Source organism: Protopterus annectens, chromosome 11.part0 (assembly GCF_019279795.1).
Source record: "Protopterus annectens isolate FY-2018-M chromosome 11.part0, PAN1.0, whole genome shotgun sequence".
Taxonomy (NCBI): domain Eukaryota; kingdom Metazoa; phylum Chordata; order Ceratodontiformes; family Protopteridae; genus Protopterus; species Protopterus annectens.
The window spans coordinates 1,267,195,287-1,267,339,465 of NC_056745.1; positions in this window are offsets into that span (position 1 = coordinate 1,267,195,287).

Consider the following 144,179-nt stretch of genomic DNA (forward strand, 5'->3'; position numbering starts at 1 on the left):
AAGCATTAACTGACAATAGGTACATACAGTAAAGAGTTCTGTAATGCAATGAATGTGGACATAGGCCTGTACTGCAGTAAGTGACTACTGCCAACTATAATACAATAAACATGGAAGAGTAAAGCATTAACCCTGATAATGTAAATTAAATAAAGTTTCTACTGCAGTGATTGCAGAATTACAGCTGTATTGCAGCAACTGCATTATATCAACTGTTGTGCAATAAAGACTCAAAATTATTCCATTAACCGCATGAAGGTACCCCTAATAAAGTTGTGTTGTACCATAAGTGTGGAATTAGGGCTATTTTGCATGAAATCGAGTATGACAACTGCTCTGTAATAAAAACACAAAAGAATACCACTACCTGCCTCAAGGTATAGCTAATAAAGAGTGTTATGCAATAACTGTAGATTCAGAGCTGTAGTACAAGAAATGCATTATGACACCTGTTCTGCTGTAACATCTGAAGCAATACCATTAACACCCAAGGTATATTGTGTATATCAGGATTGTCTTGTGTTAACCATTGCTTTTCAGTTATATGCATTCATGCTTTGAGGTATGGTGTTGCAGGCAAGTATGACAATGCAATAGCTGTAGACTGCAGATATAATATCTGCAACTGTATATGGGTGAGCTAGCCAACCCAATAATCTGATATGGTTTGCAGACTTCACAGATATTTCCATCCAACACTATATTGTGTACACCTGCATTCTATGTTGTAATGTATAGTTTACCTGGCATCTCTGTTATACATGAATCTCATGCATGTGTGTTCAACTGTCACTGTAGTCTAGTATAAAACTGTAGCACTATTACCAGGTCATATTTTGTTTCCAGGTGAGCTCTAAGGAAATATCAGTCAGTCAATAGTCAGCAGTGGCTCAGTAGCTCAGTTTGTTAAATGCTTTGTCTTAAGTACATTTTGCCACACACAGACCAGGGTTTGAATCCAGTGCCATGTACTAATATATATTACTGAATCAGTTTTATATTGATGAAAGATGTTCTCTCCACATGAAATATGGGTAAATGTGTGAAGTAGCCCTTATTATGAGTAAATAGTGTGTGTGTGTTCAGATGTAACAGATTGTTAAGAGCATTGACCAGAAATGTGATAAGACTTCATAAAATAAAGGCAAAAATTACAATAGTAATAAAATAAAATAAATACAATGTGTAATCTTGGTATGTTGTAGACCTGGAAAGTCTGTGAAAGTTTGCTAAAGTTCTATCCCCATGCCTGCAAAGGATGGCATGATAGTTGTTTGCTCTCTGCACTGTACACATACATGTCTCTCAAGAGTCACGCTGTCACAGACTGTAATTACCATTGTGCAATCCCTCTGTCACACATGTATCCTCAACATAATTATGTCAATAGCACAGAAACACTACATCAGTCCACAGTACACCTTGGTAGTTATATAGGTCCACCTGAGTTGTAAGTGTTCTCTGTAGATGTATAACTGCAGGTGTTACTGCTTGGCCCATACTGTCCCATGTGAATAACTTAAGAGGTATGTATGTGCTACAGCAGCTATAGGGCACTGGTAAACATAAAGGAAGAATAGGCCTGTAGAGTATATAGCAGTACTGTTGTAAACTATATAGCCAATACTGATATTAATGGACTGTATTTCTCTCTCTCTCTCTCCACCCATTAACTTCATCTAAATTTATTGTTGTTATACGTTGGTTACGGTTTACTATTAACATATGTTGTTCTCTAACCTCTATTTTGGGGCATGCATTTTATTTTTATGTATTACAATGGTTGCATATTAACATATCCTGTTGAATTACCTCTGTTGTTGGCCATATGTTGTAACTGTTACCGGCATGCTGGAAATATACTGACTACTATGGTATTTATTGTTGTGTTCCATATAATATGCATTGATATGTTAATGGGTTATCTCCACTGTTCTGGCATGCTGTCATAACTAACAAAATGTTTTGTTCATAACTAACCTATACACATTACTATACTTCTCTCACCACAGCACATCAGGGTAGGCTGTATCCTGCTAATCCACCTACCTTGTCTCGGCTGGCTGTCACGCCAGGTCCTAACACATGTGAGTCCCAAGACAGTGGTGCCCCCTCCTCTGGCCCTGCATCACCTTTGGATGGAACCACCTCAGGGGACAGGTCCCACCCCCCCAGGAGTGGTGACGGTGGGGCGGTAGTCACCCATGATCAACTACTGGCCATGACGCGCAGGATTGTGCATGGGAGTTATGAACAACACCTACGATGGATTGAGGGCAGACTCAACAACCTGGTGGGGCCTGGTTACACTGGCACCCAGCCTCCAGCACAGCCACCTTTGGGGCAGTGAAGGAGCAGTGTTGACTGTCCATGGGAGGGAAGCTTAGTCACACTGCTGCCATCTGAGGGCAAATACATCTCTGATTCCACAGCACCCTCCTCATCCAAGGTGTTTACCCCCCTCATGTGTAACACATCTCCCCTGTGTGCTGTCTTGTTTGCCCACAAATGCAAGCTGTCCTACCCAACTTACCTCCACACATGTACCTACATCCCTTCCCCAACATTCCACTCTCTCCAAGAAAAGGTGGGTACCTGTCCCACAAAAAATATATATATATATATATATATATATATATATATATATATATATATATATATATATATATATATATATATATATATATATATATATATATATATATATATATATATATATATATATATATATATATATATATATATATATATATATATATATATATATATATATATATATATATATATATATATATATATATATATATATATATATATATATATATATATATATATATATACATATATAATATATATATATATATATATATATATGGGTCTACTTTCATAGACCGAACGTCACGAATCGCCGACACACATGTTCCGACCCCAAACAACCGAAAACACACCACACCAACAACTCAACATACCGAACACCACAACACCGACACAAAAGCCAACTACACATTGCACACAACAACATATCCACTAACCTTAACCTAAACCCTAACCCTAACGTCCGACACTACCGCACTTACCCAACCCGCACTAACCCTAACTCACTTAACACACCCTAAACCTCAACACCGTCACTATCGCACACTCACCCTACCTGCACCCTAACCCTAACTCACTTAACCCACCCTAAACCTCAACACCGTCACTGCACACTTACCCTACCTGCACCCTAACCCTAACTCACTTAACCCACCCTAAAACATGCAGCCCGTCACTATCGCACACTCACTCCACCCGCATTCTAACACTGACACACTCAACACTACCCTACACTGCTCACGCCACTTCCACACACTTACCTCACCGAACCCTTAGTCCGACACCACCGCACACTCACCTTTCCCACACCCTATCCTAAAATCCCTCACTATCGTACACTTACCTGTCCGCTCCCCAATACTACATCTTTCACTTTCGACACTTACGATCGCTCACACGCTGCCGTTGTCGGTCTCTCAGCCGTCGGGATATCGCGTTTTGGTAACCTACCTGTTCGGTCGTCGCCTCGGTCTTCCGGTGTCGGTGACGTGGCTTCGGTCTATGAAAGTAGACCCATATATATATATATATATATATATATATATACATATATATATACATATATATATACATATATATATATATATATATATATACATATATATATATATATATATATATATATATATATATATATATATATATATATATATATATATATACATATATATATACATAGTGACACTACATAAGAGTGTATACTCCTGTAACATCAAACAATGTACTGTCATTCACAACCTCTCATTCTGTCATTGCCATACATAAATAGTACTGGCATTCTACATATGTCCCTGATGTACCCTGGCTAGGTCACTGTTTTGTTGACATTCATCCCTCATTCGTTGAGAGCTATGGCTAACATACCTGTCAACCCCGTACAGCAGGGATTTGGTCATATCCATAAGAAATGGAGGGACACAGGCACAGCCTCAGTGAGAGGGGACACATATCGGACATACAACGTAAAAATATGAATACACTAACATATTACTGTAGCATACATGTTCTCTGAGGGGTATAGCGTGTGACAGTCAGATTCCCTATTGTCCAACAACCATCAATGAATGACCAATCATTTGGCATACATTCACATGTTTGTGCCAAAAGGAACAGATTCATGAAGCACATGTTCACAGTCCACAAACATCTGTGTAGTGGGGAGGTAGGATGCCTACAGGGAACTTATACTACAGCAGGTTTACATTGCTGTCTGGCACACTGCTGTTGCTGGACTGTCCCCATATAGTTGTAATATCACACAGCTGTTTGTCTGACAGTGGCTGCATGACATATTAGTCTGAGCTTGCCCATAGGAGACACACCACAATAGACTGCAGTGATGGGTATAGAGACAAAGAGCACAGTCTGTCACAACACACAGGGACATACTCAATATTGCAACTATCTTGGTGATAGCCACACATGTAGTGTGTTGGTAGACTGTGGGGTATGACTTGTGAGGGAGAGGTGTATAGGGCAGGGTGTATTGGTTGTGCAGTGTCTGTACATTGGGATGTCCATGTATCTGGTCCTCTAATGTGTCCCCCTCTTGCTGTCTTTCAGGAACAGTGTATCAAAGGAGGCGTCCCCCATTCACAGCTGCTGAGAATACTGTTAGCCTGGATGGCCTTATACTGCATCATCACATTCTGCTTTCAAGGGGTCATCAACATCATGACCTGTTTGCAGCATTGTGGGGTGACCCTGTCAGGGAGGTTAACCAAAATGGATATCAGGCCAGGACCTACGAGTGGCTGTGACACAGGGCCACAGATATGCTCAATGCTACATGTCAAAGGGCAGTTGCTGTGGCCAAGTATCATGCTTCCACTGGTGGAGGGCCTGCAACAGAGCAACCACTCATAGCCACAGAGGAATTCCTGGCAAACCTAGAATCAACCACCAGCTCCCAAGCATCCATCACCCCATACATCCTGGAGGTAGGTGCCACAGCGTCTCCATCAGAGGAGAACCCAGGTAAGCTTACTTTGTTCACCAGTGTAATACTGTATCAGTCATTGTGGTAAGCTCTGAATACCATTGGGGGGGGTTGTTTTAATGCACAGTTCTGCACACGTACCCAGAATTTCAGAAATGTAGGCAGTATCACATTAGCTACTGCACATATGGATATGCACATATTACCCTCTAGCAGTGCAACATTTGGTATTGCTGACAATCCCGCTCCCTCATATTTTCATAGGCACATCAGGTGTGGCCAGAGTCTGTGGTCCTATACCTGGGAAGTGTGATACCATTGTTTTATGGCTTATATATACCATATGAATGTTAAGGACTGCCATTTAGCCCAAGGCGTAACTGTTATGCTTAGTAGAATAGTTGTATGCTTCACTATGGAGCAGTTGACTACAGTGCATACAATGGATAATCACAGCTATGTATTTGTACAAACACTAACATGTTTACAGTTATAGTCATAAAGAAGTATGCAGCCTGCTATACAGGATGGAATGACTCCAGAATGTCTGTTTAATCACTGTAGGAGATGGTACATACATGTGGCAGTGATACTACTTCTTCTTCTTTCATTTTTTCCCGGTTAGGGGTTGCCAAAGCAGATCACCTGTCTGCTCATGATTGGCAGTGGAGTTTTTTACGGTGTCGAGTTGCCAGCCTGGTGCTCAACCTTCCAGAGAAGGCACACACACATGCACACAGTCACACCTAGGGCCAATTTAGAGTGTCAAATCCACCTACAGCATGTCTTTGGAATGTGGGAGGAAAATCCGAGCACCCAGAGGAAACCCACATGACCACAGGGAGGACATGCAGACTCTGCACAGAAGGCACCCCAACTGAGGATTGAACCGGAGAACCTCTTGCTGTGAGGCGGCAATGCTAACCGCTGCCCCAACATGACCACCCTCATGTGGCAGTGATACTACAGCAGACATATCATTCTCAGGATAGATGTACTGGGTATTATGTGCAGTTCTATCGCATACACTCTCATATTGCATACGCCACAAGTGTAGTGTACTGGCAACATTCACTGGATGTAGCTGAAGTGCATGTTAGAAAGGTCCTGGCTTGTCTGTGTATGTTGTTGTGTGTTTGTGTGTCATGCATAAGATCAGTGATAAGATGTGTGACTGGTGATGCAATTGTGGCTCCTCATCTGTATAACTGTGTGGATTACCATACATACTAGTGCAAGTGATAATGTACTGATTTTGTCTTCCTCCTCAAAGGTGAATGAGGGGGGGGGTTGGAGTCTGTCCCCTCACAACCTGATGTCAGTGTCCCATCAGGATCTGATGATTATGGTGGCCATAGTGAGGCACAGGTGGGGTTGTTGGAGGCTGAATCTGTCCCAGAGGTTGACATCCTTCTTCTGCCCCCATTGTCCCGGCACACAGTCAGTATGTCACCACATACCCAGTCCCCAGAGGCCACAGATATTGGACAGTCACAAGGTGTTGACATTGAACAGGAGAGTGTGGCAACTATGGCATCAGTGAGTGTAGACATTGGCCATAGCCAGACAGTTGGCAAAGTCCCATACAGGCAGATTGACAGGGGGCTCAAAGGGGGACTGCTGTCCATCCACCTCCTGCCACAGGTGTCACATCCAGGGTTGCTTGCCTCATGTTTTGAGCCATCATGGAGGCACAGGTACGTAACAAATGCAAAACCATATGGATATTCAGGGTCATGGATGCTGCACAGTCTGACATCTGTGACTGCCTCCACCGCATTGCTGATGCCATGGGTCATTTCACTGATGTAATGGAAAGACAGTGGGCTGAGACAGTGTCTGTCTTTGCCTGCACATTGTGCTGGAACATCTGGTTTGGGAAAGGGCATTGGGCATGTGGACATAGGTCAGCAACACCATCTGCTGAGAGACCACGTGTCCATGCACACTCATGCTCCCGTAGTGGCAGTACCTCCAGAACTACAGATGGAAGGGTGGTGTCCACACCACAATGTGGCAGGCCATGGGCACATGGTCATGTGAGGGACACGGGCCCAGCAGACAGCAGTTACTTCAGGTGCTAGTACAACATCAGACCTTGGGCGTGGCGGTGTCAGTGCCACTCCTGACAGAAGAAGTTCCCATGTTCATGGCCAGAGACTGTGATCTGTCTACTCTGCCATGTACGGTCCACAGCTGTCCAACATACACACATGTAGGGCTAGTACTGGGCCTGACTGTTTAAACGCACACCCTCAAGCATCTCTGTCACATGCAGGTCACCAATAGGCACACATGGCACCACTCCATGGCACATATGATTAGCACTCCTTCCTGACTCACCCACATGCTGTCAGCTGTATGGCACAGTCTTGGCCTGTAGCACCCCCACACCACACCCTGTGCATGTGATGATACATGTGCCACATCCCTGCCATCCATGCCATTGATGCAGGGATATGCAAATATGTGTCTGATGCACAGGGTGGCAATATTACTTTTAATGTAGTTGCGTAGTGCAATATTGTTATGCCATTGCAGGTGTCATGAGCCACAACAGGCACTGTGTGCTGGCATGTGTCATGACTACACAGCAAACCTTGTGTATCTTAGGTGCATGATGTTAGACTGGTGGTAATGTGACAATGTATCATGGACTTGTGTATGTTTCTGTCCCAGTGGATTCAGTGGTTATACTATGGACACATGGCAGCAGTACAGCAGCACAGGATAGCATGGCTGCACAGCAGAAATATGACATCAGCAAGGTACAGCAGTATTTTTGCATGATTCCTTAGGTGCATATGTGTAGAAGGTTGTGTCTGGGACAATCGGTGCAGCCGGCATAATTGTATTCTCATACTTTATGCGAAGGTCTGCTACCCTTTATACATGTCACCTGAGTTTTCAGACTGTACAAACCTAGATGGTGTTAGACATCAATGATGCCTATATAGGGCCTGGAGCAGGGCTGTAAAATGCATAACTATTGCACAGAAATAGCCCATATGGGCATGTCCAAAGTGATACTAAGAGATATATATGTAACCACACACATGGACAGACACACAGAGCTGGCTGGTGGGACATTATAACCCACTATTACACACTATAGCTTGCAGTAGTTATTGCATGCACCACAGAGTTTATTTAAGTTTGGGTTGTCAGCTAGTACTGGTGGATGACATCCCCAGGCCTTGTAGGGGAGGACATTTAGAGCCCAGCAGCTAGTCTTAGGCCCATAAAATGCATAACCATTGCACAGAGATTGCCCATATGGGCTTGGCCACAGTGCTGCAGATGGATACATGTACACACACACACACACACACACACACACACACACGCGCATACACACACACACACACACACACACACACACACACACACACACACACACACACACACACACACACTTGGCTGATGTGAGAGTAGAACCCCTACCTATCTATTAGTACACACTACAGCTTGTAGTACTTATCGCATGTGCAGTGGAAATTACTTGAAAGTAAGTTGCTTGACAGTGCTGTTAAGGTGGATGACATCAGCAAGCTTTGTAAAGGAGGCCAATATAGATGTCATCAGGTAGTCAAAGGTCCTTAAAATGCTTAACCATTGCTCAGAGATAGGCATGTCTGCACTGTTGCAATGAGTGATAGTTGCACACAATCTGGTGTGTGTGTGTGTGTGTATATATATATATATATATATATATATATATATATATATATATATATATATATGTATATGTATGTATATATATATATGTATATGTATGTATATGTATGTATATATATGTATGTATATATATGTATATATATATGTATATATATATGTATATATATATATATATATATATATATATATATATATATATGTATATATATATATATATGTGTATATATATATATATATATATATATATATATATATATATATATATGTATATATATATATATATATATATATATATATATATATATATATATATATATATATATATGTATATATATATATATATATATATATATATATATATATATATATATATATATATATGTATATATATGTATATATATGTATACATATCTTAACATATACATATAGTCTTTATGTTTGTAAGTGCAATATTTAACATTTGCCTCTATTTTGGGGCCTATGTCCCACTTATATTCATGGCTTTGGCCAGATTTGTTGCTGCAAGACATTGAGAGGTTTTATGTGTTGGGATACATGCTGTAACACCACATACAGGATGACAGTGTGCATACCTCTCCCTGTACATGATTTTGGAGAATGTCCCGTCTATAGCCTCATATGTCTGCTCTGCTCCTTATTCAGTTGCGATTGTTCAGGCACTGAAGTGTTGTAAGTACTGAGACATTTAAGTGATGGCCTTTTCATCCTGCAGCTAATCTGACCTGTTGCAAACTGCTGTTATATTAGCCACCTTCTAGGTCACTCAGACCATATATAATGTCTGTCTTTAGGTTTGGCCCTCTGTTCCCCCATTTTCTCTGGCTTTGTCCAGCTGTCTTGCAGTCACAGACTGGGGTGTTAAGACAGTATGTGTGACTCCTACCATATGAGTAACAAACATGCAAAAGTTGTAGATGCTGCCAGCTTCGAATCATCAACACCCTCACTCATGCTAATATCTTTAGCCCAATGAGCCACACCAGCTGCGAGAGAGATAGAGAGAGAGAGAGGGGTTTAATTCCTCACACTATCAACAGCATATGGACATACAATGACCCCTGCATTTTGTAGGTAAAATATGTAGGCAGGTTGTATGTCACAGATCTGGAAATGTGTGGTCTGCTGATATATCCTTGCAAACATACTGATGTTGTATGGGAAGACAGTTGTGTTGGGAGTAGGGGACTCTGGCATTGATAGTCATGTGTCTGTCCTATGACCCCACTGTTTGGCATTTCCCGTGCATAATGCAGTGGGGTTTCCAGCCATGTGGCCTAATGAATATTTATGGGGCACTCAGTATTGGACATAGTACCTTTTGTCTGATGTGGCTGTTAGATCTCTGCAAGTTCCCCAGTAGCCCACTCTATTCCCTGGCATACATGCAGTGATCCATACATATACTACCATAGTCTAGTACCCTGTACATTTGTTGTAAACAGAGTGGATTACCCTGTAAATGCAGCATTTGAGAGACCTGTGTTTCATCGCTGACTCTGTCTGATGCATGCAGTACACAGCCAATACATGGTTAGGTGCAGATTGTGTGGTGTGGCTGGCATGTTTTTTACTATGTATGCTAGTCAGAGTAAGGTGTCAGTCCCTAGGACACTAGGCTGTCAGTGCATGTGATATACGTTGCCTCTTGGGAAAGGCCAGGGCATACTGGGCATACCTATGTCTGCCTACAGGGACAGCCTCAGGGGTTCCCTGTGGTTGTGGCTGTGGGGACCTAGGCACTGGTGGGGGTCTGAGTGTCCCTTCACTGTGATGATCCTGCTGCAGCTATTTCTGCAGAATCATATTGTGTAGTATGGCACATACTGTGAACATCTGTGCACATGTGGCTGGAGAGTACTGAAGGGTTCCACCAGATATATCGAGGTACCAGGACTATGACTTGAGCAGCCCAGACACACTCTATGATGTTTCTAGTTTGTGTGTATGCCTCATGATGGCATTCTTCCATAGGTGTGCATGCATTTCTGATGGGTGTCATTATCCACGGTTCCAGTGCATAGCCAGCATCCCCCAGTAGATGGCCGTATGTGATGTCCTCCCTGACAAACATCTGGAACAGCTGTGATGCGAGCCAGATATGGGAGTCATGATAACTGCCAGGGCTGCCAGCACAAACATTCATGATAATGCCCTGGGTATTGCACATGACCTGGCAGTTGATGGAGTGATACTGCTTTCGGTTGACATAGACTCTAGCCTCCTCACCAGGTGGTGCTTTGACATGGACATGAGTGCAGTCTATGGCACCCAATACCTCAGGGTAGTGTGCTAACTGGTAGAAGAGATGCATACTGCTGGCCCTCTCCTCAGGGGTGCAGGGTAGATAAGTGTGCTCACTGTCCTCTGTTTGAATGGCATCCAAGAAATGGTGGAGTACCCAGGATGCTGATACCTGTGAGACCTCCATCATTTCTCCAGTTGGTCTTTGAAAAGTACCTATAGCTAGTATCCTAAGGGCTACACATACCTTTGTTTCCACTGGGATGGGTTCTCCTCTGTTGGTTCTGGGTCTGAGTTGAGGGCAGTAGAGTTCAGTGAGCTCTTGTAGTATGTCCTTGTCCACCCTGTAGTGCTCTACAATCTCCAGCTCATGTAGCCCCTGGAAGGTTACCATGGGCCTCAACACTCTTCTCCTTCTCAGTCTAGGCCTATTGTCAGCTGCAGTATCAACACTGACCTCATATTCTAGCACATACAGATGTAGCAGAGCTCAGCAGCTCCTAACATTCTCTCAGTCGAAATTTCCAAGTCTGTACTCCAATAGTGCAGAGTATTGGGGGAACATGAGATTGTAAGGTGTATGCGTACGTTATAGTGCTCTTCTGCAGATGCAGCCTGTGTGATTGGCTATCTATGATGCATTCCACCTGCCAAGTACATCATTGAGGAGTTGGAATGGGCCAGTTTTGGTGGAACAGGGGTCATCAGTAATCTATATATGATTGGCTTTCTCAGCCAATTTCTTCTTTTTTTCTTCTTTTTTGACAGCCTTTCTTGCTAAGCACTGCAGTGCACTGAGCAAACCCACGCCATAGGTATAAACAATGATCAGCAGTCAATAGACACACCCCCATGAATGGGCATGCTCACCACAGCTCAAACCAGCTTATAAATGCACCCTGAAGCTAAACACAGCTTAGCAGCACTGGACACACCCCCTCTGTTCAGCTCAATGATGTGACGCACAAATGGGTGGCACAGTGTGCTTAAAAAAATAGACACCCCATTTTGATGTCAGCTACCTCTTCTGTGGACACCAACATGGTTCTGGGGATATACAGGTTTGATCTGCAGGCATGGATGCCCATTTTTGCTATTCAGTAACCCCAGCTCATTTGCAAACAGATCCATACACACAACTTGGATTCTACACTATTCCAGGACCTGCATCCTTAGCAACCACAGACATCTACCATTGTATATACTCTATGCAAAGCCCTATCATGCATTATTGTCACATATTTTATTTTTTTTTTCATTTTTACTCTTTTAAATATTTATCTGATGTTGTTAATCTTCTTTCCGTTCATTACTGATGGGTTTGATTCCAAACCCTCAGAACCAAGTTGGCCTTTTTACCAAGTTCACAACAGCCAAAAAAACTCTCAAGCTAAATCTCTACCCATAATAGCCTTCTCCCTGTTACCCCAGATCTCATTTGCCGCAAAGCTGTAAAGCCGCATTTCAGCCGAGCTCTCAGCTAAGTGGAACTTTATTTGATATTTGTGTGGAAAATTTTCAGTATCTTCTGGGGAGGTGACTGGAAGCCCTCCAACCCTTCATCTGAGGAGTCCCTGTTCCTGCAGGCTTTCCACGCCTGGCCTTCTACCTCTTGGGTGACCCTGCCTTGCCAATGAACTCATCCAGCTCATCGTGCAGTGCGCTTCAAAGAACCCTGATTCCATTGAGGCAATCCCTCCGAGACCAGACAAAATCCTTTCCCCTCCTGAGGAGATCCCGCATTGGTCCAAAGGGTTACCAGTCGATGCTATGCTGGTGGTGGCAGCCACAAAAAAGGACTTGGCTGAGTAAAGTCCCACTGTCTACCTACCCAACAGGGAGTCCCAGGCAGTGGACAGACTTGGGAAGTGTGTTTTTGCATCAGGGACCTTTGCTATATCGTCCCTGAACTATTTGGCACATTTTATGAGGTTCCAGAGGGACTTTATCTCTGAACTCTCTAGGACGCTCGCAGAACAAGTTGTCTGATGAGGTAAGAGACAAATTGGCCTCACAGCTCGCAACCCTGGAATCGATATTCAACTCGTCCATGAGGTTGCTTTCACATGCAACCAAAGGAGCAGCTAGAGCAGCAGGTTCAGGCATTGTCATGAGGCATCATGCCTGGATGTGCATTTGTGTCCTCGCAGACCCCTTCAAGTCTTCCTTTCTGAATGCTCCCATCGAAACGTCGGCCCTTTTTGGCTCCAAAGTGAAGGACACACTAGCCAGGTGCGAGCAAGATAGAAAGACCCTGTCTGCTGTAGGCCTATGTTTTTCCAATCCTCAATGTACCTTTTCCAGGAATCAGAGGAGTGGAAAAATGTGGCACAAAAAATTTCCGGGTCCTTTCCATGCTGCACGTGGTGATGATACCCGCAGGGGCAGAGGGGGTAACAAATCAGGAAGACACTCCTACAGAGGTGGAGGGGGTCCTCGTAATCAAGGCTCCAGTGATTCCTTCTCTGGACAGCCATACCAGCACTCCTGAGAAGGAGCCTGATTGCTTACCTCTGGAAGCAGTTGGGGGTCGTTTCTCTCTGCACCAAGCTGCCTGGCAGTCCATTACCACCAATTGTTGGGTGCAGAGTATCATCACCAGAGGTTACACCATTCCCCTTTCTTGTCAGCCAAACCTTCCAAGAAAACGTCCTGACATTCCACCCAGTTAAAGTGAAGAAGCAGCTTTGGAGATTATAATGCTGTCTCAAAAAAAGTCATCCAACCAGTCCCACCAGACCAGCATGGATCCGGATTTTACTCAAGATTCTTTTTGGTGCCAAAAAAGAAAGGGGACTGCAGACCCATTCTGGATCTCAGCAGCTTAAACAAGTCTGTCATCCAAACCAAATTCCGGATGGTCACAGTTCAGTCCATTCTTCCCTTTTTAAGAGAAGGTGATTGGATGTGCTTGATAGATCTCCAGGATGCATATTACCACATCAAGATGGACAAATGCTCCAGGAGTCTGCTTCACTTCTGGCTAGGGGCCAGTAATTATCAGTTTTGTGCCCTGACATTTGGTTTCTCTACAGCCCCCAAAGTGTTCACAAAATGCATGGCAGTGGTAACAGTTCACTTGAGACTACAAGGATTCCAGGTGTTTCCATACCTAGATGACTGGCGGCTCACTGCCCACACCAAGCATTTTCTGGTAACAGCACTGCATTGTACTCTCTCTCTAGCATAATTGTTGGGAATAACGATACATTGGGAGAAGTCAAACCTTACTCCTACACAACAAATAGAGTTCATTGGAGCAGTATTCAGTAGTCAATCCTGTCTAGTATCACTCCCAGTTCACAGACTCCACCAATTGAGGCTTCAGGTTCGAGTGATACTCTCTCAAACAAAAGTCTCAGCAAGGGAAGTTCTTCAGGCCCTAGGTTCTATGGCAGCTTCAATCCCGATAGTGCCTCTAGCAAAGCTACATATGCGGATCCTGCAATGGCTCCTTCTTTGTCAGTGGTTCCCAAACTATCACCCCCACTATTACCAGATACAAATAACCAACTCCTGCAAACAGGACCTCCTTTTGTGGATGAGGCCAGACATAGAACTTTGGAGTTGCTCATTTCAATCTCCTTAGCCCAGAGCCATTGTAACCTTGTATGCTTTCCTGATTGGGTGGGGGGGGGGGCATTTCCAGGGAAAGACAGTCCAAGGCACATGATCCACCTCAGTGGCCCACCTGCATATCAACGTTCTGGAACTGAGAGCTGTGCTGTTACCATTGTAGGCCTTTCATTCAGCTCTCCTTTCCGGGACAATTGAGATTCAGTCAGACAATATGTCAGGGGTCTGGTATGTTAACAAGCAAGGAGGAACCAAGTACTAACCCCTATGTCGAGAAGCCATGAGAATTTGGCAGTGGGCGATAGCTTCCAACCCCTTTCTGATAACAATGCATATCCTGGGGAGCTCCAATGTGATTGCAGACAAATTGAGTAGATGCATCCTCATGCCTCACTAGTGGTCTCCCAACCCCAGAGGTGGCGACAGAAATCTTCAGCCACTGGGGCCAGCCTTGCTGTGACCTTTTTCCCTCCCCATCAAACAGTAAGTGCTGCAGCTATTTCACCCTACTTCCCCCAGAGGGAGAGTCACCGAGGGATACTCTAATCCATGATTGGCCCATGGGAATTCTTTACATTTATCCTCCCATCCCCCTGATTCCACAATTTCTAAAGAAAGCTCCTCGGTTGAGATGCAAGATGATCCTCATAGCTCCGTTCTAGCCTTAACAAGTTTCCCCTTCGTTCGGCCTCACCTAGTGTACCTGCCATGGATTCTGGACCCTCTACCAGATCTGATTACTCAACCCAAGGGTTGAGTCACCCAAATCTGTCCGGTCCCAAGCTGACAGCTTGGTTTCTCCACTTCCATTAGTCACCAGGCAAGCTAATCTTTCCTCGCCGGTTTGAGACATAATTCTGGCCTCTTACAAACCATACACCAGAAGACTATATCAGGATAAATGGAAAAGGTTCTCCATCTGGCCTCTTACAAACCATACACCAGAAGACTATATCAGGATAAATGGAAAAGGTTCTCCATCTGGTCCAAGGATAACATGCTAGACCCATATTCCGTTCCAGTAACTGCAGTGCTTTGATACCTGGCTAAGTTTTTTGATAATGGAGCCTCTGCCTCTACCATACAAGGACATCTAGAGGCAATTTCTAATTTCCACAGTTATATAGATTGCACCCCTCTTATCTCTTTATGCCTTTTCAAGGCCTTTATCAAGAGGACCTCTCGTATCAGGCCTCCTGTCAGACAGCCCGTGTAACTGTAATGCAAATATGGCTAATTGATTGACTATGTGCTGGCCTGATTAATTGACTATTGACTATGCATAAGCCTGATTACTGACACTCAACTATTAATATGTTAATATACAGCTTAACATTTTACTTTTCTACACTTTTCTATGTGTTTAGGGAAGAGGTCAGAAGAAGCTTGGCAGTACAAGATGTTAGGCTGAGTCATCATAACTTGGCAAGACAAGTTGTTGTGATGGCTCAGCTTGATATCTTGCCTTCACATCTTTGCTAGTTTGATAGAACATTCTGTTGTTTACATATTTTAGAGTTGTTTATATATTTTAGGGAGTATGATCACGGGAACTTGGTAGGCTTACTGAAGCATCTGTGGGTGACTGGCCACCACCCCTGCTTGCTGTCACATAATCTGTACTTTTCCTGTGAGAAGGGAACATTCTAGTTATAGGACATGTTTGACTTTTGAGTAAACAAGCAACCTATATAAGCTGGGGTCTCACAGGGGCCTGGTTTGACATTCTCCGTGGAATGGACGCATAGCCCGGGCCTGTTCCCAGTTGGAATCTCCAGCCAGATACCAGACTGTTTTGGGCTCCCCAGTCGATGAGGCAGCTTTGATGAAGTGCCAACCGGTGATGTATCAACTTTTTTCCTTTATTGCACTGCTTTGAAGAATTGCTGAATTACATGGCTAAAGTGCTGTCTTGAACTAATAATTCTATTTAGTTACTGTTTTATGCCACTAGTTTTGTTAGTTGAAATACACTATTAAAGTAACCTTTCTGTTTAAAAGTAGAAATAAAGTTTGTTAATAGATAATTTCTGTAGTGTGCAGTGAATTATTTAGAATCCTGCTCCTTAGGCAAGACATTATTTTGGTGTAGTCGACAGGATCTGAAATGTTTAAGAAAGACAAATGAAGTCACAATAGTGGAAATCCCAAGATGGGATAGTCCTCTTTATGAGGCTTTGTCCACTGAGTGGTCATTAAGTGCAGGTTTGAGTGAGAATTGGGATGTTTGTTTAAAAACTGCAGATCCGCAGCATGTGTTAGTGTGTTTGCAGAATGTGTCAGTGGAAAAAGGGAAGGATGTTAGTGCAGAGTTAGAATGGCGAGGCTGGATTTTATTATCCGCCTATCGCAAACAGCAACAGCAAAAGTTAGAGCAGACAGATGTAAATGTAGGATTGGAAAAGCAGGTGTGTGTCTTACAGCAACAAATAATTGTTAGTGTCAAAATAAATTGTTTCTGGACAAAGCAGATACCTATCAGCAGGTTGCTGAAAAAGCTGCTGTTAGGGTGGTGCAATATAAGTATCGGAAGAAGAGAGGGAAGAGAGATAAGAAAAGGGTGCATATGTCGATAGCTAAAGCAGGTGTTGATTGGGACCCTGGTCAGTGGGACGGAGATATTTGGTACTCTTCTGATCCATCCTCAGAGTCAGAGGGTGATTGAGAGCTTTTACCGAATGAAAAGGATTTGTTGGACAAATATGCCATGAGGCCGGCACTTAGAAGAAATGTCCAATTGCCACCTGCAGCAAATAGGCAGCCTCAGCAGCCGGCCTTACAGGCAGATGTGTGGGAAGATTATACTCAACAAGAAATTTCAGACCTACATGATCATGTTAGACAAAGGGCAGGGGATCTTCTGGTCACTTGTATGGTAAGGATGTATGAGACAGGGGCTACAGGAGTAGTGGTAGAGGACGTAGATTTCCAAAAAGTTTTTTGCTTAGTACAGATCTGACAGTCCAGGAATACTTTAGGACATTTAATCAATGGGTAGATACTAATTTGTTACAAGTAGCTGTGGACGGGTGTAATCAGAAATATCCGAGAGGTGCCCACTGGCTGAGTAATGATAAAGCCTTCGTATATGTTGAGGGGTGCGATTCAGTGTCTTAAGGAAGAAGCAATGAAAACCACAATTTTTATAGGACAAGTCGATAATTTGATGGCATGTGCCATGACGCCATCCATGAAGAATAAGATTATTAAATTCACACCATCGGCTTACAAACACATAATTATGTCTTTACTAATCAACCAAATGGGTAACCAATTATCTGAGGTAGTGGAGGCCATACGACAGTTTGGAGAGTTAGGTGAATGAGGTCCAAAACCAGGAACAAGACCAGGAATGTGAGAAGGTTGAAGTAGTAGAAATGGTGTAAAGGAAGATCGTATAACATGAAAAGATGTTTACTGCCCTCCTAAGAGATGGTATTAGCAGGGATCAGATAGATGGAATTGATACAAGTACTACGTGGGAAATGTATAAGAAGTGAGGCTTAAGTAAGAAAAACAAGAATGTAAGAAAACAGGAAGTGCAGAATGAGTGAGATAGTAAGGAAGGAAAATCTAGTACTGAGAGTCTGACACAGAAATCTGGTACTGAGAGTTCGATGCAGAAACCTAGTGCTGAGAATCTGACACAAGGTCCTTCCCTGTACCCAAATCTGAATGATTTGTATTTGGACTTGCTGTGGGGTTTAGATGTCAAAAAAGGATGATTAGGAGATTGGCCAAGCTCCAGTGAGTGGATGGGCTCATAAGGATATGAGGCCTTACGTCGATGTTGAAATATTTTGGAAAAATAAACCGGCAGAGAGTCCGTGCCCAGGTTAACACTGGAGTGGGGGCCTCCTTGATTTATGGAAATCCAAATCGTTTTAAAGGACAGCGTGTTACTATTACTGGATTAGGAAGAAAAAAAACTGAGGCTGTACAGACAATGCTTGAAATGAAAATAAGGCAGCTACCTAAGAGACAATACTAAGGATAATCACAAGGCTTTCTTTAGTTATGTTCGGAACCTGGGTGGGAATTCCCAGATATGCTCAGAATTAGTCCAAAATGACAAAAAATACACCAAACCCACAGACATTGCCAACATCCTAGCTGACAGGTTCAGCGCAAACTCCCCTCCCCACCAAAAGGGCAAATATCTATCCCAGCAGAGTGCTGCCCCCCTGACATCTCATTTGCTGAGGTAAGAGCCGCCCTCTCCAAAGCAAAAAACACAGCATCAATGGGGCCAGACAGTGTCCCGGGCTGCTTCCTACATGAACTCCAAGAAGAGCTAAACCCAAACATAAAACTACTGTTCAATCTCAGCCTTACTACAGGATATGTACCCAAAGAGTGGCGTACAGCAACAGTGGTCCCTCTCCACAAAGGTGGTGCCTCAATGGATCCTGGAAACTATCGCCCCATAAGCCTGACTAGCTTGGTCTGCAAAGCTATGGAAAGGATCATCATGGACCTCATAAATAAAGATATTGGGGACCTACAGAGACTGGATCCTACCCAGTTCGGCTTTAAGGGCAGATCCTGCCTCTTAAACCTGGTCAATTTCTTTGAAACAGTCACCAAGGCCATTGACTAGGGGAAGTGGCCCACACAGCCTACCTGGACCTCGCAAAAGCCTTCGATACAATACCCCACTCAGGCATTATAGATAAGCTCACCAGCTTAAATATAAACCCCTATGTCACTAGATGGGTTGCAAACTGGCTCAAGGACAGAACCCACATGGTTAGAATTGCCGGAGCCATGTCAGACTCCAAACCAGTTACAAGTGGCATCCCACAAGGCTCAGTCCTGGGACCTCTCTTGTTCGGTATATATTTCTCGGAGGTACAGGCCAACATGGAAGGACTGTGGCTGACCAAGTTCGCAGATGACTGCAAACTGGGCACCATAATCGACTCTCCAGCCGACACAAGCATCCTCCAAAAGGGCCTCATAGAAACAGACAACTGGTGCCAGAGCCATGGCCTCAAGCTAAACGCCAAAAAGTGTATAGTCATCCCCTTTGGCAAAAACAAAGTGCCCACAAATTACCACATATGTGGTAATCCATTAAGTATAGAAGAAGTAATTAGGGACCCGGGGACCCAAGTTGATAGCAATCTCTCATTTGACAACCACGTGGCCAAAGTGGTTAGAAAAACATTTTATATAGCCCACCTAATCATGAAGGGATTCACATCTAGATCAGGGGAGGTCATCGTGCCTCTTTACTCATCCCTCACCAGGCCCATAATTGAGTACAATGCCTCTTTTGGGATGTACCTTACCAGACACCTGCAGCAACTGGAAAGACCCCAAAAGTACCTCACCAAGAGGATCAAAGGGCTCAAACAGATGCCATATGCTGCCCGGTTAAAGAAACTCCAGCTCTACTCAGTGACATACCGCCTGCTCAGAGGCGATCTGTGCCTGGCGTATAAAGCCATGTCGAACCCGGAATTAATGGACATGCTGCACCTCAGAAAATCCAAATCCCATCGAGCTACGTGCTCGAGAGACTTGAACCTCAGCACTGAAATAAATAGGACATGCTGGAGGGACAGATTCCTAACCCAGAGGCTCCCTTCACTCTGAAATAAAATCCCAGTCCAGGTTAGGCAGAGTCCCTCATTGACTCTCTTCAAGAGGAATCTTGATGAGTGGATGGGAGATCGTAGGTTTACCCTGGGTATCACTTCTGTGTCACTGTTAGACAGAGGCACAGTATACTAACCTCAAAAAAGGGCATAGCAAAATTTATTTAAAATGGGTGGCGAAAGCCAAACACACTCTGGCTAGCCTTATAAATGCCCTAGGGCAGATAGCCTAGTATGAACCTATGAACCTATGAAATGTTGATTGTAGCAATCCCAGAGTATATAATTTGAATACATATACTAAAAGGACTGACCTTAAACTTATCTGATGGACAGTATCATTTTGGCTCGAAGCCCTATATTTTGGCTAGGCCAGCGATTGCGGGTGAAGTCAAAATGCCAGCCGTAGAACTTCCCCTGGCTACCGAAACTATTAGTATGAAGCAGTATCGTATACCTGGGTGATATAAAGAGATTGGGGAAACAATTAAAGATTTGGTAGGAGTAAGTGTTTTGCGACCCATAACCACTTTGTGGAATAACCTGGTATGGCCAGTTAAGAGGTCTGATGGCTCTTGGAGGATGACAGTTGATTATAGGGAGTTGAATAAATATACACCTCCTTTGACTGCAGCGGTACCAGACACAATAACCTTGACTGAAACTGTACAGAAGCATAAAGGAACCTGGTACACTGTAATTGATTTAGAAAATGCATTCTTTACTATTCCGATTGCTGAGAAAAATCAGGAACAATTTGCCTTTACTTGGCAGGGCAGGCAGTATACTTTTACCAGACTGCCACAAGGCTATTTTCATAGCCCTACCATCTGTCATCGGGGAGAAGCTGAGCATCTTGTTGAGATAAAATTACCATCAGAAATACAGATATCTCACTATATTGATGGTATATTGATTCAGGGAACATCACAAGAAAGTGTTCAGAAGCAATTAGATATTGTGATAGAACATATGAAACAAAAAGGTTGGGAAATTAATCCTGCTAAGATTCAAGGGCCATCGCAGACAGTAAAATTTCTAGGAATTCAGTGGCATCAGGGACATTGGGAAGTATTGCCTAAGGCAAAAAAAAAATTTTAGAGTTTCCAACTCCTCAGAACAAATGAGAAGTGCAACAATTTATCTGATTATTCGGATTATTCGGATTCTGGCAGCAGCATATTCCACATTTGAGCCCAATACTTTCCCTCTGTACAAGGTAACAAGGAAAAATATGAATTTGATTGAGGGGATGAACAGCAGCAGGCCTTTGAATGTGCCAAACAAGCTATCCAGCAAGCACTTGATTTATGGCCAATACAGGAGGGTGAGGTAGAATTGCATGTGTCGGTCAATGACCAGTATGCGAACTGGAGCTTGTGGCAAAAACAAAATTCAAAATGAGTATCATTAGGATTCTGGGCTAGGAAATTACCTGAGGCAGGAAATGGGTATAGCCCTTTTAAAAAAACAACTGCTAGCCTGTTATTGGGTGCTAATTGATACAGAACAAATGACTATAGGTCATTCTGTCACTCTGAGACATGAGATTCCTATTATGCAATGGGTAATGAGTACCCCATAAAAGCATAGAATAGGACACGCACAGGAATGGAAATGGTATATTCAGGATAGGGAAAAGGTTGGAATTGGAGGAGTAGCAATGCTCCATGAGAAGGTAGCCCAGGTACCAATGACTGATGAATTGTCTACAGTACAGGATATTTCCCCTCAGGAAGAATCTCCAGTAAAGTGGGCACTGTCTTTTATGCAACTGCCTTTAGATCAGAGAAAACATTGTTGGTTTACTAATGGGTCAGCAAAATACATAGGGAACAAAAGGTGCTGGAAAGCTGTTTCCTATGTCACCAAAAAGGTCCTCACTGCAACGGGAGATGGTAAGACCAGTCAGTATGCTGAATTATATGCAGTTTTTCAGGCATTAAAGCAGGAGCTACTGGGAATATGTCACATTTATACAGACTCATGGTCTGTAGCAAATGGGCCAAGCTACCTGGTTACTGACATGGCAGAAAAATAATTGGAAGGTTCATTCAAAAGAAGTTTGGGGGAAAGAGTTATGGCAACAAATCTGGGACATGCTCTTTCATATACAGTTACAGTTTATCATGTGGATGCACATTGTGCAGCTGACTCTCTAGAACGTTGGTTTAATTCTGTTACAGATGAGCAAACCGGGATTGCAGAAGCAGAGGTTGATATGAGCATTTCAGAACAAGCTGGGATAGCAAAATGGGCACATCAAAAATGTGGACATTTAAGAAAAATGGCAACATACAGGTGGGCACATTCAAGAGGAATTATTGTTCCTATAGATGTAATTAAGACTGTAATTTTGCAGTGTCCGGTTTGTCAACATTCACAAAATAGACCAGTTCTGCATGTGGTACAGAGGCATTTAGGACGAGGAAAGTTGCCAGGACAAATTTGGCAAATTGATTACATAAGACCTTTACCAATGAGTAAGGAATGTCAATATGTATGCACGGCTGTGGACACATACTCTGGATATTTTTTGGCTTATCCATGCAAAAATGCAACACAGGCGAATACAATAAAGACACTTGATTTGATTATTCTATATTATGGCATTCCAATACAGATTCAAAGTGACAATGGTTCGCATTTTAAAGGGAAACTAGTGCAAGAATATTGTGGACAAAATAATGTTCAGTGGATATTCCATATACCTTACTACTCTCAGGCAGCTGGTCTGACTGAGAGAATGGATGGTTTATTAAAAAAGCAATTACAAAAACAAGGGAATGTCTCCCTTCAGGGATGGAGAGATCATTTAAATGCCACTTTGCAGATACTGAATAACAGACCAATTCCTGAAAGTGAGAACCCTTTGATGAGAATGTTAACACCTTTGTTACAAATAAAACCTTGTGTAACAACAAATACTATCACATATTGGGAGATTCAACCAGGTGCATCAGCACCATTCTGGGTGACTCTGGAAGCTGCAGGCCTGGACTTACATGCTTTATGTATGCATAGGCTGCAGCCGAGAGACATACAATTAATTGAAACTGGGATAGGTATTCAAATACGTCCCAAACATTTTGGACTGTTTGCTCCCCGGTCAAGTTTGGCCTTGAAGGGGATACAAGTCATCAGAGGTATAATAGATTCTGATTACCAAGGGGAGATTAAAGTCATTTTGATTAACAGTGGAGCATCAGATTTGTTGATTCAGAAAGGAGCTAGAATAGCCCAATTGATTATTGTACAAATGTACCAAGGTATGGTACAGAAGGGAAAAGCTCCAACTGTAGTGACTGTAAAGGGAGACAAGGGATTTGGGTCATCTAACTTAAACAATGGAGCTAAGATTTGGGTCCAGTCTCCAGATAAGCAACTAGAACCTGCAGAAGTTATTACAGTGGGGAATGATAATACCATCCTAATAATGAAACTAGGACAGGAGAAGTGGGAATATGTGCCTGCAAACAGATGTTATTTATGAGAATAATCATGCTACCTTTTCTCCTTCTTATTTTAGATTCCAGAGTCAGTCTATGCCATGTTGATTGTTGGTGTCCACATTGTGTCGTATGGAGTCCTTTTGGTAGAGTGTGTAACACCAGGAGTAAGGGCAACCAAAACGAATTCAATGGTGATCCAGTGGGGATGGGCTTCTAGTACACAGAATAGAACACAAGGCAATTGTACCTGCCCTGCAGAACAAGGATGTCCTACTGTTAATATGACTGTTAAAGGAAATGTAACTATTTGGAGGGTAAGGAAAGGCCATTCTTACATTCAATTACTGGATCACACACAGGCCACAGTGGTGATTCAAAATTACACAGACATAAAATGCTGCAATTGTAAGTATAGACAGATATCAAGAAAATTATTATTTTTGCCAAGATGGAACTAACATTTATAATGAATCGATTGACATACAGAACATTACTGTATTATTTTGCATGAATGCAACTCAAATTACAAATAGGAAGCCATGGGCCTTGCAAATAACTGTACTAAATAACAATCCCAAGGCCCATTTTGAGCAAACATGTAGATATGTGAGACAAGAATATCAAAAGACTGTGCTACATTTTAATATTACTTTTCTAAAATTAAGTAAGTGCAGGCAGAAATGAGCATGGTACAGTACCTTGTTAGGAGGTACTGGAACGGGGTTAGGAACCTTGAATGCAATTGATGTTGAAGTTTTAGCTAATAAAATTAAAGCTGTGGTTCAGGCTATTTCACAAATTATACACTTACGAGTGCAGTGGAATCCCACAGTTTGGCACACGCAAAAACAGCTTGTTAGTTATGAAAAATAATTTTTAGATCAATGTTTCTGTGGTTTCTAATTTAAAACTTAATGCAAATGTCACTAAGTTTGTAAATTGAGCATGTACCTTACAGTCTTTTTATGTTTCAATGCAGAAAAATTTGGTGAAGACCAAGTTAATGCTCAAAAATGAGCATGTATGGAGACAGTTGTTTAATCAATGGATACCCAATTGGATAAGGCTGTTTTCTGAAAAAAAAACAAAATGTACAGATAGTTTTTGTGCAGGTTATATCATCCACTATAATGTCACAAATACAAAAATAATGTGTCAATTTGTAACTCTGCCACTGGTATTCAGACATCCTTTGTATCCATTCCAGTATTAGTTGCCTCATTTAGATGGAAACTACACTGACTCCTTAAACTGAACACACATACTAGAACAGTGTACTGAAACAATGGATGGACTTACTTGTGGACAGCATTCCTCTATATATGAACCGTGTTTTCTTCGGCATTCTATCAACATCTGTAAATGGACTATATTAACTTCTACTTTTGAGATGTTTGTGGAAATAGCACCACAATTCATATGTTTAGTGACAAATCAAACATTGGGCTGGATTCACGAAGGCTTGCACGGAGTCTAAGAGTAGAGTAAGACTCCATGCAGCCAACATGTCTGCCGAGCGATCCAGGAACAGCCGGCAGGGGCGTGCAAGAGAGCTCCTAAAATAACTCTTACACGGACAGGGTTAAGTTATGCAAATTACCTCATTTGCTGCCAAAAGCTATGCAAATGAGGTAAATTTGCGATCCAGGAAACCCTAACCTGTCTGAGTAAGAGTAGTGTTATTTGTAGAAATGTACTCCATTGTCAACTGAGTACTGATCTGCAAATAGCAAAACGGAGTCATGACAGCTCCAAATAAAGGATGCATCCAGTTGAGGAAGCATGACAATGGCCAAATATACGGCCATTGGCCATTTTTCCCATTGCAAAATAAAAAAAATATATTTTTTTATCTCTATCTCCAAAGTTTAAGAGTAGAGCAGTGCCGTGCAAAAGTGCTGCACTCTAAAAACCATGAAAAAAAATAAAAGCCACAAATAGGGATTTTATTCAAAATATTCAACTGCCATGCAAGTGAATGGCAGGCTGAAGACAACATGGCTACTGAGCAGAGGTTGCTAAGGGGGGAAGCTCAGTCTAACAGATGTAACCAAGCATTAGTAGTCAATCCTATGCAAATGAGGGTAAGGATAGTGAATCCCAATTTTACATGGCATATGAGCAAAGTCTGTAGCGTGTAAGAGTAGGATAAGGGGAGTATCAGAGTAGAAGATAGGTGACATCATGACGGGGGAATGTATGAAAGAATGTAAGCTCATTGGAGCAGAGTGGCATGTGTTTGCTGTCAGTTACAGAGGCGTGTCAACAGGTATCCTAGCCAAAGCCAAGAAATTGAAGGTGTATGCCGTGGATAACACTAAAGTTTCTTGCTGAAGTGCCTGCAATGTGTTTGCGCATGGGTGGTGCCTGTAAATCTGGGTAAGACTGTATGCGCACGTGTGTGCCTGTGTGTGCACATTTAAGCCAGAGTAAGTATGTGTAAAGTTGTTGAAATCTGTGTAAGCGCGTTTGCACCTGTGTGCGCACGTTAAAGCAAGAGTCAGCAAGTGTTAGGCCGTGTAAGCATGTGTGCGTGCGTGTGAGCTTATGTGATCATGTTTGCGTTTGTTTGCGCGGCACTGTCCCCTGTGGAAACAGAAAGGGAAAAGGAAGCACAACAAATAGTAGGAAGTTAACCAAGGAAAACTAGCAGAGCTAGCAGGTGAAAACAATCAGAATCAGGCAATTACACAGGCTGTACACTAGCCCAGCCCAGCACTTAAAACTCTGCAAACAACTTTCCACCATGTTTTCCTCAGAGACACTGCAACACTGCAGTGAACTAAGATAAGTGAAAACTTAAACATCTTTACTGAGGCAAAGAAATGTTAGGGGCTGCCATTGCTATTATAAGGCAACATATGCAACATGCTGAGGGTGGTGGCAATGCAAATGCTGTGAACAACCCACAGTGAGGAGACGGAGAAGCGTGTACAGGCCTAGGGTAAGCTACCAGGGGCTACATGAGCTGGAGATAGTGGAGCGCTATAGAGTGGACAGAGACCTCATGTAGCTAATTGTTGGGCTGTGCAGGCCACACCTCACACGCAGAACCAACAGAAGGGAACCCATCCCAGTGGAAACCAAGGTATGTGTTGGCCTAAGAATATTAGCAACAGGTACCTTCCAGAGACCAACTGGTGATATGATGGGGATTTCACAGGCATCCGCATCCAGGGTACTGCATCAGTTCCTGAATGTCATGTCAGCACATGTCGGTGATCATGTATATTTCCCCAGTTCCCGTGAGGTATTGGCCAACAATATGCATCTTTTCCAGCAAATAGCGGAATACCCTGAGGTAGTGGGTGCAATAGACTGCATGCACATACACATCAAAGCACCAGCCAGTGAGCAGGGTAGGGCCTACTTGAACCGCAAGGGCTTCCCCTCCATCAACTGCCAGGTCGTGTGTGATGCCCAGGGCATAATACTGAATGTGTGTGCTGGCTGGTCTGGAAACTACCATGATTCCCATATCTGTCATATGACACAGCTGTACCAGACATTTGCCAATGGGGACATCCCTCATGGTCACCTAGTGGGGGATGCTGGATATGCACTGGAGCCGTGGCTGATGACACCCTTTCCCCAGTTCCTGTGAGGTATTGGCCAACAATATGCATCTTTTCCAGCAAATAGCGGAATACCCTGAGGTAGTGGGTGCAATAGACTGCATGCACATACGCATCAAAGCACCAGCCAGTGAGCAGGGTAGGGCCTACTTGAACCGCAAGGGCTTCCCCTCCATCAACTGCCAGGTCGTGTGTGATGCCCAGGGCATAATACTGAATGTGTGTGCTGGCTGGTCTGGAAACTACCATGATTCCCATATCTGTTATATGACACAGCTGTACCAGACATTTGCCAATGGGGACATCCCTCATGGTCACCTAGTGGGGGATGCTGGATATGCACTGGAGCCGTGGCTGATGGCACCCTTTCCCCAGTTCCTGTGAGGTATTGGCCAACAATATGCATCTTTTCCAGCAAATAGCGGAATACCCTGAGGTAGTGGGTGCAATAGACTGCATGCACATACGCATCAAAGCACCAGCCAGTGAGCAGGGTAGGGCCTACTTGAACCGTAAGGGCTTCCCCTCCATCAACTGCCAGGTCGTGTGTGATGCCCAGGGCATAATACTGAATGTGTGTGCTGGCTGGTCTGGAAACTACCATGATTCCCATATCTGTCATATGACACAGCTGTACCATACATTTGCCAATGGGGACATCCCTCATGGTCACCTAGTGGGGGATGCAGGATATGCACTGGAGCCGTGGCTGATGACACCCATCAGAAATGCACACACACCTGAACAGGAACACCATAATGAGGCACACGCATAAACACGAAATGTAATCGAACGTGTGTTTGGGCTGCTCAAGTCATGGTTCCAGTCCCTGGACACATCTGGTGAAGCCTTGCAGTACTCACCAACTACATGTACACAAATTGTCATGGTATGTGCTATGCTACATAATATAATCCTGTGAAAGCTGCAGCAAGAGCAGCATAGGGCCGGGCCAAAGACCCCCCCCCACCATTGCCAAGGCCATCACAGGCAGAGCATGACTCTGAGGAGGAACAACCTGAGCCTGCCTCAGTTGGCAGAAGGAGGCGTGCCTAGTATGCTTTGGCCTTGGCAGAGGTAACGCATAGCACATACACTGGCTCAGTAGGAACCCTGGAAATTATACCTCTCTCTGGCTCGCACATATAGTAAAAGGGATGCCTAACTTGACACTACCTTTTTTCAAACATGTATAGGGAGTGTACTATGTGCATCCGACATAGGCAGCCCTGCAGCACCACCTGAGGCATGATTGCCATGTTTTAAGCCATATAAAGCAGTGCTAAACAGCTTTTACCACTATTTAGTATATGTAAACAAAATTACACATACTAACTAGCACAACTTTGGGCAATGTTGAGCAATATTGGGTAACGTTCAGCAATGTTGGTTAACGTCGAGCAATGTTGGGCAAGTTCGGTCAAAGTTGGGCATAGTTGAGCAAAAGCAGGTAAACATGCTCATATTTGCTTTACTGGTCCTTAAGCAGTCTGGTCTGCCCAGTATGAAAATATAAAGCAGTGACAGTCCTCGAACTCAGGATATTGTGCACTATAGTCACAGTACTGAACCACTAAACCATGACAAAATTTCACTGGTTAGCCTGTATGAAGAAATGTTGATAAGTCTATGCAAAGTGTCTCATGGAAAACCTGCAGGCACAGCATAATCCCTGTCGATTTATGACACAAAGGTGAGCTCTGCAGTAAAAATACAACTTGATTTTCAACACACATATAGTATAAATGTTAATATCGGGCGTGTTCACACACGTCAACAAATGTAGTGGACTTCAGACAGCAACATACTGAAAGGTCACACTGGGCATGCTCACACACTTGAATAAATGAGGCAAATGTCAAGCAACAACATACTGAAAGGCCAAAATGAGCATGCTCACACACTTAGGCCATGTCTGAGTACAGCTGTGGGCCACACATATCTGGCAGTTGCATGTGTTAACCCAGGAACCTCTCACTATTCACCAATCCTGCCTTGTGCACACAGTTATATGACAACAGACACATATATAATATACTGGAAACCTGTCATAATCAAATATGTACTACAGATACTTAGGTTGTTCATAGAAAGTGGAAAAGCAAAGAAGATAAAAAACCTGCAATCAGTATCATCAATAAACAATGTGCACTCCAAACATTATCCAATCCAGGTTATGGAAAGATTATCTGCGAAGGAGTCCAGACAGAACCATGACACTTCCTTCAGCTATGTCATAAATAGCAATGTACACTCATATATGTCCTGAATCAGGGCCAACTGTAAATGACTGACAATGCCAACATCCTGTCAGACAGGCCCATACATACCCACCTCCCACTGACAAAAGGCCCTATCATCATAACAGGAGATATCACATGTAGAATGGGTAAACAGCTCCTTCCAAAGCTGAAAACATGGCATCAATTGGATTACATTGTTTCCCTATATGTGTCATAAGTGAACTGCAGAAGAAACAGGCCCTGCACCTGAACAGTCTGTTGAGCCTCACTCTCTCTACAGGATATGAAACTGTTGAATGGGTTACAGCAACATATGGCACACTCCACAAGTGTTGGTGCACAACAGACCATGGGAACTATAGTCTTATAAGCCTATGAAGTCTGATCTGCAAGGCCATGGAGTTCGTCATGATTGAAGTCATAAACAGAGCTATTGGAAGCCGACAAACACACAACCCTACCAACTTTGGTTTGGTCATGGACAGATTATGGTTCCCAAACCTGCTAGACTGTTTGCACGGCAGCCACCCAGGACATACATCTCTGAAATGAGTTACACATGTCCCACATAGACTTTGATTAGCCCTTTTCCAACATCCCAGACACATGTCGTATCCACAAAATCAACAACCTGTGCATAAATATGTATAGTCATCTGATGGATTGGCAACTGGGCCACAGATAGATCACACAAGGTAAGAATTGCGGAGTCCTGTTCAAGCTGGTAACACCTGCTGTCCCCCATGTCTCAGTCCTGGGATTGCATAAAACAAAGTACACACACATTACCATGTCTAGTCTGATGATGTCAGCAACCTACAAATATAGCAGGAGAAATGAAAACACCCAATAAAGCATCTAACGTGTTGTGTTAATGCGTATTTCCCCCGTATCATAACATAGTTAAGTAGGAGTTTGAATCCTGCAATTGCTGTGTGTGTGGGGGGGGGGTGTATGTTTGTGTGTGATTTCCTTTGAGAGGAGTGCCCTTTTTGGAGACTAGGAAAACACCTTAAAAGTTTGGCAAGTCTGATGATGTCAGCACCCCACAAATATAGCAGTGTAAACAAAAGCTCCCAGTAAAGTATATAGCGTGTTGAGTTAATGCATATCGCTTTAGCATCATAACATAGTTAAGTAGGAGTTTGAATCCTGCAATTGCTGAGGGGGGGTATATGTTTGTGTGTGATTTCCTTTGAGAGGAGTGCCCTTTTTGGAGACTAGGAAAACACCTTAAAAGAGGTATATACCTCTTTGGCAAGTCTGATGATGTCAGCATCCCACAAATATAGCAGTGTAAATGAAAACTCCCAGTAAAGTATATAGCGCGTCGAGTTAATGTGTATCTCTTTAGCATCATAACATAGTTAAGTAGGAGTTTGAATCCTATAATTGCTGAGGGGGGGGTATATGTTTGTGTGTGATTTCCTTTGAGAGGAGTGCCCTTTTTGGAGACTAGGAAAACACCTTAAAAGAGGTATATACCTCTTTGGCAAGTCTGATGATGTCAGCATCCCACAAATATAGCAGTGTAACTGAAAACTCCCAGTAAAGTATATAGCGCATCGGGTTAATGCGTATCGCTTTAGCATCATAACATAGTTAAGTAGGAGTTTAAAACCTACAATTACTGAGTGTGTGTGGGGGTGTATGTTTGTGTGTGGTTTCCTTTGTGAGGAGTGCCCTTTTTGGAGACTAGGAAAACACCTTAAAAGAGGTATATACCTCTTTGGCAAGTCTGATGATGTCAGCATCCCACAAATATAGCAGTGTAAAGGAAAACTCCCAGTACAGTATATAGCGCATCGAATTAATGCGTATCGCTTTAACATCATAACATAGTTTAGTAGTAGTTTGAATCTTATAATTGCTGAGGGGGGGCATATGTTTGTGTGTGATTTCCTTTGAGAGGAATGCCCTTTTTGGAGACTGGCAAAACACCTTAAAAGAGGTATATACCTCTTTGGCAAGTCTGATGATGTCAGCATCCCACAAATATAGCAGTGTAAATGAAAGCTCCCAGTAATGTATAGAGCGCGTCGATTTAATGCGTATTGCTTTAGCATCATAACATAGTTAAGTAGGAGTTTGAATCCTACAATTGCTGACTGCGTGGGGGGGTGTATGTTTGTGTGCAATTTCCTTTGAGGGGAGTGCCCTTTTTGGAGACTAAGAAAACACCTTAAAAGAGGTATATACCTCTTTGGCAAGTCTGATGATGTCAGCATCCCACAAATATAGCAGTGTAAATGAAAACTCCCAGTAAAGTATGTAGCGCGTCGGGTTAATGCGTATCGCTTTAGCATCATAACATAGTTAAGTAGGAGTTTGAAGCCTACAATTACTGAGTGTGTGTGGGGGGGTGTATGTTTGTGTGTGGTTTCCTTTGTGAGGAGTGCCCTTTTTGGAGACTAGGAAAACACCTTAAAAGAGGTATATACCTCTTTGGCAAGTCTGATGATGTCAGCATCCCACAAATATAGCAGTGTAAAAGAAAATTCCCAGTAAAGTATATAGCGCGTCGAAATAATGCATATCGCTTTAGCATCATAACATAGTTAAGTAGGCGTTTGAATCCTGTAATTGCTGAGGGGGGGTATATGTTTGTGTGTGATTTCCTTTGAGAGGAGTGCCCTTTTTGGAGACTGGGAAAACACCATAAAAGAGGTATATACCTCTTTGGCAAGTCTGATGATGTCAGCATCCCACAAATATAGCAGTGTAAATAAAAGCTCCTAGTAACGTATATAGCGCGTCGAGTTAATGCATATCGCTTTAGTATCATAACATAGTTAAGTAGGAGTTTGAATCCTCCAATTGCTGACTGTGTGGGGAGGTGTATGCTTGTGTGTGATTTCCTTTGGGAGGAGTGCCCTTTTTGGAGACTAGGAAAACACCTTAAAAGAGGTATATACCTATTTGGCAAGTCTGATGATGTCAGCATCTCACAAATATAGCAGTGTAAATAAAAACTCCCAGTGAAGTATCTAGTGCGTCGAGTTAATGCATATCGCTTTAGCATCATAACATAGTTAAGTAGGAGTTTGAATCCTACAATTGCTGGGGGGGGCGCATATGTTTGTGTGTGATTTCCTTTGAGAGGAGTGCCCTTTTTGGAGACAAGGAAAACACCTTAAAAGAGGTATATACCTATTTGGTAAGTCTGATGATGTCAGCATCCTACAAATATAGCAGTGTAAATAAAGACTCCCAGTAAAGTATATAGCGCATTGAGTTAATGCGTTTTGCTTTAGCATTATAACATAGTTAAGTAGGAGTTTGAATCCTAAAATTGCTGAGTGTGTGTGGCGGGGTGTATGTTTGTGTGTGATTATTTTTGAGAGGAGTGCCCTTTTTGGAGACTAGGAAAACACCTTAAAAGAGGTAAATACCTCTTTGGCAAGTCTTATGATGTCAGCATCCCACAAATATAGCAGTGTAAAAGAAAATTCCCAGTAAAGTATATAGCGCGTCGAAATAATGCGTATCGCTTTAGCATCATAACATAGTTAAGTAGGCGTTTGAATCCTGTAATTGCTGAGGGGGGGGTATATGTTTGTGTGTGATTTCCTTTGAGAGGAGTGCCCTTTTTGGAGACTGGGAAAACACCATAAAAGAGGTATATACCTCTTTGGCAAGTCTGATGATGTCAGCATCCCACAAATATAGCAGTGTAAATGAAAGCTCCTAGTAACGTATATAGCGCGTCGAGTTAATGCATATCGCTTTAGCATCATAACATAGTTAAATAGGAGTTTGAATCCTCCAATTGCTGACTGTGTGGGGGGGGTGTATGTTTGTGTGTGATTTCCTTTGGGAGGAGTGCCCTTTTTGGAGACTAGGAAAACACCTTAAAAGAGGTATATACCTATTTGGCAAGTCTGATGATGTCAGCATCTCACAAATATAGCAGTGTAAATAAAAACTCCCAGTGAAGTATCTAGTGCGTCGAGTTAATGCATATCGCTTTAGCATCATAACATAGTTAAGTAGGAGTTTGAATCCTACAATTGCTGGGGGGGGCGCATATGTTTGTGTGTGATTTCCTTTGAGAGGAGTGCCCTTTTTGGAGACTAGGAAAACACCTTAAAAGAGGTATATACCTATTTGGCAAGTCTGATGATGTCAGCATCCCACAAATATAGCAGTGTAAATGAAAACTCCCAGGAAAGAATGTAGTGCGTCAAGTTAATGCGTATTGCTTTAACATCATAACATAGTTAAGTAGGAGTTTGAATCCTACAATGGCTGAGTGTGTGTGTGGGGGGGTGGTTTATGTTTGTGTGTGATTTCCTTTGAGAGGAGTGCCCTTTTTGGAGACTAGGAAAACACCTTAAAAGAGGTATATACCTATTTGGCAAGTCTGATGATGTCAGCATCCCACAAATATAGCAGTGTAAATAAAAACTCTCAGTAAAGTGTATAGCGCATCGAGTTAATGCTTATCGCTTTAGCATCATAACATAGTTAAGTAGGAGTTTGAATCCTACCATTGCTGAGAGTGTGTGTTGGGGGGGGTGTATGTTTGTGTGTGATTTCCTTTGAGAAGAGTGCCCTTTTTGGAGACTAGGAAAACACCTTAAAAGAGGTAAATACCTCTTTGGCAAGTCTTATGATGTCAGCATCCCACAAATATAGCAGTGTAAAAGCATCATAACATAGTTAAGTAGGCGTTTGAATCCTGTAATTGCTGAGGGGGGGGTATATGTTTGTGTGTGATTTCCTTTGAGAGGAGTGCCCTTTTTGGAGACTGGGAAAACACCATAAAAGAGGTATATACCTCTTTGGCAAGTCTGATGATGTCAGCATCCCACAAATATAGCAGTGTAAATGAAAGCTCCTAGTACTCGATATAGCGCTACGAAAGTTAATGCATATCGCTTTAGCATCATAACATAGTTAAATAGGAGTTTGAATCCTCAATTGCTGACTGTGTGGGGGTGTATGTTTGTGTGTGATTTATATACCTATTTGGCAAGTCTGATGATGTCAGCATCTCACAAATATAGCAGTGTAAATAAAAACTCCCAGTGAAGTATCTAGTGCCGAAAGTTAATGCATAAGCATCATAACATAGTTAAGTAGGAGTTTGATTAAAAGAGGTATATACCTATTTGGCAAGTCTGATGATGTCAGCATCCCACAAATATAGCAGTGTAAATGAAAACTCCCAGGAAAGAATGTAGTGCGTCAAGTTAATGCGTATTGCTTTAACATCATAACATAGTTAAGTAGGAGTTTGAATCCTACAATGGCTGAGTGTGTGTGTGGGGGGGTGGTTTATGTTTGTGTGTGATTTCCTTTGAGAGGAGTGCCCTTTTTGGAGACTAGGAAAACACCTTAAAAGAGGTATATACCTATTTGGCAAGTCTGATGATGTCAGCCTCCCACAAACATAGCAGTGTAAATAAAAACTCTCAGTAAAGTGTATAGCGCATTGAGTTAATGCTTATCGCTTTAGCATCATAACATAGTTAAGTAGGAGTTTGAATCCTACCATTGCTGAGAGTGTGTGTTGGGGGGGGGGTGTATGTTTGTGTGTGATTTCCTTTGAGAAGAGTGCCCTTTTTGGAGACTAGGAAAACACCTTAAAAGAGGTATATACCTCTTTGACAAGTCTGATGATGTCAGCATCCCACAAATATAGCAGTGTAAATAAAAACTCCCAGTAAAGTATGTAGCGCGTCGAGTTAATGCATATCGCTTTCACATCATAACATAGTTAAGTAGGAGTTTGAATCCTACAATTGCTGAGGGGGGCATATGTTTGTGTGTGATTTCCTTTGGGAGGAGTGCCCTTTTTGGAGACTAGGAAAACACCTTAAAAGAGGTATATACCTCTTTGGCAAGTCTGATGATGTCAGCATCCCACAAATATAGCAGTGTAAATGAAAACTCCCAGTAAAGTATATAGAGTGTCGAGTTAATGCGTATTGCTTTAGCATCATAACATAGTTAAGTAGGAGTTTGAATCCTACAATTACCGAGTGGGTGTGGGGGGGTGTATGTTTGTGTGTGATTTCCTATGAGAGGAGTGCCCTTTTTGGAGACTAGGAAAACACCTTAAAAGAAGTCTATACCTCTTTGGCAAATCTGATGATGTCAGCATCCCACAAATATAGCAGTGCAAATAAAAACTCGCAGTAAAGTACATAGCGTGTCGAGTTAATGCATATTGCTATAGCATCATAACATAATTAAGTAGGAGTTTGAATCCTACAATTGCTGAGTGTGTGTGTGTGTGTGGGGGGGTGTGATTTCCTTTGAGAGGAGTGCCCATTTTGGAGACTAGGAAAACACCTTAAAAGAGGTATATACCTCTTTGGTAAGTCTGATGATGTCAGCATCCTACAAATATAGCAGTGTAAATAAAGACTCTCAGTAAAGTATATAGCGCATTGAGTTAATGCGTTTTGCTTTAGCATTATAACATAGTTAAGTAGGAGTTTGAATCCTAAAATTGCTGAGTGTGTGTGGGGGGGTGTATGTTTGTGTGTGATTATTTTTGAGAGGAGTGCCCTTTTTGGAGACTAGGAAAACACCTTAAAAGAGGTATATACCTCTTTGGTAAGTTTGATGTCAGCATCCCACAAATATAGCAGTGTAATTAAAAACTCCCAATAAAGTATATAGCGCGTCGAGTTAATGCGTATCACTTTAGCATCATAACATAGTTAAGTAGGAGTTTGAATCCTACAATTGCTGGGGGGGGGGGCATATTTGTGTGTGATTTCCTTTGAGAGGAGTGCCCTTTTTGGAGACTAGGAAAACACCTTAAAAGAGGTATATACCTCTTTGGCAAGTCTGATGATGTCAGCATCCCACAAATATAGCAGTGTAAATGAGAACGCCCAGTAAAGTATATAGTGCGTCGAGTTAATGCGTATCGCTTTAGCATCATAACATAGTTAAGTAGGAGTTTGAATCCTGCAATTGCTGAGGGGGGGGGATATGTGTTTGTGTGTGATTTCCTTTGAGAGGAGTGCCCTTTTTGGAGACTAGGAAAACACCTTAAAAGAGGTATATACCTCTTTGGCAAGTCTGATGATGTCAGCATCCCACAAATATAGCAGTGTAAAAGAAAACTCCCAGTAAAGTATATAGCGCGTCGAAATAATGCGTATCGCTTTAGCATCATAACATAGTTAAGTAGGAGTTTGAATCCTATAATTGCTGAGGGGGGACATATGTTTGTGTGTGATTTCCTTTGGGAGGAGTGCCCTTTTTGGAGACTAGGAAAACACCTTAAAAGAGGTGTATACCTCTTTGGCAAGTCTGATGATGTCAGCATCCCACAAATATAGCAGTGTAAATGAAAACTCACAGTAAAGTATATAATGCGTCAAATTAATCCGTATTGCTTTAGCATCATAACATAGTTAAGTAGGAGTTTGAATCCTACAATTGCTGAGGGGGGGGTATGTGTTTGTGTGTGATTTCCTTTGAGAGGAATGCCCTTTTTGGAGACTAGGAAAACACCTTAAAAGAGGTATATACCTATTTGGCAAGTCTGATGATGTCAGCATCCCACAAATATAGCAGTGTAATTGAAAACTCCCAGTAAAGTATATAGCGTGTCGAGTTAATGCGTATCGCTTTAGCATCATAACATAGTTAAGTAGGAGTTTGAATTTTACAATTGCTGAGTGTGTGAGGGGAGGTGTATGTTTGTGTGTGATTTCCTTTGAGAGGAGTGCCCTTTTTGGAGACTAGGAAAACAGCTTAAAAGTGGTATATTCCTCTTTGGCAAGTCTGATGATGTCAGCATCCTACAAATATAGCAGTGGCAATAAAAACTCCCCATAACGCATATAGCGTGTCATGTTAATGCATGCTTCCTTAGTATCATAGCATAGTTAGGTAGGTGTTTGAATCTTGCAATTGCTGAGTGTGTGTGTATGACACTGTGGGTCAATGTGTTCTGGGTTTTGCTTTTACTACTGTATGACATATCAGTAAAACAACAATATGTGCATTGCACACTTCAGGTATCTGTGTGGTAAATACATATATGTACATGTGACCTCAATTACTTCATAGGTGTGAAGCCTGCTTTCCACATGAATACATCTGTTACCTTTAACAGATTGTGCTGCTGCTTCTCAGACCTTAGGTCACATATGTATGTTTGTGACAAGGCCAGTCACTGTAGTGATCTGTGGCCTAGGTCATCTGTGTCACACACACCCATGACAGTTTCTATAGAATAGTGTGAGTGAGGGTTCATGCCTGGGGTATATTTCAAACATGTTCAAACACAACAAAGTCTGTCAAAAATGGACATTCATTATAGGTGTACAACAACTTTGTGGATATGCATACAGACCCCTTATTGCTTATGTGTACACCGAGGGACTTCAGAATACCTTAGGAAATGTGAATACCAAAGGACAGATGACATAACACTTGGCTGTATGTACACATCAGTACCAGTTCTACATCTTGGGGGCTACTACCTATGTGGTACTGTCGGGATACTATGCTTAGTAAATGTGGATGACTATGCTATAGTTGGCTTACAGCTTTACAGCATGGGTTGGACAACAGGTATCTATCTGTATGATACCCTTGTGGAGGATGTGTCTCATCTGGAGAATGCATTGTAGGCCACTGTATGCATTTCCAGATATGGACGGACATATCCCTAGTGTGTTTGCTTGTACCTAAGAGGGCTACATGCCAAACATGAGTGGTCCCAGAAATGGGTGGCAGTCAATACCACTGGTTACTTGTATAGTATAGTACCGGAAGGATCCAAATGCTACTGAGTTTCCTACATCTGTGTGTCAGTTGTCAAGACATCATCTAACTATTGGTTATAGTCAGGCTGTTGAGGTTGTGTATACTACCAGAATGCAAACCAATGACAGATAGTAACAGTATCACCCACAGCATAGTGTCAAACCATGTCATACACACATGTGTATCCAAGTTAAAACATATGTGTAGTAAAATGCATACTGGCCACCAATAGAAACTATGAAGTGTTAACACTGTGTAAAACAGGGTATGTCACCCTTCCCATGTGTCCACTATGCACGTACATGCAGACAGTGCACCTCCACCATGTTCACAAATGTACACCTGCAAATCTGTACTGCACACATCACACACGTACTGTCCACTCACCAATACATGCTGCCAGAACCACACACATTAGCCAAGTGGCACATGGGTGGACAATACAGTTTTGGAATTAACACTGGTGTAAACAATACTACATTGATAATCATAGCTTTAATGCATCATGCCTGCTCAGATATACCTAAAAGGATATCATTACACTTTACTGTTGACAACATTCTAACATTGCTACACTGCTATAAAGTCAACCTGTGCATCAGCACCATGTTAGCCTGTTCCTGCATCAATGTTACAGATGACAGGAGGTGGCACAGTTTCATCATATGCACAGGGTGTGTTGTTGGTTTGCCAGAGCCCAACATTGACCCATCCAATCGACATGTATGTGTGTGTGTGTGTGTGTGTGTGTGTGTGTGTGTGTGTGTGTGTGTGTGTGAGGGACAACAGTACAGTATAGGCCAATGTTGATGTAATGTTTGTGTGTATGTGTTAACCCTAGGTATTTGGTTTGAGTTTGTGTCTGCATGCACACAGTTCCACCATGTGGCTGCCATATATGGGAGGTTGTGGGACAGCCACAGACTGTACCTGCCAGGCTGTACAGATCACCGTCTCTGGCCAAGGACACAGTACCTGTGCCTGGCAGGGGTGCCATGGACAGTATCGGGTACTAACCCAGACTGGGTACTATCATCAGAGGCAGAGGGATGTTGACTGAACCCATGTCCCTGCTGGGACTGGCCACAGCCATGTGCACGTGGTCTTCTATGATGGTCTATTGACAGCCCAGCCCCAACATTGCTGGGGCTGGTACTACCACTATGGAAGTGGCTGTGACTTGTGTGTCATCTGCGACTACTGCCAGCCAATGATGTTGCTGGCATACATTCACGTCGATGTCTCAGCCGTCCTGCACTGTCCTGGCACATGGACATGACATTGCAGAGCACATCTAATGTCTCCCCCCAGCATCTATCAATGACCTTGGTGTAATTACGGACGGCACCGGCAAGGTCACGGATACTGTCATTTATAGTGGTGTTATGGGCCTTCTGCGCCCTTAGTCCCTGTCTGATGTACCATTCCATATGTGCCTGTGCCTGCATTACAGCCCGGAACATACCTGAGGTTGTAAGACCTATGGGGGCACGTCTGCCAGGGGCATTATGACCAGCAGTGCTCCCATGAGAACCCCTGGACATCTGCCTATGTGGTACTGTTCCAGGAATCTGGGTATGGCTGTTGTGAGGGGATGCATGTGCCATAGATACCACACTATCCTGGTCAATGCCTACTGTATGCTGTCCCTCAGCTAAAGCCATTGGTGATGAGGGATGTATTGGCAGTATGAATGTGTGCATAGATAGGGTGGAGAGCTGTGTACTGTCAATTGGTGGCCCAACGACAGGATCCTGTCAAACCTGCCTGTGCCACAGCACATGTATCATCATTTCCACTATTTGTGGCAGTGACTTCAGGTTCCCTGCTGCACTCAACCAACATGACCTCAGCACCTGTGAGAGGAAGACAGGAAACACACTTTACAATCTGTACATGACGTTAGCACACATGCACATATGAACACAAATACACTACTCACTAAAGTAGACACACACACACACCAACAGCAATCCAGAACATACTCATTAGTGGTCGATGGTGGAGTACAGTATCACAAGCCAAAGAGTCCTATCACACATGTCAGCATGCAGGATGTGTGTTGCTCAACAGCATGCAGTGCGAGTGTAGGGAGTCCTTGTTAATAACATTATACATGTCTTTGATGCATGTGTGTTGTTCAATGATTGGCCTTACCCTGGAACACAATGTGTACATGGACACAACATCGATGTGCAAGTATTAAATGCTTTTCAATGTCCTGTGCACCATCACTCACAGGTATACATACCATGGCTGGATGCACACAACTGTCAGGTGTATAGCAATGAATGCTATGTGTAGTACTGTAGTTACTGTAACTGGATGTAGTGTAGTACCATGAGCCATCATCAGGCAGCATCATGTGGTCAATCAAGGCCACTAATGTGTGCCACAATGGCAACTATCTTGCTGTACCTGAACTGCAGCACTGTGGCTACATTAACCATTTCACAGGCAGTTGTTACATGGATATGTAAGGTGTTCAATAGGGAGTATTGCCTAACATGAATGTGTTGTGTGTTGAAGAATGTCACACTGCCCCATGATAGGCCTCTACCCCTCAGGTATAGTATGTGTGCTGTGTGGATGACATTTGGGATACTGGAGTCTGACCTTACAGCAGGTGTCTAAATATGCCATGTGTATCATATTAACACGTACTGCGTATGACAAAGTGGTGTTTGTTGTGTGCATGTGTATTGACTCTGCCTATACAATGTCCACTACAGTGTGCCACAATTGTTTGGGATGTTCTGTGTATTGCATGTGTTTGAGGCAGCTACTCATGTTACTGGGATGTGCATAGTCCCACAGAAAACATGCAGAGCATGCATTATGTGTAGGTGTTTTACATGTGTATATGGCCTACAACTCACCTATGACATGCACATGTTATTTGCTATATTAAATGTACAACACTCACCAGCATGGGTCTGCTGTGTTGCTGTCACACCAGAGGGACCTACAAGGATATGAGACAGTTTGTCAGTGTCAACAACTATGGCATTGCTGCTGTGAGTTTGCAATTGTACAGTATTACAACGGTTGACAGTCACAGGCATACAGATTATGTTCCAAATTATCAGTATTGCACAACACCAGGCTCCACATCTCCTAAATACACAGTACACATCTGACATATGCATGTTCTAACAATCGAGCTAACAGTAGTCTACAGATATGCCATGTTACCTGCATAGTCCGAGTCAACTTGCTGGGTGACTCCGGCCTCCATGATGACACATGTCTGTTGTAGTGGTTGGCCAGGAGCCACCACGCTGAGGAGCAGCTCTTCCACTCTGGTGAGGGGCGGATGTAATGCTGCACTACCACCTGTGGCAAGCTGTTGTCTGCAGACATCGGAGGCATGCTGCCGGACATGTCTAATTAAATCACTGCAGTGATGGCGTATCTGCTCATAAGTCTGGTTATGCATGCCTACGTCATTAACCCGACGGACAACATCTTGCCACAGTGCAGTGCGCTCATGCTGGTCCTGGCTGGTTCTGGAGAACAGCAGGGTGTGATGTTGTACTAGGATGGATATTATGATTTCCTCCTCTTCAGGGGAATACGCAGGGTTGCAATGGTGAGACATGTCCCTGGAAGACAATAAAACAATAATTGTGAGCAAGTCATGTGGCACACTTAACATTCTAGAGTACAGATGTCAATGAAATGCTATATATAGCAACTTATTGGCTGTCAGTAGATACACACTTTTAATACCACATATCAGTGCTCAGCCCACAACTGTCTGACAGTGTCTGGCATGTTCTATATATTAAACCATGTTCTGCACAGCAACAAAGTGAAACCAGTATGCAAGACTATACAACAGTACATGACACAATGCACTACCTAGCCACAGGAGGTATATATGAAGCTAATGCATACAGAAATATGTCATCCATTGAAATGGTTGTAAAGTACAGTTACAGTACTACCAGTACCCAACACTACTTGTTGATAGCAAACCCCTAAGTAACATATGTGCACATTCATCAATATAGGTGGCATACTGCTGTACTACACTATACATGTTGCTAGATATGCACTTATATCCTGTAACACACATACGACCGAGGCCATGTTACAGGCATACCCACACACACATTAGACATACTTACAAGACACAACGGTATGGCAACCCAGATGAGCTTTACCTGTGTACCATACAGTACTGTGTGTCAGCACTTACAAAACCGTATGCCTAAGGTATGTAATGTGTAAGGACTACAGGTAACAAACAAAACAGTGTTTCCAAGCATGTGGATATACACCATACTGTGCTGTGTAGGCCTACAGCTTCAGGTAGTACTACAGTTCATACGGGATTTGTATTCACTAGTGTTAACAATCAATAAGCATACATGTACTGCTTTAGCCTACAACGGCACACTCCAGTCAACACCATGGGACTACATCACACTGTATGCCATACTGCTTTTCCTGCCTAGCAATAGCATACATATCCTTTGCGGGGATCAGAGCTAGAACACTACATACCATGATATAAGTAGTTTCCCACTAGGCTATCACACATATACACAACGTTGACACATTCACCTACACATTCACCATCACACTCAGTCAACCTCACATAGCAATTAATGCAACAAGTACATGCGTGTGTGTATCAGGTCCTAGGTAGCTAATAGGCTATTAGCCGTACGGCCTATAGAAGCCTAGCCATACAGTACCCTGTCCTTCAACACCCATGTAATTTAAGTTCATGTGCCCCTGTCATGCAGAGCCACAGAGGTGATTCCCGGGTTGTATTTCCTATCTCACATCCATTCATCATGATTATTCATGACGACTGCTAATGAGGACCTTTCTTTGCTATTGATAGGTAGTTAGTTCCAGAGTATGGTATGTATCTGAGATGAGAATGTACCACCCCAGCATGTTCTGTTCTTTGACGTTACAAGGTTTAGATCAGTACAGTGTGTAGATTGTAGGGATTTTGATCTGCTTACATGGAGCATGTCCAACACCTGTGGGTTTGGCATAGCTTTGTATGTTAGGCAGAGGTTGCCTCTGGGTAGGCGATATGCGACACAGTGTAGCTGTGGTTTTGTAAGACAGTCTGCATAGGGCATCTGTTTGAGTCTGGAAATACTCTTTGTGAGGTATGTGCCTGGCATCTACAGTTGCTGTAGATGTCTTCTGAGATACATACCAAAAGGGCCATTGTACTCTATGATGGGTTTTATGACTGATGAGTAGAGTGGAACACTGACCTCTTTTTCCATGGATGACACACCTTTTCTGATGACATGTGGACCGTACACAGTTTACATGACTAGTGTGGCACTGTGATTATCAAAAGGGACACTATTGTCCACCTGTGTCCTGTGGTCTCTTATCACACTTTTGGTGTTCAGTAAACTACCACCTATGTGGTAGTTCATGGGTACAGGGTTTTTAACAAAAGGGATGGCAATACATTTACAACATTGAGCTTGAGCGTACATATAAACATCCATTGGTGTACATATAGATTTACATATAGGCACATATACAGTCCACCATTCATGCTGGGAATATCAATTATGCAAAGGTTGAGAGGGATACAGTTATGTAATAATATTGCACAGTCTTGTGCAGAATGCATTGAAGGTATTCTCAGCCAATGTATCTTTAGCAGAACTCCCTGTCTGGAAGACTAAAAACCTAACAAATCATACCCACAGCATTTAAACACCACATGTCATACACCAGCACTGTATGCTGTCTCGTTTGCCACACACTACAACCTACATAAAAAATATGCACATAACAACCTTCACCAACATATATATGTCCACCCTTCACAAATAGTTGCAGTATGTCCCTTGCTCTATGCACATGTTAAGATGCTAATATATCTGACACTTAAATATCTCTCCATATGTGTGTGCCATACACAACACTGTTGTAAGTCCGTAGACCTCACGGATGACCTGTTGGGCCTTGCTACAACATGAACAGTTGTCACATGTGTGCATAACAGTAATATTACAGGGAGTATTTATAGCTGCTAATGCTACATTACTATACTAGCCTGGTACAGCAGTTGCCAATGCTAAGCTACACATTATATGACTATCATGCATGTGTTACTCTGTCACTTCCAGGTTTATATAGCTGTTTGCACTACTCTCCTAAACAGCCATTATACACAGTACTGTACAGAACATAGATAGCATGATCAGATGTTTAACATTTAATGCTGAGCTACATATGTCACAGTTATGTCCCACTGCTACACACTAATTTGTCCATGGTAGTAGTTATGTATGGCATCAGTGCATACATACCTACTGCTGCCACATATGCATGTTTCAAAGTATGTACAGTACTCTTCATAAACATCTACTACTTGCCAGTAACCACATATCTATTACATACCTGTTTGCCACTTTCAGGCCTGTCTGTGTATGTTTTGACCATTTTTTTGGTATTAATTAAGTAAAGTTTGCTTTTACGTAATTTGTTTTTTTTTTTTTTACTTAATATTTTTGGTTAGTAATTCAGTAAATTTGTTTTACTTAATTAAATTTTTGTTTTATTAAGTAATATTTTTTTTACTCAAATCCAGGTTTACAGATGCTATAACATGTGCAATGTAATGATTGCATGTGAGTATAGCAAGTACAGTCTGCATTTATAGGTATCTGCACATGTGCATGTGATGCCCTCTGCACCATTTGGTGCCCAGCATTTGGTAAATGCATACAGCCGGCTGTGTGGTAATTGCAGTACTCACTGTCATAGCAACCCAATGCTATAAATTGCTAAGTTATGTAGGCGTAGCCCTTTCAGATTTCCAGAGTGGGGCCCATGCTTGTTTGCTGTGAAGACTGTTGTGTAAGTCAGAAGGTTTGTATACTTCTTATATCTGAAGCTAGAGATGTAGACAGTGATGTGCATGTTGTACTCAGACCTGACAAATGCTTACACAAGATATATGTGAGTATGTAGTTTCTTTTCTACTTATATAATTAACTGCCATACAAAAGTAGTTATTGAGAAGTATTCTTTTGGCACATGAACTGTTTGTGAACTGTTATACTGTGCATATTAATGTACTCACTTCTGCAGGGTTTGTGTTTTTTATTGTTGACATTATCACAGGATTCTCAGGAAAACTGGACAATTCCAGTACTGAGTACGCCCACCTACATCCTTAGTAGACCCTAAACACACACGTATATTTAAAATTGGGGGGGATGCAGACATACAGAGAGCATTATGTATTATTGTGTGAATGTTATCTTACTGGACTTAAAGGATTGGTGTGTACCTGTTAGTTTATCAAGGCAGGTGGTCTGTCCACCTTTCTGACTAACGTCAGTACTTTTCAGAGGGATTCAGATGGACACAGCTAAAATATGTTTCACAATCAGGGACATTCCTGAAAAGTAGTCACAGTTAGGAAGTATGGCCTCTGCCCTAATAAGATATGCCAGTGTTTGTCCTGCTATGATACTGTGTGGGGGTTTTAAAGTGCCTCTATAACATTATTTGCTGCTAGAATGGCTGCTTCTCTTATCACAGTCATGTAATACAATTCCACAACAATTGCTGGTAAAGATCCACAGAACAAGCTTTGTGTTATGGCCTTCCTATTTTTCCTTTATATTCACTCATTGTATTGCATGATATATTTATTTCAGTACCAAGTTATTGCATACCTGCTGTGGCTTAGTGGTACTTCATGTAGTTTAGTGTGTCCAAGGTATGGGGTTCGAGGCTAACAGAGGTGTTTTATTTTGCTGCTGAGCAGAACAAGGGCCCTGACATACAGAGTGACTAAGGCACTTTAAAGCAGTTGTAAGTGGGTTTGCATGGGTTTGCGCGACGCTTAGCATTACTTTGCTAAGCGCACACATGCGCACACTTGCTTAAACCCGCTAACTACTGCTTAAAATTGCTTACTCCCGCTAACCCCATGCTAAATTCTTTGAAAGAAAAGAAAATGGGGAGATAAGAAAGTGGTGAAAAAGGGGGCACAAAGAGGGAAAGACAGTAGGGAAACCAGCTTGGGATGTGCAGGACGGGTGTAGGGAAGGTCCATAGCTGCCCATTTCTTTACCAGCAACAGCTGTACATCTGCACTAAATTTGGAATGAAATTTGAAACCTTCCACCCCTGAGAGAGGGGTGAGGACAACAAATTATGTTGTACTGCCAATTATAATTATCAGTTTACATGTCCAGCGGACATGTGTGCGAAATGGGCAGCTATGTATGGGGCGTAATTTTTTTGTGGGAACAGATTGCCCTTTTTTTTTCTTTTTTTTTTTTCAGGTGAGAGTGGAATGTGAGTTAGAGGAAGTAGGTATATTTGGGGAGGTAGGTTGGGGAGGTAAACAGACAAGACAAACAAGATGCATACAGGGGCGGAGTATGACACATGGGGTGGGTGAACATAACTGATGGGGACGGATGCTTGGAAATCGCAAGCCCATGAGCCCACAGATAGTAACAGTGGAACTGAGATCCCCACCCATGGGCTGTCACCACTGCACCTTCACAGTCCCGAGGGTGGCTGTGCTGGAGGCTGCATAGGAGGGGCAGGCTCACCCGGGAGTCATGCCACTCTCGCCTCGAGCTGGCATAGGGGATCAGTGACTGAACGCTGGATCTCCCTATGCACCACAGCCCGGACCCTTCGGAGGGTGATAGGTGGCCCTTCTCCTCCCACGCTTGCACGGGGGGGATGAGCCCCATCCCCTGCAGTGCTTCCACCTGAAGGTGGCACAGGACGAATGGAGGAGGGGAGCCCGGGCTGGGCACCGGACCTGCTGGTGCCAGGTGCAATCGCCAGCTGAGGAGGGACAGGTGGGTCCGCTGGGACTGGCCTTCCCATACGTTCTGTGATTAGGTGTGTTTAATTACAACATAGACAACAGCATTCCAAATTAGTTGTAACAGCATGCAGTAATATTCCCATTAACCCAGCACACCAGGGTTCCAACAGTTGAGCAGCAAGCATAACACATGCATATATTGAATGACAGTGGACATTCCAACAGCATGCAGGAATGATTGGTGGCAACATGCCACCAAGATTGTGGTGTTTGAAAAGGGCACATGCATCAAAGTAAATGCAGATATTTATAGAATAATTGGACATATGTCCCAACAAATGTTTTGAGATTAGACATACCCATTGAGGTGTGGAATTGCATTGTTTATGCACATACAGTAGGGTGTAAAAGGAAACCTCCATTAACATCTTATATGTACTTTTAGTCTACACTACATTCCTATTGACTGCAGGTGTATAACCCCTACATGTATTATTACACTAGGCAACATGCATTAGGTTGTGTAATGGGTTTGGCTAGTTCATTATATACCTGACCTATATCTGACATACTAACTGTCCAAGATGCAGATGTTACTGCTACATAGTTATATATTTTATTTATATTTATATATCTATATATCTGGATGTGTTCACGTGACATTTTCAGTTACATTTCTACAGAAAAGACAAAAAGACGCCAAGGAAACAGTCTACCAAAGTCAGCTGTTGCACGATATAAACACTCTGCCACAAATAGCTGTTACACCAATGTAAACCAAAGCAGTAATCCAAATGTAAAACGGAGTGAAAGACGAGCCACAGGCTTAAAAAATAACATTTCTACAGAACCCTACATTTCATGTAGCACACTCACATTTCTGGGGAACACATTAACAAGCTACCCATGTGCCAGATTTACCTATGCATGCCAGCCATTAACTGACTGTTGAGGACTGTATATATGCTTCACAGCTACTGGCACTTCCTTCATCCACTTTATATGGGACTGGCCAACTGTGGGTTGACAGCACTTAATACAACAGTACTATTTATATAATGCAAGGGTACAACAACATTTCAAAGTAAGTGACACAGACACACTCCAGGTATTATACCTTTATTAATTACATTACACACTTTTCTACAGGCTCTCTCATTTATTTGATATTACAGTGCATATGGAAGACATATTCAAGACGTATTATACCTTTATCAATAGGTTACAACACTCTTTTTCAGGCTCGCTCACTTATTTTGTATGACAGTACTTGCAGAGATATTATTCCGGACTTATTTTACCTTTATTAATGGGTTACTACACTCTTTTTCTGGCTCTCTGACTTATTTTATATAACAGTACATGCAGAGGAATTATTCAGGGCATTTTATGGCTGTATTATTGGGCTACAACACTTTTTTTCAGGCTCTCTCACCTATGTTATATAACAATACATGCAGAATAATTACTAACCTGCCTGGTGGTGCAGCCTTAGCAGCCTATCTGCATAGGCTTCCTGATCTGTAGCATGGACACCTGCAGCTGTGAAGTAAATGAAGGGATATTGAGACATACCTATCCATTATATAGACTAAATGAGCATGTCTTACATACTGCATTCATGGCTACCTACTCAGTAGTGGGGCATCTTGCATGTCACGGGCCTCCTGTATCCATTGGTAAAGTAGGTCCTGCTTCTGTTTCTTCAGGTCTGCATGGTGGTGACGGACCTGCTCACCAGTCCGAGGGACGCCTGTGGCACTGGTGAGATCATGAGCTAACCGGTTCCAAGCCTCTGCTTTGTACTCCATCCCTTGGAACTAGCCCTGCAGGAGTCTTGACTCATGATGGTGGACAAGGAGCCAAACCATGTATTTTGACTCCTCAATGCCCCAGTGTTGTGCTCAAAAGCAAGTACCCTCTCCAGCACCAGCCATTCTGACTGCAGATGGGAGCTACAATTAGTTATGGCAAGAATTCCCACCTATGGTGCTTAAATATGCCGCATTTCCCACACTTTTTTGTGATTGGCCGTTTTTGAAAATTCTTGGCTGACTGCAGACCTGCTTAGCAATGGTTAATCTACCATTTATAAGTATATGTATGTTAACAGTGGCTGCTTATCCTAAGCTGTCATGGCTTAGTGGATCAGTACTTTGATTATGGTGCACAGTGTCCTGGGCTCAAACCTTGTCATTGATTTTTATTTTATTACTGCCCAGACAGGCTAGGGGGTGTGGCTGTGTTTAGGCAACTTTGCTCTATGTTGCTCCATGTTGCCCTACGCACCTCTGTGCAAACCTATTGCGCTGGGTAAAGCAGTGCTTAGCTATGGGCAACTATATTGCGCTGGGTAAAGCACTGCTTAGCTATGGGCAACTATATTCCGCTGGGTAAAGCGCTGCTTAGCTATGGGCAATTATATTGCGCTGGGTAAAGCGCTGCTTAACTACGGGCAACTATATTGCGCTGGGTAAAGCGTTGCTTAGCTAAGGGCAATTATATGTCAAGATTCTTCTTATATTTATATATATACATTTTGTTCACTGATACATAGGCCATTTCAATGCTTTTTAGTAAAATTTTATTCATATATGTCAGGAATTATTTCATATACTAATTTAAAACATAAAATAGAAAGGGGAGTGGTGGGACTTGAACTGTGAATGTTTCCTCTTTATGCGAAGTCTCTACCACTACGCTATTGCTATTTGGCTTGATTTGCATAAGCATTTCTTATTATGCTCTTCAATGTCGAAATTGCTAAGTGCAGCTAAGCAATGGGCACACCCACAAACATGCGCAAATACGGGCAGCTATATTGGGAATTATAAAAAGAAAATTAAAAGTTTTACATTTTATAACTGTACTGGGGGTTTACAATGTGAGGGAGTGTAGTGTTGGGTATGTAGACATTTGAGTGGACTCGCTCATGTGTGTTGACATTTCACAATTCATACACTTGCAGGGGCATGGACCTTTGGACTGCTCAGCAGTCAGTCATGCCCCCTGCCTTCCTGCACGGTCCGTGTTAGACTTGGAGTGGAGTCAGTGTGCCCTCATGAATATGCATGGCACACTGATGTCATACCGTTCAACTGCAGTTTCCGAGTAAGACTTATTTAGTCTTACATGGAGGATTTGTGAATCCTGGGGATTGTCTTATGCATTGAAAAGTCCTTTTGTGAGATGTCTAAGTAATGTAACTCATAATGAAACTTATATCTTTTCTCCTGAGACTCATATTAATGTACCTCATACCTGGTTACCAGAGAAGCTGGAATATCACAACTTGACATTTAACCTGAACTCTCTATATCAAGTATTGAACAATACGCAACATCTTAAAGAACATTTGCAAATAGTAAACCATAATGTTTTGCATCATGAAATGAAAGGTATCATTGTAGGAAAAAAGTTGGTTAGTTTGGCTAAGAAAACGGAATCAGATACATCACATAACTGGTGGGATATTTTTACTGAATGGTCATTGTCGGGAACTAAGTTGCTAAACTGACTTATTCACCCTGTACTAATTGTGATGATAATTGTGATTTTATTAACATTTTGGAACTGCTGTTTGACTTATTGTATGTATTAAACAACTGCTAAATTGAGATATTTTATCTTACACACAAGATCAATAGTCAAAGAGCCGATTGTAATGCAAATATGGCTAATTGACTATTGACTGTGTAGGCCTGATTAATTGACTATTGACTATGTGTAGGCCTGATTACTGACACTCAGCTATTAATTGGTTAATATTCAGCTTAACATTTTACTTTTCTACACTTTTCTATGTGGTTAGGGAAGAGGTCAGAAGAAGCTTGGCAGTACGAGATGTTAGGCTGTCATCATAACTTGGCAAGACAAGTTGTTCTGATGGCTTGACTTGATATCTTGCCTTCACACCTTTGCTAGTTTGATAAAATATTCTATTGTTTACATATTTTAGAGTTGTTTATATATTTTAGGGAGTATGATCACAGGAACTTAGCAGGCTTACTGAAGCATCTGTGGGTGACTGGCCACCACCCCTGTCTGCTGTCATGTAGTCTGTGCTCTTCCTGTGAGAAGGGAACATTATAGATATAGGACATGTTTGACGTTTGAGTAAACAAGCAACCTATATAAGCTGGGGTCTCACAGGGTTCTGGTTTGGAGGTCTCCGTAGAATGGACACATTGCCTGGGCCTATTCCCGGTTGGAATCTCAAGCCAGATACCAGACTGTTTTGGGATCCCCATCGATGAGGCAGCTGCAATGAAATGCCAACTGGTGATGTATTAACTTTTTTCCTTTATTGCATTGCTTTGAAGAATTGTTGAATTGCATGGCTAAAGTGCTGTCTTGAACTATTAATTCTATTTAGTTATTGTTTTATGCCACTAGTTTTGCTAGCTGAAATACACTATTAAAGCAGACTTTCTGTTTAAAAGCAGAAAGTAGAAATACAGTTTGTTAACAGATAATTTCTGTAGTGTGCAGTGAATTATTTTGAATCCTGCTTCTTAGGCAAGACAGAAACCATGGAACCTCACTTTAGTCCTTCAGTCTTTGACTAAAAAACCTTTTGATCCTGCTGCGAAGTGTGACCTTAAGTTTTTGTCTTGGAAATCCTTGTTCTTGGTAGCCATCACATCAGCCAGAAGGGTCTCGGAGCTGCAGGCATTGTATATCCAGAGGCCCTATCTGGTCTTTCTTAAAGACAGAGTATCACTTTGGATGAATCCATCCTTCCTTCCTAAAGTTGTTTCTGAATTCTCCATAAACCAGACCATTGATCTACAAGTGTTCTTTCTGAATTTTGCCAATAGAGGAGAGTACTGCCTTAATTCCTTAGACGTACATAGACAATTGAGATTTTACCTTGACAGGACCAAACCTATCCGTAAATCTGAACAGCTTTTTGTCTCCTATTCTGGGCCCAGAATGGGAGAGGCTGCTTCCAAGGTTACATTATCAAAATGGCTAATGGACTGCATATGTTTCATCTATTCCCTCAGTAATGAACCTATGCCAAAAGTTAAAGCTCATTCCACTAGATCTATGGCAACATCTGTAGCTTGCCATTCCAGGGCTTCCATGGATGACATCTGCGCAGCAGCTACTTGGGCTAAGCCTCATACCTTTATCAATCATTACAAATTGGACTTGGTCTTGAGAGGGATAGCTGCCTTTGGCTCAATGGTACTCAGGAATGTTCTTCCATAAGGGCCGCCCATGGACCTCAAGGTATCTTGGGATTTTGCCTCATCAGTGATGAATGGAAAGAAGATTAACAACATCAGATAAAGAAGTTATATCTTACCATAACATTCCGTCTGTGTTTATCTTCTTTCATTCATCACTTCCTACTTCCCACCCTCCTTCCACCTCTAAAGGCTCCTGGGGAATGCTTTGGGTCTAAGTGGTGTTCTAGGGTATTTGCACAGAAGTGGCCTTGGCTTTATTCCTCTTTCTCTAGCAAACTCGATCTGAGATAAGGAGAAGGATATTCTGGGTATAAACTTGGCTCAAGAGTTTTTTTGGCTGGCGTGAACTTGGTAAAAAGATCAACTCAGTTTCGAGGGCTCGGAACCTAACCCATCAGTGACATAACTTCTTTTTTTTTTGCATAACGGCATGTTTGCGCACTACTGCACACCACAAAAACATAATATGGGTATTAAAAAAAAACATTATTTTAAATTTTGTTTCATTACATTTTGGACACACAGGCCATAGTTTTGCACATATCTGTGTCTGGTTTCCTATTTCTGAACTTCTAACAGGGCTTTTACAGCCCCTGTTCACTTTTTAAATTCATGTACACGGAATTTTTCAGTGTACACTTCTGACACCTCTACATAGGATCTGCACAACTACCTATCTACTTGCTGGATCTCTCTACACCCTTATTTGCATGCAGTTCACCTGCTTATGAGGTGATTTGCATGCCACAGACACATCCGTGTTGGCATGCTCATGCATGTCCCTCAGCTATGTTTATTGGATTGCACAGCTGCTTACATCCATGTAAGGTCCATGTCACTAAGCCTACACAGAAAATTAATCCCTGTAGGCTTTATTGAAATCCCCCTTAAGTTTTTCAAAATCAAATATGCATACAATATACAAATACAAAATTATTTTAACTACATACTATCTTAATAAATCTACTAAATGTAATCAAGTGTATGTATTATTCAAATTCAGTTTAAATCCCAAAGACTTTACTTTTTTATAAACTTAAGCAACTCATTTCTTAGTGGCAAAAGAGACCTTGCTTCCCAAAACATAAAACAAATATATCATTCTTACTCTTATAACTACACTAACATATATATTTTTAAAACATGAAATATTGAAAGATCCATATACTTATTAATCTATAAAATTAATGTTCCATGAAATCACATATTTTAAATAAGATTGGTGTATTAAAAATAAAAAGCACAATCAGTATTATAGGATCATAAGTCCATAGGAGATTACTAGGCTAATGGCTCTGGGGCCCTTATAAGCCTAGCCAAGAGTTTATCCCCAAAAAAGAAAAGTCAATCAGCACCTATCACCCTTGTCAATGAGGGACACAGGTGGAACCCCTGGGACAAATTTGTGGTCGCCCATCCACTCATCAAGGTTGTGTTTCAAGAGGGTCAGCGACATACTTTGTTTGATGTCTATGGGGAGTCTATTCCAGAGACAGGCCAGCCTCTTTGAGACAAACCTGTCTCTCTAGCAGGTTTTGTTCATGTCACATATTAGATTTAAGCTTTTCAATCGGATACTATGCATGGAGTTAGACTTACGGATATGGAGCATCTCTAGTAGGGCAGGGTCTGAGATTGCCTTGTAGGTGAGACACAGATCACCTCTGTGCAATCTGTATGATACCAAGTAGAGTGATAGTGATTTGAGCCTGTCCACACACGACAGTGTTAGAGGCCATGGATTCTCTTTTTGAGGTATTTCTGTGGCCTTTCCAGTTGGAGCAGGTGTTTGGAGAGGTACATAACAAACGAGGCATTATTGGCCTAATGAGGGAGGAGTACAGAGAGGTAATAACTTATTTTTTTCTGGATGCAATCCCTTTACTTATGAGATGAACCAAGTAAAAGGCTTTTCTGACCACATCTGCTACATGATGGTTAAATGTAAGATTGTTGTTGATTTATGTATTATAAAATCCAATCTAATAAACTCTAGGCTTCACTCTATTAATAGCTTTTATTTACAACAAACTGCAATATGTATATATTTACAACATATAATACCTCATTTTAAAAGTTTAACACCAATATTTAAATAATGTTGTGCTTATTTAAAGCATTATATTACATTTAATTATATTAACATTACTTAAATAAGATTATTTAATTAACGTTAGTAATCTATACATTTAATTTATCTTTATACATTCAACAATATTCCACTTATGAAATATAATTATATCTAATCCTAAATACATTTTCCAATAACATGATATCACTTTACACAGATTTCATATATCGATGTTACAGGGAGTTAGATGATGTAATAAACATACATGAGATACAATATGATTAAAAAAAAGAAACACATAGCAACAAATCCAAGGATTTGTCTTATAAAAACTTCAAGTGAAATCTTCTCCACCCAGTACTAACACCCACCTTATCAAAACAACTCTGAAAAGTGACCACACCCATCAAAAATATGTTCACTTGTGAAGATACTGGCAAGGTAAAGACCTAAACAAAAAGTCCATTCTAAGTGCACTTTAAAACAAATTTTAAACAAAAAGATACTACTCATAAAGCAGTTTTCACAAGTCCAGCAGATAACATGCAGGTAAAATGCATATATAATGAAACCTATGAGACTTAAAGAATAAAGGAAGAAAATTAAAAATAAACATCTGTTAAATTAAACAATATGTTAATTAAAATTGCATCTTTAAACAGCCTCATCTTTAAAAAGTCAGTTCTATTCAAACAATATTCTTGTCAACAGGATATTAGAAGGAATGCGTATAATTCAGAAACTTTCAGTAATTCCAAATATGTAGAAGTTTCTTTTGGATTTTCTTAAAAGAAAAACACTTATTATTTTCCTTATGCTGTATGCATTTACCTTTCCTTTCTATTTTCTGTCTCTTGTTTCATCTCAGTTGTGGCTTTGTACATTTCTTTATTTCTATAAACACAGAGACAAAGCTTCATTTAATCCTGCTGAGCTATCTTCTTCGCTCGTCCCATCATTCCATTTATAAGGCTTTCTGTTTCAAAAGGTGTCAAATGTCAAGAACATGTATCACTGGTGAGAGCAGTTGCAAAATGTAGTTGAGCTTCTAAAGTAAGTAAAACTAGCTTGTGACAAATTATTAGTTTAAATGTTTCAACTGGAATGCTTTGAGTGTGAAAATAACTCTGATAAAAACACTTTTAGAGAAGGAAGTTCACAACCACACCAGGCGAGCAGTATTTAAAAAAAAACAAAAAGTCGTTTAAAGCATTACTGAGAAAACAATCTCATTACTACACATTAAACATATTACCAATGTTATCATGCACACACAATATTTAAATACTATAAACTTTCTAATTAATATTTAGTCAAGTAAAATTCTGTTGAAACATTTAATTAAAAGAAACAGGTATATTATCTAATAAAACAGCTTAATAGATGTTTAATATTAGTAAACACCCCTTTTTAATAGTCATCCTGTAATAAATTATGTTAATAACAAATTACTAACTCCTGTAGTAGTGAATTTAAAAATAACGCATGCTCAAAATATATACAGATAATACCATTGACAAAGAATAACCTTACTATTAAAAAATCACCTTTATTAAAGGTTTAGATGACAATCATTATTTAGATAATAATAATTATAACCAAAACTATTAAACCTTATTTAAAAAAGGACATTGAAATAAAGATGTTTACATTATGATGATGAAATGTGAAGATGTTAATTAAAACACTTGTATAATTAGAAAATTAAAACTAAGCCAGCTAAATATAAGCAATCATTTGCCTCTGAGGTTTTTTTTTTACTATTTTTTCCTGTAATGTCCATCCATTTCTAGTGGCTTTTCTCGACAAATTAGTCAAAGACCAGTTTCTTTCTTTCTTTTTTTTTTTTTTTTTTTGCCCATCAGGTAGAAAAATCCAAATTTTTTTCCAGAAAAATTAGCTGATTCTTAATGTTCAGTTTCTTTAGATGTTTTGTAAATGGGATACATGCCTTTCTTTTTGTCATAATATATGAAGAGTGGTCATTATCAAATCTGATGGAATTTTCTCTGTTTTTTATAGGAATGTTTGCCCATACTGTCTTTAAAACTAAATATTTAGCCTTATTGGAAAGAAATCTAATAATCATTGACCTTGGAAATGGTGGATTTTTTTAAAGAGGAGTTCAAAATGGATCTATGAGCTGTTTCTGTAGCAAACGAGAAAGCTTCAGGTAAGTTCAGAGTTGTATTCAACCAATTATTTAAAAACTGTGCCATGTTATCACTTTTTTCTTTCCATGGAATTCCATATATCCTGGTGTTATTTCTCTAGACATACCCTCCAAGTCTTCTGTTTTACCAAAAGTTTGAGAACAAATTCTACATGGTTTTCATTTTCTGCCATTCTTCCATCCAAGCCATTAACTGCTACTTCTTTTGTTGAAATCTGTAATGACTGTTGTTTAATGACATCATTCAATAAGTCAATTTGTTTCTTACATTTTTCTTTTATATTTTCCATTATGGTCTCTAATTTATCCATTTTCAACAAAAGGTCCTGGATGTTATTTAGAATAAACTGCAATTCTTTCTTCATTGAATTTTCTTGGGAACTAACTTTAGAGTAGCTTATTTTAGCAACACTTTTGATGTTTTTCTGACAGAAAAATGATACTGAAAAGTCATAAACTTGATTTTTCTTAAAGATACATTTAAAAAAATACTCATGTATTAAAATTATCCGTGATGAAAATGATACTGATTGAATTTTGATATAAAATCCTGACAGAATGTTTGAAAAGAAGCACAACAAAAATGTAGTGTTGCTAACTGCTCACCATCTTGGCCATTTCATGGAAATGTGTCCGAATCCAAGGGATTGCTACCGTAATGTTACAATGTGATTGCCAAGGAAACATGGTTAATTTTGTTCTACATGAATTTTGTTTTGCAAAAATAAAACAAAAGCCTTTAATTTTTTTCATTCACTTCATAAATAAACTGGCATGAATGAACAACACCTGGTTTAGACTAGTATTTGCCAGATTGGTGGTTATAGTGGGCAGAGGTTCTATACAAACTGTTATTCTAGGAAGCTATGCACTGCTGGGTATCAAATTACAAAAGAACCTGTGCTGTTCTTAGTACATTGTTAATTCCACTTGCTTTAGATGTCTTTTTAGTAAGATCAACTAGAATGCAAGCTACTGAGTTTTGGGATAAAAATGGAGAAGCTGATTGAAATCGCTGTAATATGTTCTACAGCCATTGATCAATATGGGACACTCTGCAAAAAAAGAAGTGACAAATGCCGCATCAGTCTTCAAGAGGAGAACTGAACAATACTTCATAGCTTAAAACAGACTTCCACTCTAGAAATTTGCCATCCTGATAAGAAAAGAGGTCCTGGTCAACACTGAAAAAAGCTAGAAAAAATTATGAGGTATTGGGATATTTATATGCTTGTGAAAGTTGTACATCTAGGGAGAAATGGCATCAGACAAAATAGGCCATGAGTCTTTTCTTACACTTGTCTAATGAAAATTTACATAGTTCTGGAACATTCTAATGCACATGACTACAAGAAAATATCAGTTTTTGGGTATTCACTTGAAATGGAGTTCTGTAAGTTTCATAACTGTTCATTTTATATGGACAAACTACTAAGATCACAAGTGGTTGATTGATAGCATATTTTGAAACTGAGGCTAGAATGCTGTATAAACAATGCAAGTAAATTTTGGGAATTTTGGTTGTAGATAGGATCATAAGTTCATAAGAAATGCAAGGCAAATGAGTCACTAGAACAGTTACGTCTTTATAAATTTAAGTGGAAAGAAAATTGGTAGCAAAGATTGACTTGCCTTCTGAATAGTTAGTACCTACATTACGGTGTATCTTCCTAAATGAAGATGCAGATTCTGATTCAGACTTGTATGCGTAAAGGATGAATATATGAATATTAAGATTTTAACTAATGTGCATTGATCATCCTATAACAAAAAAAAAGGTTACCCTCAGATTATCGAACATTCAAATGATCGACACTGATATGGGGAAGACCATATCATCGAACATTTAAATGTTCGACAATCTGAGGGCTTAAAATTGGGGGATAGATACTAGACAACTGAGGTTGTCTAGTGATCCCCATGTATTCCGGTCACCCCCGTTACCTAAATATACCATCTCCGAGATCGCACTATATTCTGGTAATGGGAAATGATGGAATATGAACGTCCGTACAGCGCAGAACGGGAATATTTCCCATTACTGCAATGTAGTGCAGTCTCAGAGTTGGAATATTTAAGTAGGGAGGTGTGGGGGGCACAGCCCCCCACATGGAGGGTGCAGGGGGGCTTGCCCCCCCTGCTATAAACAGTTTACTTTTTTTGGATTAGGTTTTTTTATTTACTTTTACATTGTTGGACATTTAAATGTTCGATGAAATGGTCTCGATCATATCAGTGTCGAACATTTGAATGTTCGATGATGTAAAGGTAACATTATATATATATATATATATATATATATATATATATATATATATATATATATAATTTGAAGTCATTTGAATCAAATGCTTTAGAAAAATGCATATAGCAAAGCACTGCAAATATGTTTGACCAAAGGATTCCAATAATGCAAGTGATAAAGAAATTAGTGTGTAGACAATCAGAGAAGAGACATTAGTAAAGAATACAATTAACAAAATAAGAATAAAAATTATGGAAGGGACACACTGGTCTCAGTGGCAATTAGCTAGCCATATTTCTACCGTGCTGAAAGTGGTCTGGGTGAGGGTTAGAAGTTGTATAGGAGAGGAGGCAGAGCATATTAGCATTGATTCATCTGCATATTGGATGCAGGTGGCTCCTGGGATGGTGGTGTGCAGATCATTGATAAAGATAGGAAAAAAGAAGGGGACCTAGTATGGACCCTTGTGGGACACCTAGGGTTAGAGGATGTTGGGATGACAGCTTTCTCTGCCATAAGATAGCCTGCTGTCTACCGTTGTATTGCGTGTTGGTCTAAACCGATGGTTTGTAGGGTATTGAGCAGTAGCTGATGGTTGACCATATCAAAAGCTTTTGAGAGATCTAGGAAGAATGCCGGAGATAGTTTGTTGTTGTTACAATGATGATTGATGACATAAGAGAAATCTAGTAGAGCTGTGGTGGTACTGTGGAATGGCCTAAAGCTGTGCTGAGAGTTGGCAAGCTTTCCGTTTTGAATAAGAAAGTGCATGATTTGTTTGTGTATGCATCTTTCCATGATTTTAGCTGGTGGTGAAAGAATGGATATAGGTCTAAAGTTAGATAATTCTGTGGAACTTCCTCCTTTATGGAGAGGTATAACGTAATATTTTCCATATTGCTGGGATGAACTGGGTAGCTACAGACTGGATAGTTTCAGTAAAGAAGGAAATGAAGCTGTTTGCAATTTTTACAGGGGATTTATCAAGGGCAGCTGATGGGGTAGGAGTGGCAGAATGGCCTGGGTGGAGAAGATTGTTAATACCAGCCCAGAACTTTTGAGGTTTTAACTGATATTTTTGTTGTAGTAGGGTGTAGTGATTTTTTTTGTCTAGAATGACAGACTTTTTGGTCTGATTCCTTAGCTGCCCGTATCTTACTTGGTCCATACGGGCTTTGGTAATATGCCACCTGGCCCAAGAGTTGTTTCTTAGTTTAATTTTGTTTTTTGTTTCTTTAAATAGCCACGGTGCAACTGTGGCTTTTACATGGATGGTACGGATAGGAGCATGTTGGTTAAGGCTAACCAGAAATCTGGTATTGAAGTACTCAACTACTTCTTGTAATGGAAGTCATTTCACGACATTCCAATTACATGCTTTAAGTTTATTTTGGAAGTTGTCAAGGTTAAAGTTCTTGATGTTTCTTATAGTTTTGTAGGTGGGCTTCTTGGGAATGTCGGCTTTGAGCCTAATAATATAGGTAAGGCAGTGATCACTTAGATCATTGGGTAATGTACTTGACTTGTACTTTTGGGGGTGACTGTTAATAAGTATCCAGTCAAGGATACTATATTTGACTCTATTTTTGCTAAATATGGTGGGGGTGGCAATGATCTGAGTAAACCTGTGGAGGTTTAAATGGGTGGAGGGAGTTTCAGAGGAACATGTGGTCCAATCAATGAAGTCCCCCAAGACAATGGTTTCCTGGGGATAGTTAGAAACTAGCCAATGTAAGATATTTTCTAGAATATTATCATTCTTGCTGGGTGGAATATAAATGCAGATAATGTATCTGCATTCATTTTTGTTTATTATTAGTTTGGTGATGAGAATTTCTGCATTGCCAAATTGGGGTGGCTGTTGGGTGTCAATTGTTATTTTAGGGTAGACTTGTATAGTACAGCTAGCCGCCACCCTTCCGGGAGATCCGGTCCAGTCTAAGGATGTACTGTGTGTGTGTGTGTGTGTGTGGGGGGGTTATTTCATTATATTTTGTTATTGGTTTTAGCCAGGTTTCTGTGAGGCAGAGAATTTCAGGGGAGTGAACAGCTAAGTGTCCATGTAGGCTATAGATCTTGTTGTTTAGGCTTCTGATGTTGAGATGACAGACCAGAAATGAGTTTGGAAGTCTATCAATCTGGGTAGTACACATTGGGTTGTTAGATGGTGTGCTTGGGTCTACTGTTGTTGATGGGACAGGGTTGGGGTGGATGTCTCCATCCTTCATAAGATTCATTTTTAAGTTACTTATGAGTCTTAAAAATGTGTTTATGATTTTTTTGTAGCTTTTGGTTTTTAAGCTAATGTAGCAGTATTTAGTCGGGTGATGGTAATTGGGGGGCAAGGAATTAGGAGTGGGGGTGTTTATGTGGTGGATAAAGTTAATAAATGCTGGGGTGGTATCTGTTTAAGAGTTTGGGTATTGGATTTCAAGATGCTGTACATATTCATAGGAGCTTAGATGATAAGATAAGCCCCTATGGACCAAGTAAGATACGGGCAGCTAAGGTATCATAGCAGGGATACTAAGGGTAGCAGCATTAGTGTTTTAGCCGTAGTCATAGTAAATCACTAGGGTAGGGTCTGTATTGAGTGTATGTGATGGATAAAAGATTAGAGAGAATAGAATAGCTATGGGTGGGTTAATATGGATAGTGGGGTGGATAGGGGGTTTATTATTTTGCTAGGAGTTTGCTGGGTTCTAGGAGCATGTGTAGTTGGTTAGCTAATTAAGGGGGTATGCCACTGGTACTATAAATGTAGTACTACTAGAGGTAGGTGGGATATGGGGGCATGGTGGGGCATGGAGTGAGAAAAGTGAGCAGAGTGGGGCTAAACCAGTAGAGCAGATGCCCAGAGGCAGCATGTGCAGGTATGAGTTACAACCTAAGCCCTACTGTTAAATGAGTTACAAGCATGCTTTTTTGTTTCTTTTTATATGCCCAGTACTCTGTTCCTAGGCCCTACTGTTAAAAACTACACAGTTCCCTGCCTGCTTCTCAATTTACAATACAGAGAGCCCATTTTCCAATTCCCTTTTGTAGCACACTTGTTTCACTTAGTTTATTGAGAAATGCACTGTTTGGAGGTGCAGAGCACACTATGCTCATCTGATTGAATAGTAGAAAGCATACTGTTTTTACCTAAGTTGGGGAAGAAAGAAGGTTACAGGAAAGTTTAACCCTTCCAACCTAATGCTTATCAGCATAAGCAGATTACAAGTGGGAGTTATGGGGACATTCACCAGTGCTTGTTTGGACCCAGTTTGTTGGGTTTACAGGTGACAAGGTATTTTAGTGGATATTGACCTTATTAAAACATGTTCCGTGGTGGGGAAAGTCTTCTGTACTTGTTGTTATTCCCAGAATGACCCTATATGCTTTTACAAGCCTTTCAAGGGGAGGTGAGGTAGGAACACCTTATTAAAGCAAGTTCCGTGGTGGGGAAAGTCTTCTGTACTTGTTGTTATTCCCAGAATGACCCTATATGCTTTTATAAGCCTTTCAGGGGGAGGTGAGGTAGGAACACCTTATTAAAATAAGTTCAGTGGTGGAGAAAGCCTTCCCTACTTGTTGTTATTTCCAGAATGACCCTATATGCTTTTACAAGCCTTTCAAGGGGAGGTGAGGTAGGAACACCTTATTAAAGCAAGTTCCGTGGTGGGGAAAGTCTTCTGTACTTGTTGTTATTCCCAGAATGACCCTATATGCTTTTATAAGCCTTTCAGGGGAACACCTTATTAAAATAAGTTCAGTGGTGGAGAAAGCCTTCCCTACTTGTTGTTATTTCCAGAATGACCCTATATGCTTTTACAAGCCTTTCAAGGGGAGGTGAGGTAGGAACACCTTATTAAAACAAGTTCCGTGGTGGGGAAAGTCTTCTGTACTTGTTGTTATTCCCGGAATGACCCTATATGCTTTTACAAGCCTTTCAGGAGGAGGTTATGTAGGAACACATTATTAAAACAAGTCCCGTGGTGGGGAAAGACTTCCGTACTTATTATTAATGACCCTATATGCTTTTACAAGCCTTTCAGGGGGAGGGAGGGTAGGAACACCTTATTAAAACGAGTTCCATGATGAGGGAAAGTCTTCCGTACTTCTTGTTATTTCCGGAATGACCCTATATGTTTTTACAAGCCTTTCAGGAGGAGAGGAGGTAGGAATGCCTCAACCAACTGGGACCTGATGCACTGGTTAAGATCTTTCCACTAAAACAAAGAAGACAGATGACCAGAAACAGAAGCAAGGCTCAAATGTAAAGTAAGAAGATAATACCATCCAGTGTCCTTGAGGGAAGAAAATTAATTTCATGATTTGTCTGTTTTAGGAGATTATTTAGATGAAGGAGAAAGCCTCTTCATGTATTTGTAGAAGAGACTATAGCTTGTACTTCACACTGGAAAACATTGACTTGGTTGTTATTCAGACAAGCAATGACAATTTAAAGAAAGATCAATGGGAAAAATAATGCATTAATTGGAGCTAGAAGGAGAACACACACAAAGAGTAGATGGGGAATCAAAAGAACAGAATTGTCCCACCACATAGTTGAGCTATGAAATGATCTGCTATATAAGGTATCCAAATCCGGGGAACAAATGCTGTGCCACTTATTATTTTAAAAAGCCTTTTAGAACAAGATGATGTTAGCACACAACAACAATCAGGATGGTCATTTAGGAATGGAATACACAAAAACTAGGGTTTTGGCAAGATTTTATTCATGTGGTATGAAGGCCAGAAAAAACACTGTGCCAGAAAGACAATGGACAGTATACTGTCCAGGATTAATGATCTCTTCTAATAAATTTATCATGGTAAGGCTTGCGGATGCATACCTTGATAATTTTTAGCTCTGTGACTAAATTTCCTGTGGTGATACCATTAGGAGGAGTTAATGAAACATATCTTGGAAAATAATTAGTAATACTGCCAGGAAGGGAAATCCCAGAGAAATTCTTGTTGATCAAGATTCCCCATGCATGCCCATAAACTTTGCTAAACTTCAAAGTGAAATAGCTAAAGATTTATGTACACCAGCTCCAAATATATGGTTTAGTTAAATACTTTAACAGTACTTTAAATTTATGAAAGGTTACAGAGTCAGATAAGAAAAACTGGGACCATTTGCTGATGCATTTTCCCTTTTTCAAAAGAGGAGTACCCTAAGCCTCAGCAGTATTCATTGCATTTGTACTTCTATATGGCAGTCATTCATGACACTTATTAGATATAACAAAATAAATGTGGAAAGAACAAACCATAACATTAAAAGTGCAATAGAACATATTAGGCATCTGTATGGTAGATTAAGAATTGCAATGCCTGTAGTAAGAATATATAGAGGGCACTGCAGAAACAACAGATAACAGATTTTCTGTTGGTTTCTTTTGTATTTGCTGATAGGAAAATAGTGTGAGAGAGCCTACTGATGTCTTAGTTTAAAGGATCCAGTAGGCTGAGCACACAGCCTGAAATTACTAAAGTTGGCATTTTGAGCAAATTCTCAACTAAAGAGCAGGAAAGAACTGTTTTTTGTATCATATATGGTGGTTTACTGAATTATGTAGCATAATTGTTTTGTACAAAAAGAAAAAAAATGCTGTTCATTAGATTCAGTGGCTTGGCTGTTACTGCATTGCTAAAGTGCTTCTTGTGTCTGATTTAATGTTTTCCTCTTAATTATGTTGCTGTCTTATGAATTTTTCAACTAGCTTTTGGTCAACTGAGTGCTTCTAAGAACCAGTGTTAGTGGTTCTGTGCAGAAAAATACACTTCTGCTGTATTGCAGAGGTTTGCCGTTTTACCTGAATTTCTAGTGAATTTTAAGTTGTTTTCCTTTGTATTCCCTACTGAGAAAAACAGTACCAGGTGCCACTCTGTGAAGTATTGTACAAAACTGTACTAGACAGATGCAGGCTCTTCCAGTGCCAAGTTTCGCAACAAACAAAATATAGTCATTTCCAGATCCAGACCCACAAAGAAACGTTATATTCCTGCTCTGCCTGTTATTTAGATTTGGGTACAGTACTCTCATAGATAACCAGGAACTATTCTTTATTACTTGTTCATACAAATACAATCTATCGTTTAATACTTTCTTAAGCCAGATCCCTGCAATAGAATTTGTACTTTTTGCAGTACAAATATGAGTCACCTATAAATAAATGATTGTGCCCTTAGACTAAAATAAAAGACCGACCTTTTCCAAACTCATTTGCCAGCCTCATTGCACTTGATGTATTCTGTCAGTATGTAACAGTCATCTAATTCTCAAACACAATTAATTACTGTGTAGTTCAATGCTTTCTATATATGAAAAATGTAAGTACTTTGCCTGATGGGAAGCGTTCCTTTCACAAATAAACAAACATGGCCTGTATCTAAGTCACACCACCACTATATTACACATAAATACCAATAAACTACCATACACTGATGCCATTAAAACATCTCTGCATAAGCCTCCAACAAATACTAATTCTAGGGCTAAGTATAAATCAAAGACTGCAATATATATTGGCACTAGCAGAGTAAATAAAAGATCACCAGATAATTAACCAACCCAAAACTAGTGCACTTAAACACCCTTCTAAAAAAGTGTACTTGCGATCAGTAACTCCATTGTCAAAAATGCTGGCTCAGTTTTCACAAGACTGGCTAAAGAGAGGGTGAAAGTGAGTTGCCTTTCAGAAACCAAGAATTTTGACATGTCACTAGCCCTTAAGCCAAACAATTATGGTTATAAAATGGTAGCATGAATGACCTGGTTCATAGAGCCCTGAGGGATATGCAGAGACATACCAGAGGTATCTGTGCATTTAACACAATACAGGTGAGAACCTAGTTCTGAGTGGAATCCTTCCTTCTCCCTAAATGATTTCAAAGTACAGGGAAAAGATGGCTGGCTTCAAGAATTGCCTGCATAGTTGGTGTTATTTTATGGAAATCCAATATGCGTCTGCATTGGAAGAGTTGCAAGACAGTCACTATTTCTTTGCCAGAGATGGCTTGCACCTCTCTTTCCAGTGCTTCCACATACTAGCTAAAGCCTTTACTATCCCCATAGTGCCTTTATAAGTCCATCCAAGTGATCTCCCAAACTAATAGAAATAAATCAGAAACAGAAGATATCAAAGTGATTCTTCTCACTTCCAGAAGTTGTCTGACCCTGGGGCCCACATATATTTGGAGCACATAAATGTGTGTGCTATTACAGGAACTTGGTTTAAAATAGAGAAAACACTCCCTCAGTTCAAAGGCGTTGCGCCTACCACACTTCTTGCCCCACTGGTGACCGTGGTGGAGGATCCACCTTTTTCAAGACCACGTCACTTCCAGGCAGATTCCTAGGGACCTAGAAACTGAACTGATGGAAATCCAAATCACACTAAAAAGACCAACTATTAGATTGCAGTATCTTACAGGACCCCTCTATACTCATAGAAAACCATGTTAGGTTCCTATATACACCAGATAAATTCTAAATCAACAGGAGTCCTGTTATCCTAGGAGACTATAACTACCTAATGATAAACAGGGATAGTTATACTTTACCTTTAAGTTGCACCCCCCATATTCCTTGACTTCATAAAGAGATAGTCTCTGGACTGAATTATCAAGAAACCCACTGGAGGACATAGTTTTCTTGGTCTAGTCCTTACCACCAGGACATCAATATCTGATCACAAACTAGTAACATTTTCCTTCAAAATTTTTAAACAGAGATAAAACATCAAAAAAATTCAGAGATTTCAAGTATAAAAACATTCTACAGTTTTATGATCATGGCATCAGAAATATTTGGTCTAGGGATCTCAACCTCTTCTACAACACCAACAGTTTTAAGAAACAGGTATATCTCATAGAGTATATCACTGCTCTGCAACAGACTCTCCTGCCACATAACACAAAGTTCATCCCTGTCCATATTAAAGTACAACTTAGATCTATGGATGGGAAACAGAAAATCTACCCCAGGATTGCCTCTGTACTATTTATGGACAGAGGCAGCTCTTAAATGCTTTATCCCCGGTATTCTCATTAGGGTTAATATATAATTATCAACCATGAGATAAGGGATAGATTTATTTGAAAACAGAAAAGGAAACTGTCTAGGCTTAAAATAGCCTGTAAGGGCAGCTAGCCTAGTACTTACTTGTGAACCTATGTCTCAAAATTCATTATAACTGTATTACCCTTCATACTGACACAGCCATTAGCTATTAAATGAAACTGCATGTGCACCTAGAAAAATGCACTGCCTTGGCCATCCCTACCAGATCCAAATAAAATGGGAAATTTAAAAGTAAGTTAGCCTTTTGTTCCACATGTATAAATAAAAATACAATAAAAGAACAAGGCAAAAGTGTTGCTTAAACTATAAAAAAATCTCACATCAAAGTTAACTTAAAAATGTTATTGAAGGATTTAAAAAATAGCATCAGAAATATGAAGGGATCTCATGAATTTAGGTTAGCATGAGAAGCTAAAGGCAATTGCAAAATCCTTCATTAGTTATGGTAGTAAACTAAGGAATAACTCCAAACTTGCTCAGAACTTATCCAAAATGATACTCAGTTCCAGAAGAGACAACCAACACAGTAGCAAGTAAAATCAGTGCAAATATCACTCAAAAATCAACTATACAATGCCTACATATCCCACAGAATATCAATTACCCCCAGCATAACCAATGAATGATTGCTAAAGGTATGCTCTAAAATAAAAAGTACATATCCTTGGGACTTGATAACATACCTGTTTGCCTGATATACAGTACAAAACATGGCCTATTGGATCCACTCCTACAGCAGTTCAACCTGTGCTTATCCATTGGTTTTGTCCCTGAAGAATGACACACAGCTATTGTGATTATGCATTATAGAGGTGGATTCCAGAAACTACAGACCCATTAGGCTGACAAGTCTGTTCTGCAAAGTCATAGAACACATCATAGATGATCTAATTAATGATTTCAACAATTTTATTAGGCTCGATCCCCAGCAGTCTGGCTTTGTTAATGGCAGAGCCTGTCCAATGAATCCGCTCAACTTCTTTGAGAGATTTAACATAAGCTGTGGAGAAAGGACCTGTTCTGAATACAGCATACTTTGACCTGGATAAGGCTTTTGACACCATACTATATATCAATATATCAAATGAGGCCTGAATTTGCCCCTACATAGTTAAGTACATACCAAACTGGATGAGGAATAGATCTCATATAGTGATGGTGGGAGAGGCATACTCAGTAAACATGAAGGTAACCAGTGATATTTCTCAGGTCTCTGTGCTGGGATCCCTATTATCTGGGATCTTCAAATTACAAATGGGGTTCTCTGGCTAAACAATTCTGTAGAAGTCTGAAAATGTAGAGTCATCCTTAAGTCCACCTCAGATGCACAGAAGATCCAAATGGAATTTACACATGCCAGCAAGTGGTACTCAAAAAAAAAAAAAAAAAAAAAAAAAAAAAAAAAAAGGTTAAGTGAAACATTGTCATATTTGGTAAGCAACCATTCCTCCAGCTTAGAGTATAGACAATACCCCACTTCAAAATAAAAGTGTAGTGAGAGACCTTTGGACATAGGTAGATAATAAACGTGTCTTTGATCATCATGTTGAGTTAATGGTTAGGAAAAGTCTTTTTACCCGGTGTGGCTGATTGAAAAAGGTATTTCATTTAAACTCAGGAAAGTTCTAGTAATGCTATATTGCATATTGAGCATTCCTATTAACAGATATAAACCCCCTTTTGGGATGCATCTTACTAGGCATATCAAGCAACTGGAAAGACCCCAGAGGCTGCTTACTTAAATTATCACAAGCTTAAAAGACAAGAGTTACTAAGAGTCTGGAAGCATTTTCCATTTACTCAGTGTTCTGTTGACATCTTAGGGTTGATCCCTGTCTAACCATTTGGGCCATTAGGGATCCAATAGTTCAAGAACTCTTGTATCTTCACAAATCAAACTGTCACACTAGAACTAGAACAAGGGATGTAAACCTGCCTCAGTAAATCAACAAAACACTGTGCAGAGACAGATCTTTTTTATTGCAAATCTTCAACATAACATACACTTACATACACTTACAATGATATAACATCTTGTGTTGATAATCAAATTATTAACAAAGTGAGCTTAAACTTTACAACAGATTGAACATTATAAATGAAACATGCATTTTCTGTAACATTTTAAGCCTACAACTTATTTAAACAATTTCTGCTGTGAGGCAGGGGTATCTATGATTAAGTTGTTATAACAGCTGATATTCTATCATGTAACGTTAAAATAACAAGGGCTCAAATACTGCTAAACAGCTGAAATATTCTTCAGAGGAAACAAAATGTAACATTTAATTACATAAATCTTAATGCAGGAGATTAAAGACATCTAAGCATAACAAGCATTCATCATTGCCAACTACAGAGGATTTTGCAGGATTGAGGGAGATGGTATGTGTTTCTCCCCCTACCAAAAAAAGCCTGTAGTGTTTCTTAATAAATTTTCTTCAGTCCAGTGCACTATTCTTTTGAGTTGATTTCCAAATGGAGGCCAAATAAAGTCTTGTAATAGCTGAAAGTTGCATTAACAAAATAGTTTGGGGTTTCCTTAGGTGAGTGTTTTGTGGATGGATAGTTGATTCCATATTGAGGGCTCTAAAGTAAAGTCCTGGACTACCACCTTGCATATCAAAATGGATGCCACTCTCCAAATTTCTATCACATGATTACACACCTAGAAGATATGATGGACATTTGCCATGTCTGGTCCATAGCCAGAGCAGACTCCATAAAGAAATTTTAGTTGATGACTTGACAAAATCAGAAAGGGGACAATATGTCATACTAGAAAAAATTGTAAAGATCAAGAATATTCTAGATTCCCTTATGAAAATAGCTTACAATGATCCTCCGTTAGGCCCTTGACCCTGACCCTGTACTTCTTTATGAAGAGCCCATGTGTATGTGCAACCAAATTTCCCTCAAAGCTCCTTAAGTTCTTCATGCCTCTAAAGCCCTCTGCCATACACTATGCCCTATACTCACCCTGTAAGACCACAGTCTCAATCATGCTCATACTACTATTAACAGCAGCAAAACAATCACCAGATGTAGGTATTCAGATTCCTCCAAGGCAGCAAAAACAATCAAATGTAAAAAAAATGCAGAAGAATCCAAAAGCATGGCTTAAAAAACAAATAAAACTTTAATTGTACAAATAGGGAAGCTCGTTCACACCTCAAAGGGTGCTTCATCAGACCATAAACAATATAGCACAAATACACTGCTTAAATACACAACTTGAATCAAAGTAACTGCCAAAGCAATTTGAACAGGTCATGTGACTTCAGATGTGTTTTTAAAGGTACAGTCTCATTCAGACCATTTCCCTTATCCCCTATCAGAAAATTCTTTCTTCAGGTTACTTAAAGCACCTTTAAAACATTGATCATCATAAAGTCTAGACATTCTCATCCCTTGCCACTTGATAAAATGCCTATATATGTGGGGAACAGACTAGACTTAATAACGATGATGAAAGTTTTAAAGGTGCTTTAAGTAACCTGAGGAAAGAATTTTCTTACAGGGGATACTCTCATAAAGAAATCAATACATTTTTAACCTCTGATGGTATAGATGGGTTTGGTAAAGCTAAAGTGTATTTCTCAAGTCCACACATTTCTAATAGGTTTGAGGATCTCAGTAATAGCTCTCATCCTGATAAATTAGGGGTGCCTGTTTTCTATTCTGCTAATGTTAATAAAGTTTGTGAAAGCATGTAAAAGAACTAGCAAATTCTGACAGCAGATGACAGGATTAAAGAAGAGATGGGGGGACACCCAGGTTCTGTCTTAAGAACTGGAAATCTTTGAAAAGCCTTTTATGTTATAGAGGTAACTATGCTTCGTGTGTTGCTTCACAATGTGCAGGGGCCTATAGCTGTAGGACTTGCAGTGTATGTAAATATATATACCAGGAAAGAGTTTTTATTTACCCTACTACCAAGAGAGTCTATATATTTTTTCTTTTTATGTTGATTGTTCAAGTAAGAACCTAGTTTATTTAGCTAAGTGCCAAGCCTGCCCGGTCTTCTATGTGGGCAAGACCAGTCATTCCCTTTGTGAACGTATAAAAAAAAAAATGTATATGTGAAAATCTTTGTGAAATTCATAAATTAGATAGGAATAATGCACTAGCTAAGCATATATCTTGTCAAGGTTCTGGTCATCCTTTTATTTTTTAGTGCTGCAGCTGATTTCAGAGAGTATGAGAATGGGAGATCTAATAAAACAAAGGAATGTGAAACAAGATGGATTATTTTGCTTCAAGCAGATAAGGGATATGGTCTGAATGAGACTGTATCTTTAAAACCACATCTGAAGTCATATGACCTGTTCAAATATTTTTGGCAGTTACTTTGTTTCAAGTTGTGTATTTAAGAGGTGTATTTTTTATGGTTTGATGAAGAGTCCTTTGAGATGTGAAACCGCTTACCTAATTGCACAAATAAAGTTTTATTTGTTTTTAAGCTATGCTTTTGGATTTTTCTGCATCTTTTCTACCTTTCATACTATTATTACCAATACTTATAATACTCGCACACAGCACATCTTATGAGCATCATCTTCACCAGCCCTACCCATGATGCCCTCACTCCCAGACAATAATCCACAATCAAACCCACTACCACTACTGTATCACTGTAATTTAATCATCACATCCACCATGCACCTAACAAAACCAAATTATAGATTACAAAGCACTTTCTTCCCTAAATTAAATCTAAAAACAGAAAACAAAACCAAATGGTTGTTCCCTTCCCACCTCCCCTACACTAGACTAAAACTTTGTGGTGACATTTCCCCAAATCCTAGGCCTGCACAATCATCACTTATCTCCTTCTCCGTAGCCCAGCCCTCAAATTCATGAAATCTAAAAATATTTTCGGCAACTCTAAGAAGCATTCTAAATAAATTTCCTGAAGTTCCGACTGGATTAACCTTCACTCCCCAGACATCTTAGTTATAACTGAAATATGTATAAAGCAACAAACAAGAAATTAAAAAAATACTACCTACAGGGTACAATATGCTTAGATTTGACAAGAAAACTAAAACAGCAGGTGGAGTTACCATTGTCTGCAAAAACACCTTACAACTCTCTAACTCCTCCCTCATCCCACCACACATAAAAAAATGCAGAAATACTTGGCAACTGTTTTAAGTAGATCCTACAGGTAATAACTCTGATACCAGTGGCGGATCCAGGAATCTGCAAAAGGTGGGGGGGGGGGCACAGCCTGGTAAGTCAATTACCGGATGGGAGTTGGAAAGTGAGACATTGGGTTTGGGTAGTGTGGAAAGATCATCTTAAGAAACTCTGACATCATGTGCGAAAAAACAGCAATATAAATTCAGCTGTACAAAATTTTGGTGAGGATGTGGTAGCAGAAACAGGTAAATTCTGTGCAGAGCACAGCAGATGTACAGATAGTACAAGTTTTTTTTTCAACGAATGCCTGGAAGAGATGATTGGTTACCCATGACAAGTCAGTCTCCTTCCATGGCACAGTGGGCATCATCTTTGTTATGAAGATGCAAAAACCAAACGGCTGCAGGTACACTGAGGTGCCCAAAACACACAACAACAGCAAAAGTAAATTAAGGCACCAAAGTTACACACTGGAAATCAATCACTGTACTTTATTGCAGAAGACAAACGGTAAACCAATGGAGTGCCAATATAAGGCTTTAGATGAAGGCAATAAACAGTATAGAAGATGCACCCAGTCATTTTTGAGACTTACTTTGACAAAGTCAAAGTAAGCTTTATTGTCAATTAGATATACACAACAGTGCAAACTGAACGGAATTATGTTGCTTTGGTCCCAGTGCAAGACATAAGAATGAACACATAGTTTGATTGACAGTAAGACTAATGCACATGCAGTAAAACTTAAAATATTAACAACACAATACATTGCCACAATTAGACAGGAAGACATTAGACAATATTATACTAGTAGGTAATGTAAAGACTACGACTGCATATTCAGTCATTTAAAAAAGATCAAAGCACATGTGTTACACGGGGCTTACTAAATTTACAAGAAAAATAAATAAATGAATAATAAATATGCTAAGAAGTGGAACTGTATGATGCCAGTATTGATGTGACCCATCTGGAAGTTGAAATTTATCTCTGCCTTCCACTATGTTGTTCATATTTTATAGCTTCAACATCTGCAACTTTCTGTCACTAGGGGATTTTTAATTCTAAATTTCAGTAACTTTTAATAACAAACTTATCCTTGAACTCCTTTGTGTACGTGAATATATACACACATACACACACACACACACACACACACACACACACACACACACACACACACACACACACACACACACATAATGGCATGTGATATATAGAAATACACTTTTGTAACACCTTTATTAAATTATCCCTTAAAACATAGGCACACAAACATTAATAGAAAAGAAAACAATCCATATTATTTTTTTCATTTACAGACATTATATATTACATCTATGTTTTCTTTCTTTGCAACAACTGTCATTTAGTCCAGCATTACATAAATTACTCATTTTCTGCCTTCCCTTAAACCTCAGTCCTCCTCCTGAACATTATTTTGTATGTCTTGTTCCAACGGATTCCATATAAAGCTTTACTACGTCCAGGGAATTTAGATCCTGTTACCCAGCTAAAAAGAATAATTTCTTTAGTTCCTGCCATTTGCCCCCTCCAGTATTCCTGACAGAGTATTCTGTAGTGATTTTTTAGAACGCACGCCAACTCATTACACTCCAAAGAAAACATGTTCCCAGATATCTTTTTCTTTTCCAGCTATCTTAATAGCAACCATACAGAATTTTACATTAATAAATTTGCAGAAAGTATTCTAAGAACTAAGGATTAAGAGATGTTTTCCACAACTGCAGTTTTTTTTTCCTTTTCAGCATCTTAATCTTTAACTAAGTCCTTCTCTCTCTCAGATCCAATGTTTACCTTCTAAAATCCATGCTTCCGGTCCCTTTCCTTACTTCTTTAGCTAAGACTTATTTGGTGCCAAGACAGTTTAATTCTATATTCCTGACCCTTTAATAAACATCTCCTTATAGAACCATTCCAGCAGTCTTTCCTCAAAGTACCTAGTTACTGTCTACATTTTCTGCAGTTTATTTTAATAATTTTTTACTTTGCTTGCTTGTTTATTCTCCTATAACTGAAACTGACCATGTACAGGAAACCCAAAATAGCGGACACACGTACATTGGTATGATATAAAAAAACACATAATGATAGTACAACAGAGAAATACTATGAAAAATGTGTCACATGCACAGTTATAAAGCAGTTACCTTCATTTTGAATATTTCAACACCGTTACTGTTTATTCCCTCACTGTACATAATAGATCTTTTGAATGCCTGCAACCATTTTCTTTAATTCCTTCAAAAAGGATCCTGACTTTTTTTTACATTCATATGAAACTCTTTTGCACTTCTCTTCTGAGATTATGTACTTGTTCCTTTATTAAATGAAGAAAGGCACAGAAGACATTCATATGAATGTAAAAAAAATTGTCATGCTCTTAGAAAGATTTAAGTTAGTGCTAAAATTTTTGGAAGAAGTAAAGCAGAAGATACAGTAGCGGACCAAATGAGTCTTTCAGCTGCACCACTTTGGAACCTCATTCAAGCCCTGCTTGAAAAAAAAATTACCTCAGGGTATCTGAACTCAGCCACAAATTTCAGCAGTTCTCATTTTGCAGATTCTTGGATCCACCACTGCATATACCATAATAAAATGGAGGGATGTGGGCCGGGATCAGTACATGGTAAGGACTGGGAAAGAGAATATAGGGCATGTTTTTCTTTTTTTTTTAAGGAGTGTTGTTGAGTACTACTTGTGGATTGAGGTCAGTCATGTGCCGACATCTACCAAGCAATCATCCACAGCTCCACCCATGACACTTTTCTCTTCTTTTGTAAATAACGAGATTCAGCGCAATTATACATTCCTTCAGGCAACAGAATGAGACAGAGTTTGCAGAACAACAGAACAGTACTTTTACCTGAGCCCCTCATGTAGATTTGATACAATAGCCCACTCAGGCATTGCCAACAAACTTTCTGAGCTAGGTATAAATTCCTTTATAACATGCTGGATTGCTGGCTGGCCCAGGATCAGGAGGTTAGAATTGGTAAGGTGACTGCCACAAAGAGGCTGGTCACCAATGGAGTCCCCCAAAGCTCTTTGCTAGGCCCACTCCTCTTTAGCATTTAGTTCTTGAATGTCAAAGACATTGTCAAAGGCCTCTGGCTTACCAGGTTCACAGATGATTGCAATCAGGGAACAGTCATAGACTCCCCCTAGGATGACAATTCAGGAAGATCTAACACAGAAAAACACTTGGTGCCAAAGCCATGGCTTAAAACTCAATACCAAGAAATGCAATATAGTACCTTTTGGAAAGTCAGCAACCTCAGGTAACTACGTCATCAGTAAAACAGACTGAAAAGTTGATTCATTGGTCAGGGGTCTGGGAACTCATGTAGATAGTAACCTACCCTTCGACCGACATGTGTCCAAGGTAGTAAGGAAATTCTTCAATGTTGCTAAACTTATAAGCAACGGCATGGCATCTAGGTCAACAGAAGTCCTCATACCACAGTTCGCAGCCCTCATCAGGCCCATCATGAATTATAATGCCCCACTCTGTTTGTACCTCACCAGTCACATGCAGCAACTGGAACATCCACATCCAGGTTCCTTACAAAATGAATACTGGGAGTAAACAAAATGTCCGATGCTGATCAACTCAAAGCCCCGTCTCTTTACTTTATATCATACAGAGTTCTGAGAGGTGATCTTTGCCTACCATACAAGGCATCACCGGACCTTGTTTTGATGAACCTTTTGCACATCTGCAAAATAAACAGCATCAGAACTAATAGATTAAAAGACCTAAATTTTGCTTGTGACATGAATAGGACATGTTGTAGAGACAGAAATGTTTCTCAGAGCATTTTCATTCTCTGGATTAGGCTTCCCATCCATTTCAAGAAGAGTGTGTCTCAATCCTTATTTAAGCACAACTTGGACCAAAGGATGGGTAATCAGAAATTTACTCCTGGTCTGGCACGTATGTTTCTGATGGACAGACGCAGTCACTAAATCACCCCTCTATATAAATCAACACTGGGTAAGTAAAACACAGACACTCTGCTGTCTGTAGGTCTCCATTATTGGGTACTTTGGCAGAACTCTCTTTAGAAAACAATAATGCATCTAAGTGTAGAAGTTTGATGTAATGTGAAAAAGCATACTTGAAGTGTGAATTTATTAATGCTGAACTGCAGATACTTTTGAACTACATTTCTTTTCTGAATTTCATTTATTTCTCAATAAGTATGATTTTCATACACAAGCTAACTACATTGACTATTTTGTTTATAATAAACCACCTTACATAAAACACGAGCTGTGTGAGTAATTGTTAAACAAGTATAACTGAATGAATGGGTGAACAGTATGGTGAGAGTTCAAAAGCAAGACAAGTTTAGTATGTGGACAGATCCTCATTTAAGACTTAAACATGTGGATTGAAAGGAAGTATTATATATTTCAAACAATCAAAGAGACTGTTGTGACTATACCTAATGCTAAGTTCACTTCTGTGCTTGAGGCTAAAAAAGAATTTGACAAATTAAGAAAGGCAAAGATACTGTGAAGCTTTGTACGTTCAACAACTCTCTGGGTAGACTCATCTTCCTAAGGTAGCCATCTGGAATATCAATAGCCTCATAAATATTTCAAAGAACAGTAAATGAAATGATAGAATGGCTAGAAGAAATAATTAATATAGTGGATGGTCATCTAGTGTGGAGAGTTGCTAAGCAGGGCATAATTTGCGACCTATCAAGTTGCTAGACAGACTAAGGCAGCAATGCCTAAACCAAGTATAAGTCAAATTTGTGTGTACTCTTCAGAATATGGAATATATTTTGACTTCTCAAGGTCTCATATCAGAATCTGATAAGTTCAGTGTCATAATTAATATGCAAAAACACCACAACCGGTCATTTTTTGATGTGATTCCATGGCAAGGTGCATTATCTTTCCAAGTTCATTCCAACCTTGCCGTATATACATTGTCATAGGAGACTATTAGATCAAGATGTTTCTTGGTTCTTTTATCAGGAACAAGAGACTTTGAAATGTTAAGTAAGGTAGTTACTCAGGAACCTACACTGAAGTTGTATGATGCATCACAACCAGTCTGACTTCAAGAGGATATTAGCCCATCAGGGCTTGGAATACTACTACTGCAGCATGGTAGACTAACAGTATATGCATCAAAGGAGATTTTGGTTGACATTTAAGCATGCTGTGCTCAGCAGAGAAAGCAATGTTAGCCATATCTTTGGTTATCAGAAGTTCCATGATTATATCCATGATAAACTGGTCATAGTGAAATAAGATCAAAATATACTCAAAATGTCTCTTCATAAGGCATCAGCTAGACCTCAAATAATGTTACTGAGTTTACAAAAGTATGATCCTCAAGTACAGTACAGACCAAGTAAATTGATTTATTTAGTTAGTTCCCTTATCAGTGTGTGCAAAGACTTACTAGAGACACTTTTGGAAGTTCCCTGATTATTTCAAAATTGTCTCTATCAGCTGAAAGGGTGCAAGAGTTAAAAATCTGTGCAAGGGAAGAAAAGGAAATAAAGTTCCTTTGAGCTGTAGTTAAAATGGTTGGCTAGGCAAGTCAATTCATCCAGACATTAAGAGCATACTTTCCCTATCATAATGCGCTATTGTGTGTATAATGTCTAAAAGTAATAGAAGTATAATTCTTACTCACTGGAATGCCCAATCCTCCTTGGGTGGAAGTGAGATTAGTTATAAATATAAGAATGTCCAGTGCCCTATCTGTGCTTACTGTTACACAAACTACCCAGAAGCAGTTCAGCTTGTTGAAACTACCTGTCAGTATAATTGTAATACTGAACTCTGCCACTGCTGTACATTGCACACAAGATGAGGTAATGTCAAAGGCCCACAATTTTAAGCCAAAAATTCCATACTTTTGTAAAGCAATGGGAATTTAAGCATGCGAATCCCTGATGCCCACAAAGAAATGGGAAATCAAAAATATTGTCCCGACTGAAAAAAAAAAAATATGATAAGAAAGTATAACAGCTGTGAAAATCAGATTGCCCTTTGTCACTTCAGGAATATACATGCATGTCTTTGAAGTATGTAGGACAGACTTTCACCATTACATTTGCAAAGTGGAAGATACCTTAAAGCCTAAACATATATCTGATACAATTTCCTGGTCCTTGAGAATGAAAGACATGCTACTGAATTACTGAAAGTATCCTCAAACAATCTCACTGAGTTTCAGAAATGGAGCAGAGTTAGGACTGGTATGGCTATTGGTCTTAAATGCACAGAAAAGTAATGCACTTGCCAAGTAGAATAACCAAGAGACTGTGTAAAGTCGAGATATGCATATACACAGAAGAAACAGAAAACATTTAATTAAACAATCTGCTGTGGAAGAAGTTCACTTGCTCATCTCCCAGAAATTTCATGTGCTACCTGAAGACTCTGAAGCTACAGAAACAGTACAATCTTCCCAGAGTGTTTGTTCAAGCTCAGTACCAAAATTTGGAAAGTAAGGACAAAACTGATCCTAATGCCGATGTAACTCTATATCTATCTGCTACTCCTAACCATGCTGTTGTTCAACGCACTACTATGACTCAGTATTCAAGATATGGGAAATAATCAAGAAACTGATTGGATACAGTTGTCATCTATATACATATATATATATATATATATATATATATATATATATATATATACGTATTATCGCAACCAGATTTTCACGGTTACGAAAATAGCATACTTTAACTGAAACAAAGCCAGGTAACACTGTAAAATGTTATTGAAAGTCCTTACTGCTGACAGAAAAGTGTGGGTTACCTTCAGGAAGATCAGAAAGTTTATAAATCCTCTTCCTGATTTACGTGCTGTACAGATGCACGCTTTAATTGTCAGGGCTGGCATAGTACGCGCTGAATTCTGCAGGACTGCAAAACAGGTGTAACAGCAAGTTTAACAAAGTGCCCCTATTATATTGTGCCGGTTACATTTAACAAATGTGATGTATTACTAAATAAACGCAGACCACAGGGTATGCCAGATTTCACAAAAAGTAATGGTTCTGACTCATGGACGACTACTGCTGTCAGTAAGTGACATCAAAAAAAAAAAAGCCCGGTAAATACTAACTCCAGGAAACAACAGAAGGTCATTGTAACATCTTTCATCCTTTGGGCTCTGCATTTTGCTATTAATAAATTAGGTTTGTGAAATTTTAGCCAGATAATATAGGGATGGATTTTAACACTGGCTCTTACACTCTTTTTTACAACCTGGAGCAATCTGTACTTACACATTCCATTTCTCAGTATGATAGCAGCCATGACTTTTCAAGTGTGCGTCTGTAATGCACACAAATCAGGCAGAGGATTTTATAAACTGTTTGTTCTGAAGGTAATCCAAACTTTCTCATCAGTAATAAGGACTTTGAAGAACATGTTACACTGTTTCATGCCCTCGTTTCACTTGAATTTTCCGAATTTCGCAACCGCGAAAATCTGGTCACACACACACACACACACACACACACAAACACACACACACACTGGTCTACTTTGTTTCATTGAAAACTCATTTCACTGAATTTGAATTCGCCCTGACTGCTGAAAGCTCAAATTAATGAAAACTCATTTCACCGAATCTCATTTCACTGAATTGGTAAGGCGAGTTAAAGCTATATGTCCTTTTCCCCACTGTAGTGTGATCCTAGAGTTAGTATATATAGTTAAGGGGTGTGTGGGTGCCATAGCCCCCCATTTAATTTGGTTATATATTGTCTTCTGGAAAGAGTTAGTCATTGGTATTGTAAGTATGTATGTCTATGGCTTAAAATGTATTGTTTTGAAGCTTTCGGTGAAATATAATATACAACGAAACTAGGTGGGCGCTATGCCCCCCCCCCCCACTAACTAACTATATATTCTAACTGTATACTATATATTCTAACTCCGGGATGCACTGCAGTGGGAAAAGAGCATATACCTTTTACTTGCCTTACAATACTCACACAGTGCCAGTACTTCACTTTAGTGAAATGAGATTCGGTGAAATGAGTTTTCAGTAATTTGATCTTTCAGTGATTTGGTCAGGGTGAATTCAAATTCAGTGAAATGAGCTTTCAATGAAACAAAGTATAACTGTTTTTTTTTTAAAGGGGGATTGAGTGCCAAGTGACTTCTTCATAAGACATTTCAGTAAAAATTGCTGCTGAATGCAAATAATGTCTACTGCCTCTTTATTTGATCTTCTTGACAATAAGTATGCTTCACTATATGCATATTCAACAGAAATATTACATGAGGTATTTGTTCCTAAATTTGATAGGATGAGCAAGACCTTATGCATTCTGTAGGTGTCAGAGGTATGTGCTTCCTGGAAATCAGAGTTGTAGATTGTACTGCCTATTGAGATCTGGCACAGAATCTTCTACTTTTCAGAGATGACAGACTGTAGTATGCTGGTTGGACCATTCACTAGTAGTAAAAGCAGGAATGGCTGAAGGGGTTGTCATTATATAGTTCACTGATGAAGGGAGGGAGGATCTTGAAGGTGACATTAACAATTTAGCACAAAAGGTAAGCTACTAATGGGTTTAAGCCTGTAGTGGTTTTTTTCCGTAATTCTACAAATTTCTGTTTACAAACTGACTCAATAACCCTGGTTGTCCCACCACTTAAAATAATCATATGTGCTTATATAACAAAATAAGAAGAAGAAAATAAATAAAATGTTTGATTTTTTTGGTAAATCAACATGGATTACAGTTTTATGTTTGCTATTATTTAAATGGAGGATTATTCACAGGTGCGGGTTAGGCTTGGATGCCTTTGAGTTCCCTTCTGTCTGGATTCTGGGCTAATGAAACCTATGCCCCATGGTTCTAATCAGTAGTTTGGATTAGTCTTTTAAAAGTCTGTATCTCAAAGAGTCTTTAAAGACACTGTATATCCTGGGCTCTTATAAAGGCTAGAGTGTTCCGTGTAGTGGTGCCAGTTCTAGGTGCTCTTAGTGGATCTTTAGAGCTGAAATCTGGGTATTCCTGGACTCTTGATAAATTCCCAATTGGATGGGAAACCAGAAATTCATCCCTGGTTTGCCTAGTAAACATTTATGAACCTATGAAGACTGCCCAGATGAAATGCAGACAAAATAACCTTGCTTGACAGTGTCCAGATCGGTTATGGAGTAGAAGTTATGGTTGTCTAGCAGAGCCCGTATTTTGCAGTTGTAAGTGGAGGTGTCAGTGACAAGGATGCAACCACCTTTGTCTGCCTTCATTATCCTGCATGATTTGTCTATGCTTAGGGCTCTGAGGGCTTCCAGTTCTTCTCTGTTGATGCTGTAAAGTCTTTTCTTTGGTGAGTTTTTCAGCAGTTTCCTAATATCAGCTTTGCATTTGCCTTGAAAAGCTGAAATAAGCAGGTTAAGGGGAGGACAGAAATTCTTGGCCTTTTCCAGTATCTAGTCCTTACAATGAAGATATTTTCCTTGGGTTCTTTTTTGTTGTGGTTGTGAAAGAATAGATTTAGTTGTAGTTTCCTGGAAAAAAGCCTTAAGTCTATGATTGTCTCTAACAGATTGGCTTTTGCCCCAGGTATAAAAGCCAGACCTTTCTTCAGTACTTGGAGTTGAGTGTCAGTGAGGGGTATGCTTCAGTGATTCAAAACCTCTACTGAATTCTTTTGTTGTCCCTGTTGTGCTTCCCTGTTAGCCCAGTGGTGCCCTCTGGGGGATGCCAGAGGAGCTTCAGGTAGCGTTTCCCTTGCCAAGACTTGTCCCTCTGTTGTAGTTGCCCTTGGGGAACCTCATTGGTTGTGGATGGTATTTATCTGTGGAATGGTGCCCCTGGTGGGCTGTTGAGTCATCTGTACTTATCTGGTCAATGTTGTTGACCCACTGGCTCTGTTCTGGTCTGTGTTGTTCATTGTGATGGGTTGTCGGGCAGTATTCCTTCTTGCTTCTAGTTGTGTCAGACCCGGTGCTAGGTCATCCCTGCCTGTCAGAAAAACCTTTTGGTGGGAGGTTTCATGCTGCCTTGGTCAGTGTCTCACTGGTGAAGGGGGACTTGGTCCAGGGTTGTCCTGCTGCTGATTGTCTGTAAAGTCCTTTTATATCTTCTTCAGTTTCTTACCCTTAATCTTTCTCTCAAAGAGTGTGACATTCTTTTATTCTTTGAAAGTTTTCACTGTGCTTGGCATCATGGCAACAATGGCTCTCGATTGCATCAAGCTCAGCTTTATTTCGGGTCTGCCGGTTCCAGCTGTATACATGGAGAAGTTCTATTAAAAATAAAAATAAAGGCATGCATGATCCCTGCTATAAAGAAAAATAGGTTTGTGAGACACTTATACACTCTGGGAGTGTTATATATAATTTCTCTCTAAGGAGTAGTTGGCCAGGTTTAAGCAGTACTAAGGCAGTAAAAGGCTGAGGCAAAGTCAGTATTTCAGTTACTGATAATTCTTGTGGTCGAGCTTAGGTTCATAGGTTCATAGGTGTGTACTAGGCTAATGGTCCTGGAGCCTTTACAAGCCTAGCCCATAGGATTACCCTGGCTTACTGAGACTCTGTTGTGTTGAGTCCTGGGGTCTTTCTGGCTTGTAGATTGATCTGCCAGCTGAATTCACTTTGCTCCAGATATTCAATGGTACTGCCACTGAGCGGGGTTTCTAGAATCTGGTCCAGGATATGAAATAGACATTTGTTGTGGCCTGTCTTGTTCTGAGCATGTATTGCCAAGGAGTTGGAGGTTGCCAGGTATCTGGTGTGATGATAGTGCTTTGCTACCTTGGCTTTTAGTTTGTTTACAGTCTTCCCCATGTAGAACACCTGGCATCTGATGCACTCTACCCTGTAAACTACTCTCTCGGAGTTGCAGTTGCCAAGGTGGTGTGCTTTGAATAATTTGTGATTGCTGGGTCAGAAGAAAGTGTCTCTATTGCTGGTATACTTGCAGAATGCATATGGTGGGTTACCTAATGGGTAGGTTACTCCTTTTTCTACTGTATTTGGTATTGGTTGTTGTTCTAAGTAATCCCTTTTGTTGTATCCTCTTTTGGGAGTAAACTTGGGTTGGGTTGGGGATAGCTGTCTGATGGTCCTGTTTTCAGTTAGGATGGACCAGTTATTGGTGATGATGTTCTTTATTTCCTGGTTGTCCTACAAGTAGGTCAGAGTCATATTCTACTCCCACGTCCATTGCTGAAGGAGTCATGTTGCTAGACCCCGTAGCTTTCTGTGTGGGTTGTGCACTGTGGAGTGTAGTAAGGGTTTGCCACTGGTCTTCTTCTCAATGATGGGAGTAAAAATGCTGTAGAGGAATTTGCTACTGTATTCCCTGGCCAGGAAATCCCTCTGAATCTCTTGGATGCTGTTGGTGAAGTTTTCTAGTTCTTGAGATATCCTAGATATCTGAAGACCCTGTGACTTCACTACATTACACTTCAACCTGTGGAGATGCATGATATTGAAGTGTGGGAGCATGTTGACCCTGGTAGGTTTTCAGTAGAGGTCATTGGTAATGGAATCATTGTCTGGGGTTGTGCTGATGGTGATGTCCAAAAAGATCTATGCTATCTGGATCCTATTTTGTGGTAAATCTATGTAAACTCGTGGATGTATTGATGTAGTGGAAAAATACGTTCAGTTGGTCCTGACTGCCATTCTAAATGATGAATGTGTTGTCAATGAAGCACAGCTAGCACCTCATGTTTTGAAAAAATAGGGACTTGTAGACATATTCCTGGTCCCTCTTCCAGGTGGCCATATTTGCTAGGCTGGGAGACATGGCTAGCCCCCATGGCTATACCCATGGTCTGTTGGAAGATAGTGTCACTGAATCTAAAGAAATTATTCTCGAGGAGTAGTGAGAGTAGCTTCCCCAGGACATCTGTCTCCTCTGGAAGTGCTACATAGTCCTTGTGGTATGCTTTAATAATGACAGTGATGCAGTATTGGTGAGGTAGTACTGTGTTGAGTGCTTCTACATCAGTGTTGACCAGGACAGATTCTTTGTGGATGGTCAGGTCTTTGATTTTATGGATAAAATCCATAGAGTCTAATATGAAGAAGCGATTGGCTTTAGGAAGAGGCTTGATGGTAGTGTCTAGGTAGATGGCAATGGGTTCAGTGATGGATCCACCACTGGCCACTACTGGTCTATAAGGGGGGATACAGGATGTTTTTATAGGGTCTGGGTATGCCAAAAAACTGTGGAAGTCTCGAATGTGATACAGTTAGAAAATCCAGGAGCTTCTCACCGATGAGTTTGTCTTCATAGAGATTGGAGAGTTCAGTTTGGAGGTTTTCATAAGCTTGCTTGACAGTGTCCGGATCAGTTGTAGAATAGAAGTTATAGTTGCCTAGCAGAGCCTGTATTTTGGATTTGTAGGTGGAAGTAGCAGTCACAAGGAAGCCTCCACCTTTGTCTGCCTTCATTTTCTACACAATTTGTCTCTGTTGAGGGTTCCAAGGGCTTCCAGTTCTTCTGTGCTGATGTTGTAAAGTCTTTTCTTTGGAGGGGTTTCAGCAGTTTCCTAATATCAGCTTAACATTTTTCTTGAAAAGCTGAAATAATCAGGTGGGGGGGGGGGCAGAAATTCCTCAGCCTTTTCCAGGATCTAGTCGTTAAAATGGAGATAGGTTCCATGGGTTCTTTTTTTGTTGTGGTCGTGAAAGAATAGTTTTGGTTGTAGTTTCCTGGAAAAAAAAACTCTGACTCTATGATGGTGTCTACCATATTGGCTCTCTCCTGGGCAGAAAAGTCAGACCTTTCTTCAGTACTTGGAGTTGGGGATCAGTGAGGGGTATGCTTGAGTGCTTACAATCCACTATTGAGTTCTTTTGTTGTCCCTGTTGCACTTCCCCATTAGCCCATTGGTGCCCTCCTGGGGATGTCAGTGGAGCTTGAGGTCACGTTTCCCTTGCCAGGTCCTGTCTCTTGGTTGATAGTTACTCTTGGTTGACCTCATTGGTTGTGGATGGTATCTCTCTGTGGAATGGTGGCCCAGGGGAGTGGTTGGGGTCATCTGTATTGATCTGGTTGGTGTCATTGAACACTGGTCCTGTTCTGGTTGGTGTTGTTCATTGTGATGGGTGCTGCTTTTTTCTTGAAAAGCTAAAATAACTGGGTTGGGAAAAGGACAGAAATTGTTCATCCTTTTTGCAGGATCTAGTCCTTACGATGGAGATAGGTTCCTCTGGATCTTCTTTGTTGTGGTTGTGAAACAATAGTTTTAGTTGTAGTTTCCTGGATAAAAGCCTTAATCTATGACAGTCTCATCCAGATTGGGTCTTGCCCGGGTATAAAAGTCTGGCCTTTCTTCAGTACTTGGAGTTGGGCATCTGTGAGGGGTATGCTCAAGTGGTTCCAAGCCTCTTGTGAATTCTTTTGTGGTCTCTTTTGCACTTCCCTGTTAGTCCGGTGGTGCCCTCTGGGGAATGCCAGAGAAGCTTGAGGTTGTGTTTCCCTTTCCATGTCCTGTCTCTTGGTTGATATCTGCCCTTGGGGGACCTAATTGATTGTGGATGGTATCTCTGTAGAATGGTGGCCCTGGGGGGAGGTCAGGGTTATCTGTGCTGATCTGGTAGGTGTTATGACCCATTGGCCTTCTTCTGGTCAGGTTTCTTCATTGTGATGGGCAGTAGGCATTACTCTTTCATGCTTCTAGTTGTGTCAGATCCAGTGCTAGGTCATCCCTGCCTTTTGGAAAAAACGGTTGTGGATTTTTTTCTTGGTGCCTTGCTCAGTGTCTCTGGTGAAGGAGGACTTGGTCCTGGGTTGTCCTGCTGTTGATAATCTGTAAAGTCCCTTTGCATCTACTTCAGTTTCTTATCCTTAATCTTTGTCTCAAAGAGTGTGACCTTTTCTTTTATCCCTTGAACGTTTTCGCTGTGGTTGGCATAGTGGTGACAATGGTTCTCAATTGCCTCAAGCTCAGTTTTAGCTAGGGTCTACTGGTTCCAGTCATGTACAAGGAATAATCTGATTAAAAATAAAACTAAAAATAAAAGCATGTAAGATCCTTGCTATAAAGAGCAATAGGTCTGTGAGACACTTATGCACTCTGGGAGTGTTATATATGATTTCTCTCTAAGGATTAGAGTTCCAGCTTTAACCAGTATTTCGTAAAAGGTTATGGCAAAGTCAATATTTCAGTTACTGGTAATTCTTGTGATTGAGCTTATGGAGATTCAGGACCAGAATGATGGACTCTGTTGTGTTGAGTCCTGGAGTCTTATTGGCTTGTAGCCTCATCTGCCAGCTGACGTCACTTTTTTCCAGACAGTTTTTGGTATTGCCATTGAGCGGGGTTTCCTGTATCTGGTCTAGGATATGAAATAGAAATTTGTTGTGGCCTGTTTTATTCCAAGGATGCATTGCCAAGGGGTTGGAGGTTGCCAGGCATATGATGTCATGATAGTATTTTGCTGCCCTGGTTTATAGTTTGTCTTTCCCAAGTAGAATGCCTTGCATTTGGTGCACTCTGCCCTGCAAACTACTCTCTCAGAGTTGCAGTTGCCAAGGTAGTGTGCTTTGAATAATTTGTGATTGCTGGTGCAGAGGAAAGTGTGCTTATTGATCATATACTTGCAGAATGCACATGGTGGGTTGCGGCATGGGTATATTCCTCTTTTTTCCACTGTATGGGTATTAGTTGTTCTATGTAATCCTTGATAGCTGAACGATGGCCCTGTTTTTGTTAGGATGGGTCAATTGTCTGTAATGATGTTCTTTATTTCCTGGTAGCCCACCGAGTAGGTGAAGGTCATATTCCACTCCCAAGTCCATTGGTCATTGGGCCACATTGCTCTTCACTCAACTATAGATCACCTGGCTGCAACCTTTGATCACATCTGCAATGTGTTAAAAAATGTCTGCAATTTGAAACAGGAAGATGTACCATTTTCACAGTATATTCAGCAAAAGAACAATGCAGTGCAGTGCATTTCATTTTTTTCTCACGGATGTCGAATGGCTTTAGAAATTGGGTGACCTGTACCCCCGTGCCCAGCTCTAAGTCTGCCACTGGATACTGCAGAAGAACTCCTGTCCTGGGCTTCTACAAGGAGAACTCAATGTCAATTGGTAACTGATCTTCCTAATATAACAATGAACCTTTTGGGTTTCAGTTAACTTACTGACAATTCTACCAGGTGCACTAAAAATAGTAACAAATCATCATTATAGTCATGTTCAGATCCTCCAATCATTTCAAAAACATTTCATCACCAGCCTAAATCTAGAAGTTGGAATCTTCTAGAAACAATGGATCTAGATGATGCCACTTTCTTATTTAACAAGCACTTCTAGAGAGCTAAAACTTCCATGCCCATCAGCAAATAAAATGAGCCAAAGTTAATACTGCTCCTTGTTTAACCTGAGAAAATGAACAGCTAATGAAACAAATGGATAGTGGATGGAAAACATGGAGACAAAAGCAAATCCAGCATAATCTCCAGCAATACAAATACCTCAGAAATACCACTAACACAGGATAAAGTTAGACAAAAAACATAGTACACCAACTCTCAATTTATTAAACAAAACAACCCCAAACCTTTTTGGTTTTCGAACAAGCTTCTATACCATGGCCGCATCAGTCAACCCACCCCACCCACTAACAATAGCGCTACTACCATTGCCTCACAATTCAACACCCATTTCATAGAATTCATTACCTCCTTCCTAAATAAGTCTACCACAACCCCCAATGCCCCTCCCTACAGCTGCACAAATCTGTCCAATGGCCTTCTCTCCAGACTCAGTTCCCACTTCTACCATTAACAAGCATCCTTTCAACCTAAAACCAGCCACTCTTGCCCCATACAATCTACTTACTGAATATAATAAAATTGCAGCTGATGCCCTGGCTTACCCTATCTACATTCTCATAAACTGTGCTATCAAAGAAAGTTATATCCTTGCTATGTTATGAAAATCCTATACTTTACCTTTACACAAAGGAGGTCCATCCACAGAAATCACTAATTTCTGACCTATAGCTATCCTATTTCCACTATCAAAAATTCTGGAGAAATCTTTCCAAGCCCAGTTATTAAATTAACCATGCCATCAAAGAAGGTTACATTCCTGCTATTTGGAGAAAATCCTATACCTTACCCTTACATAAAGAAATCACTAATTTCTGAGTTGTAGCTATTTTATTTCCACTATCAAAAATTTTGGAGAAATCTATCCAAGTGGAGCTATTAACCTATTAGTTTACAACAAATAATAATCTCCTATCACCCATTCAACATTGTTTCCATTTACACCATCCATCCACACCACAGTACCATAACAGTTGTCCTAAATTTCATAAGCACAATAAACCAAAATAGGAACAAAGGTAGCATTATTACTAGACATGTCAAAAGCTTTAGATACAATTTTCTATGAAAAACTTATATATAAACTATCCTCCTTAAGATTAATGAACGCATCACTGTCCTGGTTTAAATGTTACCTTATTGAAAGACTAAAGGCAGTTAGATGGCAAACAACATCTCCCCTTTTCTTTTTGTTTGAACAGGTGTGCCACAAAGCTCCATCCTAGGTCCTCTGCTACTTAATTTATTTTTCAATTACAACCATAATCCAATATACAGATGATGCTTCACTGAATTGCTCTGCCAAAAATCTAACAGAACAGAATCTCTCTCTTCCATTGGGCCGGATTCACGAAGGCTTGCACGGAGTCTAAGAGTAGTGTAAGACTCCATGCAGCCTTCGCGATCCAGGAACAGCCCAAAGTCCGTGTAAGAGACAAGCTAAAACGGCTCTTACACGGAGTGGTCGTGGATAAGCTAATCACCTCACTTGCAGCCGAATAGCATGCAAATGAGGATGATTAGCAATCCAGGAAGCCCAGAACAGCCCGTGTAAGATTCGTTTTAGCTGCAGAAATGTACTCAGTTGACAACTGAGTATGTTTCTGCAAAAACTGCAATGGAGCCATGTCAGCTCCAAATAAAGGGTGCATATGTGTCAGGCAGCATGCCAATGGCCAAATATGTGGCCATTGGCAAAGTAACCTGATGCAAATATATTAAAAATATAATTGTTTTTTCGGCGATTGCCAATGTTTAAACCCAGCGCCGCCCCACGCAAACGGGCTGCGCTGTATAGAACATAAAAACGAAGGTTTTAAACCTACAAATGTAGGTTTTATGCAATACATGGAATGTCAATGCAGGGACCAGCAGACCAAAACCAACATGGCCACCGTGTAGTGGTTGCTAAGGGGGGAAGCTGAGTCTAAGACATGTAACTAAGCATTAGTAGGCAATCTGATGCAAATGAGTGTAAGGATACTGAATTCCACTGTCACATAGCAAATGAGCACAGTCTGAGTAGTGTAAGAGTTACAGAAGGGGGAGAAACAGAGTAGGAGATAGGTGACATCACAGGGGGGAATGGTAGAAAGAAATGCAATTCATTGGAGGTCAGAGTTACATGACAGATGTCAGACAGATATCATGGAAAGAGGTGTGCCACTAACTAAGCATGAGAAAGTCAAGAAATAGAAGGTGTACACTGTTGCCTACACCAAAGTTTCTTGCTGAATGTGTATGCGCACGTGTGCGCACCATGAAGCGCGAGTAAGGCAGTGTGCGCGCGTGTAAGGCAGACTGAGCATGTGGGAGCGTGTTGGGAGATGTTTAACACTGTTTGCGCGGGCGTGCATGCGTTTTAATCCAAATAAGCAGATTCTGAACCGTGTAAGCATGTGTGCGCGCGTCTAAGCCACTGTGAGCGTGTTTCTGCTGGTTTACACACAGTTCCACCCTGAGGAAACAGAAAGGAAAAAGGAAGCAACAGATTTAGTAGGAAGCTAGCAGGGAATACTGCTGGAGCTAGCAGGTGAAAACAATTAGATGCCGGCAATTACACAGGCAGAATAGTAGCCCAGCCCAGCACTTAAAACTCTGCAAACAGCAGTGCAGGATGTTTCTCTCAAGAGACACTGCAAGACAGGAGTTAAGTTATCAGAAGTGAAAACTGAAAAAGCTGAACTCAGAGCAGAAATGTTAGGGGCTGCCATAGCTGTCATAATGAGACATAGGCGACTTGCTGAGGGTGGTGACAATGCAGATGGTGCCAGACAACCCACAGTGAGGAGACGGGGAAGAGTGCACAGGCCCAGGGTCACCTACCACGGGTTACATGAGCTGGAGATAGTAGAGCGCTATAGAGTGGACAGAGACCTCCTGCAGCAAATAGTGGAGCTGTGCAGGCCACGCCTCACACACAGAACCAACAGAGGGGAACCCATCCCAGTGGAAACCAGGTATGTGTTGGCCTAAGAATACTAGCAACAGGTACCTTCCAGAGACCAACTGGTGATATGATGGGGATATCACAGGCATCAGCCTCCAGGGTACTGCACCAGTTCCTGGATGCCATGTCAGCACATGTCGGTGATCATGTATATTTCCCCAATGCCCGTGAGGTATTGGCCAGCAATATGCGTCTCTTCCAGCAAATAGCGGAATACCCTGAGGTAGTGGGTGCAATAGACTGCACGCACATACGCATCAAAGCACCAGCCGGTGAGCGGGGTAGGGCATACATCAACCGCAAGGGCTTCCCCTCCATCAACTGCCAGGTTGTGTGTGATGCCCAGGGCATAATAATGAATGTGTGTGCTGGCTGTCCTGGGAGCTACCATGATTCCTACATCTGGCATTTGACGCAGCTGTACCAGACATTTGCCAATGGGGACATCCCGCATGGACACCTAGTGGGGGATGCAGGTTATGCACTGGAGCCGTGGCTGATGACACCCATCAGAAACGCACACACACCTGAACAGGAATGCCATAATGAGGCACACGCACAAACACATAATGTAATAGAGCGTGTGTTTGGGCTGCTCAAGTCACGGTTCCGGTGTCTGGACACATCTGGTGGAACCTTGCAGTACACACCAACTACATGTACCCAAATTGTCATGGTATGTGCTATGCTACATAATATGATCTTGTGAAAACAGCTGCAGCAGGACCAGCATAGGGCTGGGCCAAACAGCCCCCCACCATTGCCAAGGCCATCACAGGCAGAGCGTGACTCGGAGGAGGAACAACCTGAGCCTGCCCCAGTATGCAGAAGGAGGCGTGCCCAGTATGCCCTGGCCTTGGCAAAGAGGCAATGCATAGCACATACACTGGCTCAGTAGGAACCCTGGGAATGATACCCCTCTCTGACTCACTCATATAGTAACAGGGATGCCTAACATGACACAACCTGCTCTCAAACATGTACAGGGAAGTGTAATATGCGCATCCGACAGAGGCAGCCCTGCAGCACCACCTGAGGCATGAATGCTCTGTGTTAAGTAATGTAACACCATGTACTATATGCACACCTGAGGACCCTGACTAACATCCTACCCTCACCAAGCATCATGCCACAACATGACAATGAGATGATCAAGTGCAATAATTGACTGAAGTATCGCAGTTAGTCAAAGGGGATCCAATGTGTGCCAGTCTGGGATGACATGCTGAGCATGACATGATGCACCACCTGCTAGGACTGGCGTGCACCTATCAGTGCAGGCTGTATGGATACTGGCACAGGCTGTTGTTACCCACAGTGTGCCCTGAATAGGTAAGGCTCAAAACACAAACCTATCTCCATAGGTATCAGAAGGGATAAGAATAAGATAAGGGATAAGTCAAAACAGCAAGATGCATGCAGTCTAAACTCACCCAGTATGGAGAATGTTGATATCTGCGCTGTAACAGAAAACTGAGCCAAGGCTCACAACAGCACCCTAACACTACCAGGTTACACCTCATACTGTGCTGTACAGCCTCAAAACATGGAACAAGCTACAAAAGGAGGGTGACTAGCAAGAATTGTCAAGGATAACCACACCCCCATGTTGATACCATAACAAAAAGCAGCATGGACTAGCCATGGTCAAGTAACAGTGGCTAAAACTGCCCCCCAGTTTATAGCCTGCTACAGACTACTGCCCCAACACCAGGAACTGCACCTGACCTATGCTGGAATACATGAATATATCAAGTCCTCCAAACCACATTATATTGGGTGACTGAAAATACCCAGACATAGACTGGGAGCATTATACTAGCTCCAACAGTGTAGGACAAAAGTTCATAGAATCCATAAACCAAAAGGCCCAGGAACAACGTACCACTCCCACAAGAGGGGTAAGCATACTGGATGTGATAATCAGCAACATGGGTACTGGATGGCAAGATGAGAAGTGTATTGCTCACTGGTAAAACCAGACGATAGAGTAATCACACTGGATATACAAATCCTGACCACAGTCCCTGGCCAGAAAACCACAGTGGAAAACATGTGTTAAGCAATATTTGCACTCCTCCAAACTGATGTGGAATCCATTAAAGGTCCTGTGCAGGTGCAAAATATGGGCCACACCTCAGAACCTGTAATACAGCCATTCCATGAACACTGCCAGGAATGCTTGGATTATGCAATCCTAAATTAAAACAATAAAAAAAATGCCATACACACAGGAATCTGGCATGGTGGACACTAGCCATAACCAAACCATGCAAGAGAATGAGGAAGCTACTACATGATAGAGCAAACATAAACAATGAAGTAATCACTGATCAGTAGTATGGCAATAAAATCTGTCCACACATACAATCCACTAAGGCCAGCCACAACAAGTTGAATCTGTGAATCCTGAGGCAATGTTAAACCTGCCCCAAGTACACAGACAACCCCCAACTCCACCCAAGAAATACAAATATATGTGACAGATGCAACCATCTATCCAAACTGGAGGCTGAGCACCCTCAACTCAGTACTCCCAAAATCTAGTCAGGAGGAGAAGGTAACCACACACACCACAAACACAGTCCCACATAGACCTATCACAACTGCAAACCAAACACATAAACACAGAAAAACATTCCCGGAGGCACATATTACAAACACAGCACACCAATAGAGGCCTCTAAAGCAGACACCCAATCAAACAACCTCCAAACATAGCACATGCAACACATAGTACACAAAGCAGGTGTGCCAAACAGTCACAGGCCAGAAGGAGAAACAACATGCCTGATACAGTTGTAATAGGTGACTCCATAGTCAGACACACTGCTGTCCCGCACACCAGACTGAACAAGGGAAAGGGTACAGTAAGCTGCCTGTAGGCTGCCACAATATGCCACATAACAGAAGTATGCAGGTGACTCCAAAGCAAGTAGAAATATGATGCAGTCATAGTCCATGCTGGTGTGAATGACCTGAGATGTACCTCCCTAGACTACATGAAAAGAGACATAGATGAGCTCTCTGATTATGTAGTCCAGGCCAGTATGACACTCACCGTTTGCAGCATCCTACCCTTACCAAGAATAATGCCACAGTACAAACACGGAATAATCAGTCATAGCAAGTGGCACACTTACTGGTGTCATTCCAAGGGGATCCAATGTCTGTCTGCTTGGGATGTCATGCTTGACAAGCCATGCAGCTGTTCTTGAGATGGCTTGCACCTGTTACCCCTGGGCATCTAAATATTGGATAAGGCCTTTGCCACCTCCATAGAGCCTTTTGTAGGCAAGGCTGAAAAGACTGACCCACCACCCTAGAAAATATAAGTGGAAAGAAACATAAGGGAAATGCTGACCAATGCCAGATGTGTAAACCCCAATATGCATGCTCCCAAGGCCATCCCCAGTATGGAGAACATCGATGTCTGTGCAGTGACAAAACCTGCTGCAAGCCTCCTGACAGCACACCAGCACTACCAGGTTATACCACGTATCATGTGTCATGGCCCCAAAACCTGGAACAAAACATAAAAGGAGGGTGAGTATCCATAGTCAGCACAGACACCCATACGTCCAGGTAACTGACAATGCACAAGGCATTGGAGTCCACCCATGTGCAACTAACTGTAGGCAAGACTGCTGTACAGTCTGTAGCATGCTACAGACCACACTCTCACACACAGGAACCCCACCCAGCCGTCCTGAATACACTGGACAGTATGAATGTCCCACCAAATACCAAACAAGGTACCACAAATTACCACATAGGTGGTAAACCATTATGTATGGAAGGAGTAACCAGGGACCTAGGGACACAAGTGGACAGTAACCTGTTATGTGACACCCACATTGCCAATGTGGCTAGGAAGACTGTCTACATTTGACACCGTATCAGGAAAGGATTCACATCTACGTCAACAGAGGTCATTGTGCCCCTATACTGTTCTCTAATCACACCCATAATCTAGTACAATGCCTCATATGGGATGTACCTTACCTGACACCTGCAGCAGTTAGAAAGACCTCAAAGGTACCTCACCAAGAGGATAAAGGGTCTCAAATATATGTCATATGCTGCCTGGCTGTAGACACCCCAGCTGAATGCAGTCACATACTGCCTACACAGAGGCATTGCATGCCTGTTGTAGAAGGCCATGCCCAACACAGGAGTAATAGACATGCTCCACCCCAGAAAACTCAAATCCATCGGAGCTGTGAGAGTGAGAGATGTCAACCTCAACAAATAATGAAATAGGATGTGCTGGTGGGACAGATACATAATCCAGAGGCTCCCCACACCCTGGACCAGAATCCCACTCCATGTTAGGCAGAGCCCCTCACTGACACTCTTCAACAGGAATCTTGCCAAGTGGATGGATGATTGTAGAGTTACACTGGGGGTCTTCACTGTGTCATGTCCAGACAGAGGCACAGCAAAGCAAATCATAAATGGCCATAATATTCACATAGCAAGGGGTGGCAAAACCACACACACTCTGGCTAGGCTAACAAATGCCCTAGGGTGGATAGCCTAGTATGAACCTATGAAGATACAAATTGTACAGGATACTAAGGATAATCCCAAGGCTTTCAACAACTGATGGTAGGAACCATGTTGGGAATTCACATATATGCCCTGAATCACACAAATATCACAAACACACACACATATTGCCAACATACATCCTGACAGGTGCAGTACAAACCCCCCCCCCCCAAATGCAGAATATCTATCCCAGCAGACTGCTAGCCCCCTGACATTGCAGATGCTGAGGTAACAGCCAACATCTACAAAGCAAAACATACAGCAGCAATGGTATGAGATGGTGTCCTGGGCTTAGTGCAACATGGACTCCAAGATGAATGGAATGCCAAACCACACTACTGCTCAATGTCAGCCTTACCACAGAATATGTACCCAAAGAGCAGTGTACAACAACAGTGGTCCTTCTCAACAAAGGTGTTGCCTGAATGGATACTGAAAACTACTACCCCAGAATCCTGAGAAGCTCGGTCTGCACAGCTATGGAAAGGATCAGCATGTACCACAGACATAAAGATATTGGGGACCTACTGACACCTGACCCTACCCAGTGTGGCTTTCTCAAGTGCAGATCCTGCCCCTAAACAAGTTTGACTCAATTGAAACAGTCATTAAGGTCATTGATGAGGGCAATGTGGTCCACACAGCATAGCTGGACCTTGCAAAGGCTTCTATACAATGCCCTACGTGTTCATTATAGATAAGCTCACCAGCTTAAATATAAACCCCCATGTCAGTAGAGGGGTTGCAAACCAGACCAAGGACAGAACAGACATGGTCAGACATGCTGCAGCCATGTCAGACTACAAACCAGATATAACTGGCATCCCACAAGGCTTTGTCCTGGGATCTCCCTCGTCTGGTATATATGTCCCATAGGTACAGGCAAACATGGAAGGACTGTGTCCAAACATGTTTGCAGAGGACTACAAACTGCTCACCACATATGATCCACCAGCTGACACATGCATCCCACAAAAGGGCCACATAGAAACAGACAACTGGTGCCATAGCCATGTCAGCAAGCTAATTGCAGAAACGTGTATAGTCAACCCCCGTGGATATACAGTAAGTGCCCACCAATTACCACATAGGTGTTAACCCATTATGTAGTTAACATGTAATGAGAGACCTGGGGACACAAGGTGATAGATATCCTGCATTGGACAAACATGTGCTGTAGTGTTTACAGAAACATACCATATACCCACCTAATCATGAAGGTTGTCAGATCTAGATAAGGGGAGGTCATTGTGGCTCTGCAGTCATCCTTCATCAGGGGTACAATTGACTACAATAGCCCCTGTGGGATGTACCTCAGCAGACACCTCCATCAACCGTAAAGTACCCAACAGTACCTCACCAGGAGTATCAAAGAGCTTGCACAGATGCCATGTGTTGCCTGTGTTGCTGGTATCAATAAACATGCTGCAACTTGTACAATCTGAATGGCAGTGAACTATGCACATGAGAGACCTGAACCCCAGCACTGACTTACATAGGACAAGCTGTACTGCGTGATCCATAACACAGAAGCCACCCCCACCCATGAGTGAACCCCCAGTACAGGCTACCCATAGAGTCACTTATCAATCTTCCTCAATAGGAATCTTGATGAGTGGATGGGAGATGGTAGCTTTATCCTGTATCACTGTCATGTCACAGGTAGACAGAGGCACAGTATACTAACCATGACATATGTCATGGCAAACTCCACTTACAATGTGTGTTGAAGGACAAACACACTCTCCAACTAGCATTAGACATGGACTAGGGCACATCGCTAGTGTTTGCAAATGTACACCTATGTTGTGGAATACACTACCAATGTTGGACAAGCCTGGTTTAAGTAGTTCATATCTGAACAGAATGCAACATGGTCAGATGTACACAACTGTCCCCTAACCAGGCTGTTGTGCCCACTATCGAAATGTAAAGCAGTGATAGCACTAAAGCCCAGGATACTGTCCACCACAGTCAAAGTACTACTGGTACACTATACAGTACTACAGTGTTAGGTCAGTGTGAAAGGATGTTGACAACTGTATGCAAAGTATCCCATGCAATCACTGCAGGCACAGTATAATCCTGTTGTGTTCACACACAAAGCAGTTGTACAGTAACTACACAACATGACACACAACACACAACCATAAACGGGTGATATTTGTTGAAGTTCACACTCATCCACAAATGTGGTGGGCTGCAGAGTCCAGCATATGGAATGCTCACACTGGGCATGCTCACACACTTTGATAAATGAGACATATGTCAGACAACATGCCATGGGAAGGCTGAACTGGGCATGCTCACACACTTAGGCCAAATCTCAGTTTAGCAGTTGGACACACATATCTGGTATTTTTATGTGTTATTCCATGAACCAACCACATTACAGCAGTCTGCCCAGTGCACACAGTTAAATGACTACAGAGACATACATGATATAGTGGATCCCTCCCATATGCAAACATCTTCCACAGATGCACAAGTTGTTCATACAAACAGGGAATGCTATGGCAATAAAGATGTGCAAACAGTCTATCAGCAACAAACAATGTGCATTTGACAATTAAACATATGGGTGTAGAGGTCAACACTAGGCTGTTTGCCCTAGGGAATGACAGCTTAGCCAGAGTGTGCTTGGTGTCTGCCTCCCCACAGGATGCACATTCCCCTTTCTAAACACCGATGATGTCAGCACTCTATAAGTACAGCAGGAGAAGTGAAACCTCCCAGTAATGCGAATAGCGCGCTCTGCTAATGCATCCGTCTCAAGTGTCATAACATAGTGAGGTAGGGGTTTAAATCCTGTGAATGGCAAGTGTGTGTGTTTGTCTGAAGGGGTTTGTGTGTGTGAGCAGAAGAAGGAAAACCTGCGAATAGTGCGCTCTGCTAATGTGTCTGTCTCACGTGTCATAACATAGGTAGGTAGGGGTTTGAATCCTGCGAATAGCAAGTGTGTGTGCTTGTCTGAGGAAGGGAAATGTCCCTTTTGGCAACTAGGAGAACAGACTACAGGATGCACATTCCCCTTTCTAAACACTGATGATGTCAGCACTCTATAAGTATAGCAGGAGAAGGGAATCCTCCCAGTAATGCGAAAAGCGCGCTCCACTAATGCGTTCGTCTCAAGTAACATAACATAGTTAGGTAGGGGTTTGAATCCTGCAAATGGCAAGTGTGTGTGTTTGTTTGAGGGGGGTTAGTGTGTGTGCAATTGTGTGTGAGAAAAATGTCCCTTTTGGCAACTAAGAGAACAGACTACAGGATGCACATTTCCCTTTCTAAACACTGATGATGTCAGCACCCTATAAGTACAGCAAGAGAAGGGAAACCTCCCAGTAATGTGAATAGCACACTCTGCTAATGTGTCCATCTCGAGTGTCATAACATAGTCAGCTAGGGATTTGAATCCTGCGAATGGCAAGTGTGTGTTTTTGGCTGAGGGGGGTTAGTGTGTGTGAGGACAATGTCCCTTTTGGCAACTAGGTGAACAGACTACAGGATGCACATTTCCCTTTCTAAACACTGATGATGTCAGCACCTTATAAGTACAGCAAGAGAAGGGAAACTTCCCAGTAATGTGAATAGCGTGCTCTGCTAATGCATCTGTCTCAAGTGTCATGATATAGTTAGGTAGGGGGTTGAATCCTGCAAGTGTGTGTGTTTGTTGGAGGTGGGTAATTGTGTGTGAGGGAAATGCCCCTTTTGCCAACTAGGAGAACAGACTACAGGAGGCACATTTCCCTTTCTAAACACTGATGATGTCAGCACCCCATAAGTAAAGCAAGAGAAGGGAAACCTTTCAGTAATGCGAGTAGCACACTCTGCTAATGTGTCTGTCTCGAGTGTCATAACATAGTCAGATAGGGGTTTGAATCCTGCAAATGGCAAGTGTGTGTTTTTGGCTGAGGGGGGTTAGTGTGTGTGAGGACGATGTCCCTTTTGGCAACTAGGTGAACAGACTACAGGATGCACATTTCCCTTTCTAAACACTGATGATGTCAGCACCCTATAAGTACAGCAAGAGAAGGGAAACCTCCCAGTAATGCGAATAGCGCACTCTGCTAATGTGTCTGTCTCAAGTGTCATAACATAGTCAGATAGGGGCTTGAATCCTGCGAATGGCGAGTGTGTGTTTTTGGCTGAGGGGGGTTAGTGTTTGTGAGGACAATGTCCCTTTTGGCAACTAGGTGAACAGACTACAGGATGCACATTCCCCTTTCTAAACACTGTTCAGCTGAAGGCCATGGCTCTGGCACAAGTTGTCTGTTTCTATGATGCCCCTTTGGAAGATGCTTGTGTCAGCTGGAGAGTCGATTATGGTGGCCAGTTCGCAGTCATCTGCATATTTGGTCAGCCACAGTCCGTCCGTGTTGGCCTGTACCTCCAATAAATATATACCAAACAAGAGAGGTCCCAGGACTGAGCCTTGTGGGAAACAACTCATAACTGGTTTGGAGTCTGGCATGGCTCCAGCAATGCTAAGCATGTGGGTTCTGTCCTTGAGCCACTGTGCAATCCACCTAGTGACATAGGGGCTTATATTTAAGCTGGTGAGCTTCTCTAGAATGCCCAAGTGGGGTATTGTTTTGAAGGCTTTTGCAAGGTCCAGGTAGGCTGTGTGAACCACCTTCCCCTCATCAATGGCCTTGGTGACTGTTTCAAAGAAATCAACCAGGTTAAACCTGGTAGTGCTGGTGTGCTCTCAGTAGCCCTGAACCAGGCATCTGTTACTGCACAGATATCGATGTTCTCCATGCCAAGGAGTGTTTTGGGTGCATGCATCTGGAGGTTTAGACTTCTGGCGTTGGGTAGCATTACTCTTAGTTTCTTATCCCTTGTGATACCTATGAAGGTGGGTTTGTCATTTGAGCCTTGCCTAACATAGGCACTATGGGGGTAGCAAGAGCCTTTGCCAATATCTGAAAGCCCAGGGGTGACAGGTGCAGGCTGTCCCTAGCAAAGCAGGTAGTTCAACAGAAGATGAATATGTGAAGGTGTAGTGCCTGTGATTAGTTAGCAGTAGCATATATGACTGCTCACGTGGACACATGCCAGGTAAGTCATTTGCACTGTGTCACAGGCAATGTACATGTGAACAGGACAAACAGTGACATCCTGTCAAGTGGGACAAGGACATACATATAGTAATCTATGCAGATGGCACTAGGAGTCCACAGAAGCTCTATAACTATGCATTGCAGGTGTGATCAGTATTCCAGGGTAATTGCAAGCAAACATGCATGCAAACAAAGCTACAGTAAACAGGGCTGCATGTAGTCCATTGTACAACAAACAAGCTGTACCAGTTCCAGTAGGTAACACTGCAAATATGCAGGCACTATGCACATGTACATGGAAATACACGGGTCAGATGGCTAGGGTCCAGTCTCAGTGCACACAAGTGTACAGACCATGTACTGTCAGGATGTACAATAACTGGATGGAACCCATGTGCTCATACCTGCAGTAATACACATGTCAAATAACAGACACTGAGCCTTCACTCAGTGGTTCCATACTTAGTAGGATGTATGCTACCTGGCCTGCCACCACAGTATCCCTGACATATATGGGGACTCTCCCTCCTGTGACAGTTAGTTATGTGTGTTGGGGCTGTCTAGCATGGTATGAGATGTGAGCATGCAGTGCTAGGGTGCTCCTGTGTGTCCTGTACCAGTCGTGTAGTACTGCACACATATCAACATCCTCAAACATCTGCATTGCAGAGTCCAGTGTGGGCAACATGCCACTTGCAATTTACATGTCCATCATTGTGTATTACTACATTCATTACCTATCCCCTGTGCTACCTATGTATGTAGCCTTCTGTTGACATCATTACCACCAGTATGCCAACATGTGCAGATGATACACTATGGTACTTACCATGGGTGTAGACAACAGGACATGACAATCACACACTTACTGCATCAGGCATGCTGTGATATACCCACAATTAATTCAGCACACAGTACTGTTAACAACATGATACTATTACTACACATCTATGTGGTCACCCTGTGCATCAGCAACATGTTAACCTGTACCTGCACAGTTGTTACAGATTGCAGGAGGTGGCACAGTTTCATCATATGCACAGGGTGTGAACTTGGTATGCCTGAGTCAGCCACCGATACCACCAATTGACATGTATGTGTATGTGTGTTGGTGAGGGACAGCAGTAGAAGGTAGGGCAATGTTGATGCAGTGTGTGCGTGTATGCGGTAGCCCTAGGTGTTGTCAATTCGCATGTGTGTATGGATGCACACAGTTCCACCTCATGGCTGCCATATACTGGTGTTTGTGGACAGCCACAGACTGTACCTGCCAGGTCATACAGATCAGTGTCTCTGGCCACGGACACGGTACCTGTGCCTTGCAGGGGTGCTACGGACCGTATCCAGTACCAACCCAGACTGGGTACTGTCATCAGAAGCAGGTGTTCGTTGACTGGACACAGATCCCTGTTGGGCCTGGCCAGAGCCACGTGCACGTGGTCTTCTGGGGTGGTCTGATGACAGCACAGACCCAGCATTGCTGGGGCTGCTGCTGGCACTACGGGGGCGGCCACGGCCCTGTTCTCGTCTGCGACGACTGCCAGATGCTGCTGTTGCTGGCATACGGCCATGTCGACGCCTCAACCGCCCACCATCGCCCTGGCTCATGGACATGTAGTTGTGGAACCGGTCTAATATGTCCCCACAACGTCTGTCTATGACATCGGTGAAATCACGGATGGCAGCCGCAATGTCACGCAAACTGTCAGTCATGGCTGTGCGACATGCTGTCAGCTCCCTCAGACCCTGTCTGGTGTACCATTCCATACGTGACTGTGCCTGCATGACAGCCCGAAACATAGCTGAGGTTGTAAGACCTCTGTGGGCACGTCTGACAGGGGAACTACGCCCACGGATGCTCCCACGAGAACCCCTGGACATCTGTCTGTGTGGTACCATCTCTGGGCCATGCCCATGGCTGCTGTGTGGGGAGGCATGTGCCACAGATACCACATTACCCTGGTCAATGCCCACTGTATGCTGTCCATCACCTAGGGACATTGGTGACAAAGGGTGTATTGGCAGGATAACTGTGCGCATTGATGGGGTCAACAGCTGTGTACTGTCAATCGGCTGACCAATGGCGGACCCTGGCATACTTTCCTGTGCCATTACACAGATGTCATCATTATCAGTACCCACGGCACCTGACTCAGGTTCCCTGCTACATGACACCAGAGCAGCAACGGAACCTGTGGGAGGGAAACAGGAAACACAGTTTACAATGTCTACACATTACCAGTGATGCACACATGCACAGGTGCACAAATGCACACATGCACAGGTGCACACATGCACACATGCACACATGCACACATGCACAAGTGCACATGCACGCATGCACACATGCACAGGTGCACACATGCACCCATACACAGGTGCACACATGCACACTTGCACACATGCACACATGCACAGGTGCACACATGCACAGGTGCACAGGTGCACACATGCACACATGCACAGGTGCACACATGCACGCATGCACACATGCACATGTGCACACATGCACACATGCACACGTGCACACATGCACACATGCACAGGTGCACACGTGCACACATGCACACATGCACACATGCACAGGTGCACACGTGCACACATGCACACATGCACACATGCACATGTGCACACATGCACACATGCACAGCTGCACACATGCACAGGTGCACACATGCACACATGCACACATGCACACATGCACACAGTTTCACACAATTGTAGTAGTACTCAGTATGCGTGATATCAACACACAGACACAGACACACCTACATGCATACAAAGAGCACTACTAAGTGAGCCAAATAGTACTATTACTATCAACACTATTACAGGAATTGTTAATACACACTCACCAGCATGGATAGGCTGCATTGCTGTTATACCAGAGGGTCCTGCAGACGTGAAGAAACTAATGTCAGTGGGCACAACTGTGCCATTGTTACTGAGTATGATACAGGTCAGTAGTACAACAGTCGCCTTTCACAGGTCAGCTGCTCATATTGAGGATATCACACTTGCACATTAAATACTATGGTGACAGCTACAAACCAAGGACACACCTCACACATGCATTAACTTCCAGTGTACACAACAGTCAACTATACATATGGCATATTACCTGCACATTCACTGTCTTGCTGCTGCGTGGCTCCAGCCTCCATCATAATGCATGTCTGCTGCTGTTGTTGTTGCTGGCGGACTGGAGCCACTACACTCATGAGTAGTCCCTCCAGTCTGGTGAGTGGGGGATGTGTAGCCACCCCACCACCTGTGGCGACCTGTTGCCTGTGGATATCCGACGCACGCTGATGGACATGTCTGATTAAATCACTGCAGTGATGTTGTACCTGCTCATATGTCCTATTATGCGTGCCTATGTCATTTACCCGACGGACAAGGTCTTGCCACAGTGCAGCCCTCTCCTGCTGATTCTGGCTGGTCCAAAAGAGTATTGCATAATCCCGCACCAGGCTCTGGTGTATCTCCTCATCCTCAGCTGTGGAGTAGGTGGGATTCCGCGGGTGGGCCATGTACCTGAGAAAGAAAATAACCTGGTATCAGCAATATATGTCAGCAGAATTTGGCACACATACTACACATGCTACTCGACTGTTATGATACAACATATCTCACATATGTAGCATCTGTCTGTCTATTGGTGGATACACATGTAGATGGCCAGGTATCAGTGCTCAGCCAGCAACTGTGCAACAGTACCTGGCACACTCCATACGACATACTACCAAACCCCAGCAGTCAAAACACTGATTCAGGTCAAGAGCACCTCCTCACTGGGGTTTGTATCTAGGTACTGTATGGCCTACATCATCAACTACTGTGAGCTGACCACACACTGATTGCCCTGGATATACATATCCCACCTCCACCACCAGCACAAACGACTATAGTGCATAACATTACAGATACAAACTTTACACTTTGTAACAGTGACATGGTATCCTTTCAGCCCACTGGGCCAGTGGCAGATACAACCCACAATGCTGACCCCTACACAATTGCTTTCTACAGACATCTCCGAGAATGCATGGATCATGCAATCCCATATATGACCAAGACACTCTCCACAAAGGGACAGCATGCTGTCTGGTGGACCCCAGCCATAGACAGATTGTATTACAGAAGATGGAAGCTACTGCAAGACAGAGCATAATTCCATAAAGGGAGGGCATGTCTGAGCAGCACTAGTAAGGATCTATTTTCCATCATACAAAATCCATGGGCAACTTTGAGAGGGAAATCAAGAGGGACACTACAGATAACCAGAAGGCCTTCTTCAGTTATGTTAGCAACCTGGTCAGGATCCATCCTCTATGCCCATAGGTAGTACACAACAACAAATATTTCACTGACACCACAGATATTGACAACATTGTGGCAGACAGGTTCAGTGCAGGTGTCACCCCCTCTCCCCCAAAATAAGGCATAGTTATCCCAGCTGACTGTAACCTCCCTGTCATCACAGATGTCCAGGTGAGAGCCACCCTCAGGACAGCAGAATACACAACATGAATGGGACCTGATGGTATCCCCAGTTGCATGCTACATAAACTCTGACAGGAGCTAAACACACATATAGAAGTGCTATGTAACACTAGCCTGACTACAGGATATGTACCTGTACACTGGCGCACAGCAGCAGTGGTTCCACTCCACGAATGAGGCACCTCAACATACCAATACAATACAACACAATACATTACATTACAATACAATACTATACAATATGCTATTGCCCCTGGGACTACAGCAGCGCACTGTTCTGCTACCCTGACCATTGTGACACATGTGGTGTGATGGTACCTGCTGCTGTCACACAGTTACACAGGGTGACTCATATGGCATATTACCTATCTGACTAACATTTAGCAGGGGTATGTGTGACATGTACTCATGGGGAGTCTTGCTTCTTAACACTGTGTGGTTTATTGCAGGGTATGTCTTATCTGTGGGTAGGAACTCTTACCTCCACATGTGCACTCTATTGCAGTGGCACGGACGACACACAGCAGACATTTAGGTTGTGGATGGTGTGAGGTGTTACTATGGTTGTTGGACATCTGTCATGGGTGTGACTTACATATGTAAATCCGGGAGTGGTAACCTCTATGTGGGTAGCATATGTGTACTCTGTGGTGTTGTCAGTCACTGTGCATTGGTAATGTGTTTGAGTGCATTGTCACAGTGTTGTACATGTCACTGTGTCCTTCTCCATATCTGTAGCTGTCATGTGAGGTCCATACCATGGCATCCATTATGTGGTGTGTAGGGGTACACCGACCTACATGTCCATAGCTGACACACCATGTCCGCTGGCACATACCATGTGCAGGTATTCCAGGGATAGTGTGCCACTGTGAATATCATTGGGGCCACTATTGTACACATTTATGACCCTGTTCACCCCTGACACATGCAGTGGTGGGCAGCCAATCACATATCAGGTGGTTACTGGTGTAGGTGATCTGGAATGTGGTATGGTACTCCGGTTTTGACACTGGTGTTCACTCCATGCCTTTGTCACCAGGCACCTGTTGCAATACATCTGTACACATGTGCCTCACTCAGAATTTATATACATCTCTCTCTCTCTCTCTATATATATATATATATGTATATAGATATATCTATATCTATATGTATATATATATATATATATATATATATATATATATATATATATATATATATATATCCGTATACATATACACATATATATATTGATGTACATATATTGCTATAGATGTGGAGGGACACAGAGGGGGTGTGAGTGACAGAGGGGATGGGACAGGCTGTGTTGCAGGTCGTCATATACAGTCATACCTGTAGGTAGTCAGATCAGTCTGTCTATGTATATGTATCTACATATATCTATATCTGTATGTGTGCATTACATAGATATGTTTGTACAATATTCTATCTACATCTGTCTATATATTCCTACATCTCTCTCTCTATGTATGTATACATATATGCATATCATATATATATATATATATATACACATACATATGTTGACATACATACATATCCATATGTTAGACAGGTATATCAACATGTTTGTCTACCATACTGTATATACACACTAGCATACTGCTAAACATACATAACTGTGAAACCTACTTTGTACATGGCACTACAACCTACAATCAACCAACATTGATATGTGCACATAGATGCTCTCACATACAAATGTATGTACAGCCTTCACTGATAGTTGCTGTATGTCCCCTGCCCTTTACACATCTTCATATACATATGGATACAGACCAATAACACATATGGAGGGTTCACAGTATGTAGACCTTTATAGTATTACTTTACATTACCTGTGTTTGTCACAGCTGCTTGTGTTGCCGTCTGGTTCTCTGTCCTGCTGCTCCACTTCCCAGTTGTCAGCTTTCAGGTAGCTGCTGCTGAACAATTTGTTTGTGTCTGCTTAATTGCAGTTTTCTCTGTCTCTGTCTCTGTCTCTGTCTCACTCTCTCTCTCTCTCTCTGTCGGTCTCTCACGTCCTTCTCAGGGTGCAATGAAAGTATTGCATGTGTGGACTGGGAGTACAGCATACTTTTGTAGGTATCTGCATATGCCCATGTGATGGCCTCTGCACCAATTGTTAGCCAGCATTTGCTAATTGCATGCAGCCAGTTGTGTACTGATTGCTGTTCTCACTGTGATTTCAGAACAGTGCTATAAAAAGGTATGTGAGATAGGCGTAGCCCTTTCAGATTTTAAGGCCAGGGACCATGCTGTTATGCTGTGGACAATGTTCTGTGAGTGTAAAGGTTGGTATCTCTCTCATATTTCCAGGTGTGTTGTAGATTAACATTCCTCCATTCATTTCTCCAGTTTCCTGTACTAACTGTGTATGTACACTGACACCTACAACTACTACTACTGTTAATGTGTGTGTGTGTGTGCTTTCCTTTCACTTTTGCTTGCACTTTGTTGCTAAGGCTTCAATAGTTGCCCTTTACAGTCACTACTTGTATGCCTGCTAGGTGTCTTGACTGTAGTGTGTTGCTGTAGCTTTCCTATTTTCCATGTACATTCACACCTTGGAATGCTTGCTATATCTGCTAGGGTGTTACAGCATGCAGTGTGGTCTGGCCATGGTGTGGGCCTTGACATCTATTAGGGTATTTGAGTATGCTGCTGAGCAGGCCCCAGAGACTTTCAGGTTCATCTGTTATGTGTCTCATGGAATGGTATAGAAACAAAAAGCACCACAGTCACCTTGCACCAGCAAAAATAAATCCAAGCAGTGATAAAACTGTTGAAAAGAGCCAAAGAGAGTTAAATTTTCTAAACGCGAATTTATTAAGCAGCGTTTTCGCCTTGCTTACTAGCTTGGCTTCCTCAGAGAAAATTTCAAGTCAAATAACATAATACAACATTTATACTAAACAAAAGGAAGTGATGTCATTACAATGTCATTTAAAAATATCTTCGTCTTATCAAATGATGCAAACAATATCTATAACATAATAAAATAAAACGACTGTTAAGTCATATGTCAACCAATATAATAGTATAGAAACTATATATGAACACAACCATAAGAATGCCTAGAAGCATTGGGCATAATGTAATAAATATATGTGAAAAAATGTGATAAAAAACTTTTAATTTTTAATTACAACTCAATAAAATATGTAAAAAACGAATGACTAATAAGACAATACAAAAATATATGAAAAGGGAAATCCTACTTGTTTTAAAACCATCTAATCATAAAAATGAAGAGATACTGATTAAAAAAAACTAAACTAAAGGATATAGGACCTTAAATCCGTAAAATACCTGGGAATAAGTGCTAAGACCATCAAAGACAAAAAAGCACCATACCGTAGGACTGAACCATTAAGAACTAAAAAGTAAATATTCTAAGTAAGAATGTTGTGAAAAAAATATATATAAGCTAGTCTAGGTTATAACGGATCAAGAAATCAACGTAAATAACTTCTCAATTTTAGAACTGGCAAGATGTTACAATTGTCATTTAATCCAGGAAAGTGAAAGGCATCTGTCCTGAATTGCCACTCTAACTCCATAATTTCTAACAATAATGTAGTTGGGCCACCCCTAATAGATGTTTTAGTTTGATCAATTGCCATAAATGAAAAACTATGCCCTGGATGGTCAATAATATGTTTAGCTAGGGCATTGTTTTCATTTCTGTTATTGATAGCATACAAATGCTCATACATACGGTCGCGTAATCTACGATCCGTCTTTCCAATGTAGAAAGACGGACAGCAGTCGCATAAGGCCACGTACACTACTGATTTACTTTCACAATTAAGGGGAACCCTAATGGTGTACTTTTTGTTCCTCACAGTGAATGTCTGGCCAGATCTGGTTTTGTAACATCTGTTACAAAAACCACATGGGTACATGCCCAACTTCTTATTGTAAAATTTGCCAGAAAAATCCCCCTGTAATAGCTCTTTTAAATTCATGTTTCTTTTAAAGACAAATCTGGGAAAATGACCAAATTTATTCATCAAATTGGGATTACGTAAAATAAAGTCCCAATTTTTCCGTATAATTGTGACTATTTCACTGGAATCAAAACTGTATGTGGTAACATAACTAAGAGATGGGTCAAAGCTAGTTCCTTCATTAATACTCACAATGTCAGTCCCAAAAGGACCTTCCTGAGTAGATGTCAATGCAACACTAGGTTGCAAATCAATAACTGGATTTTCCTTAAATAAAATGGCCTTGAAAAAAACATTAATTCTTTTTGAATTTACTTCATTAAAGATTTCATTAATAAACTGTGGTGGATATTTTCTCTTAAGAAACATATCTGTTAAAAGATTGCATTCATCATAAAAATCCTCCAACGTACTGCACATCCTTGCTGCTCTAACAAATTGCCCCTTAACGATAGCTTTCTTCTGTCTATAGGGGATGACTAGAGAAGTGCAAGCAGTGCAGTGCGTTGGTTCTGATGTATTTTTGAGACAAAAGTGTGAAATTGTTCACTAGTTTAAATTTTGATGGTAGACACAAATAAAATGAAGATGTCATCTAAGTATCTTGAATTTAACTGGTTTCACAAGGTCAGTTGAGGAAAACAAAATGTTTTTCCCAGTAGCTCATGAAATTGGCCACTGATGCTCCACAAGGAGAGCCCATGGCTACTCCTTGTTTCTGCAGATAATATTTCTTGTCAAAGATAAAGTAGTTCAAGGACAACACTATGTCCAAAATTTCAGCAATGACATCAATCTCATTTTTTGGAGCTCCTATTTCTAAAAGGAGGAGGGCTATCCATTCAAGGGCTTCCTGGTGTGGAATTGAAGTGTACAAGTCAACCACATCAACAGTGAGGAAATTAACCTCACTGTTGAAGGGTTGGCTATTAATAGCCTCCAAAAACGTCCAGGAATCCTTACAAATTCAAATTGTTATCAAAGTATGTGGTACAGTTACCTGGAATTTGTAAGGATTCCTGGACGTTTTTGGAGGCTATTAATAGCCAACCCTTCAACAGTGAGGTTAACTTCCTCACTGTTGATGTGGTTGACTTGTACACTTCAATTCCACACCAGGAAGCCCTTGAATGGATAGCCCTCCTCCTTTTAGAAATAGGAGCTCCAAAAAACGAGATTGATGTCATTACTGAAATTTTGGACATAGTGCTGTCCTTAAACTACTTTATCTTTGACAAGAAATATTACCTGCAGAAACAAGGAGTAGCCATGGGCTCTCCTTGTGGAGCATCAGTGGCCAATTTTTTCATGAGCTACTGGGAAAAACATTTTGTTTTTTCCTCAACTGACCTTGTGAAACCAGTTAAATTCTATACAAGATACTTAGATGACATCTTCATTTTATTTGAAGGTGACAGCACAATGGCCGACACCTTTGTGTCTACCATCAATAACACTTCAGAATTTTTGAAATTTACTCATAATTTTTCTACGTCGGATATTGATTATCTGGACGTAAAACTAGTGAAGGACTTACAATCTCACACTTTTGTCTCAAAAATACACCGTAAACCAACGTACTGCAATTCGTTCTTGCACTTCTCTAGTCATCACCCCTATAGACAGAAGAAAGCTATCGTTAAGGGGCAATTTGTTAGAGCAGCAAGGATGTGCAGTACGTTGGAGTATTTTTATGATGAATGCAATCTTTTAACAGACATGTTTCTTAAGAGAAAATATCCACCACAGTTTATTAATGAAATCTTTAATGAAGTAAATTCAAAAAGAATTAATGGTTTTTTCAAGGCCATTTTATTTAAGGAAAACCCAGTTACTGATTTGCAACCTAGTGTTGCATTGACATCTACTCAGGAAGGTCCTTTTGGGACTGATGTTGTGAGTATTAATGAAGGAACTAGCTTTGATCCATCTCTTAGTTATGTTACCACATACAGTTTTGATTCCAGTGAAATAGTCACAATTATACGGAAAAATTGGGACTTTATTTTACGTAATCCCAATTTGATGAAGAAATTTGGTCATTTTCCCAGATTTGTCTTTAAAAGAAACATGAATTTAAAAGAGCTATTACAGAGGGATTTTTCTGGTAAATTTTACAATAAGAAGTTGGGCATGTACCCATGTGGTTTTTGTAACAGATGTTACAAAACCAGATCTGGCCAGACATTCACTGTGAGGGGCAAAAAGTACACCATAAGGGTTCCCCTTAATTGTGAAAGTAAATCAGTAGTGTACGTGGCCTTATGCGACTGCTGTCCGTCTTTCTACATTGGAAAGACGGATCGTAGATTACGCGACCGTATGTATGAGCATTTGTATGCTATCAATAACAGAAATGAAAACAATGCCCTAGCTAAACATATCATTGACCATCTAGGGCATAGTTTTTCATTTATGGCAATTGATCAAACTAAAACATCCATTAGGGGTGGCCCAACTACATTATTGTTAGAAATTATGGAGTTAGAGTGGCAATTCAGGACAGATGCCTTTCACTTTCCTGGATTAAATGACAATTGTAACATCTTGCCAGTTCTAAAATTGAGAAGTTATTTACGTTGATTTCTCGATCCGTTATAACCTAGATTAGCTTATATATATTTTTTTCACAACATTCTTACTTAGAATATTTACTTTTTAGTTCTTAATGGTTCAGTCCTTTACGGGTATGGTGCTTTTTTGTCTTTGATGGTCTTAGCACTTATTCCCAGGTATTTTACGGATTTAAGGTCCTATATCCTTTAGTTTAGTTTTTTTTAATCAGTATCTCTTCATTTTTATGATTAGATGGTTTTAAAACAAGTAGGATTTCCCTTTTCATATATTTTTGTATTGTCTTATTAGTCATTCGTTTTTTACATATTTTATTGAGTTGTAATTAAAAATTAAAAGTTTTTTATCACATTTTTTCACATATATTTATTACATTATGCCCAATGCTTCTAGGCATTCTTATGGTTGTGTTCATATATAGTTTCTATACTATTATATTGGTTGACATATGACTTAACAGTCGTTTTATTTTATTATGTTATAGATATTGTTTGCATCATTTGATAAGACGAAGATATTTTTAAATGACATTGTAATGACATCACTTCCTTTTGTTTAGTATAAATGTTGTATTATGTTATTTGACTTGAAATTTTCTCTGAGGAAGCCAAGCTAGTAAGCAAGGCGAAAACGCTGCTTAATAAATTCGCGTTTAGAAAATTTAACTCTCTTTGGCTCTTTTCAACAGTTTTATCACTGCTTGGATTTATTTTTGCTGGTGCAAGGTGACTGTGGTGCTTTTTGTTTCTATTTCGTTTGTTGCAATTCGTTGTATACCTCATGGAATGGTACATATCAGTGGGGTACACCCATTAAAATGTCTGGTATGCTGCAGTTGTGACTGTGGGTTAGCATGAGCTTATGTATTACTACACTTTTTCTGCCATGCAAGTGATGAATACTTTCAGGACTCCATAGTTACCATTGCATGTGTTACACCTTTCTGCCTACTGTTTGTACATTTCACATGGGGTCTGTGGGGCATCCCTGTAAGTCATTCACTGTTGCTATGTCTAGGCTCTTAACTATTCAAATATGGTGGTGTCAGACCCGTCATGTGTACAGATATTTGCAGGTTGTCCACATTTCTGCCTCATATTTTGGGCAATATCTCATGCACACCTTTTTCTGGCAAGTCACTCTGGGCTCAAGTCAGAATATGGTGACAAACATTCAAGTTTCAGACTGCATACCCTTCCAAACATCCCACAAAGTGCAGACCCTGTTACTCTCTGAACTGTCTGCGTTTGTTGTAACATTATTTGTAATGTGTCCCTGGTTTTGGGCCTTTGCTCCACATATTTTATTACTTGGTCCAGGTGTGTTCCTGTAAGAGGTTGTGGGGTATGGGCAGTGCTTATCCTGCTGTGAGTATGTGTGTGGCTTGCAAGGTGCTATAGTGACATTATTACCTACTAGCTTCCAACTAGCATGGCTGTTTCTGTTCACACACTACTATTATGGAAATCCACTAGTTTTGATAGTAATTCTAAATGGCATGCTTTGTGTACCACACATCTATATTCCCTTTACATTCATTCCTACTATTACATGATATATTTATTTTAGCACAATGTTCTTGTATAACAGTCATGGCTTAGTGGTAAGTCATGCAGGCTACTGTTTCCAAGGTCCTGGGTTCGGGACTCACAGTGGGATTTTATTTTGCTTTTGAACTGAGTGCAGGACCTGTCAATCAAAGTGACTAAGGCACTTTTAAGCAGTTGTAACTGGGTTAGCGCTGGTTTGCGCGGAGCTCACGCATGCGCACTGGCGGTTAGCTCCGCGCACACAAGCGCACACCCGATTACAACCGCTTAAACGTGCTTACTCTTGTGCACACCTGCGCTATTTTCTTTGAAAGAAAAGAAAATGGGGAGACAGGAAAGTGGTGAAAAAGGGGTCACTAAGAGGGTAAAACAGTAGGGAAACAAGCTTGGGATGTGCAGGAGGGATGTAGGTAAGGCCCATAGCTGCCCATTTCTTCATCAGCAACAGCTGTGCATATGTATGTAATTTGGTGTGACATTTGAAACCTTCCACCCCTGAGAGAGGTGTCAGGACAGCAATAATACTTGTTGTACAGCCAATTGTAATTGATAGGTTCCATGTCCAGTAGACATGTGTGCGGAATGGGCAGCTATGTATGGGGCGTAATTTTTTTGTGGGTACAGAGTGCCCTTTGTTTTTTTTTTTTTCAGGTGAGAGTGGTATGTCAGGTGAAGGAAGTCGGTACAGCTGGGGAGGTAGGTTGGGTAGGTAAACAGACAAGACAAACAAGACGCATACAGGGGTGGTGTATGACACGTGTGGGGGGTTACACAATTGACGGGGACGGAGGTATGGATATCCAGAGCCCATGAGCCCATAGATGGCAACAGTGGAACTGATATCCCCACCCATAGGCAGTTGCCACTGTTCCTTCACTGCCCAGGATGGGGCTGTGCTGGGGGCTGTGTAGGCGGGGCAACAGGCATGCCCGTTAGTTGTGCCACCCGTGCCTCGAGCTGGTGTAGGGGCTCAAGAACAGAGTCCCGAATCTCCCTACGCACCACAGTCCGGATGCTACGGAGGGTGAGTGGTGGTTCTCCTCCGGCCACACTTGCAGAGGGGGGGCGAGCCCCATCCCCTGCAGTGCTTCCACCTGCAGGTGGCACAGGGCCACCGGAGGAGGGTCCAGACTCGGCACTAGTGCCAGGTGCACTCACCAGCTGAGGTGGGAGAGGTGGGTCCGCTGGAACCCGCCTTCCCTGTCGTACTATGTTTTGCATTATGTCATGACAGTTTGGGTTAGTGACATATAATACCATTCACAATTAGTTGTAACAGCATGCATTAGTATTCCCATTAACCAAACACCCAGATATTCACACCATTGAACAGCGTGCATAACACATGCATAATTTGAACAGAAATACACAGTCCAACAACATGCAGGGTTAATTGATGGCAACAGGCCATCAGGTGTGGATGTATGAACAGGGCAGATGCATCAACAGACATGCAAATATATATGACCCAACAGGACAAACGTCCAGGGTGTTAATTGTGATTGCACATACCATTTTCACGTGGAATGGGTTATATGTGGTTATAGGGTGGGGTGAAGAAAGTAATATTAACACCTTGAATAACAATACATATGCTGTACATTTCTAATAGCTACAGTTATATACACACTACTGTTCTAACTACAGTTTCCTATATGATAACTATTTCAACTTGGTGATAGGACTGTTACTGCAACATCAATATACATTTTATGGTTCTTCATACACATTCATATCTAGCTTTGTTCAGCTACATCATCCTGCTACATTTGCTTTATATAGCTGTAGACAAGTGTGGATGTTTGGTATATCAGACAAACATCCTATCTGCATATTGCAGACTGAGAGCAACATATCCTGATTTTGGGATACACATTCCAGATGCAGCAAGACTTTGAACAGATTTTGCTGTTTGGTTTTGAATCTCACATGCATTTCATTCTGTCTTGACTGCAGTATACTTTATTCAGGGGTTATTACTACTGTATTGCTGGATTCATGACACTTTCTCACACTCTCTCACTTGCTTTCATTTTACTATTCAGGATGGTACTTCTAGGCTTTATTGACATGTTTTACCAGTAGTTATTACAATCCTTTCCAGCAGTCTCACTTCTGTCATGTTTCAGTATTTCCACAGGGATATATTTCACACATGTGATTTCATCATCTTCTGCAGCTATACTTTTCAGCCTGCTGCAGGTTGTGTACTATTTTCTTACAGGCAGGGCATTTTTATTTCAGAATATATGTCGGACAATTTCATGTTTAGGTTAAACTTACAGGCTGGAACACACTTTTGTAATCAAGCAATACTTGCATACACTTTCACACTGTTACTTGCAGATTTTATTCCTTACTGACTACACTGCACTCTTTTGCTGACTGTCATACTTTTATATTTCTTTACAGTTACTGGTAGTGGATTACTGACCTGCCTGGTGGCGCAACCGCACCAGCCTATCGCCATAGGCTCTGCGGTTCGCAGAACGGACACCTGCAGCTGTAATATAAATGAAGTAATATTGGAATACACATCTCCATAATATCAGCTAGTTTAATTTCTTACATACATAATTAAATGTTACTTACTCAGTAGTGGGGTGTTGGGTGTTTGCCTGGCCTCCTGGATCCAAAGGTTCAGTTGGTCCTGCTTGCGTCTCTTCAGGTCTGCATGGTGGTGACAAACCTGCTCACCAGTCCTTGGAATCCCTGTGGCACTGGTGAGATCATGAGCCAACCGGTCCCACGCCTCAGCCCTATATGCTCCCCAGAGGACCTGGCCCTGCATGAGTTGGGCCTCATGATTGTGGACTAGGAGCCAGACCATGTACCTGGACTCCTCAACACCCCACCTCTGTGCTCGAAAGCAACTACCTTCTCCTACTCCTGTCATTCTGCCTGCAGGTCAGTTCTACAATCGTTTATGCTGTGCATTCCCGCCTATGGGGCTTATATAGTCCGTTTTTCCCGCACATATCTGTGATTGGCCATTTTGGAATTGTATCAACTTCAGTAAACCTGCATTGTCATGCTCTAGTTTGTATTCATTCCTATATATTAGGTATTATTGCATTTACAGGTACTGCTGTCATGGCTTAGTGGTTCTGTACCTTGATTATGGTGTATAGTATCCTGGGTTCGAACCTGGCCACTGCTTTTTATTTTTCATGACTGTCTAGACATGCTGAGGGGTGTGTCTGTGTAAAGGCAGTTTTGATACGGCTTGCTCAACGTTGCCCGTCGGTTAGCTTGTTTGCGCGGTGCGCAGCTCCGCACAAATGGGGTACGCTGCTTTAAGCCTCATTTGGCTATCGGCACGCATATTATGCTCAGCTCAGTTAGGGGCACATAGATTTAGCGTGTTAAACCACTGCTCAGCTACGGGCACTCATTTTGCACCAGTTAAACCACTGCTCATCTACGGGCACATGCACTCACTCTGTTAAACTGTAGCTCAGCTATGGGCATATCTGGCATTTTTTCTTCTTTTGTTACCTCACATGTCTTCAATATAAATGGGCTATTTCATTACATTTTACATAACTTGTGGTTTTATGTGTACATATTTGTCAGGGACTTGTTTCCTGCTTATTTTGCAAAAAAAAAAATTGGTGTTGTGGGGGCTCGAACCATGAATGCCTACTCTTCAGTAGAACATCTCTACCACTACGCTATTGCTTCCTGGCTTATTTTGCATATTTAGTTCTTATATGCTTTTCCACTGACTGCTAACTGTAGCTGCGCTACAGGCACGCCCGCGCAAACGAGCGCACTCATGGTTAAACATCTTTACAATTTAAAAAAAATATATAACATGTTCATTTATATATATTTTATGTTCATAGTCTGTGGGGGCATGTGTTGTGTTATGTTTATTCACATTTCCGTGGACTCTGTTGTGGGTGTTTACTTTGGGCACTTTTACACTTCTGGGGGCGTGTCCGCTTGCAGGGCTCGGCCTACGGACACGCCCCCTACTGTCTTACACGGACCGTGTTAGACTTAGGTGTGATTCAGCATGCTCTCATGAATATGCAAAGCATGCTGACATCACTCAGTTTAACTGCAGCCTCCGTGTAAGAGTTATAACTCTTACCCGGAGGCTTCGTGAATCCTGGGGATTGTCTCTCAAACTCAAAATAATTACTAAATCCCAATAAAACCAAATTAATGCTATTTACCCCAAACCATACTCAAAGCAAAAATATTATTCACCATTACTTCCTCAGATCAGACATAGCGCTAGTATTTCACACCATGCTCTTAGAGTTCATAGAAGATGCTGCTATGAATCCTGACCAACACATCAACAGGCACTAAACAAAACTCACAAAAACCTATACATCCTGTATTGCATTACACCATACCTCACAGATCAAGCCAGGAAAGCCACTGCCTCAACCCTGCTGTTTCCAACTCTCCTGTACGCTGCTCCTGCTCTCATCCACCTTCAATCTACTCAACTAAATATGCTAGAAAAATGCAACAGAATAATTAGATTTGTTGCAGATATGCCTTATAGATCCCACCACTGCTCCACCCTGAAACACCTAAACCAGTTAGAGATAAGGCATTGCCTAACTCTCACACAACTGACTACCCTTCAGTCTGAACAATGCAGTATACTTAGAAATATTATTCAGCCATATTCCCCACATAGTTCATTACACTCCACAAACAAACTTCTACTGCTACCTACCAAATCCCACAATAATGCTGGGGATTCTCTGTACTCCTCTCATATCACCAAGCTGTGAAACTCCATCCCACTTTCCATAAAACAGATCAACAACCTCAAACATTTAAAGTATTACTAAACTAGCATCTCTCTAACTCCTGTTGTGCTCATGTACCTCTCCAGCTAAACTCTACTTACCTGCCCTCAGTATGTCCTGCATACTACACTTTTCTCTCCTTACTGACTTCTTTGCTTTTGACCACATCTTCTCAACTTTTTCTCTGTAGTCTTGCTCCCTCTTTTTCATATAGTTCTGTATTAGGGAAATTCTTATTTTTTATTCTTACTGTCTGGTACGGCGGTAGCATTGTTACTTCACAGCAAGAGGTTCTCCTGTTTGATTCTCAGCTGAGCTTAGGAGTGCCTTCTGTGTGGAGTCTGCATGTCCTCCCCACGGTTGGGTAGCGTTTGAAAGACATGCGTGCGTAAATGGGCATGCCTTTGTTGAAGGTTGGACATCGAGCTGGCACCTTGGCATTTCGTAAAAAATCTACTGCCAATCATTAGCAGACCGGAGTTCTGCTGTGGCAACCCCTTACTGGGAAAAGCCGAAAGACAAACAACAACTGTCTATAAAATTGACCATTTCTTTTATTGTCTAAGCAATTGCAAACTTCTGGAATTTATTGTACTAGTACCGTACGGATTGGAGCTTTTATTTCCAGCCTTCACTAAAAAATTATTTTTCCACCCAGTTAGACCTTCTCAGTAATCAAAGGCAGATAAATAAGTAATACATTTGCAAAAGGATGGTCAGTTACACTTATTCATGATCTTTTGGGTGGACTAAAGTAAAAGAACTAATGGACAAGAACTGAAGATGGCTAACAGTTAAAACGGGATTACAGAACCTACTGATAGGGCATGTGTATGGCCAAACAAGGACGATATAGATCCAGTCAAGGGATTTCATAATGTAATATAATAAAACAAGGAGATGGTGGATGGCATCATAATAAGATGCATTTTTTATACTGTAACTGTCCCCTCAGTGGATAGGATAGTATCCTATGGCAGTAGATAGGCTACATGAGGGTAGACACAGGAACTGGAAAAATACAGCTATGCTTAGAATGACCTTGTAGGATTTTGAATTGGCAGACAGGTAGACGATGGCACACCCTGTGGAAAAATATACCTGTTTGGTCTCAAGGCAAGGAGTGGCAAGTCAAATTGATCTGCGATTACCATTAATATTAAATTTAAGATACATTAGCATAAAACCTTCAATGTGATCAGTCCATGCAGCAGTAGAACTAGCAAAAAGGAAAAGTCAGTAATTATTTCAGAATGAAGGTTTGACCCACTCTTACTGAAACAGAAACAGGCTAAGGAGAGGATAAGTCAGGGGATTAACGTTTATTGGGGAGCTTCTCAATACAGACTGAAGGATCAGTGCTCTAACTGATACTTTTTATAAGTTTAGTAGATAGGAATAGTCTCTGAATTAGTGCATTAAAATGAAATAAAAGAGGCACAAGGATGAGTAATGTTACTAGAGAATACATTTAGATTACTTAAATGCAAAAGTAATTGTTGCAACAAATACAAAAATTGCTGAGAAACTTGCACTTCCAAAAAGTAACTGAGAAATGAGAGAGGTGCTGTTGGGCAAAGGGCTTCAACTCACAAAAATGTATATCCCTAAAGTTCAACAAAAGAGAAGCAGAACTGGCAAGTCTTGTATGAAAGGACTGAAATGGTGACATGTTAACAAACCAAGAACATGTTAATGATAAAATAGCATGGAAACATAGGGCACAGGCTGGAGCAGATGCTATTGAAGTCAGGGAGTACAAGGATATGATTCTATTCATACAGCTGCCTAGACCCACAGGGGAAGATACAAAAAACTTTTTTTCCCCAGAAACACCAAGATGGTCATGGTGCTTATGTTTTTTAAAATCAAATAAAGACTCATCTGACCCAAATAATTATAGACCAATATTGCTGCTTCAGCTAGACCTGAAAATCTATGCAAACATTCTAGTGAACAAAATGAATATGTTTCCAGAATCTATCATCACAGTAACAGAAAGGGTTAGCAAAATATAGATCTGGCAGCCCAGAACTAGTAAAAACAAGGTTATATTTGCAAAACCTATGTCCACTCCAGAATGTGACTGCAGCAGCAGCACTGATAGATTTCTTAAAAGCTTTTGACTTGATTAAATGGCCATTTATATATCACATACTGGACACCATGAACTTCCCCAGCATTTTATATGAGAATGTCATTTGTGTTATACAAAACCTAAAGCCACTGTATCTACTAATGTGTTCAAGTAGCAAACTATATGTATGACTAGCATTATGTGACAAGGATGCCCCTGTCTCTCTTACTGTTTGAAACAGCAATGGCATGTTTCTTAAGTTTTCTAAACAGACACACTTCAGATTTTGGTATATGTATCCTGCAGGATATTTGCATGATTTCCATGTGGATTGCTAATGATTGTGTGATGTGGCTATCCAAACCAAAGACAAATGTGCACAAGTTCTTAGAAGTAATTGCTACTTCAAACTTGGGGTTTATAACTGAATGAGACAAAACGCAAATGTTTCCTTTATCAAAATCTATAAGGAAACAGCTGGGAATTGCATGGAATAGTCTCAAAACTAAGATGGCATTGAAATATTAATGTTTGCGGTGTACTATGACATACAGTGGTAGCCCTATGGATACAAATATAAAACTTTTAGATGGAGACATGAGATGTAAAATTCCTAGGCTAGAAAAAGAAAAGATTCCCATCTGTAACAAAAGTACATGATAGTGAATATTATCCCTAAGGTCTTTTTTGTCAATAAGTAGTTTATTAAAACTAAAGGCATATTATAGATAGAAGATATATTATGTATTCCGTGTTATTATTTTAACATTAACTCTGTTTTTATCAAATTGTCTTAACAGGATTCTTAAATGCACAGGTATCGATTATGTTTGCATTTTAATTGTTTTGATTGGTGGTAAAGGTCAAGTGATCTATACAAGTGTATACAAACATATGCACATAGCATGGCTGGTTTTCAAATGAAGTCCATACAATAAAGGACGAAAGCACTAACAGTTGAAGTTATTTATTGGCTTGACTACCATTCAGTGGGACTATTTGGATTTCAGTTATTTATTTTGTTCATTATTATTTATTTATTTATTTATTTTCTCCAAGATGTAACTCATTTTCAGAAATCCAAATATCTGAATGTCTCAATCATTGATTTCTGATTTTTTTGTGGGGTCTATATTATAATACCGAAAACCCTTTTAAGCAAACACGAAAACACTGACATGTATTGCACGAACTGTGATTATGGCGAACTTACGAAACTGCGAAATACAAAATGTCGAATTCCCATAGTCGGCCAACTCTACCTCCCACTACATACTGCCTACCCAAACAAAATAAATAAACCACATACATATACTAACCAAAACCCTACTCCTAACCCTAAAGTAAAGCACCAAAACCCTACATCCAACCCTACACTAAACCTTACATACATTACTATCTATGCACTTATCTTAACCCACACTCTAACCCTAAGGTCCGTAACTATCGCACACTTACCCTATAGCAATATACCAAAACAAAACAAATAATCCACACACATACATTTAACAAAACCCTAATTCTAACCCTACACTAAACCTTACATACATTACCTATCTATGCACTTACCTTAATCCGCACCCTAACCCTAAGGTCCATAGCTGTGGCACACTTACCTTACGGAGCTGTACCACAGACGGGCCAACCATGACACTTCGACTTTTGAATTTCTCGGTTTCATACGTTCGACATAATCGCGGTTCGCACAATACATGTTGGTGTTTTCGTGTTCGCTTAAAAGGATTTTCAGTGTTGTAGTATAGACCCTTTTTGTGGCATGGGACACATTACGGAATACAAAGGAAAATGATTATCTTATCCTTGAGGTGTGGAGGGATGGCGCTTGCAAATTTTGCTAAATGTCATGAAACGGTAGCTATACGTCAATATATAAGAACATATTTACATCCCAGATGAATATAGATTCATTTAGAAAGACTGATTATAAAGGAAATAGGGAGAAAAGGGGTCAGGTTCCCAGACTTCGAAGTTTCAGACCCAGGAGAGGTGATGATAGTTGGAAGAGAATGTCTGGAGAAGGAGTGTCTATACAAAAGAGGGCATATATTGGAGTTGAATATGGGGGGCCCCATAATGCTCAAATAGATTTGATATTGTTGGGTCAAAGTGTTTCATAGTTTGTAAAGGATAGATGCATGGGATTTGACAAATAACATAATATTTGGCTATAATGTAATAAAAGAAGACCTCCAGTGTCAGGAATTTAGGTTGTAACAGTATTTGCAAGTAAGGAATGCATTACAGATTCAAAACCTGCATGAGCCAATTAAAAGAGACAGTATACTTCCTGTCCTAAGGAAATAGAGGACCAAAAGGGAAAATATAAAGTGGAGCTTAAAATAAGGTTGCTCTATGAAGAAAGGGGAGGGGTATCGGATGAAAGTTTGAATCAGATTGTAGTAAAATGATATGAAACTTTAAGTATACAGACTGCAATTCTAGGCTGGATGCACCTCCATCAAACTTAATAAATACAAGTAGATTCCCAACACAACAAGAAATCACTATTCCTATACATAATTATGTTTAAATTACTGCATGATAAATACTGCCTATATCTGACTGCAAAATAAACTTGTCTTTAGGTAACAGAACTCCACTTTTCAAAGTTCTGAAGAAGTTTCATTAATCAAATCTTTGCTGCAGTAACAGCTTGGCAAAGGTATTGCACATAGTTGCTGCAGCCATTTGTGCTGCAGAATTCTACCCAAGTTAGTATTAAAATCAATCAGTATTTATGACAAAAATCCTTCTTCGGATAGAGTCACACTGTCTTAGTACATAAATGAAAACTGCCGCTCATAGCTGGGCTGAGTTCTGTGGAACTCTTAACAAAAAAAAATATAAAAAAATCAAAGACAATAGAGGCATGACATTGCAGAAAGCTCATTACTGTTATAATAAACCATACCAAGTCGGCATAGTCTTGACTAATCTCACACTCCATGCAGTTGTTTGAGGTAGGCCATAGTTTGGTTGAAATGACAGTACTGAACTCCATTATCACTGTAACTTATAGTGAGAAATGATATAGGGGACTTACTTCAAGCTGTGTGTTCAATTTACACTGTTTGTCTTTTTCCCTAGGGTTACATTTTAGTTGCTATGTAAGGCACCGTACTTAAAATATGCAGTTTTTTAGAAAATAAGTTTTGACACTTGGCATGAGAATATGGAATCCCCAGCTAGTTATTGGATCTGATTACTTTTCAGTAGGAGTTTGTCTTTAGAACAAAACATTCTATTTGGGGTGTACCGTAGGAGCAGGTGGGCTAGGTTAGGATATCATTAAATATCATCTGAGTAGCAGTAACACTGCATCATCTGCCAGTGTGAAATGACTCATTGGTGGCATATACCCTGCATCACATGTGAAATGAATCATTGGTGTGATACACACTGAAATGGAACCTTATAACACCACACAATTAACTCCAAGATTAAGGACCTGAAATATAAGACTGAAACCAGACAAGTACACCCACAAAATATTTGAAGGCACAATGTTAAGATCTTATGGAGTGCTGTTTTATTGTCTACCAAGAGCGTAGGCAGAATCAAGACTGATACAACCTTTTATGTAATATTATACAGATCTTGTGTGACACAGTAAACATGAAGAGTGTCAGTACTGAGTCTAGAAAAAAAAAACAGTTAATAATCTTTTACACTTTCACTCAGTAATTTAGATAGCAGAGGTTGCTATCATCTGTAGTATTGTATCTCACAATTTAAGTTTTCTGCCTGGTAGATCTAGGGTTTTGGTTTTATTCCTACACTGCATTAATGATCTTTGTGAAGTTTGCATGTTTTGTCCATGTCAGTCTAGATTTTAGCCTTGTAGTACTGTTTCCTTACAGGAAAATATACTAGTTAAAATTACTTTTGCCAAATTTTTTATATATGTTGCATTTACTCTTGCTTTTGTGGCCTGGGTCACAGGTAAAAAAGTCCTTGTAATTTGGATCATAGATAAAAGAGCTATGAGAAAAACAATTCACTAAAACATAAACTGTGGACTGTGTACTTGCAGTTAAAGGTTACATTCAACCCATTTGAAATATGATTTTTTATTCAGATACTTCACTTTCATATAAAACAGCATTCTGATGTTTAAACAATGCTTCTAGATATTGTATTTTTCTATGTAGCAGAAGCTTTGTCATTTGTATTCATAAAGTTTCTTGTTTTCAGCAAGAAGGATAGCAAATAGCATCTAGAGAAATCAATTATATTTCTAAGTAAGAAATCTGCTCTACAATCTTAGAACTATTAATGCATATATTCCGAAGCAGTGAAGCTGTTTCACTGTTCTGTGGAGCACAGAAAGATGAAATGACTGCAATCATTTTTCTACCATGCAGCCCCATGTTTCTCTTATCCCATTCAAGGCATTGGTTGTGTAACTCTGATGAATTTTAACCACTGGAAATCACAGGGACCTGGATATCAGCTTAAAAGCCGAAAGACAAACAACAACTATACATTAAAATATTGTCTAGAATCACCATTAAGGCTGCTGTATGCATAGTTAAAGTAATTTAATTTCAACATAAACAAGGGATACATGGAGGTTTGATAGCTTGAAGGTTTACCATTACTTGTTGCTTGTATGCTTTTATGGGGCAGCAAGTACATTCAGCAGATAATTATTAGGAAGTGTCATAAAGTGAGCAGTGCCTAATATGCTGTGAAAAAATAATGAATAAATTACATGCATGCAGCAACCTTCTCTGTGCTGCTCATCAGCCAACACCATGCATTTTTAATGCTTCTCTGATGCCATGTTATTACTGATTAAAGATATACCAGACAAAGAACAGACTACTTTGTATGTTTGGACAACAACATTTTCCATTTACACTAAAGTAAACATATAAACAGCTAGGCACCATTTTGGTGTCTAACATTTTAATTTGAGTGCTTTTGGAGAGATATAACAAGAAAGATGTTTTATAAAGCATTCTTGCTTGTGAGCAACAGATCATGAAACAGTTGCCTGACTGCCCTGCTATTCTATCAGCATGCTACCACCCTTCCCTATAAGGTTGACTAATTGGAGATGTGTAGGCATGTGCATAGCCACCCTCTGTTTCATAGTTGTTGTGGAGGTGTACTATCCTCCCCTACTGTTTCCCAAGTTATACGCATTGTAAACAGAGGTAATCTAAAAGGCTCACGTCAAGTCTGGTATCCCACCTGTAACCCAGAGGGTGACAGGACTAACAAGAAACAGAGTACAAAGAACTCAGTTAAGTAGGTAGATAGATGAGTATTCTTTAGATTAAGAACACTCATCCATCTACCTGCTTAACTGAATAAACTACTTGAAACTTCAACAAGGCATCATAATTCCTCCCTCAGGCAGGGTATCAGAGATAGTTTCCTAGACATGCTAGCTGTAATGATTTTATCTGAACTAATCATTTGAGTTATAAGTATTGGGGAGTTTTGAAATGGTTATTAAGATTAAAGGGCTTAAAAGCAGGTGTTATCAGGCATTGCACACTGCTCCACAGGAATCCCCTAAGTGTTGACAGTTTGCAGTAAGAACAACAGTACATAGTGGTACACAATGTCATCAAAGTGCTAACAGATATGAGTGCTTGAAAATGCCCAGTGGTTGAACACCCCCCACACTTAAGCTTCTATACAGTATGAACATGAACACCATGCTGTCTTCTGTCACAGAGTATCAGAAGGAAGCTCCACAGAGAAAAGGTAAGGTGCATGAGACTGTGACATCACAGCATTTCTAGCCTATACTGATGATAAAAGGCTTTGGGTACCACAGGAGTGTATAACCACTGGGAGGGCCTAGTAATGATGTGTATAAAAACACACCTGGAATGTGTACTGGTTAGGCAATCACACTGAGAACTACAGAGGGTAAAAAGCTTCTGGTGTCTTCTTCACATCACCACTCTGCCCTGTCCCAGACAAGTTGGTAATTGCATGATTTGTGGAGGTAATAAAGCAGGGACAAGCACCTCCATGGATATATCAGTTAAGGCTGTAGAATGCTGATGGGAGGCTTCCAGGAGAGAGATGGTACAGGACCTACTACATACCAGTGCCCACAGTAGCTGATTCAGTATCACATGAGAAAGTGTTAGACCAGCTCCTTGAAAACTTTCATGATGGATTTTGACTATATCCATGAAGGATGTACCCATATGCAATCGTGTTTTCATTATCCAGTAGACTGAGCTACATGCTTCCTGGACAGCTGGGCATCATGTGAACTCTTATGTATGGTCATTTAAATTACTGCTTGATGGGCATGAATATTCAGCAGAGATGTTAATAGCAGTTTGAGTAGATGATTGTCTTGGCTGAGGTGTATGGACTTATAATGGCACTACAATTTCTACTGTTTGATTTTGAAATGGCCAGAGTCATCATAGTTCCAGTTGCCTCTTCCAGGGACCAAAGCACATGGGTGCCTCTTCCACATGAAGAAGATACTGTAGTTCAGGATCCATAAATAGAATATCCCCCTGAAGTATACAGCATTGCTTATGCTCCAAAAATAAACAAAGATGGTCTTTGTTCTGGGAATACCTGCACCCAGGGGCATACCTGCAGTATTTTCATTTTATGAGGAGAACTGCTATTGAGAGGTCACTGACTTCTTCATTTGGTTCAGTGACCAATAATCAAGTACAATGTGCCATTTGGCATGTACTTAGCTAGGTACTAACAGCAGCGGGAGCAACCTCTGAGCTTCTTCACAAAGAAAATACAGAGCATAAACAACATGTCCTGTGTGGATAGAATAAAACCCCTTTCCCTTTACTTTGTCTCCTGACAACTATTATGGGGTGACCTATGCCTGACCAATAAAGAACTCACAAATCCAGCCCTGATGGAGCTGCTACACATCTGCAAGTTAAACAGCATGAGGGTCGCCAGATAGCAACTCAAACAAAACATATTGGAGAGACAGATATGTGTCTCAGAGATTGCCCCTTTCTTGAAGAAGGTTTCTTATTCAGAGCTTTTCCCTGACCCTCTTCAAATGCAGTTTGGATCAGTGGATGGGCAATCACAAAATCACACCTGGGGAAGTGCCTATATCCCTTATGGACAGGGGCAATCTGTAAGATATTCAAGGCATAGGCAGAAACCCATGCCATCATCTTGCCTTTAGGGGCCATATATTGGGTAATGTCAGGTTATATTGGCTAGGCTTATTAAGGGCTATTAAGCCGTTAGTGTAGCAATCCCCTGAACCTATGAACCTATGAACATACAAGATAAGCTCCAGTAGACTGGCTCGTACAAAGCTCATTATCACAGGCAGACATTAGCTTATCATCCTACTAGTCTGTTGCAGACATGGCATCAGCTCCCATCCCTTAGTCACAGAACAAAGTGGAGGAGTATCACTTCTCCTCCTGGGTTTTCTGTAGTGCCATGGGCTGTGCCCTTGTATGTGCTTGTAAGGGGGAATTGCTGTCAGCAGAACTTGTGTGACCCTCTCCCATACCCTAAGCACAATACAGAGGCTATGCAGCATGGCATTCTATGCCAGACTGTGGCTCACAGGTCAATATACGACACTTCTGGATTTGCCTGTACCACAACATACAACCTTCAGGTGTGATACTGGCACCTGTTATACTCTCGTACCTGCTCGTCATTTGCTGTTGGTTCCTACATTGCCATCTCTGTCTATGACTTATGTATTGGAATGTATCTGCTGAAGACTAGTACAGCTATGGTGAGGTGGACCACTGTTATGATGTCAGTGTCTTTTTATTGTATGATGCCACCCTGTTATCCTGCTGGCTAGTACCATCATTAGTCACCATGTGGAGTGCAGCACTTTATACTGAAAGCATACATAGTGCCCCTATTTTTTCTCTAGGTGCAGAATCTTTGCAATATGGATAAGCAATTTAATCTGCTTAGTCATGTATTTTGCTTCTTCTTTAAAATAAGTGCAGTAACTATGTTTTCATTCTGGAATACTGTTGTGGTGGTTTCTTTACTTTCTGGATGCCTGCATTGGTTTGCACTGTTTCTGCAATACTGTAAACATGTAAGATATACAGAGAGTCTTGAGGGGTATTTGCTATGTCTATATTTCCATTCTATAATGATATGTTTTTTTTTTCAGATTTTAGCTCCCTGTATTAGATTGCAATGTTCACAATATTCCTCATGTGAGGAATCTATTGGTATTCCTTTAGAATCTATGGCTTAATCTGGATATGTATCATATTATATGACAACTCTGCTTTTTTGTGTCCACCTGCCCCATTTGTGGAGTGTTATAGACTACATTGGTCTGAAACCTTTATTTCATTATTACAGTGGTATTATTGGTGAACTGTGGCATGTGTATGGCTTCTTCAACATTTCTGGACACTTTTGTTTGTTTTATAACTATTTTAGTGAGTGTGTGTTACACTAGATGGAATAAAACTTTTCTTCTTTGGTTACTTGGTGCTTTGGTTTCTGCTGTTTCTGGACTGTGAATTGCATTCAGCCAGCTTTCTGGTGTTTTGTGCACATGTAAGTTCATCCTTGAGGAACATATGTGCATCAGCTTCTTCATCTCTCCATATTTGCTGAGGTACATCTTTTTCCCTCTTGATTCACCAACCTACCAGCATCTTCCTCAGTATTGCTGGCATTAATTACTTAAGAAGCTTCACTGACCAGCTGATAGATGCTGTTATATTCAGCCTTGTAAACTGCTGCATAACATTTTTTTTAATTATCCATGTATCTACAGATAAGTGAACTGGGTCACCAGGGCAACAATATAAATCAATAACCTAGCTACAAATACAAGTAGTATTAAAAATATTAGTACAGAGATTCTAAACAGTATTTGATAAGTTGTTGAGTCTTTCAGCTTTTCCCGGTTAGGGGTCGCCACAGCAGAACTCTGGTCCGCTAATGATTGGTAGTTGATTTTTACATGCCGAGTTACCAGCCGTCAGTTACCTGACGCACAACCTTCGTTACGCCCATTCACACATGTCTCCACGCAGAAAACGCTCTAGCTGAGAATCGAACTGGATAGTGTCTTACTGTGAGGTGACAACGCTACCGCAGCACCACCGCAAAACTAAAACACAGTATATCTTAATGCAGTTTGTTGCCATTGAGATATCTTTACATCAGGCATCTAGATTGACGCACAGACAAAACGCAAAAAAAAAAAAAAAAAAAAATGATGCAACAGCCTTGTGAGCATTGACATGAAGCATTTAGACAATGCTGCTTTAAAATTGCTGACAAATAAACATAAAGTAGAGAACGACACAAATGAGTATAAGATTTAGGAGCATGATGAGGTTTGTATAAAAGTAATATTTGACTTTTCTAAAGCAATATGATCCTTAATGTTTTCTTGCATAATCAGTGATGTTATGGATGGCATGATATTTTGAAGCAATATATTGTACAAACTCGAGGTTTATTTGTACCCACTTGTCTTTGTTCACAACTTACAAAATGAAAACATAGGATACCATTACTTACACATACATTCAGCAACACACATGCTGGCCAAGAATCCTTGCTTGGAACATATATTTTACGTTTAATTGCAAACTCTGTCATGACACATACTAGACATACAAAGTGGGTAACGTGCAATTCTCCATCAGTGACAACTCATCAAATGATCTAACTTCAGAATCAACAGTGCCTTGCTGGTCTCTTCAGGACTGGGGAAAGTAACTATAGCTGTACTCTTAAACATTGTTTGGCATCACAGGAAGGTAATATGGCAGTCTTACTTCTCCATTTGTGGACTCAGGAGATCTGTTTATCCATAACGAAGGAGTGATTCATCTGTGTGATCCCTAGATCCCATCTGAGTAGTGTATATTTTTAAGAGTACTTTTATGTGCAGATGAGATTTATGTGGCTTCAATGAGTTGGGGCTGTAACAAGTAAACTTTAGGGCTGGGAATATCTCTGTGTCATGTTTCTCCACTGTAAAGGCCTTATGCTTGTTGTGGTTTCAATATTGTAATAACACTATCAAACGTGGAGCCTAGAGGATCAAACATGGTGTCATGAGAAGTGGAATCATCAGTAGGGAAGAAGCTGGCATTGTTTTTTTTTTGTTTGTTTTTTTTTTTTGGGGGGGGGGGTGCCAGGACTATTAATTTCCTTTTTTTTTACTGCATAGGCATCAGTCACTCATTGTGCTTTCTTTGCCTGTTCTTGCTTGAATGTCCTTCTTGTCTGTAGTTATGTATCTTGCAGTTGATAACTAGGTGGGCTCTCTTATTTTACTTTAGTAAAATTCATTCTTGTAGCCTTATATTTAATGTTTTGTCTAAACCAGTAGCACCTGTATCAGAAGATGAGTTTAGATGACACAACATAATGCATTGATAATTACTAGATGTAGCCCTGTTCTTCTTTGTGAAGTAACTCTTCCTGATGCTCACATCCTTTTTCACTTGTAGTGCCAAGTAAAGAGAGCACTGCCATTTGTCAAATGTCTACACCTTGATCATGTGTTGATGCATAGTCATCACTATGTCTATATAGAGGCTGGAGCCTATGAACAAGGAAAAATATTGCAAGAAACACTTTTGTTACAAGATGCTATAGACTGTAGTAAGCAAGTAACAGAGTCCAGACACTGATGAATAACAGTAGAAACCTTGAAAGACTTCAAGGCCTGTTCAAGAGTATGCACAAATTGTTCAGCAAATCCATCAGTACAAAGATGGAATGGAACAGAAAATTTGTGTTTAACACAGCTGTCCTTCATGAATGCCACAAAATCTCAAGAAATAAACTGAGGTACAATATAATTAACAAACCCTTTAGGTATTTTGTAATACAAAACAGGTTTTTCAAGACTTGAATGGTCTTCCCTAAAGTAATAAGTTCATCAGTTGTACATCAGGACCAAGGTCTTCGGCACCATTCCACATAGCGGTATCATACAATATTTAAATGCTTTAAAAATTGACTACTAATTGCTAAGGTGGATAGCAAACTTGCTGAAAGACAGAACCCGCATGGTATACGTTGCATGTACCTCTTCAAAAAGTACGGAACTGGCCACTGCTAACCCTCATAGCTCAATGCTTTTTGTCATTCACTTTTCAGATCTCCAAGCAGAGTGCCCCTACCTTTGCTTGAAAACATTTGCAGATGTCAGCTAACTCCAAGTTGTTGTTAAGTCACACTATGACTCCCAAATCCTCCAGAATAAAATCTCAAGTAAACTCAAGGTACAACTACTAGATGCATAACTATAAACAGGAAGGAATTTCAAAATGGTATCAAGCTAAATGCAAAAAGTGTTGCTTCATCACTTTTGGTATACAGCCCCTATCCTACTTATACTGTATAGGCAGCACACCCCTACAAAATGAAAAATGTAGTCTGGTAACTATGTACTGGGTTTGATAGCGCTCTCTCTTTTGACCATTGTTGCAACCGTTTCCAGGAAATCTGTTTATTTAACCAAGCTAATTGATAATAGAATAGCATCAAAATCTAAAGAAGTGATCATTCCTTTGCACTCAGAATTGATTAGGGCAATTATCAAGCACAACGCCCCCTTTTGGATATATTTCACTTCATTAAGCGTATAAAACAATTAGAAAGATACCAAATGTCCCTAACCACACAAAAAAAAAAAATCACTGTATTAAAATCCTTGAGCTGCCAAGACAGGCTGGAAGCTCTTTCTCTTTATTCAGTGTGTTATTGACTTTTGACAGGGCATCTGTGTCACACTTACCATGCCATTGGAGACTAAATTGTCTTGGATCTCTTGTTTCTCTGTAATCTAATATCTCTACTAGTACTAGAACCAGGGGCCTAAACATTCACAACAGATAAGAAAAACAAGGTGGAGGGGCAGGTTTTTAACCCAGCTCCTCTGAAACATCTGGAATAAACTTTAGTTGCATATAAAAAGGTTACTCATCACCTTTCTTTAAACATAAACTAGATGACTGGGTGGGTTTCTACATATTTACTGTAGGACTGACTTGGTATGGACCTGCTGTAGAAAGAAGGTGTAGCCTCCGGGAAGGCTGCAGACAAGGTGGAAATGGTCATAGTACTCAGTGACGTTGGAATATCTATGAATCTATGAATCAGGCCATTTCCATGAGCATCAAGCATAACCATATAGTATATACTTACTTATTAACTAAGAGTGCCCGGCATGAAAACCCATTTTCATTAGATTCTTGGGAGGGTGGCCTAATGGTTCAGTTGTTTGCCTTACAAACACAAGGTGCAGAGTTTGAGTCTCACAAGAGATAATTGGCTAGGCTTAAAATGGATCGCAAGGGCAGTTAGCCTAGTACTAGTCTATGAGTCTATAGGTATTACCCACATAAAATAGGCTATTTTATATAGTATAATAAACTGATCATAAATAGAATTGTGTATTGCACAAAGCCACTTTGAAATCAAAGGATGCAGGCAGTCTGAACAAATAATATAAAATGACATAGCATGCTGAAATAAAAACAGCGATTGAGTATATAATGAGACAAGCCATTATACAAAATTACTGAATAAATTAAAAGACAGACTTGTGAAGATGACATTGGTGTTAAGACAGCAAAGCAGCACAAACAATTTTATATTAATGCAATGAACAACATTAGAGTACAAGTGAATTGTATTTCCAGGGGAAATGAAGTAAGGAGCCCTGAAACATATGATGATTCTAAGGTTAGCACCAAAGGTATTAAAATACTTGGTAGAAGTACTAAATTAGACTGCTAAATACTGCTCCATGCATGCCCTTCAAATGGTCCTGCAAAAGCAGTATCATTTCTGTGCAAAGGCCATCATAGACAGACCCATAGGGGAAGGTTGCAGTCAGTTTTCATTTTCTGAACTTGGTGTGATTGACATATTTTTTCTGTGCTGCTAAATCTGTGTATTTCAGGCCACCAAACACAACTATATGCCTCAGACTTCATCCTAACCACACCAAGTGGAGCGAGTGTACCTCTTCATAAACTTGTAGTACAGCTTGGAAAACAACAACTACTCTCTTACCACACATTAGACATCCATGCTGTCCTTTTTGAGTTTGTTTCACCCGTTAGAGAAAAATGACATCTCCTTAGTGCAGTGTACCATTTTCAGTTGTGCATCCTGCTGTAGTCAGTGCAAGTACAGTGGGCAGTGTTGGGTCCCAAAATGCCGTATGCTGAATTTGATTGGAAGTAGCCAGTAATGATTGCTTCTTTTGAAAGGCGAACTCTTCCAAAGTAAAACCAAAGCTCTTTATTTCCACATAAAACAACCAGAACTGCTTTGAAACTACTATCATTGAATCCTAAAAAGAATATATAAGTATTAATGTAATATACATCATACTACATGGATTCTTTTTAGTAACATTTTAACATTTTAGATAACTTTGTCATACTTCCGTTTATCATGAATTCACAAGTTAATATTATTTATTAATTATTCATTATTAATTATTATTTAAAAAAAAATTTCCAAAAAAGGTTTTAACGTATTTACCTAATTATGAAGATATATATATATTTTTATATTAAAGATTTTTTGGAATAATTATAGTAATTATGTGACATATGTTTGGAATTATAAATTTTGTACACAATATGTTTTTTACACTGTTTAAGGGCAATTACATACTCATCACAATCTAGTCTTAGCCTTCACAACTTATTATTATTTGATATTGAATTATTTAGATATCTATTAGATTATTAATATGTAATATATTAACATATAGATTTGTGTGTGTATATATATATATATATATATATATACATAACATACAAAAAATGTTTTTACCAAGTCGATAGGGTTATATGATTTTTAAAAATGTTTTTTAATACATTTTTTTCCTTTTTCTGGCTAGTTATTTGATTTGGATTGGATTAACAACATAATTGATTTGAATTTTATTAATTGAATCATTGATTCTTTGGGAGTATATTTAAATAATGTGAATTGTTTGTAACTTCAGATTCTGATGAAGTCTCGCGATACGAGACGAAAGCACGCTCAATCTCGTTGTTTTATGTGGAAATAAAGAGCTTTGGTTTTACTTTGGAAGAGTTCGCCTTTCTATAGTATTGTGGTGTTGGAGGACAACCTTTATTGTGCCAAACAGTGGATTTCATGTTTTTGTTTTGGTGCTACGTGTTCATGTGGCTTGTGATTGCTTCTTTTGATTAATGTGGAAAATATCCATAGTAAGATGACTAAAGTATAGCAGCATACTTTGCTTGGAAGGAATGAGATGGCCTTGTATGCGATTTATTTCCTGCATAACCTTCTTTTAAAGGTATCTGAGCCTTCCAAACACAACCTAGACTATACTATTGAGGGCTCTGGAGAGCAGAGATCAAGCTGGCTCCAGAGGAAGATCTAAGACCTTTTATTATTAAATTCTTTAACTGTTCATGTATAGGGGGGGGGCTACCATAACAAAACATTAATATATCCTAGCATTATATGTAGAATCTTTACTGAAATACTGTTACAGCTTTGCAGTGGTTTACTATTAAAGTGTTGAACAACAGTTACTCAAAACTGGGATGGTAGAATGCATGGTTCCAGTTTTTGTAATGCCAATGTGAAAATGTTCGAATCACCTTAGCAAATGGTGTAGGTTGGTAGCATTTAGGATGTGTTGAGGGATTGAGTTCCAAAGTTTAGAAATGTGGTGGGAGTAGAGGGCATCCCCGGCTTTGTTCTTGCTTTTGGATACTTGGAGGAGTGTTTTGTGCAAGGATCAGAATTTCTGAGTGTTGGTATATGGTTGGAGTAATAGTTGTAGGGCTGGAGTTCTGTTTGGCTGGTATATTAGTTGGTGAGTAAAGACAAGTTGGGTACAGGTTAGTTGTTGTGAGAATTCTAGCCAATTTATTTGTTCTAGGGCTGTTAAATAAATTTGTTAGAGTCAGACTGTAAAAATCATTGAGTTATTTAAACACAATGTCAATTAATAACAAACAATAATGCAGGAAAGCTTGAGTATTTTAAAGCTCTAATGTACATTAGGAGGCAAAAAACCATACACAAAGTTTGTATAGAATTTTGACTGCTTTATTGACCAAAACACATTGGTTATATACATTTCATTATCAGTTTTGCCCACCTTACTGGTGTGGTTAGTGACAGGGTCTTTACATCATAGTAATTCATAAAAAGTGCTGAATTTGTGTTTTTCAAAAAGTCCTTTTCCCATGAGAATGTTGCAGCCTTGCAAGCAGCTGGTCAGTCATGATGACCTCCTGAGGATGTAGCCAATTCAAGGTTCTCTGATTAGTTCAAATACAATAGATGTATGTCTTCCTTAAAGCCTCCCTTTGTCTTTATTGTTCCCAGCTGCGCACTATCAGAGATAGTGCGCACAAGGCTACTCTCCTGGTGGAGGCAGGAAAGAGGACACACATGCGAACAGATTTATTATTTTCTAACTTTGCAAAATAATCTTTACTTGAAAGACATGAGCCAGACTGCATCTGCAAGCTGCCAAGGTCAAATTTCTGATTACACTGCAGCTTGTGCTTCAAGCAATAATATGCAGGTTTATTTCTACTATTATTCTAGTAAGACAGAATTAAATGCATTACCTAACCTTTATGGATTTAAGTACATTTATTCCTAACTAAAGCACACATTTCTCTATATATTTGATCACACAACTTATATATGTTTGAATGTTTAAATACACATCTTCCTAAGCAGCACACATTGTAAATATATTTTTCTAGGCAGCATGTATGTAAATATATTTTCTAAGCAGCATGTACAGATTTTTCTAACATTCTCCCTCCTGTTAATGCATTTTATTCTGTTTAAAACATAAACAATATTATTTCATTCCTCAGCCTTTCCCTTTCAAGGGCTTTTAGCTAAGTAAGTCATTGGTTTTATATTTCAGAAAAAGCATCATTTGAAATTAATCTTTTAATTTCAACACTTTGGTAAAGAGTTTCAGTAGCAGATATATTAACAAATTTTTGATTAATTTTTTCATGCAGGGAATTTTACAGTAAACACATGTTCCTATTAGGAGTATACCCACACAAATAGCAATTAAATGTTTAATAGGATGGAACCCCACCCCCCCAAACAGATTCTGGAAAAAGTCCGTCAGTGGGTTTGGGCCTGGTTTAGTCATTGCTGATACTTGCTGAATTACCTCTAGGTGGTCATTGATTTCATGTTGGTTGTCTGGAATGTACGCACAGCATTTTTCTTCGTGTACCACCTCTTGCCGCTAGGGTGAAGTAAAGAGCCATTCGATTTTGTAGCACAACAGTTTTTATTGCATTCAGTTCATTAGTCACCAATTCTAGGGTGGAAAAAGTTGCATTGCTCATGACTTTTTGACAGCTTCCTCAGCTCCCAGATCGATTTGACTGCTCCATAGGCTGGTGGCATTCCTGCCCTGGATATAACACTGTTGCCCAGGTTCATATGAGTCAATTTACTTTTGTCTTTCACTGAATTATGGCCTTTTTAACCAGCTTCGATTTTACCAACTGGATTCACAGGTTTTTTTTTTCACTGGACCTTCAGATTCTCGAGCTGTTTTTCTTACGTTTCGTATTTTACCCAAAGGTAATTCTGCAGTATGTTTTATTGCTAAAACCAGATAACCCAAAAAACAACTGCCGGACCAATTCTCAGGTAACCATTTATATGCCTTTTTCCCACAAATAAAATCATTACTTTGGTACTGATACGTGTTATCCCTGCATGAAACATTTTCCTATTCTTAATAGACAATTGCTTAGTTAAGACTAGATTATTACATACTGCATTTAATGTAGTTTTCATTGAACTCAGATATGAATCATGGTTGGTATTACAAACAGTACCCCCACTTTTGACTTTAATGTAACATTTATAAGACATTGTTATATTACCATTACTCCAGCCCACCTGGAGGGTATTACTTTTGTAGAGACATACAATTCCTTTTTGTGTGAACAGGTAAAAATAAAGCAATTTTGTCCTGTGATTTCACAGTTTCTGTATAAAAAAAAACTTTCCAAAGTCTTATTTTATCCCCAGAGGGACAGAGGACCTTAAAGTCTATTATATGTTGTTGGTATAGCTGTACAAACTCAGCAATCTGAAATGTGCATAGTTTCTGTATACACTTGCTTCATGGCCAGGTACGTGTTAAAGTTTGGATGCCAGTCTATAAACAGTTCATCACGTCTTTTCACTTTCACTTGTGTGGTTGAGTGTAGGGAAAAACCACAATAAGAGAAAAATTGTCACACTTATAGTTAACAAATACATAGTTAAAATAATTATGCAATAGTTCTTGGGTTGCTCTGCTTTTTTGTCTTCTTTACTCTTGGCCATTTTGCCCTTGTGTATCAGTCACAAAGTTTTTATTCAGCTGAAAGTTCTTTTGTCTGAAAAAGAGTTAAACTGCAAAACAGATTTATTTATAACAGTTTCTTTATTTAATTAGCTAGTGAACTGTCAGCCTCCAGCCCTGCAGGCATGAGAGCTTTTTACTGAGGCACATAATATGCCCTTTCAAATACTACTTTAAAGGGGATCAAACCCTTTACATTTGTTACTGTTTTTATGCTCAGCAATGCTAGAGGTAAACAGCAAATCCAATTCTTCTGAGTCTTACTCATCAACTTTTCTTAACTTGTTTTTTTAAAATCCCATTGTACCTCTCCACCAGTCCTGCTGACTGTGGGTGGTAAGCACAGTGATTTCTTAAGGAAAAGCTTCTACCCATTTTGAAAACATATCTATGATCACTAAACAGTATTTTTTTCCTTCACACTTATTCAACTCTATGAAGTCCATACAGATAGTATGGAATGGATATGGTGGTGTAGGGAAACTCCCTTGCTTGTTTTTAAATGCTCCTTGTGCATGGTGCTTGTTACAAGTATGACAAGCTGCACAAAATTTTATTGTATAATTTATGTATCCATATGTTTGGAATATTTTATTCACTAACTGTACCATCCCTCCTGTTGAGACATGGCTCTGCCCATGGCTCAACAAAGCTGCATTTTTAAATAAATTAGACGGTAATATTGTTTTTTTCCTTTGGAAATGTACAGTTCATTTTTAAAGATTGCACCTTGTTTTACCCAGTTTTGTTTTTTTGCTGTTGTAGTAAGCATTTGCATTGTTTTTAACATGTCTAAATTTAAAATTTCAAAGGGCTGTAATTTTTTATTAAAAAAAATAAAGTTTCTGAGTCTGAGGCTGCTTGCTTTGCAGCTGCATCAGCTCGTGCATTACCTTTTGAAATCTTATCCTGTTGTTTTGTATGAGCTACACATTTACAAATAGCTACTTTGGTAGGCAACTGAATAGATTTTAATAGCTTCAAAATAAATTGCGCATGATTAATAGGTTTTTCACTGGATGTAATTATTTCTTTATTTTCTTTATTATTGTGCAAACACATGCACTGTAGAAAAAGCATACTGATTATCAGTATATATGTTTACTTTTTTTGCCTTTTACTAAAATACATGCTCCTGTCAAAATTACCAGTTTTGCTGCTTGAGCATACAAGTTGTGTGGCAAAGTTTGTGCTTTTAAATTTTTAGTGTCTGTAACTACTGCATACCCCACCAGATTTTTTCCTGTAGGACCCCTTCTGCATGAGTCATTCACGTAATATGTCACCTCAGCATTATTTAAGGGCATATTTGTAAGATTTTATTTAGGTAAAGCTAACTGTTTATATGAGGTTGACTCAGCAGTATGGTCATACATGAAAGATGTCTAGCAGGAGAAAGGTATGCAACTTTTTCTTGTGGCAGAATTATTGCAACTGCATGAGGCATTTTCAATGTGAGAGGGTGGAATAACACCATTGAGGCTGAAGCCTGTACTGCCATTGCTGCTGCAACTACTGCTTGTACACAGTGAGGCAAAGATTGCACCACTGGGTCTAACTGTAATGAATAGTAAGCTATGGGGCATTGCTTATTCCCATGTTATTGCTTTAATACTGATGTCATGTACCATTGCTTACAATTTATGGTTTAAAAAAAAAACGTTTGTGATAACTTGGAAGTCTTAAAACTAATGAAGAAGCTATTAACTGCTTCAACCTGCAGAAAGCCATTTCTGCTTTTGTTTTTTATTGTAAAATAATTTGGTACCCAGTTCCAACAAAAATTAGTTGTACCTAGGAAAGGCATTATTTCTTTTTTAGTTGTTGGTTTGGGTGCTTGCAAAATTGCTGTTTTTTTTTTCCCTTTTTCTCTTTTCTACTATTTAGTATTTTACCTTTACTGAATATCACATATTCCAGGTATTTAACCTGTGTTTTTTTTTCCAAAGTTTGTAACTTACTCTTGTTTACTTTGTGTCCTTGTATTACTAAAAGTTTTAACAATGCTACTGTATTCACCCTGCACTGCTGCTGGGTGCTGCTAGCAAGATGTCATTTACATAAAGTAAAATTTGACTACCTTCTGGTGGGGCAGACCCTGCCAGATTGCTAGCCATTTTTTGTGCAAATATTATTGGGCTCTCACAATATCCCTGTGGTAGTCGTGTATATGTATACCTTTTACCCTGAAATGTAAATGCAAACCAATATTGACTATCAGGATGTATAGGTATTGAAAAGAAAGCATTGCTTATATCTACCACAGTAAAATACTTTTGTTGTGGCTTTAAATAATTTAACAAGGTATGTGGGTCTGGCACCGTAGGTGCTTTAGGTATTACTGCATTATTCACAGCTTATAAATCTTGTACCATTTGCCATTCCCCGTTTGCCTTTCTTTAACAGGAAATAGGGGTGTATCACATGGTGAATCAGGAGATTCTACCAGTACTCCTTTTTTGAGTAATGCTGCTTATTATAGGCTTAATTTTTACTTTTGCATTCTTTCCCAAAATGTATTGTTTTTTTCTGTGGTCTAAAAGCTGACTTTGGGGTAATTGTAACTGGTCCTGCTGCTTGAATAAGCCCTACATTTGAGTTGCCTGTTGACCACAGAGTTGTTGGAATTTTACACAAGGCCTTTTCTTTTTCTTTTAATAAAATGCTAATCAGCTGTCCTTACTAGATTGCAAGTGTACAGCTGTATGTGTCTGTGTCAACCAATTCAGTTTTGTTTTCATATCCCTTGTCCTGACATTTCTAAATCAGTCTGTTTTCCCATTTTGTTACCTTTTTTTTTCTAAGTCTGCCCATTTAAAACTTTTGTTTTTTGTCAAGCTGACATGTGGCAGTCTATTGGACTTATACAATCTCATGAACTCCTGAGGTAATGAACAGCTTACTACACTGTTTTCCTCAGTATCCCAGCATAAAGTTTGTAATATTAATTTGTCAGCAGGATTTTTACTTATATTTTTTATTAGGTCCTGGTGTGCTACAGTAGTATGGAGTACAATGTAACAAGTGCTGCTGATCAGTGTCAAGGGAGGGTACCTTACTGATGGCTACGTTTATCAGTTCTTTGGTTACTGCCCTGGACCAATCATAACTAGGTCCTGGCTGTACCAATAATAGGCTTCACCCTCTGATCACACCACAAGAGCATTTATTTGATTTTTTGCTTCCATACCCTGCATGGTAGGAACTACTGCTATGCCAAATATCTGCACAAGGTCTTTTCCCAGTAAGTTTACTGGATATTTTTGCAGAAACTACAATTTTACTTTTCTGAGTCATACCTGAAACAGGGTCAGTTATTGCTATATTATGGGAAAGTGGTTCCCTGTATAGCTGTCTATTTGCTGCTTTTACTAATATATAATCAGGTGATTTAGAATGTTTTGGTAACTTGGAGGGTGTATCAAAGTCCGTGATGCTCCTGAGTCACACAGGAATTTGACCTTTCTTCCCTCCACCAGAAGTGTTACTTCTGGTTTTGTATTTGCTAGGTAGAGCTCCAGGCTCAACAATGCTAAATCTAAAATTTTATTTTCATTTTTATTCTTTACATCTGTTTGTACTTCCTCTATTCCCTCTACTACATTCACATTTTCTTTTTGTTTATTAACCTTTCCTGATGATTTTTGGTTATTATCACTATTATATAGTCAGTCCACATTTCCTTTATCTTCTGTTATTGCTTTCTTATTTTGTTTATAGTCCCTAGCTAGATGCCCTTTTTACCTGACTGTAATACAAATACTTTAGCTCCGTCTTCAACAGTGAAGACTTGTGCCCTTTTTTTTCTTTTTACTATTAAGGTGTCTTTCAGTACGTCTAGCATACTCAAGTAAGGCTTGCAGCCTGCTTGTTCAGTGATTTATCATATGCCTTGTAATAAAACTACTAACAGAGGCAATGCAACCTTTTAAAAATGTATATATATATATTTTTTTTAATTGTTATTTTAAGCATTTTAATAATTTAGCATAATATCCATCTACTGTCTTATTTCCCTGCTGTATGCATTAATTAATGCAAGTCCAGTCTGCTCTAAGTTTTCATTTTTCAGAGATTCTGTCTGTTAGACCTTTCACTCTGTTGTCTAAAAATGTTTCAGAATTTTTTAAGCTTCTGTTTTTCTTTTGCCTGACGCCCTGCATCAGATTAAAGCTTGTTTAAGGAGTTTAACTAGTGAAAGTTTATCTAGTTTACTATCAAATTTATAGTTGTTAACACATTTTGCAAAATATCTCACATTATTTGCTTACTGTAATTGCATATGCTTCACATTATCTGTTAGGGGCGGATCTCGTGATCTCTTAGTGCACTGATTTTTCATGTCTTAAAAAGACTGTTACGTAACCCTTCTCTTGTACCACGTGGTATCTCTATTCCCCGTATTCACAGTAGTGTCTAGAATGACTGTTTACTTTGTTTTGCTTTATTTCCTGATCTATGACTCAAGATACAATACTTCGACTACCTCTCTCCCTGCTATCACAAACCTTAGCAATAGCACAGTGTAACCTGGTCCCCGATCTAAAACAAAAACAAAGAGAGGAATTCTGCTTACCCGAGCCTCCTGCTTATGTTTGATAGGCTTTTTAGGACCCAGTTTTCCGCTTTTCGGCCACAGATCAGAAAGTGGACAGCCTCTTTACACACAACAATTCAGTCGGAGGTCTTTTCACTTTAAGAAGAACCATTCTTTTCGGCAGCTTCTCCTGCGCAGATTTATTGGCACTTATGCACTCTGTGACCTGCAGCTTACCAAGGGAATTCCGGCACGATTAGGACCAAAATGTTAAATAAATTTGTTAGAGTCAGACTGTAAAAATCATTGAGTTATTCAAACACAATGTCAATTAATAACAAACAATAATGCAGGAAAGCTTGAGTATCTTAAAGCTCTAATGTACATTAGGAGGCAAAAAACCATACACAAAGTTTGTATAGAATTTTGACTGCTTTATTGACCAAAACACATTGGTTATATACATTTCATTATCAGTTTTGCCCACCTTACTGGTGTGGTTAGTGACAGGGTCTTTACATCATAGTAATTCATAAAAAGTGCTGAATTTGTGTTTTTCAAAAAGTCCTTTTCCCATGAGAATGTTGCAGCCTTGCAAGCAGCTGGTCAGTCATGATGACCTCCTGAGAATGTAGCCAATTCAAGGTTCTCTGATTAGTTCAAATACAATAGATGTATGTCTTCCTTAAAGCCTCCCTTTGTCTTTATTGTTCCCAGCTGCGCACTATCAGAGATAGTGCGACAAGGCTACTCTCCTGGTGGAGGCAGGAAAGAGGACACACATGCGAACAGATTTATTATTTTCTAACTTTGCAAAATAATCTTTACTTGAAAGACATGAGCCAGACTGCATCTGCAAGCTGCCAAGGTCAAATTTCTGATTACACTGCAGCTTGTGCTTCAAGCAATAATATGCAGGTTTATTTCTACTATTATTCTAGTAAGACAAAATTAAATGCATTACCTAACCTTTATGGATTTAAGTACATTTATTCCTAACTAAAGCACACATTTCTCTATATATTTGATCACACAACTTATATATGTTTGAATGTTTAAATACACATCTTCCTAAGCAGCACACATTGTAAATATATTTTTCTAGGCAGCATGTATGTAAATATATTTTCTAAGCAGCATGTACAGATTTTTCTAACAAGGGCAGAGCAGAGGTGGGACCTATATGGGGAGCTAGTGGCGAACATGGCTATTTTATTGTAGGCTGATTCAAGTTTGGTAAGGTCAGTTTTGTTAAGGTTTGTAAAGATAGGAGAAGCATAGAGAACAGTAGATAAGAGATGAGTCCTGGTGATGCTTAGTCTAGAATGGCTAGTTAGGAAAGAATTCATTTGTTAAAGAGAGCCTAGTTTGATGTGTGTTTTTTAATGGTTTGAGAGAGGTGTAGGTCAAATTTTAATTTGCTATCAATTGTCACACCTAGTAATTTGGTATGTGAGCTGGTGTTTATGATTGTGTTGTTGGAGGAGTGGATTTGAAAAGTGGCTGAGGGATTGGGTGTTTTGGTGAGGAGAAAGAGCATGAGTTTGGTCTTGTTTGGATTCAGTATGAAGTTAGTGTTAGTTTGCCAGGATTCTACTTCTAGGAAGGATTGTTGTATTATAGCGTGTAGTTGTGTTAGAGAGGGGGCGGAGCATAACAGGGTAGAGTCATCTGCATATTGGATGACAGAGGCGAGAGATGTGGATTTATGGAATTGATTTGTGAAGATGGTAAAAAGTAGGGGGCCTAATATGGAGCCTTGTGGAACTCCTATGTTAATAGGGAGCAAATATCATAGCTCCTGTTGCCATCTAACAGCCTGCGGGCATTTGGTTAGATAGCTGTGGAAACAAGCTAGGGAAGGAATGACTGAGATATAATGTGGCCAGTTCTGACAATAGTTTTTGGTGTGAAACTGTGTCAAATGCCTTTGAGAGATCTAAAAAGATGGATGAGACATATTTATTCTGATTTCTGTGTTCATTTATTGTGCTAGTAAAACTGAGGAGGGTGGTTGTGGTGCTATGGTGGGGGAGAAAACCATGTTGTGTGTTTGATAGGAGGTTATTGGAGAGAAGGTAATTTAGAAGCTGGGAGTGAATACATTTTTCTAGTATTTTTGAGAGGTGAAAGAATGGCAATGGGCCTTGTAATTAGTAAGCTCGATAGAGTTGCCACCTTTATGAAGTGGGGTGATATAGATGACTTTCCAGATTAGTGGGACATGGTTCTCAGAGATAGAGTGGTTGATGAGGATAGAAATGGGGTAGGCTATGACTTCGGAGGCAGCTTTGAGGAATTCTGATGGGAGGTTGTCAGCAGCTAGGCTGGTGGGCTTGAGCTTACTGAGTAGTTTTTTATGGTATGGGTTGAGACAGGGTTAAAGGAGAAGGAGTTTACATCCTCATTGTTGGCTACGGGGATTGTAGTAGTGATGTTTTGGTCATAGTCAATAAGTGAGTGAATTGTGTTTATAGAAAAGGAATTGTATTGTGTTGCAGAGTTATCATTTAATGGGGGGGTGGTAGGATTGGGGGTGGATGTACTAACAGGTTGCAGGATTTTGTTTATAGTGGCCCAGAATTTTTTGAGGTTGTGTTTGTTTCTTTGCTGTGCAGTGAAGTAGTAGGCTTTTTTGTCAGCTTTTATCTGGGATTTGGCTTTATTCCTAAGTTGCTTGAAAAGTAGAGGGTTGTCATTGCTTTTGTTAGTTAGCCAGTGTTCCCATGCCTTGTCCCTTTCTTTTAGTAGGTCTTTGTTGTTGTTTCTAAGCCAGGGTGTATGGTGATGTTTTATTCTAGCTATTCTGCAGGGGGCCAGGCTGTTTAGGATGTTGAGGACTGTGGTGTTAAACTGATGAACAGCATCATCTAGTGGTAGTGTTTTGAGGGGTGACCAGTTAATTTGTTGGAAGAGGGAGCTGAAAATGTTGGTATTAAAATTTTTCTTGTTGCGGATTAGCCAATAGACTACTTGTCTAGGTGGACTAAGATTATTTCTGATTAGGTATGTGGGTAGGTGGTCACTTATGGTACTGGGGAGGCAT